General features: G+C 33.2%; 5 protein-coding genes, 4 long non-coding RNA genes and 1 pseudogene across 13 annotated transcripts; 7 read left to right on the top strand and 3 right to left on the bottom strand.

Annotated features, from left to right (window-relative positions):
• Window positions 1-4,141: 4,141 nt before the first annotated feature.
• LOC146907134 (uncharacterized) lies at window positions 4,142-5,000 on the bottom strand. Its single transcript, XR_015019833.1, has 2 exons — window positions 4,568-5,000; window positions 4,142-4,468 (listed from the first exon to the last, which is right to left on the bottom strand). It is a non-coding gene; the product is annotated as an uncharacterized LOC146907134 (long non-coding RNA).
• Window positions 5,001-5,005: 5 nt separating this feature from the next.
• On the bottom strand, window positions 5,006-5,771 carry LOC146907133 (uncharacterized). Its single transcript, XR_015019834.1, has 2 exons — window positions 5,656-5,771; window positions 5,006-5,059 (listed from the first exon to the last, which is right to left on the bottom strand). It is a non-coding gene; the product is annotated as an uncharacterized LOC146907133 (long non-coding RNA).
• Window positions 5,772-10,945: 5,174 nt separating this feature from the next.
• On the top strand, window positions 10,946-88,805 carry LOC146907126 (G-type lectin S-receptor-like serine/threonine-protein kinase At1g11300). The gene is made up of 4 exons (XM_085729034.1): window positions 10,946-12,239; window positions 12,330-12,437; window positions 12,525-12,748; window positions 88,550-88,805. The coding sequence occupies exons 1-4, from the start codon at window positions 10,958-10,960 to the stop codon at window positions 88,709-88,711; spliced, it is 1,776 nt and encodes a 591-aa protein (XP_085585160.1). The 5' UTR covers window positions 10,946-10,957; the 3' UTR covers window positions 88,712-88,805.
• On the top strand, window positions 12,828-14,513 carry LOC146907132 (G-type lectin S-receptor-like serine/threonine-protein kinase At1g11330). Its single transcript, XM_085726338.1, has 4 exons — window positions 12,828-13,055; window positions 13,265-13,502; window positions 13,572-13,722; window positions 13,832-14,513. The coding sequence occupies exons 1-4, from the start codon at window positions 12,920-12,922 to the stop codon at window positions 14,138-14,140; spliced, it is 834 nt and encodes a 277-aa protein (XP_085582464.1). The 5' UTR covers window positions 12,828-12,919; the 3' UTR covers window positions 14,141-14,513.
• LOC146907131 (Sec14p-like phosphatidylinositol transfer family protein) lies at window positions 21,373-33,613 on the bottom strand. 4 transcript variants are annotated; one of them, XR_015018937.1, is made up of 16 exons: window positions 33,309-33,613; window positions 32,339-32,383; window positions 31,892-32,192; window positions 31,303-31,426; window positions 30,799-31,065; window positions 30,636-30,713; window positions 27,388-27,489; window positions 27,258-27,307; window positions 27,070-27,169; window positions 26,867-26,971; window positions 26,662-26,754; window positions 24,862-24,946; window positions 22,654-23,033; window positions 22,357-22,431; window positions 21,776-21,947; window positions 21,373-21,677 (listed from the first exon to the last, which is right to left on the bottom strand). XR_015018937.1 is itself a non-coding variant. In XM_085726335.1 (15 exons), exons 4-15 carry the CDS (start codon window positions 31,357-31,359, stop codon window positions 21,897-21,899), a joined length of 1,443 nt encoding a protein of 480 aa, XP_085582461.1. In that variant the 5' UTR covers window positions 31,360-31,426; window positions 31,892-32,192; window positions 32,339-32,383; window positions 33,309-33,613; the 3' UTR covers window positions 21,373-21,896. The 4 variants fall into 4 exon arrangements, 2 of the variants coding, with proteins under 2 accessions (XP_085582461.1, XP_085582460.1); XR_015018936.1 differs by having other exon boundaries at window positions 31,303-31,402; XM_085726335.1 differs by having other exon boundaries at window positions 21,373-21,947.
• LOC146907130 (F-box/kelch-repeat protein At3g06240-like) lies at window positions 50,226-52,172 on the top strand. The gene is made up of 2 exons (XM_085726337.1): window positions 50,226-51,448; window positions 52,018-52,172. The coding sequence occupies exons 1-2, from the start codon at window positions 50,299-50,301 to the stop codon at window positions 52,041-52,043; spliced, it is 1,176 nt and encodes a 391-aa protein (XP_085582463.1). The 5' UTR covers window positions 50,226-50,298; the 3' UTR covers window positions 52,044-52,172.
• On the top strand, window positions 59,993-62,253 carry LOC146907129 (uncharacterized). The gene is made up of 2 exons (XR_015018534.1): window positions 59,993-60,783; window positions 61,959-62,253. It is a non-coding gene; the product is annotated as an uncharacterized LOC146907129 (long non-coding RNA).
• LOC146907128 (uncharacterized) lies at window positions 69,467-84,805 on the top strand. The gene is made up of 3 exons (XM_085724889.1): window positions 69,467-70,415; window positions 70,505-70,979; window positions 84,500-84,805. Exons 1-3 carry the CDS (start codon window positions 69,481-69,483, stop codon window positions 84,803-84,805), a joined length of 1,716 nt encoding a protein of 571 aa, XP_085581015.1. The 5' UTR covers window positions 69,467-69,480.
• On the top strand, window positions 87,154-88,185 carry LOC146907127 (G-type lectin S-receptor-like serine/threonine-protein kinase At1g11330 pseudogene; annotated as a pseudogene).
• A 2,159-nt stretch (window positions 88,806-90,964) lies between the features above and the next one.
• Window positions 90,965-93,277, top strand: LOC146907125 (uncharacterized). Of its 2 annotated transcripts, XR_015018935.1 has the most exons (5): window positions 90,965-91,334; window positions 92,040-92,162; window positions 92,320-92,478; window positions 92,563-92,748; window positions 92,852-93,277. It is a non-coding gene; the product is annotated as an uncharacterized LOC146907125 (long non-coding RNA). The 2 variants fall into 2 exon arrangements; XR_015018934.1 differs by having other exon boundaries at window positions 90,970-91,334; window positions 92,563-93,277.
• The last annotated feature ends 13,600 nt before the right edge of the window (window positions 93,278-106,877 follow it).

The following is a 106,877-nucleotide window of genomic DNA, read 5'->3' as shown; positions in this document are numbered from 1 at the left end:
AGTGACATTTATGCTCGAAATTTAATTAACTCACTCAAAATATAGTTTAAAATTTGGATGTCAAAAAAATTTACATGGTAATTTAAATTTTTTTGGATAACTTTTATTTTTAAAATATAAAATAATTTTCTATAGTTTTTTTTTTTTGGTACAAAAGAGGGAATAATTTTCTATAGTTATCTAGTCAAAAAAATATATTTCTACATAATTATATTTTAACATAATTTCAAATATATTCCTAATTTTTTTTTTTTAAAGAAAAACAATTTAAGTTATCTTACTTATAGTGAGGAAAACAGTCAAAGGTGACTGCTATTGTTATTTTTTTGACTCACTACAACTCCCAATATTATAAAAATTTACTTAATGTCCAAATAAAAATAATTTTCTAAATATTACATAATAGTTGCCAATTTCATCAACTTTTGAATATGTTATAATTGGTATAAATAAGTACACATCACATTGGTTTAACATGTGATTAAAAAAATAATCTATATAGTGAAGAACAAACAAAATAGTAATGGAAACTTCATTGAATATGGTGTTAAAGTTTGTTGTGTTGTTTTTGGCTGTTATGAGCACTACAGTTGGTGGTGTCCAGACTGAAAGTGCTCAAACAGATCGTGAGGTATGCTTTCCGTGCGGCGTAATACCTGGTCTCATTTGTTGTTCCCCGCCGGTGCCGCCGGCCCAAAAGAAAATACGTATAGAAAAGATTTACCTACGGACTAATCGTTGATCGTAGGTATAAACATCCCAACAAAGCTTTTAACTGTCGTGTTGATTAGAAAATTGTTTTTTACACTTCACACAATGCTAAGAAACATCTGAAATTACAAGTTTAATCCAAACTTTCATCGGTAGTTACCTACTGTCGTGAGTTATATTGGTAATTTCATGGTATTTCATAGCAACCTTTGATGTGGGAATATCAATTTTCTGTTGGTTATAATCAGTTTGGGCTTTAGATAAATCTATTTCGTATGTAATAATTGAATTGAAAAGAATAAATAATACATTATATAATATCTTTTTTTGTCTTATGATTTACATTTTTATTGTTCATTTTTAGGAATATGTGTGCGCCTGCATGTCGAGGTATAAAGACGAGGTTGCAAACACCTACATTAAAGAATAAACATAGATATGGCTTTTCGAAACAATCTGGCTAAACAAAATTGAATGTAGTGCAATATACAAAAAACGAGAGGTTTTACTTGTGTTTCATATATAAAAACTTTTTCACTAATATAGTTTTAAAAATATTTTTGATTGTGCAAAATTTATTATGAAAAACATTTTTCAAAAGAGTTAATCAGATAAAAGCTCCATCATTAAAAGTAAAAAAAAATGTTTTTCGAAGATATAATGAGAATAAAGGAGAGAGATAAACCCAAAAAAATTAATACTATGTCACTACTTAACCTAATATAGCTACGTCTACTCTCTTCAATCTTGGAGAATTTTCAACCATAACCAACATGATTACAAGATTAACAAAGTATATAATTCGACCAAACTAACTACTACCTTCGTCTCTAAATATAAGACCTTTTTGAAGAAAAAAAATATGTCTCTTTTTATAAGACCATTTTGTTATTTCCAAGTACATTAATTAATTCTTTACCATATACCCTTATTTATTTTATATATTTTTCTTCAATCAACATTAAATACTATGTTGAAAACATACACTAACTCTCTCTTTTTAAGGATAAGATTGTAAAAACAATAGTAATTACAAACAAATTTATTCTCACTTTCAATTTACTTAATTCCCGTTATTTTTTGCAAAAGGATCCTATAATAAGGGACGGAGGTAGTATATTTTTTCTTCTTAAAATTAAAATTGGCCGCTTAGTACGATAAAGCCTTTGTGAAATAGCATGAAAGCAAATGACATAAAAAAAACTAAATTTTAAGATAAAAAGGTTAAACAAATGACATCCAAATACAAACAAAATAGTTTATCATGATGTTGAAACTACAAATCGAGCCTAACTAGGTTGGATCATCACATTTGGCTAAGAGCAACCACACAAGTGAGATTGACACCACATATTCACTTAAAATGCTAATAAGCATGTGTGTGTTTAAGAATTTGTAGATTTTGGGTAATTATTTAACCAAAAAGTTAGATTCAAATAAAAACCGCAACATAATTTTTCATTGATACTTGCCACCAAAGACCTAAAGTGAACTAATTTGAAATAATAGAAGTTGAATGAAAAAAAAAATCACATGAAAGAGAATGAAACCCAAAACTGAGTTTGATCATCCCATTATATTAAGAGAAACCACACAAGTGAATTTGACACCACATCTTCACCCAAAACCTTACGACATTAGGTATACGAGTCATATTACTTGTATGTTTCTCAATATCTACTCTTGAATCCAATGTAGAACTTTAAATCACATTTGATGCATTAACATCTCTCCTTTAAGTATGAGACTCTCAACATCCAGGTACTACCACTAGGTACCATGCTTCCACACAAAGTCGATTCGGGCTATGATATCATCGTTGGACCTCATGGGGAAGCCAACATTGGTGTTGATCTTCCCATCGGACAAAGATTAACCACATAAATAAAAATGATACCAAATTTTCGTCCTATATTTAAAGTATGACAAAATTCTAGCTCATGTTTGGCACAGGTATCCATACCAGTTATCTAAATTGGTATCTGAAAATGGAGATTTTCCTATTTAGTCTTTACTATCTTTCTTTAAAAATACTAATATGCGTTCATTTTAATCACATGTCATTATTATCATAAAAGACCACTTTACATATACATATTGACTTTAATTATGTAAGTTTCAGGGCCGACCCTAGAAATAGGCTAGGGTGCGGTGGCCTAGGACCCATGTCCATAGGGGCCCAAGTTTTATTATATTTTTTTTATAAAGGGGGCGTATATAGAAATATTTGGTTTAATGGGAGTATTTATAGCAATAAGCGCAAAGAGGGCCTCAAACATTTACCAGACATCAACCCATCAACCGTTTCACCCTTTTTTTTACAACCCAGCATCATTTCATTTTAACACCCCCAACCCAGCGTTTTTATTTTCACCCCCCAATATTCCATTAGCCAAAATGCAAGAATTAGAAGTAAAACTTAAATCGCAGTAGAAACACGTAAAACGCAAAATATCTACTTCTTCCCATAGACAAATTTTCTTTTTTATTTTGAGGATGATGTTTGATGTTTCAGATTGAAGTTAACTTGGATTTGTATTTAGATTTCGTAATATAATACTACTTTCATCATGAAAGTTTCATGTTTGGGACGTCAAGTTTGGTCTTGTGTGATTTTTTATAAGTAACATATCATATGTTCTATTGACAAATGATAAAAGATTTTCATGTTACTGAGTATGAGGGAATTGTATTTTATAATATTATGATATTATAGTGATGAATGATAATGAAACTCTTTGAGAAATTTTAGAATTAGTGAATCAATTGAATTATCAAAACAAATAATGAAACTTATATAAAGTTCGGTATGTCTATTATCGTATTACTAAGCTTTGTTGGGTTTTGTTCGACCCGCCCAATTAGCATTTGACACACGATGTTTTGGAGTTTCAGCATAGTTGGGATTCTAAAACATCGTTTTATGGTGACCGCCATGATTAATGCATATCTCATTCACCGTTTATAAAAAAAAAAAAATTATCTATTATATAGGGAGGTCCTTTTCTTAAACTTGACCTAAGATCTATAAAATGCTAGGAACGAGCCTGACAAGTTTTACTTTCAAAGAAAAAAATATATATTAATCTCACATTAGTGTATAGCATAAGGAAAACTGACATTGTTTCATAGAATCGCATACAATTATTGCAGTAGATTATTATAATTTTGTAGTGCCTAAGTTTTCCATAATTCTTAAAAGTTAACAAAGCATTGAGGCTAATTACAAAAATTAAATTGTGAAAAAAATTCAAATTGAACAAGCGTAACAATGGCATGACATAAATATACAACAATACGAATAGAAGTAAAATAAAAATTATTTTCGAACTTAACGGTTCAAACTATTCTTATAGACGGTAGAAAACGTGGTAGGAGTGAATTGAAGACCATGGCAACATCTTTAAAATTAAGAATGAAGAAGACAATCTAAGTAATATTATTTGTGCCTTATTTCATTTAATTACCATCATATTAGAGTACAAAGACATAACTACAATATTCTTGAAATTGAAAGAGAAAAAAAAAATTATTGGGTGTCAACACTATAATAAAACAATAACCTAGGAAATATTCCTGCACAAAGTGTGTGTACTCTCTTTGGTCTAACACTAAATGCAGACTCAGGTGGACACAAAATCCACTGGGCTGATTAATTTAACACATCTACATTGGTGCCGTATACATCTATTTATTCGACCGGTTTCGCAATACCAGATATTTTTTGGACAATCAGAGTCTACATTACATCTTTTTCCTGTTGTAATGAAAAAGAAGAAAAGAATGAAACTAAAATGAAATAAAATGTTGTTTAAAAATTAAATAAGGAAATTTGAAAATGATAAAAATGTCTCACCATCAATCTTCATTGAAACAAGTAATAAGTAAAAAATAAATATAATCATAACATAAATAAACTTGACAATTTTAGTCATATTTCTCCACCTTCCTGTGTGTATGTAACAAATAATTTGACTGGTTTCTAATAGTGGTAATCCTTTATATACATCAATCAAATAGGTTTTAGAGCTTTTGAAGTTCTAAATAAACAATTCTAAAACTAGAATCGTCACTAAATATTTTTTGAAGTACATCAATGTGTTGTGTTTATCCCTTTACTCTAGAGGTCATATAAACAATATAACAATTATTAAAATATTCATTATTTTTTTAATAACTTTTCATTATTTTATAACCTTTCATGCAGGAAAGGGAAAATAATAAAAGTTTTTTTAGTTGCAAACATCAGTGTGCTAAGACATTACATTGTAAAAATAACATAACTAAGATAATACCTCAAGACCATTGTTAATACTTGGGGATCTCTTAGACATCCAATGTAGAGTGTCTGCAATAACCAAATCTTTGTTAGATTATCAAGAGTTTTGAAATTTAACTTTTTGTGAAGTTGGTCTATGTATTACTTGTGATGCTTATTGTGTTGAAGTCTTTGGAATCTCTCGAGTTTCTTCAAGTTAAATAAATTCATAAATTCTAATATTCATAATTTTACTACTAGTGTGTTATCTAAATTTTGGTGGTATAAGTAATTTAATTTTTTTTGGAATTCACGACATAATTGGATCAAGATGAAATGATATTTAGTCCAATATACATGAATGTATTTTAAAATTCAATGAACCCTAAAACAAATAACTTACTAAGTGATGCATGATTAAAGAAATAAGGATTTTGAGGTTATGAAACAAATCAAACAAAGTTTAATACACCTAAGAAAATGACTAGTTGGGCATCACAAAAAATTTCGCAAAAATCAAAATCTGCATTACATCTATTACCCGTGTGGTAATAAAAAAAAATGTAAATTGTAATGTAAAGAACATAAATTGAAAAGGATTATAAAGGATTATCGTCAAGGTTTATTGAAACAATAAATAGATAAAGAAAAATAATCATAACATAAACAAACTTTACAATTCCGACCATATTCCTCCGCCTTCTCTTTTCAAATAATAAATATTTATTATTTAAAAATAAGTAATAATTATTTATACCACTTTATAATTATAGTTTGTACAAAAAAAAATTATAGTTTGTCATATCCTCAAATGAATTTTGTCAAAAAAAAAAAAATCCTCACATGAATTAAATAATCTTTAGCCCTTTTGGAATTGTTAAAAACCATTCCTAAACATAGAATCAATAATTAAATATATTTTAAGTACATCAATGTGTTGGGTTGGGTTTATTGCTTTAGCATACTCAATAAAAAGGTCACATAAATAGCTTAGCATTTATATTAATTCATTTTTTTTTAAAATGTCTATTTGTTTATAATATATTAATGATGGAGCATCATATGATTATTTAGACTATATTTTTAGTAATTTAATAATCATTTGAAGACAATTTAGAGGTTATCCAGAGGATTTGTTCATAGTTTGAGGGACATTATGTATTGTTTTTATTCGGGGCATTGTAAGTCATTTTCTAGAAATATTTGGGCCAAACTTCACAAGCTAAGATTTTTGAAAGTTGTGTCTACCTGTTCAATCAACTTTCCGTACATTTCCAGTTGAGCTCCAAGGCAAACATTTTTTTCCGATAAACCAAGAGATAGATTCGGCATCTGGGAGAAACAGAAACATCCCAACTAGGTTGACACCTGAACGAGACTCCCATTCTCTACTGCCTACTTAATATATATTATTTAAAAAAGGAAAAAGAATATATACAAGAGGGGGATTAGGCCAAGACCCTCGAAAAGGAAAGAACCGAAAGAATAAAGCCATCTAAGGGAAACAGTAGTTAGGCAAACCGTTCCTATCCCGAAAAAAATCGTGTAACAACATTTCAGGCATTGAATCAAACCAAACAACCTCATAGATGCTATGACTATGAGTGGCTAGCTTGTCTGCAAAACAATTTCCTTTGCGGTAAATATGGGAACAAATCGAAGTAATACCTAATTGAAGACAATTATGCCAATGATTCTGCATGCAAAACATAATAATGGCGGGATTCCTTAAAACACTCGAGGAATCACTCTCAATCTAAATTCGACTCCAAGACAACTGAGAAGCGAACACCAATGCTAATATGAAACTTGTTGGTGTATGTGAAAACACTGAGTATTTTAAGATGAAAAGACTGAGTGCAAGTATACATTGTTCAAGTTATAGTATAAAAAGATATCGATCTCACAGGGACTGGGGAGCTATAGCTTCGTGTAGCTTTCCGCTAGAAAACTTGTTTGCAAGAAAATAAAATAAATCATTTATTACAACAGTAAATATAAAAGATTAAGTTTGGGAAAACAGTTGAACATATTTATAAATTCTCAAGATGGAAAGTGTGGTTTAAACTAAGTTTAGTTATAACAAAACATTACTGCGATTTATATAGTTTTATCTTTGTATAGGTCTTGTGTCTCACAAAGCTATAGCTTTATATGGCTACTGTGATTCATAGAGCTATATCTCTCTCCGGCTTCTTGAAAACCAATCGGTCTTAGGGTGTGTTACCTCATCCATCATGTTAAGGCCGTAACAACACACCGTTAGGGGTACAGTTACGTAGAACTTAACACACAACAGTTGCTAGATTAGGTGCTCACCTTTTCCATAGAAGTGTACTCCACCTGAGCCCTTTAGCCTATGACAAGAGTCCTACCAAGATCTTAGCACTTAGTTATAGCTTCCTATAGCTCCTAGACTCTTCTGAGTTCAAGTTAACGTTCAAAAAGTCTCTCTTGATCCTTGCACCTCGCGATGTTTAAGTACAAATTCATATCTAACAAACATGTTCCATTCCCATATTGATTAAGGACCAGAGAGCTATATCATCAGAAATAAAATTGATCAAAATTTACTTCTAAAATTTTTGAGTTAAATCAGTTTGATAGAAAGAAGCTCGACGCTACAACTTTATATATCGCAAGTAAATAAATGTCATAACCTCGCCATGTCTAAACCACAAGAAAGGGTTTAACTCATGGTGAGCTGAACCTCAGAGATGGAGATGAAAATAAACATAAATGAAAACATAGTAAACTAAATTGATAGATTAAATAGAGCTAGTACAAGATTACATTCCTTGCAGGAAAACGGTGAGCTGAAGCATCACCAAGTAATCTAACTCTAAACATCTAGAATCTTGCACCTATGCTCATCTATGGAGAAGATGAGATGGAATGAGAACTCTAAAGTTCCTAACCCTAGTCGTAACTTGGTCTCTCCAATCTTCTCACAATTTTTGGACCCTTGAAGCTCTATAGCGATTCATAATTTCTTCTTTTAAAACGAAGTTCAAATCCAGAATCTGATAGAGTTCAGAATCAGGAACAATGTTCAGACTCTAATGCAGCAGATAAAGTAAAGATAGAGAGAGAAGAGAAAGACACAAAACAATTATCCTGGTTCCTTCCACAATCCAGAAGTAGTCTAGTCCCCCTTGCACTTCCAAGGAGATTTCACTAAAAATCAAGTTCTGATTACAAATGCTCAAGCAAACAAGCAAGAGACTTCAAATACTCAAGCACACAAGAAAGAGATTTCTTATGCTCAAACACAAAATCAAGAGACTTCTAAACAAACAAATTACACAGAAATACGTTTGGTTTGAACACTTGATATACAATCAGTGGTGTTCACAATACAAACCAGATACAAACTCTTAAGACTCTAGAATTTCTAAGATATGAAAGTTGTTAAGAAATTATAAGTATTTGTTGCTCAACAATTTTAGCAGAGTTTTGGCACAAGTTAAATGTTATTGAGTCTATAAAAATCTTCAAGTCTTCATTCCTTTATATAGATGTATGAGAGATACGTTGTAGAAGTGGCAGAACATCAAAAGAGTCGTTACTGAAGCTTGATCATCACCAATGATCTGTTGCTTGATTTGGTTAATGACATAGGAAGGAATAATTTGAAATTCATTCCATCTTTGGAGAATTAACCAGTAGAGACACAACTGTAGAAGTACTATGCGCAGACATGAGTGGAATAGTGGAGTAGTGGTTGTACAATTATACTATTTGTCCTTTCTCTGTGCTCCTTTAGCGAATAAGCATCCAAAGCCTTCTAATTCCTCTGAAATAGATGTTGCTTCAGGCTTCTATTCCTTCTGCAAACTTGTGTCTTTAATAAATATAACCAACTCCAGGTCCTTGACTTCAGACTCTGATGAACTTCAAACTCTGGGTGACTTCAAACTCTGGCAGTCAGCTTCTGATGGTCTTCAGACTCTGATTGTCTTTAGACTCAGACTTGCAACATAAGCTTCCTTTGTAAATTCTTTTTTCTCCCATTTGTTCTTCCAGAACCAATACTTTGTTTTAAGACATAAATTTTAGTCAATGGTCTTGCACACTTGAACAAATATTAGCATATCCAATTGAACTTTTAATACCTTGTTATCATCAAAATTTAAGGTGACAATGTTAAATACATTTTGTTCCAACATTTGTTCATGATTCTCACTAACGTCACCCTCTTCAGGTTGAAGGATTAGCTGAATCAAATCTACCGTCAACTCAACCACAGAGACATAAGGGGGTGGATGATGTTGAGTATCGAGGTCCATCGACCGATTCAACTGGAACTGTGTGGTTAAGCCGAATGAAGCTCATGAAAGTCGACGTGAGAACCATGTTCTCGATCTTTGGTTAGTACAATACTAGTGGACCGATCGAGTTGCACGCTTAGTTGGTCAGATCTGTTGAACAAATTCAAAAAAGTTTGATCAGTTCAGAAACTACGAAGAGATCAGGGCACTGTTGGACTCACTAGACGTATACATTAGTTTAGCTGATCCGTGATCTGTTATGTTTTATTTTATTACGTGTTTTATGTTGTTGAATTATGTTGTTTTATTCTGTTTTAAATAATATATAGATATATGCTGAAGATCTTCAGCATGCCGAAGATCTTCATCATGCTGTCAAAAAACTCTCCCATTAACTTTACGCTAAAGATTAGAATTTTAAATAATAGATAGATATATTCTGAAGATCTTCATCATGTTTTCAAATAGCTCTCCGCTGAACTTTTCGATAAAGATGCTCATTTAAACACGTAGATAGAAAGAAAATTTGAAGATCTTAATCATTCTTAAACAAATTCTTGTGTTGTTCGGATTATATAATTCGAAAATATTTAGACAAGTTCGGATTATATAATCTGAAAACTCTCAGTTTATTTTGGATGGTGGCATTTCCCCAAAGGTTTGGATGGTTTGTGGAGTTTTTAATGTATTTTTGGACGGTTAGGCCATGGAAAACGCTTCCTTTGACAATAATTATGATCTAGGACTTGTTTAAGGCTACAAATAGGCTTGCATCTTCAACAATTTTCCTCATTCTTCACTTCACCACTTTTCTTACTTTTTTCTTAAAAAAAATTTAGTTTATTAGGAGTATTTATGTTGTCATGGTCATTGTGCGTTCATAGAATCCCTACAATTGTTTTGCAGCTTATGCAGGGATTCTACGACGGTCAACAGAAATCTTTGACATCAATTACAATATTGAAATAACAGTTCGTGATATTTCGGATTTTATAATCCGGAAAATGCTAACAAGATGGTTCAAATTATATAATCCGAACCAGAGATATTTTTGTCATTTTTGCAGGGCGTGAGGATCGCAAAGGGTGGGAAAAGTAATAATCTTAAAATTTCGGTTGGACCTAACTCAATTTTACAAAACTGGATCTTAGGGTGAAGATTTTCTCTCACTTACAAACTCATGTTCAGTTCATAACCATTTCAATGTGATACACTTGACAAGAACCATGCATGTATTCATTGGAGACCTGTTCATATAAGAGGCAAATAAGGAATTATGGTCCACGATTTCTGTTTTAATATAAAATGATGATTGTTTAAAAATAGCTTTTCCTATTAAAGAAGTGAGTTCTCAAATTATAAAGACTCTTGTATCCTGCTGTGACAAGTCAACTGCTGGTGCACTTGTATAAACAATCTAAAGTGGTTCATGAAAAGCAGGGTACCCTTTTTTTATTGTTTATAAAATCATTGACTTTTTATGATTAAAGTAATTAACTATGTAATATTAGACTAGATGAGGTTGCTTTTGATGTAAACAAGGAATGATTCAATGTTATAGTTTTAAAAAGCATTTAGACAACTAATGTTATTTTATCAATTATGTGAGGCACTTGCCCAAGGTAAATTTGAATACATAGATCTGAGAGAATACAAGCTGATACAATAATGTAGTAAAAATGAGATAACTGTTGATCATATACTACACATCTCCCTTATGGATTTCAGCTACTGTGCAAATCTGTTTTCTGTTTTATTCATTTTGTGTTGCTATTTGCTACATGTTAGTGTTGGTATAGACACCATCACATCATCTCGATTTATCAAGGACCCTGAAACTCTAATCTCCAAAGACGGTAACTTCACCTTTGGATTCTTTAGCCCTAAAAATTCTACAAACCGCTACGTTGGAATTTGGTGGAAGTCTCAATCTACAATCATATGGGTTGCAAACAGAAACCAACCACTGAATGATTCTAATGGGACTGTCACAGTAACTGAAGATGGAAATCTTGTGGTATTAAATGGACAGAAACGAGTCGTTTGGTCATCAAATGTTTCCAACATAGCAACAAATACAAGTTCTCAGTTTTCGGACTTCGGTAACCTTGTCCTTTTGGAGATTACAACTGGAAACATTTTATGGCAAAGTATTCAGCAGCCTACAGATACATTACTGCCTAGCATGAAATTATCAATCAACAAAAGAACAGGTAACAGTGTAAAACTCAAATCATGGAAAAGCCCTTCTGACCCAGCTGTTGGCAACTTCTATAGTAGTATTTTTGAAAGCCCCCCAAATATAATTGAAGTGTTCATTTGGAATGGAAGTCGACCATATTGGCGAAGTGGACCCTGGAACGGCGAGGTCTTCACTGGAATACAGTCAATGATAGATTCATATTTTTTTGGTTTTCGAGGAGGAGATGATGGAGAAGGGAATATTTACATATATTATGCAGTTCAAAATGATGATGAATTTTTTATCTATAACCTAAATTCAAAAGGAGAATTAGAAGAAACGGGGTGGGATGATGAGAAGGAAGAAATGCAAGTTCTATGGACAAGCCGGGAATCAGAGTGTGATGTTTACGATATATGTGGGGCATTTGCAAGTTGTAATTCATTGAGCTCACCAACATGTAGCTGTTTGAGAGGGTTTGAACCGAGAAACATAGAACAATGGAATATACGTAACTGGACCGGTGGGTGTGTTCGAAGGACACCTTTGCAGTGTGAAATGGTCAACAATAAAACCACCAGTAGAAAGGAAGACGGGTTTTTGAAACTACAGATGATTAAAGTTCCAGATTTTGCTGAAGGTTTGACTGTTACATCAGACATATGCAGAAGCCTATGCTTGAAGAATTGCTCTTGCCTTGCATATTCTCATAATGATGGGATTGGCTGTATGTCCTGGACCGGTAATCTACGTGACATACAACAATTCCAAAGAGGAGGACTTGATCTATATGTTCGTGTAGCCTATGGAGAACTTGGTAAGTCATTAACTTGATTCCTAATTCTCATAGGAGTTAGGAATGTATTTAATTTCATATATTTTAAATTTATATTTTTCCTATATACAGATAGAAGGAGAAACAAGACAATCATCATTATAGGTACAATAGTAATTGGAACCCTCGTAATCGTCATTTGTGCACATATCTTCTGGAGAAGGACATCAAACCACCCAGGTATTATACAATCTTCATGTATTCAACTTTAGTCATCATACTTTACATTGATGAGGAACTAAGCTCAAATTATGTTTTCCACTGCAGCTAAATTGTGGCACTTCATTAAATCAGCAAGGAAAAAGAGCAACAAAGCTTCCAATAAAGGTAGATCACCAGAAGATTATGCTAGCGACAACGTAATTGGAGAAATGTCCCAAATCAAACTGCAAGAGCTATTAAAATTTGATTTTGAAAAACTTGCAACTGCCACAAACAACTTTGACCTGTCCAACAAACTTGGACAGGGTGGTTTTGGTCCCGTATACAAGGTACCTTAATTGCGACAAAGTTATACTATTTTAAAACCATCATATATATACTATAGTAGTTGTCACATATGTTTTGTTCTAGGGGAAACTGCAAGATGGAAACTGCAAGATGGTCGGGAAATAGCAGTTAAAAGACTTTCAAGAGCATCTGGTCAAGGGCTGCAGGAATTCATGAATGAAGTAGTGGTTATTTGTAAGCTTCAACACCGCAATCTTGTAAGACTTGTTGGTTGTTGTATTGAAGGTGATGAAAAGATGTTGATGTATGAGTACATGCCAAACAAAAGTTTGGATGCATTCATCTTTGGTTAGTTCTTTGAAGCCCCCTTTAACACTTTCTCTTATACAAATGCATACTTTCATCTTTCGCTTTATTTTAGATTGCGTAGAGTATTTTTAAGAATAAACAATTGTTTCACCGCAAGTGAGTTTTTCTGGAAGGAAATGATTTGGATGACTTCACTTTATATTTTGATATTACGTTCAAAATAATGTACTACTGCCCTTATTTTCTAGATCCAACAAAAAATAAACTCTTAGATTGGAGGACACGGTACAACATAATAGAAGGAATAGCTCGCGGATTGCTATATCTTCACAGAGATTCTAGACTAAGAATTATTCATAGAGATTTGAAGGCAAGTAATGTCTTGTTAGATGAGGAGCTGAATCCAAAAATATCAGACTTTGGTATGGCTAGAATATTTGGAGGGGGAGAAGATGAGGCCAATACTGGCAGGATCGTTGGAACTTAGTAAGTGTGCTTCCTTACCAATATTATAGGAGTAACCATTGGAAAATAAATTTTTATATTTTGATGCAGTGGCTATATGTCTCCTGAATATGCAATGCAAGGACTATTTTCGGAGAAATCAGATGTTTTTAGCTTTGGTGTTTTAATACTAGAGATTGTTACTGGGAGAAGGAACTCAAGTTTTTATGAAAATGAGCATGCTCTGAGCCTTTTAGGATTTGTAAGCCTCGACAAACACATTTTGGCTCGATTATGGCCTTTTTTTATTTTATTGACACAACATTCAAATGTCTGATTATTTCTTTCCTTTTTTCTTTGATCTCATTTAGGTATGGATACAATGGACGGAAGACAATATTTTGTCTCTAATAGATCAAGAAATATATGATCATAGTCATCATAATTATATTTCAAGGTGCATACATATAGGACTATTGTGTGCACAAGAACTTGCCATAGATAGACCCACTATGGCTACAGTAATTTCTATGCTCAACAGTGAAACTTCATTACTTCCTCCTCCTAGTAAACCTGCATTCATCCTGAGGGAGAATATGTTAAATTCAAAGTTGCCTGAAGAATGTCAAAATGGTTGTTCCGTCAATAATGTCAGTATTACAGATGTCTGTGGAAGATAGAACACAATGTTTGAGAGGTCAATGGATATGTGTCAAATGCTATAAATTTTGTTAATTGATGTGGCCTGTAGAAAAAGGTCTAAATTACGGGATTTGTCCGGAAGTATACTCTCGGCCAGCTCGTTTAAAACTCTCTCTATGTGTAATTTCAAACTATATTTCTTGATGAATACTACACTCAATAAGAAAAGAGAGATCCCTCTCTTTGAAATTAAAATGTAACATACTAGGAAAATGCATTGAAATGAAAAGTTGTAATACAACAACAATCATAGCAATTTATCTCCCATACTATGTGAAGCCAAGAAAATAAGTAGCATGATATGATACCGAAATAAAATAAAATAAAAACAAAATTAGCATTGGCTGGTTCCTTACAATGTCATTTAATTAGTAAGCTATCCATTGAATTTTGCTTCATAAACTAACATAGTATACCAGATTTCTGAGAAGTCGTACTTTCACATACACGACCTTGTATCCCTCGCAAGGAGATTAGGAGCTCTAACTGTGTGCTTAAGGTTACTTGTACCCTTGTTCTATTTTCCTTAGACGATTTGTAGCTGGTGGAGCCGTTGCAGAGTCAGCCAACCCAAGGTAGTAAGGTATGTCCTACACAAGATAAGCTAAGGGGTGATCTATATCGGTTTGGAATCATAGATAAAGTGGATCACGAAAGGGAGCGTCTGGTTCCCCTATATTGTTTGAGGCGAAGTCAATTACCGAGCCCTAGTTAATCAATGATTTAAGCTTAAAATGAGATTTGCAATATTAAGGTGCTTCCCTGTCAAAAATCTGTTACATACCACCATATTGAGTCATATGATGAAGAGAACATTTAGTACCTCTGTATGTAAAGTTTTCTTTTTTCTAGTATTAATAATTTAACAAGATTAGAAGCACAGGTTATATATTCACATATAATTTATCATTTTCATACAAAATTAACTATATTTCTTTAAGGTATTCTGTTTCCCTGTGCTAAAATAGTGGAGAGACAATTGATTTATACATGGAGGATTTTTTTTTTTCCTTTCTGATTAAGAGGCGTCGGCGTTGGGTGAAGGTAGCCTGGGAAAGTAGTGATGTATGTTTCTGTCTGATTTAGACTTGGTTATGGTGAAAGGGTATAAGATCTATTTTAATAGATACTACCAAGTTAAACATAAAATTATTGACTTGTAAACTGATTTTTTATATCACATTTAGTATCTGTTTAGTTCTGAGGCGCGTTCATCAAAATCATGGTGTAAAACTACATTGATGCGGAAGCTTAGCTCTGTGACCTTGTCAAAATTGTACAAAATAAGTTTTAAAGAAGTATCTCTCAAAAAATAAAAAGTTTTAAAGAAGTAGTTATGCTAGGGAAGTTATCAAGATCCGGAATCCAAAAGATTAGAAGAAACTTGCAAGAGTAGTTTCCTAAGTTAGTTGGAAGTCACGAGTCATCCAAACATCATAGGAGTTAGTTTCTTTTTAGGGCAGTGTTTAGGGCACAAGTTAAGAGTTTAAAAATAGAATTAAATAATAAATGTTGTCATGAAAAGATAAGATTTTAAATTTTTAGAATATTGAATGCACAATTTCCAACAAAATGTTTCTATCTTTGATTTCTTAACTTGTGCCTTGAGGGCACAAGATAACATTTCCCTTTCTTTTATTATTCTATAAATAAATAGTAGATTCATTCTTCATGCAAAATAGTTCATTTTCTTTCTCTAAAAACTTGCTACTAGATAACACATCCACCATAATAAGCTACACATCTTACTAGTTGTTGATTCGAACGATATATGTAACTCACTTTTATTTATAACTAGACTAATGATCCGTGCATTGTGCGGTTGTAATTTTTATTTTCATTGAAGTAAAAAGCAATATAACAGTCGCCGTGAGCTTAGTTCAGTTGGCAGAGACGTTGCATATTATATGCAGGGGTCGGGGTTCGAACCCCAGACACCCTACTTATTTATCTTTCATCTTTATGAGGTGAATTTTTAGCCACTAGGCTACTAGACAAAAAAAAAAAAAACAATATAACAAAATTTTACATATATTGTTAATTAAGTTCAAGTATAAAAATATTTTCATTGTGCTTGATATATGTATGATAGGTAGGCCCTTGAAAGACAAGCTATAAGTGAAAGAAACATTGAATGTTACTTAACAGATTTCAACATATTTCATAACAAACCCAAGCTGTAAGTGAAAGAAGTGTTAATAAGTGTATGAAATCAACCTTAGGTTTAGAATTTTGCTCTTCACCCTGCACATTTTGCTCGCGCCCTGCAGCCATGCTAAAAATACCCTTGCGCAAGTTAACTAGCGCAAGTGTTAATCACTGCGCCACTTAACTAACGCTGCGTGAGTTAACTAACGCAGTGTTAGTTAACTCACGCTACGAGCTGTCTTAAACATGCAGACCACCTCATTTCCTCATTTCTCATCTAAAATCTCAAAAAATCTCAAAAATCTCTCTCAAATCACCCAAATCCAAAATTCATTCGTTCAAATCAAACAACACTCCAATAACAAGTAAGTTTTTAGGATCAAACACCATTAACCTTTTATGTTTGCATGTTAGATATTTTTTAGATTTAGAGTTTGTTTAAATTTTGGTGTTTTGGCAAGAAATCATACAATGTTTACATGTAAATGACTTGTGTTGCTTAAATGTTTAGATGTTTGCATGTTTATGTTTATGTTGTAGTTTTGAGATTTTTTTAGAGAATTTTTTTAGAATTAGGGTTTGTTTAAATTTTGATTTTTTTTGCAAAATATGATACAATGTTACATGCAAATGAGTAATATTGCTTAATTATTTAGATGTTTGCATGTTTATGTTTAATGTATAATTTTTAGGGTTTATGTATAATTTGCACTCCAAGTGTTTGATGAAATGTTTGAATGAGTTTTTTCATTGATTGTGTTTAATTTTTTATTGTGTAGATTTGAAGCAATGGCCGGGTGGATCGACGTTCATGCACAATTCAACGGCGGAGAACCTCAGAGGTTGAAGGTTCGGTGCCTTGATGTAACGTTAAGAGGTCTCAAGGATCAACTTAATGAATTCAACCAAGCACTCAACCCCTGAGACACAAGGAGGGGGCAAAATGTTCGGTATAAACGTCCAAAGCTCGACGAGGGGAGCGTATCATTCACTTGGGTGGAGTTAAAGAACGACGAAAACGTGACGAGCATGTTTTGGGAGCACACCAAGTTCCAGTGGATTGATATGCGGGTGACGTTGCTGAGATCAACTGAAGATATCATCAACAACTTAATTCCGCCAGAAGATCGTCATTAGTTAGGATAATAAGGTGCATTTCAACTACAACATTTGTCTTACCTCTGAAATGGGGTAATTCAAACTTGCCAAATGGCGAGGACTCAAGCATTTCGCTCGGCATTCATGTTTTTCCTTTGAAAAGAGTAAATTCTTGTTAGGCTGGTTTAGATGAAGGTATTAAGTGTCAAGGAATGAACCTCATTTCGGTGGCACTTGAATACTTTCATCTAAATCAAGCCTAACAAAAATTTATTTTTTTCAAAGGAAAGCATGAATGTCGAGCGAAATGCTTGAGTCCTGTTGTTTGGCTAGTTTGAACTTACCCCATTTCAGAGGTAAAACAATTGTTGTAGTTGGAATGCACATTCCAACTGCAACAATTGTCTTACACTGGATGGGGCAATTCAAACTTGTTAATCGGCATGACTCCAACATTCGATGAGCATCTTGAACGATGGTATTCAAGTGTCAAGGAATGGACCTCATATCGTTGGCACTTGAATACCATCATTCAAGATGTTGATCGTATGCTGGAGTCCTGCTGCTTAGCAAGTTTGAATTTGCCCCATTCAGTGGTAAGATAATTGTTGCAGTTGGAAGGTACATTCCGGAATGTAATGTAATTGTTGACATACATGGCGTTTATGTAATGTAACGAAACCTTAATTCGAATTTTTATTTGAATTCACGCTATCACAATTTTTATTCGAATTCATGTTATCGCAATATTTAATCAAATTCATGGTATCGCAATAATCATGGGGGTATAAAAGGAACCAAATATAAATTTACCTCAAGGGGTCTTGATGTCGTTTTCCCCAACAGGATGGATCACTATTTTCCCCAAGAGCTATTGGCATATACCGAGGAGGGTAAAAATAAATATTAACTAGATTAGTTAATTGGAATAAAAGATATGTATTGCTTATTGTAATCTTTGAATAATATTAATAAAATGAGAGTTCTATGTTCTATTTACTATTTGTATCTATTTTTGCATTTATTTTATAATTTCAAATTTATTTATTTTTGCATTTATTTTATAATTTCGAATAAAAATGAATTAGTATAGAATAAAATTTATTTTATAATTTCGAAGAAAATTGAATTAGTATAAAATCGAATTTATTTTATAATTTCGAATAAAAATGAATTAGTATAGAATAAAATCGGTTTTTACACAAGTTGCGCATGTTAACTTGCGCATAGACCATGGGTGCGTGGCTTAAGTCACGCATAGGTTATAACGTGCGTTAGTTAAGTCACGCTGCGTGACTTAACTAACGCAAGGGCATATTTGGAAGGCTTGCAGTGCGCGAGCAAAATGTGCAGGGTGAAGAGCAAAATTCTTAGGTTTATTTGTGACATATCAGTACATTAGTACAACATTCTAAAAAAAAATAATAGATTTTGGAAAAACTAGCAAGAATAACTTTTCATTTTGAGGTTACAACAACAACAACCAAGTCTTATCCTACTATGTGGGGTCGGCTACATGGATCAAATGACGTCATAGTGTTCTATCAAAAACCATATTTGGATCCAACTCATTGACCTCTAAATCTTTTCTAATGGTTTCTCGAATGGTTTTCTTAGGTCTTCCTCTACCTCTTTTAACCTGACTCTCCTCCATTTGATCTACTCTTCTTACAACGGCATCTATGGGTCTTCTCTCTACATGTCCAAACCATCTAAGCCTATTTTCTACTAACTTTTCTACTATAGGTGCTACCCCCACTCTCTCTAATGGTGCCATTCCTAATCCTATCGTGTCTAGTCTTACCACTCATCCAGCGCAACATCCTCATCTCCGCTACACTTGCTTTACTCTTGTGTTGGCTCTTAACCGCCTAACACTCTGTTCCATACAACATTGCCGGTATGACTGCTGTTTGATAGAACTTTCCTTTCAGCTTAAGTGGTACTTTCTTATCGCACAAAACACCTGAGGCTCTTCTCCATTTCAACCACCCAGCTTGAATACGATTATTTACATCTGCTTCTATTTCTCCGTCATATTGGACTATGGACCTAAGATATTTAAACTGTGTAACTTGGGGTATGATATGATCTCCAACTTTCACCTCCAAGGTAGACCCACTTCTCCTTTTGCTGAAGTTACATTCCATATACTCTGTCTTGCTTCTACTCAGGCGGAAACCATACGCTTCTAAGGCTTGCCTCCAGGTCTCTAGCTTCCCATTTAACTCCTCCCTCGACTCACATTTTGCAAAAAGCATACATCTCGATGCTAACTCTTGGATGTGTTCCGTCAGTACATCCAAAACTAAAGTAAAAAGATAAGGACTTAGGGTTGACCCTTGGTGCAGTCCTATTGTTATGGGAAAATCTACGGTATCCCCATCCTGCATCCTCACACTAGTCGAAGCTCCCTCATATATATCCTGGATAGCTCTAATATAGGCAATCCTCACCCTTTTCTTCTCCAGGGCTTTCCATAAAATCTCTCTAGATACTCTATCATACGCCTTCTCTAAATCAATGAAAACTAAGTGTAAGTCTTCTTTATCCGTCCGATATCGCTCCATCACGCATCAAAGTAAGTAGATCGCTTCCATAGTCGACCTCCCAGGCATAAAACCAAATTGGTTATCCGTAACGTGAGTCTCTTTTCTTAATCTTCGCTCAATTACCCTTTCCCATAACTTCATGGTATGACTCATTAGCTTAATTCCCCTATAATTCGCGCAATAATGTATATCCCCCTTGTTCTTATAGATTGGAATTAAGGTGCTTTTTCTCCACTCGTCTGGCATTTTCTTCGTCCTCATAATCTCGTTGAAAAGTTTTGTGAGCCACACAATTCCTCTATCGCCAAGACTTTTCCACACTTCGATAGGTATGTTGTCCGGCCCAACCGCCTTGCCATTACTCATCCTTTTCAACGCTTCTTTCACCTCGTGCTCCTGAATCTGACGATAATAGTTATAGTTCAAGTCCTCCTCTCTGATATCTAACATGTTAAGAGTCTGGTAAGATCTCATATCCTTCATTAAATAAGTTGTGGAAATACTTCTTCCATCTATCCTTAATATCTCTCTCTTGAATCAAAACTCTACCCTCTTCATCCTTAATACACTTCACTTGATTTTTTTTTTTTTTAAATCTGAAGCAAACATCATTAAAATAACAAAAGTGATTTTTTTTGTTAAACAATTTTTTTTTTCCTTCATAAAAATCCAAAACAAGCGAGCCTATAGCAGTATTTGTGTATTGACTTTGTCTCGGATGAGGGAGACGAGAGTCATGTTTTCTAGTCTGAGATGTGTGCATCACACAAGGTGGACAACCATTGTGTTGTAGTGCTGAAGAACTACAGGCATGGTGGTTATGATTGAGTGGACGCAGTCATAACCCTTACCATTGTTGCAGGCGTTGGATTCTAGAAAGGATCTAGTTCTTTTCTCTTTCCTTTTCTAAACACCCTTTCAATCCACTCTTTTCACACTTATACCCGACCAACCACAGGTTGCGCTGGGTTGAGGTTTCAAACCCAAACATGCCCAAACCGGTCCGTTTGTCTATCCCTAGTATGGTGTATGCTACTGCTTATTGATTCACTTCATCTACACATTTAGTAAATATATGATATGTAGTCGTTTGCAGGCGACAATTCAGAAGATTTGATGTATCCCTACAATGACACTTGTTTACTTTATTTTGATTGTATTTTGTAAGTTCGAAGATATAAAAAAAACGGGGGAATTTTTCAAATAACCAAAAAAAAAACTTACAGAATTGACACTTCAAACATATAAATAAACATGTTTTTATAAGTTTCAGATGTTAACTTCTGCGAGTTATAAACAGTCTCAAAATTAACTCTCAGAAGATAATATATAGATAAGAAATTAAAACATAGCTTCCTCGTGGGGATGTATTAGCAACAACATGGTGCTTATGGAAATCTCTTAGAAGAAAATAAACACTAGAAAACAGAAAGATATATTCATGAAGTCCAAGGTAAAGTACAACACTCACTATGGATTATGTATCACCTGAAAAAGTTTCCCTTTTTTTTGCATATAAATGATACTAGTATTAAAATAAATACATCTGAATTTCAGTAGCATTTTTTGTAGCTATGTACTCTCTGTACAGGAAATGTGGTAAGAAAACAATGTGGTTGACGTGATAATACCTATTGAGATCCAGAGCCCTCATAAAAACTTCTTGCTGCCTTGAATAGATTGGGGCTGTCTAATCCCCATATCTCATTCCTCAAACCTAAAAAGAATGGGTATTACAAGATACTTCCATTTCTTCCAGGGTATGTGTGTTTGTGAGTACAAAATCCTGTGGATATATCACAGAAGTAAAGTTACCTATGAGAGTAAATCCTTTATATAAGTCAAGAGAAGTTTAGGTCCGGTAGTAATTCAGCCGCAGAGTATCAAAAACAATATACAGGCAAGCTTTGCAAACTGATGATGTAAATAGGTATACTCATCTTCCAGGGGCATATTTACTATTTTTAGGCCAACATGATTTTGTCCCCTGTATTTTTAGAAAGTTATCATTATCAGTACACACAAACAAAGAATGAAATTCTGGTAGGAAAAAAGTATTACAAAATTATTTAAGACTGTAACATCTAAAAATATATTAACCAATACCATATGATATGAGATAGGACATTTAAAAAAAATCAAGTAAAACATTGAAATGCAACCAGCTTTGCAGAAAGGTTGACAGTGCAAATATGATGAGTTTTCTTCATTAGCTCATGACAATTTTGATATAAATGTTAAAAAAATAAATCCAAGTGGAGTTCTATGAATTTCTGCATTAAATGAAAATAAAGGTATGCACTATGCACTGCATACATTATAAAACAGTCTATTTTGATTAACGAAGTTTATGCATTAAGTTTTCAAACTGGAGATGAGAGGTAATAGCGACTTACATCAAATTTGTTATCTTTTAAGCTTTCCAGTGACTCAGCAAGCTCAGCTTGCTTTGAAGCAGTTGCAAGCAGTGCCTAAAATGAAGAAGCAAACTCAATCAACACAGTAATGTGAATTCTTTAAACAATACTCCCTCCGGAATGAAATATAAGCAAAAAGGACTTGAAAAGTATGTATGTGGACGAAATTCTTAACCACATACACTGACTTCTCAACCACCACTTTTGCTTATATTTCATTCCGGAGGGACTATGTCCTTCAAAGGGATCAACTTAATCACAGGAGACTGGCACTACCTTCCTTGTCTTTTGCAAGTCAAATTCTATTCCTTTTATACGACTCAACGACTCTTGAAGAATATCCTCTTTCTCACGAGGAATTGTTCTCGGTTTATTAGCCATCTCAGTCACTACTGCCTCCAAATCCCGCAACCTCTGCCAAATTGGCTCCTTTATATCCGGGGTTGTTAATTGATTGAGAGAGCTGGATTCCACTGGCTGGATTTTCTGATGCCTTCTTGGTTGGTTGTTGGCAGAGCGAACCACAAAAAAATTTCCAAGTGCTGCAAATACTGCATATATACAAGCTAACACTCTGACTATGATTTGATCCAATGTACTCCTGACATAGGAAATTAGCTTCTTTGGTTGTCTTGAAATATTGTTGCTTGAACCACCTATCAGATGCACCATTTTTCAAAGTATAATTAGTGCAGGATATGGAATTCTTGTAACTAGAAAAGGAAACAAGTCAATGTGGCTCAAACAGTTAATGAAGTTGTAAGATAAGGTCACTTAAGCAACAAAGAATACTATATTCCAGAGCATAAAAACTGAACTTCCAAAGAAAAGTCTCTGGCACAGAATGAAATATAAAGCCATAATTTCCATTCTGTTCTGAAAATATGGCGGCCTTAGGAACATGTGTCACATGACTTGGTTAAGACTGGACCAAGTGAAATAGTTTTCTAAATAAATTTTAAATTTGAACAACATCAAATTCCTCCTTTCATTTTCTCCATACTCAAGTCATGTAAAAAAAGATAGCTATGAGGTATAGAGCACATAACAAGAGCATCATCTGCTAAATAAGGTAAAAGGGTTAACTAATTACTAGTCTCCCAGAATATGAAGTACAGTCGTAATCTCTGAACTTCAAAAAATATATTTTCTTCCTCCATTTCCTAAAATGCACTATTTATTGTTCTCGTTGTGGAATTCAACTCATTAACAGCTCAGTGTCAAATGGAGTAACACCTCTGACCTGTACACTTGGGAAAATAATATATGTGGACTGGTGATGTGTTTAAAACATCTCCACCGCACCAAGCCACATTCTTTCCCCAATTTACCAAATTGAAAATGAAACTCGTCTTCTTCATAGGTTGTTTCTTCTTCCTCGTCGATTTAACAAACATTGGTCAAAGCTTAGGTGGGAACTGGGAAGTGTATTTCCGCATTGTTTTCAAATGTTGGGAAAGGACACTAATTCTCAAACCTTGTCTCCCCAGAATGAAAGAAACGATGTGATGACGAAATGGCTGGCAGGACCTATATCATGACCGTGACATTTGGTGGAGCAGGTTCTCGAATAAAAGCGATCGGCGTCCTTTTTCCAACCATGGGTTGCCAGACAACACTCAATTTCATCGTGGCATTTGCAGAGAGCGACACATTGTAGAAATACGAAATGGAGCTCATTAGGGAGAAACTCAGAGCCATTAAGAAAGATGAGGACAAAAATTTGTTCAAACAAACCAAGACGAATAATGGGATTAAAACCCCACCTTCTGGTATTAGAACCAACCTCAAAGAGTGCCTCCATGTAAACAACAAAATTGGACAGTTTCTGTTGGTCGGGAGTCCGACCTCCACAAGAAAAGGTTCGGTGGAAATTTTCTAAGCCAGGTTGGGTGTTAACATCACCAATCAAGTTTTGATTGAAATTCTTTGACTAGAAAGATTATGAGCTTAGGGTTAAGAGGGATTTAGTTGATAATGTAGTTATTATTTGTTTAATTGAGAATATTGATCCAATGGGGGTTCAAACTGGTGATTCTATCACTGCTGGGCCTGCGCAAACTCTGACGGGTAAGGAGTGTCGGCATTAGGATTCTGTTGGATCGACGAGGAAGGAAAACAAACGAGGCAGAGTAGGGTTTCATTTTCAATTGGGTATATTGCAGAAATGACTTGGACTGGTGAGGTGGAGGCATTTTTAAACACATCTGCAGCCAATAAGTATTTTTGGCTATGTGAATAAACTAAGGTGGCACTCCATTTGAAACGTCAAAAATTAATAAGGCAAAGTTCAAAAGAAGGAGCAGTGGACCAAGAATAGTACATTTCAAGAAATAAAGGACAAAAAATATATATTTTTTAAAGTTTAGGAACTAAAACCAAACTTTACCATATTTTGGGAACTTAACATAATAAAACACAAACCTTTAGTCAAAAAAAAATAATAATCCATAATTATAATACGAATGATTTTGGATGACGTACTTGGTAAATCAACATCACCAACTTCTTTGGCATTATTGTTTGCCTCAACTAGGTTGCAGATAGGTGCACGGTCTCTCATCCTTTTCTGCAATATAATTCCATATCATACATGAGTTGCAGTTATTCAATATTATAAACAATGTGACAATATAAACTAATATTATGCAAAACTGTAAATATACAAATGACTGAAAATTACACTTTAGGTGCTAGCTCAGTGGTTAGAGCCTAGCCTTGTAATCTCAAGGTGTTGAGTTCGAGTCCCCTTGAGGACAGTCGTAAAAGGCCTATTGTGCCACTTTAATTCATAAAAATTTCCCCGTACACCAGTTTTATTTATTTTTTTTACAGAAAACTGAATTTTAACTATCTATTTAATATTGAAGGTTATATTGACTTTCAGTTTTATTTTCTTCCAAAACTTTTTCGTTGTTTCCATTAAGTTCAAAATTTGGTAACTATGGTATTTGACGATCATATTTCCATCAACCTTTATGGAAGCCGAAGTTGGTGTAGGGCCAAAAAAGGCCTCACATTCCCTGCCAATTTATTAAAATTTAAGAAAAAAATTAAATATTATACAAACTTCCAATTATGTTTGACTTCTTTATCTTGGTGTTAGTATCCTCAAATTTTTAATTTCGCAACAAAAGTATCCCGACCAATATTTTCATGACAAAAATGACAGACTTTAGCTAGTGTGGATGGAACACATGAAGTGTTTCACTAACTATCTACTTTATTTAGAGAAACTCTAGATAAAAATGAAATGTGAAAGCTCAATGTTCCAAGAGAAAAAAAAAAATGTTTTTAATAACACTTTTGATCCTTCTAATTTGTAGCGTGTGTGATTTTGGACCTCAAATATTTTTCGAGTAAACCAAATCCTTTACTTTCAAAATTAAGCAAATATGGACTGATTGTCAAATTTCTTTTACACACACCCTTTACATTATGGTACCTATGTGCTCAAAATATTGTTTTTGATAGAACACTATGAAGTAATTTGATCCATGTAGCTGACCCCACTTAGTGGGATAAGGCTTAGTTGTTGTTGTATGAAGTGGGTATATGTATATGTGAGGAGATAAGCTTCACCATACAACTACAAGTGAACGGTCGAGATTAATTCCGCTCATGATCACTACCATTACGCTTCCTATATTTACATGTATATGCATGTGAGTGTATGTCCTATATTTTAGACATTGCATGTGTCGGTGTTTTATTTGGTGTTCATGTTAGTATCCAGGTTTCATAAATATCATGAGAGATGTATTGTTAGAGGATGTCTAGAAAAACATATCAAATTATTACTTCATCATAAAATATTTAACATTTGCCAGCATACCATTTACATATTTCTTTAACAAGTTACCTCTTACTCTCTTAGGATTGATTTTCATGTCTTTAAATATCATGATTAATTGAAGAGGATTAACAGTAGAATTGGAAAAAATAAAGATTAATACTTTGTCTTCTATAATAAAATGCAGCATACCACTCACATTATATGATATAAATGAAAAATGCTAACAACAACACCATCCAACATATTCTTCATTCTCTGGTGAAATTCATGTGGGTCCCACAAATATGGTAGTTTGTCCCACCAAATATGGAATGGGACCCACATAAACTTCTCCCAACAAGTGAGTATTTGGAAAGAATTTGATTCCAGCATTTCCCCAATTTTATAATTCTTAGTATCCTTTTTCTACTCTCTATACCTGAACCCTATAACTTCTACATGTAAATAAAGATAAAACACTTGAACAAGAAAATAGAAAGACAGCTCACATTCTCGCTAGAAGGAACTGATTGCACAAAGGTTGAAGGAATCAATGTTGCTTCTGATGTTGATCCAGGTTCAGATATTTCAGTGCTTGTAACCTGTGAAGAAATAGTCATGAGTAAAGCTTCACATCATGCAAAAACAGCACGATTGTGACTCGCGAACTGGACAAAAAAAAAAGAAAAAAAGAAGACGGGACTCAAACTTAACCAATTTATGAGTGACCATGCTAGGATATGACTCGGTGTCTAATCTATCAGCAACAGAAGAACTTCCAAATTTCGTTGGCTTTGTTGCTTCTCTAGAGTTTAACAACTGTACATAGCACAAGGGAGTATTAGCTGTAGGTTTGAGCAGTAATTCTTGATAGAATTCAAACAAATGCAGGAGCAAGACTCCTAATGATGTCATACTTTCAAAATGGAAGGGTCATTCCAAGGTCCCTTGTTAGATCCAAGACATCCTCCATCATTTGGGCATGAACAACTTCCACCCAGAAAATCAGGAAGTTGGCTGTTCAAAATGAAATGCTTGTAAAATATTCATTATTGCAGACATAGAAGCAGTTAATTAGCTGAGACAGTGAAAAAACAACACAAACCATGAGTCTATAACCTCTAACAATCTGCTCTGGAACTTGTTGCCCAAAACCTGTAAATCCAGCATGAATCATTTAGACTCTTCTCATTCCTTTCTAAAGTCAAATCAAAGCACAGAAAGAAAGTATATACAATTATTTTGGCTGTGGTCTTCGGATCAAGAAATCCTTTTGCTGTATTCCATACTAGCTTGAACCCACTACCAGCATTGACAATGAACATCTGGTTTAATGTCTGGAAAAAGAAGAGCACATTCAGAAGTGCACAATGTCTGTATACCAAAATTACCAAATGCAACTTTCATTTTGCAGTAAGGGTACAATGCATTGTATGATTTCTATCCCTAATTCAGGTTCCTTTTTGACATTGTATTTGAGTGCACATACATGCATGCACCCATGTCAACATATGCATGACAAATATGAATTGTATAATGACAAAAGAAACACGAACACTGAACTTAGTAGGAACATAGAAACATACAACCCTAATTTGTACAAAATTGCATTTTTTAGCTATCATGAATAGAAACTACTTGCATACTGTTGAAATATATAATATTTCCTTTTATTATTATTCTATTTTAATAGTTGTTTATTTTTCCTTATATCACTCCTTAGATTAAGGAGTTGATTAGTTGTATTCTATCCTATAAAAGGAGCACCGTTTTCATTGAAATAATATAACTCTAAAGTTATAGAGTAATTTCTACATGGCATCAGAGCCCCCGAATTTTTGGGGATTTGCTTCCGCATAAACCCTAGCCGCCATCATTAAATTTTTTTTCTTTTCTGGGTTTTCATATCCAGCAAGTACTGTTCACCGTGACACTGTTCATACCGCGCGTACTGTTCACGCGGCTGCTATTCATCTCAGCAACACTGTTCATACGTGGTTACTGTTCACTCGTCACTATTCATTGAGAGGGAAAAAAAACTCAAAATTGTAGTTTGAAGTGTTTGAGTCGGATCAAACAGTGAAAATTAAGGGGATGAATAAATCAAAGACCCGAAGAGAGAAGGCGCGGCAAAGGGTGATGATGGGTAAGACAATTTTCAACTCGTCAACCGAAGGTCGTGCATTCCAAGCCACTTTTGATCATGGGCAGCAGTCTTCCTCAAACTCACTTCCGTCCACCAATGAACAACTGTACAATCTTCTTGAGTCTCAAACTACTTCCCGTATGTTTTCTTTCGGTTCCATTGCCCAAAAAGGTAATTTTATAGAGTCAGCCCTTCTTAGTGTCAAACCAAGTCGTAGTTGGATTGTTGATTCAGGTGCTACCGATCATATGACAGGAGAGTCCAGTATGTTTTCATCATATAGTCCTTGTGCAGGTAATTTAAAAATTAAGATTGCCGATGGTTCTCTTTCAGCCGTGGCAGGAAAAGGTTCTGTCATTATTTCTCCATTATTAACTCTTCTTAGTGTCAAACTCATTTTTTTGATACTCATTGTTTGTTTCAGGATTCAATCTCGGGGAAGACGATTGGCAGTGCTAAGTAGAATGGAGGACTCTACTACCTTGAAGATGAACTTGAAACTGGACATCAACTTGGACAAATAAGTTCTTTCTCTGAATCCTTTTTTGTTTCAAATAATAAGGATGATGTTATGTTGTGGCATTTAAGATTGGGTCGCCCAAGTTTCAAATATTTAAAAACTGTATTTCCGAACTTGTTTGTTGGTAAGGATTTTTCTTCTTTTCAATGTGAAATTTGTGAAATTGTCAAACATCACAGAAGTTCTTTTCCTGCCCAAACATATAAACCTTCAAAACCTTTTTCTATTATTCATAGTGATGTTTGGGGGCCTAATAAGATTAATTCTTTATCCAACAAAAGATGGTTTATCACCTTTACTGATGATCATACTAGACTTTGTTGGGTATATTTATTAAAAGAAAAATCTGAGGTAGGACAAATTGTCAAGAATTTTATTAAATTAGTGCAGACCCAGTTTAATTCCACTATACAAGTTTTCAGAACTGACAATGGAACTGAATATTTTAACACAGTTTTAGGGAACTTTTTTATGGAAAATGGGATAGTTCATCAAAGTACATGTGTTAACTCACCCCAACAAAATGGAATCGCATAGAGGAAAAATAGGCACCTTCTTGAAGTGGCTAGAGCCTTACTTTTTTCCACTGAAGTTCCAAAATACTTATGGGGTGAGGCTGTTTTAACTGCTGCACATTTAATAAATCGTATGCCATCTCGTGTTTTAAACCTTAAGACTCCTCTCGAAACCTTTTTAAAATTCTTTCCAACCGCCCCTATTTCAGACAATTTGCCTCTAAAAATATTCGGATGCACTGCATTTGTCCATGAACACAAACAAATAGGCAAACTTGAACCTCGTGCTATTAAATGTGCTATTAAACTTGAACCTCGACAAAGGAAGATAGCAAAGGTTAGTTGGGAAATTGATTTACTTGGCACATACAAGACCTGACATTGCTTTCCCCGTTAGTGTTGTCAGTCAATTTATGCATGCCCCTTATGAAGAACACGTTAATGCCGTCTATAGAATTCTGAGATATTTGAAGGCTGCCCCCGGAAAAGGCCTATTCTTTGGCAAAACCAATGATAGAAATGTGGCTATTTTTACTGATGCTGATTGAGAGGATCCATTACAGATAGAAAGTCGACTTCAGGATATTGTACCTACGTGTGGGGAAACTTGGTAACTTGGAGAAGTAAGAAGCAAGGTGTAGTTGCAAGAAGCAGTGCAGAGGCTGAGTTTAGATCAATGGCCAAAGGAATTTGTGAGGGTCTTTGGATTCATCGAGTTCTAAAGGAGCTAAAGATGACAGTAGAACTTCCATTGAAATTATATTGTGACAACAAGGCCGCAATAAGTATAGCTCATAATCCAATTCAACATGATCGAACAAAGCATATTGAAATCGATCATCACTTTATAAAAGAGAAATTGGATTCTGGAATACTCTGTCTACCTTTTGTGCCTTCAAATCAACAAACAACTGATATTTTGACCAAGAGCTTAGCAAGGACAAGTTTTGAGCATCTCATAAGCAAGTTGGGCATGATTGATATCTATGCACCAACTTGAGGGGGGTGTTGAAATATATAATATTTCCTTTTATTATTATTCTATTTTAATAGTTGTTTATTTTTCCTTATATCACACCTTAGATTAAGGAGTTGATTAGTTGTATTCTCTCCTATAAAAGGAGCACCGTTTTCATTGAAATAATATAACTCTAAAGTTATAGAGTAATTTCTACACATACTTTCTTTCTTCTTTATCATTTTAAGAATCTCGGAATTGAATAATTGAGATTGCCAATTTAAAAGATCACTACTATGATGTTCTTAGCAAGTCAAATGAAACATACTACAACATTTAGTTACCTCAGGGTAATTATCGCCATCAATTTTTTGCATGCGCATAACAAGTTCATGTGCAATTTTGCTAAAGCTCAACCAATTCTGAAAAATATAGAAAGTAACAATAAACTTCGATTTCGACTGAGTGTAGGCTATTCTGTAATGTTGTTATAAGCATAGAATTTACCACGCCGTGCACATCAATTATTGTAGTTGTTTTATCTATGTGCCGCTTTGCTGCTATAGAACATGCAGGGAATTTCTCTTGAAACAATTTTTCAAATCCCTGAACATGATATCTTAAAAATCGATCTATTGTGGTGACATTCATCAACTTGATGGGATCAACTTTGCCAAGTCTCTCAATATACACTGGCCGCCCCTCTTTGTCCACACCATGCATACCATGAGGGTAATAACGTTGAACCACTTCAAACTCCTTATATACGAAATCCTACATATTATTTATTGTTTTAGTGTTCCTTCAGATGAAAAGAGTAAAATAATTCCTAATCAAACATATAATATTTGGAAAAATCTCCTGTTAGATTTTCCCTCACTACAACTACTTGCTTTGGGTGGCTGTTTCGAGTTGAAAACTCAAATAAGCTCTTACAATCTCTGTGCACAAATAAGTAAAGACTAGCTTCCCTATTAAGTAAAGGGAAAACCAACTACTACCAAACTTTACCTGTAAAATAGAGTCTGCTCCATACTCCTTTCTCCAATAGAGCATATCTGCCCACATCTGGACCGTTTTATCAATGTCAAACTTTCTGGCCTTCAGAAACCTGCAGCATTAAACCAGCAGCAGCCTGTAATATACTACATGTGTAAAGAATTTCGTTTTGCACAAAACTAGTATAAAATATAATTTTTATCAATTCTACTCGCCTTGTTAAAAAAAATCAATTCTCCTTGACAGAAGTTTCTGGAAAAAGTTTTAAAATATCAAAGAACGGCAATCTCGATAAATAATTCATTAAATTAAATTGTTTTCCAATCCTAGGGTAAAAAAGGAAGGATACTTTCTATCGAAAAAAAATAAAAAATACTCCAATTTGAAAGAAAAATCATATTGAAGAGAGGCAGAAACTACAATGTCTCTCCAGAAATGTGCTTCAGGTTGCACCTTTGTGTGATTAATTCTCCATGATTAACGTAAAATAAAATAATCAATGAGATCCAATAAGCATAACCAATGATATTTCCATTTATTTGAAGTGATAAAATTGAGCTACCAAATGAGAAGTAAATTCAACTTCAGTCAGACGAATTACCTCAGCATTGTGTGATAATTATCATGGGAATCTGGAAGCAGATCTCTTGTAAGTAATGCCAGTCTACACGAATTCACGGCTTCTTCCTCTTTGGCATCCCGAACATCTTCTATAAAAATTGAATCAAATTGATAATCCGCTACTCGCTTATTACGCTTCCTGAGACTATAAGTGAGCCTTGTTGAAGCAGTCATTGCTCTTCTCCTAAGAGATCTAGCTCGAGACTTCCGCCACTCATCCTCAGAGGTTTCAGGCTCCAAACTTCTACTCCTCTCATCTTCTTGAACTATTAATCCCTCTCCTAAAACCAGAATCATCAGTCGCCGTAACAAATATTAGTACAATCAAATCAACATCTCAATATCAAATAAGACTTCATTTTTTTGTCTGTAGATGAAAACAAACACTACTAAAACTCACACACGCAATAAGTCTTAGACTTTGTACCTTGCATTATATTCAAGACGCAAACAATTCGCGCCTCAATTACCTCTGCATCAAAAGAAAGCAAGAACTACATTTAATAACGGAATATATGAATAAAAACGTAACATTTCATTTACACGTAATTCAAGCATAACACAGCAGCATATTCAGCTGGATTAAACTAAATTAAATCCCTTATGGACAAATGCAGACTCTAGAGAAATTATTAACATTCCATAATTAATACTTAAATATCAGAAAGCATATCAGAAAGCACGATTCCGGTAAGCCTCCGCGTTTTTTGGGGGGCGGATTTAGAAATTGTTAACTTAAATTATCAGAAAGCACAATTCCGGTAAACCTCCACGTTTTTTGGGGGCGGATTTAGAAATTGTTTACTGAAATATCAGAAAACACGATTCCTGTAAACCTCCGCGTTTTTTTGGGGGGTGGATTTAGAAATTGTTTACTTAAATTTGAAGAATTCAACACAGTAACAAAATTAAACACCACTATTCAGCTGAATCAAATCCCCAAATTAACAAAATTTAACATATTCAGATCAATCATAAAAATAAAGATGATTCCACGATCAAAGAACAAAAATACAAACCAAATTTCAAAGCTCATTCAAATCTAGAACACCTCGATCAACAAAATCATAATCAAACGAAAAACACAAAAATCCATCCAGATTGAAACGATCCAAGTTCAATAAAAATTGAAATCGTAAAAACCACAATTAAGCTGAATTAAACCAAAAAAAACTTCCAGATAATCAATATATTAACAAAAAACATATGAATCAAGATTAAAACGATCCAAATTCAATGAAGATTGAAATCGAAAAACCACAATTAAGCTTGATCAAAACAAAAAAAAAAAGATGCATTAACCGAAAATCGCAGATCAATCAACTCATGATCGGAAAAAAACAGCATTGCATTCATGAAAACAAATCAAAACAGCGTCGCTTTATACATATATATACCTGAAGAGAGAACAAGAAGAAGAGAGAAGAAGAAAAAAAAGAGTAAAATGTATATATCGCTTTCTGAGATCCAATCCAATAGAATAGAATAGAATAGAAATGGCGCGTTTCAAAGTATCGAATTCGGTACGAAACCGCGAAAGAGAAGGGGGGGTGTCGTTATCAAAAGCGTTAAGAGAAGTGGCGTGGCGTGCAACGGCCGATGAAGGTAACGGCGGGTGTTGGGTTGGTTGGTGGTTTGTTTGCTGGCAGTTCTTGACTGCAGACGTACGTAAGATAGTTTAGTTTGTTAATGGGATTGGGGCGGTGATTGAGTGTGGCGGATTGTATGCTAAAAAGGGTGGGAATAGAAATAGTTTGGTTTTTTTTGTTCTGCAGTCACGCTTCTAAATATCTTTCTTTTGAGTGCTTTTTACTTTTCAAATTGAAAATTCTACCATTTTCATTTTTCTACAAAGAAAGTTCCACGGTGTAAATAATTGAGTATCAGGTAAAATAGTCTAAAATCTAAAGTTCTACTCTACCAAAATTGTTAGGCTGATTGATACATAGGCTTGAAGAGGGCGAGAAATACTTGTATTTTTTTTAAAGAAACGATAAATACTTGTATAGTCACTATCCAAATCAAAATGATTCGGATACACATTAAAAAATTGTCTAAAATTCAATTATTTATATTGATATGTCTAAATTGATTTATTTATACTTATAATCAAGTAAGTGTATTTTCAATGAATAAAGTAAGTGTATCTTCAATGATTATTGCCTATAGGAGAAAAAGATTAGTTAAATTGGTGAAATTAAGTGTATTCTCCACCTTTTTGAATGTGTAAACTTGTCAAGATGAAAAATAATTGATATAATGAAATGTTTGTTTAGATAGACAAAATCTCAATAATTATTTAAGAATTTATACATATAAGTGAAGAAGTTAATGTAGAAGTTAATATTTTAAACTTTGACGTGACGTACAGTTTAATAATATGGTATTTTAGTGGATTAAATTAGGATTTGTTCACTAACCAGATGTGTTTTTTTTAAGGAATAAGATATGTTTTTATGGTTCCTCAAGAAAAGATATGTTTTATGGTGGCTAGTTAAATCAAGTTTTTCATTTTAATAATTGACACGGTAGTCATAGTGTTGATGATTTTGTATTGTAAAGAGTTACTGCAATCAAATGTTGTCCATTCAAATGAGATTTCGGTTGTCAAACTTTCTATAAAATCCAAAATACGCAAATAGCTTGAAAATCATTTTTTTTTAATTTTTTTAAAATAATTTAATGATAGAAATTTATCTTTTTTTAAAGAGAATAAATAAAGTGTTCAAAGTTTAAAACTCCTACCATTATATATATAATAATGTAATGTATTGTCCTTTCACCAATCTTGAGTCTAGAAATACTGGATTTTCTTTTAAAAAAAAAAATTACTGAATTTCAAACGAGGATTGAAGCTGGATTGGACGGTGTAACCAAAAAAAAAAAAAAACTGGATTGGACGGAAATAGAGAACCAAAGATACAATTAAGCTTTATTTATTTTAATTTTTTTTTTTTTTGAAAGATTTATTTTAATTTTTTAAAGAGATTATCTATCTCTTCTTTCTTTTATAATGAAATGATTAAGAAAACAGATTGAACTAAACGGACAAACTTCAGCTAAACGTTGCATCCAATAAGGTACAATTAGTTGTACCCAAAAAAGGTACAATAAGAAGAGCTGTCATGTCCCATAATATGCCGACCAATTTTCACATGGATGCATGAAATCTTAAGAAGAAAAAAAGAAACAGGACAATTCTTTTAAATAAATTATTTCAAAATCTAAACAAATAGATTCTTAGGAGTTTATTTTCATGAATCTAAACAAATAGCAAGTGTGGTTAAAATTGCTATAAATGTAAAAATGGTTATTTTCATGAATTTGATAAAGCAGAGGGAACAGATATTTTTATGGATCTAAACAAAATGTAAAATTCCAATAAATGTAAAAATGGAAGGACTATTTTCATGAATTTGATTAAAGTAGAAGGAATAAAAGTGTAATTGAATATTTTTCTTATTAACTATTAGTATATTTTTATGGTCATCAATGTAAAAGTGAAAATAATAACTTGAGAATGATGCATACAATTTTATTTTTTTTGAACAAGATGATGCATACAATATTAGTAGAAGATAGAGTTCGAAAAAATAGATAAAACAACATTGAAAATTGAAAGTGACATTCTTTTTTTGATTTTTATTTTGTGTGTAAATGTGACAGTTATTATGAAATAGATGTAATAATTTGTTTGTTACAGAGAATCCAAGTTCGATTCCTGAATGAAACACTTATTGATTATGTTATACTTTTCTCACAGACGAACTTCATATTATTAACGTTCATTTTCCATTTGTATCAATCTGTTAACACCAAAACAAAAATGTAATAATCTTTTAACATTTGAACTTATGGGGTTTGATAAGAATAGGAGATGATATTTTATTTTGTTAAGTGTGTGCCAAATACATTATATGATAAGATGAACTTTGATAATGAAAGATAAACATTGATTACGTGTTTGATACGCACATAATAATAAATAAGATGACAATATTTTATTTTAGTGGTGTTGTCTTTGGACATTGGAATGTGTTTTTCTCAAAGTTCTAAGTTCAATTCTTTCTGATACCAATTTCAGTTGGTTGATTTGTCTTCTTCAAAAAAATTGCTTAAACACAATTGATAATGACGTGATATTTATTTCAATAAATTATGGAAACAACGACATCAAAGAGAATGGAAGATATCTTAAGTAGGTTGGCACATAAAAACGTAATAAAATATATATCATATCTAAATAAAAAAAATTACCTGTATAATTGATACGAAAGATTAAGAAATGGATTGATAAGAATGTCAAGAGTTCAATCCTCACTCGTATAAAACTAATAATACTAACATTTATAATTTTAAAAAGAAATGTATACTTTTAAGGTTGATTGCATGGTTGAGATGAGAGTATATATAAAATTGAAATAATGGATTTAATTCTCACCTTCAACAAATAATAACAAATAAAAAGAAAACTATCATCATATACTTAACAAAATTGTGTATATTTTTTTCTTCTTTTTATTTTACCACCTAAAATAAAGGGTTAATTAAGTTTTTAGTCCCTACAAATATTCACAATTTTGTTTTTAGTCCCTACAAAATAAAATCACACTTTTTAGTCCCTGTGACATTTTCCTTAAGCATTTTAGGGACTAAAAATGCTGATGGAAAAATTTTATAGGGACTAAAAATGCTGATGGAAAATTTTATACGGACTAAAAATGTTGATGGAAAATTTTATAGGACTAAAAAGTGTGATTTTATTTTGTAGGGACTAAAAACAAAATTCTGAATATTTATAGGGATCATTTACTTAATTAACCCTAAAATAAAACAAGGAAGAGGGCTATTTGGTGATTCTCCAATGTCACCGACTAGTTGTTGTGGGTTACGTGGATGCACGATGATTTTTTTTTTTGAATGGCAAAATAGTATTATATATATATATATATATATATATATATATATATATATATATATATATAAGGGGGGTCAAGACCCAAAATGTACAACAAAAGAGCAACAAAAGACCCCAAGAGAGGTACACCAAAAAAAGAAATACACACAAAAACCAAGCTACATCCACCAAAATCAAAGAGGCAAGAAACACCCAAAATAAAAAGAAAACACATTCTCGACAAACTGTACAGGAGCGGCTGACACACCACTACACCCCAACTAAGGACCAGATCCCACAAGGTGTAATAATGTGGATGCACGATGGTGTAATGATTTTTAAGGTGGCTCTTATATGTGGGTGACCTCCACGTTAGATTAGCCTTTCGTGGACCCTACTAACCCATACACAAACTCAATTATCTATATCTATATACATACATTTATTAAAATTAATGCCATATGAATTTTCCATTTTGCCCCTAGGAGGGGCAGTTTGGTAATTTAAAAATTAGTTGTTTTGGTTGGTGCCACCACATCATTTTTATGCCATAATTCCCATTTTGCCCATCACCAAATTTTTTAATTTTTTTTAATTATTTTCTAATTTTTATATTTTTAATAAATTTTAACAATTTTCCAATTTTTATGCTTTTAACTATTTTTCAATTTTTTCTCACAAATTCAGTTGTTTCTACATTACTGTTGTGGGAGATTAAGGTATCGTTTGACCCGGCTTTTTTTCCAACTTCTCTACATTTTTAAGGAGAAGTTAGGCTAAACACAAAATCGATTAAGTACTTACTAAAAGAGATACTTTTTTGAATGCATAAAATTGAATGGAATGAGCCTTGGTCAAAAGTTGTTGAACCTCTTTTCAACTCACGCTGGGAACTACTTCACGACAATTTATTTCACAAGCACCTCTTTTCAACTCACGATGGGAACCTTTTCTTTTATTTTTTAATATTATATTTCAATAAGTTTTTTTCCTTCCATTTAACTTTATTTTATTTTATTTTATTGAACCGTTCCATTTAATTTTTTAAGGAGGTTCCATTTAATTATATTATCTTTTTTTCAAAGGAATTTTATTATCTTTTTATCACTTATATATTTAATTTTAATATCGTTTAATCATCACAACCTCACAAATATTTTTATTCACGCTGTCATTTAATGATACCAAATATTTTTATTTTCTTTCTTCAACCTCGCGAATATACACACACACATTAACGTTTAGAGTAATATTTTATGTCCGTCTGTCTGTAATTTTGTTACGGTAATGCTTATAATTTTTTTAGTGTTGCTTGGTTGAGTGCTACCTCACCGATTTTTTTTAACTATTTTTCAATTTTTAAAAACTTTTAACTATTTTATAATCTTTTTATTTTTAACTATTTTCCAATTTTTTCTCCCAAATTCTTTTGCTTCTACACTGCCGTTGTGGGAGATTAAGATACCGTTTGACCTGGGTTTTTTTTCAACTTCTCTACATTTTTAAAGAGAAGTTAGGCCAAATACAATATCAATTAAGTACTTACTAAAAAAGATACTTTTTTTAATGCATAAAATTGAATGGAATAAGCTTTGGCCAAAAGTTGTTGAATGCTACTTCAAAAAACTACTTCTCGACAATTTATTTCACAAGCATCTCTTTTCAATTCACGTCGGGAACCTTTTCTTTTATTTTTTAATATTATATTTCATTATTTTTTTTCATTTAATTTTTTTTGAACCGTTCCATTTAATTTTTTTTAAGGAGGTTCCATTTAATTTTATTACCTTTTTTCAAAGGAATTTTATTATCTTTTTATCACTTATATATTTAATTTCAATATCGTTTAATCATCACAACATCACAAATATTTTTATTCACGCTGTCATTTAATGATACCAAATATTTTTATTTTCTTTCTTTAACCTGGCATATAATTTTTTTTGGCGTTGCATAATGCGTATGATTATTTTTATAAAATTTTGATTTTAATTAAAAGTAAAATTGTAGATGTCATTTCTTCAAAAAAGCTATAGATGCCTAAAAAAAGTATACCTATATATATATATACTTTTTTTTCAGCTTTATATTGTAACAAACTATGCATATCTTTTTCTTATTAAAAAAACTAAACATATTTGTTTCCATTACACCAACAATGTAATATAAATTCTTATATTTTTGAAAAACACCAAAAATATGGTATTCTTATAACGAAATTTGTTATAGAGTATAATTGAAAAACACCAAAAATATGGTATTCTTATATCTTCAGAAAATATTTTAAACATTTTTTATTTATTATGTTAATTCATAATAAATTCAAAGTTTTGTCCTCATGAGTTTATCTTAGTTGATAGGAACAATGCATAAATATATGCCAGGTCCGGGGTTCGAACCCCGGACACTATAAAAAAAAAAAATTAAAGTTTGTACAATATTTTGCCAAAAAACATTTAACTTAAAAATAACTTTAAAACTAAAAAAATAAAGAAACCAAACAACTTTAGCTTCTTTCTTAAAGGCCTTTATTTTTTCACGATTCTTAAGGGTTTTGTTTTTTGTTTTTTTTTCTTTTCAATTGTTAGTGGATTATGTACCATAAATTGTTATGTTGCATGGCTGTAGAAAAATCTTCTTTTGTTATGTGGAGTATAGTAGAGGCCATGATGATTGAATTTTAGCTCATGGTAAGGTTTTCACACAATTGTTATTTTAGCTTTTGGTATTGTAGTTGAAAAAAAAAATAGATGCATGTGAGTTATTTTAGTTTTTGTAAGTAATCCTAAAACTGTAACAGTTTTCATATTTGGTTTATTCTTTCCTATATCATTGAGCCGTACGAAAGTTGATTGGTGTAAATTTGTTTTGGTCATATCATTGAGGTCCAGAAAATTGTGGATTTAAGATCAGGTTGATTTGATGATACAAAAATTGATCACATAGAAATATGTTAGCTTCTTTCAATATCAGAATGAACAAAGAGAATAAAATTAAATGATGTATTATTGTATTTCTATATAGAACTTTCAAAGTCAATGGATTATGACTACATTAAGGATCTCAAAAATGATTTGGACATTTGGAAAATAGGATTTGGAGTGCTGGAATCTTGGATTGTGACTGGTAGTAATGAGAATCAACATATGAAGCTCATTATTTGTGATGCAAAGGTTAGATGAGTTAGTTAAGATTTGTTGTAATTTCCTTTATTATTTATCAATGTTACTTATTAGTGTACATTTTGATTTATCTATATTTTTTGTTTTTTTCGGATTTAGGGTGATCGAGTTCATGTAATAACTCGATATAAAGAATTGGAGCATTGGAAGGCTTTGCTCGAGGAAAACAAGACTTATACTTTGTATAATTGTCATGTGTTTGATAATGACATCGCGTTTAATCCCTTTAAGGTTGTTTTTGGTTATGGTACAAAGGTGCAGAAGTATGACAAGTTAACTAACATTCTTACTCATGAATTTCGCTTTAAGTCATTTAAGGAAATTCAAGATGGAAAATTCAAAACTGACGTTTTATATGGTATAGTTATGTACTTTAATTTATTTCTGTGTTTTCTCCGATTATAATGTTCTTGTAGATGTAATTTTTATTTTTAAGAATTCATCGGCCTTCTTCATGAGATTGTCAAGACAACGCCAATTGGGACTGGAAAGAAACCGTGTACGAACATTGTGTTGAAAGATAAATAGTATATTATTTTCTAATTTGTCAACATCAGATGATAGGATTTTGTATAAGTTTGATAATGACCTGAAAGATGTCTTTCTTTATGCAGTGGGAATATAGTTGATGTAACACTATAACAAAAATACTTTGTAGCTTTATCATTTACCATATATTTACCTTGAGTTCTTTGCTTCCATTTTGTAGTCAATAACAACCCAAATATATGCAACAATTGGTCAGGTTCGAGGCTGCTCATCAACCTACAGCATCCGGTTGTTGAGAAGTTTAGGACTTAGTAAGTTTGCATTATGATTTCACAACACAATGTTAGAGTAACTTATTATTTCACAATATGATTTGATTGTTTTTTTACAATGTTTCTTTAATTGTTGTCGTGACCTTAACACTTCTCAAGCTCAGAGTCAAGGCTTCAGTCAGAACTTAAGTCAGAGTTCGACTTTTTCACAACGTACTTCGCACAACAATTTTTCCAATCTGTCTCAAGTTAGGCCAATTGCTGAATTTATAAGCTTAGTCAAGGTCTGCCTTTTTTATGCATAAACATGCTTTGAGTTTTTTTATGCACACATTAAAAATACATATTTGCATTATTCTTTATTTCATGTGCATAATTTGTGTTAGGATACATACTACATCACTATTTGGAAAACAACTAAATTCAATCCTAACCAGTTTGGATGGTATTATGAGAGTTGCACCAAATGTTCGAAGACATCAATGTCAAATGGTGCTAGCTATAGATGCACATGCAAGAGTGATGCTTAATTTCCATTTGTTTCAACAATGTTAATTGGTCAACGGGGTACATATAATGCACATGCATGCATTTATCTAGAATTTATAGGAAGATAATAAGAAGATAAATTAGAAGTCATGGTACATTTTCTTTAGCTTAAAATCAGTTATGCTACCTTCATTTTATTAATTATATGTAACTATATTCACATACATCTTATCCATGTTAGTACGCATTAGACTAATATTGCAGTTATTTCTCTGTTTAGCATTTCTTAAACGAGGTGTCAAAAACAATTATGAAAGGAAAGCGCAAAACAATCACTCCCATTGATGACCAGACAAAGAGAAAGCATAAGTGTCGCCTCATTATCGCCGAAAGATCAAGCTATGAAAAATACTTGGGTGGGCAATGGTTCAATTTCTGCATAGAACGTGTGATGGAAGAAAGTGGTAAGATCATCGTCACCGAAGAACTTGCACGTTCGAGGTGTTCCAAAGTAGATCTTTGCTGCTGAACTATTTGAACTTCTACTATTTTGGCGTATCGCTTTGGACTATAATCGTAAACTATTTTAACTTTGGGATGTCATTTGTTCTTTTTGTTTTGTCTGATGTAAATATTGACAAAAATCCCTTTTTGGTTAGTCAATGACACTTGCAGTCTCTTTATAATGCTTTGGTAAATGTTTTAGAAATGTACATATAGCTGAAATTTGTGCAATATGCTTGCTTGATTTTCACATTTATGAACGGCAGCAATTTCTAAGAAAGATGCAGCTATTTCTCTTAATTTGCTCGTTTCTCTTTCATAACAAAGTTTTTTAAAAATACAGTATTCAACTCGTGCGAAATAAACAATTTGATGTAGCCTTTTATTATTGTCACCTTAAAATAATTATACTACATTGCAATTTGTTTCTTTCCTAGCACTTCCCCAATGAGATATCAAGGACAATTCTCAAAGGAAAGCGGAAAACGATAACACTAATTGACAGCCAAGCTCAAAAAAAGGTACAAGTGACGCTTGATAACCGCTTAAAGAGCAAGCTACGAAAAGTGTTTAGGAAGCCAATGGTTCAACTTTTGCCAGGAAAGAAAATTAGAGGTAGGCGGTAAATTAATCTTTAATATAGAGAGGCCACCTAAAAATATGCACGTTCAAGTCGTTCACAAATAGATCTTCAAAGTTCATGGTCCACACTTGTGACAAATCGCCTTAGCTCTAATGCTAGACTAGATTATCTTGACGTAGTGATGCTACTTCTTTGCTTGACTTTGTCTTATGTAAATATAGGTAGTAATCCCTTTTGAAAAAATCTATAACAGTGGCACTCCCGCTTATAATTTAGGCTAATATGTAACCGTAATTTACACATTATTGGTTCCTTCGTTGGTTCCAATTATTTTCATCTTCAATATTATGTTCAATTCCTCGCATAACAAACTAAATATGCATTCTTCTAATGATTTGATAAATATTTTACGATGAATGACAATGTTCCGTAATTTCGACATCTATCTTTCCGAACAATTTTTTTATCAAATGTGTTATTGAACCCGTGCGAAGCACGGGTTTGTAACTAGTTAAATTATAAAAACAAAACAAGTTTGAAGACAATTGAGAAAATATAGATTTTTATTTGACTAGTGCTCTTGTTTGTTTTTTTGCACTTCATGTTTGACCATTTTATTGCGTGTTGTCCTTCGGATTTTACGCCCAATCTCAGAATTTACTACAAGTTCGGAAGGATATCCTATGCTTTGGCTTTACAGGGAAAAATTGATGTTTTTTTAATAGAAAAAAATATTACTGTTACAAAGTGAGAGAAAAAAAACTAGTTGAATTGTTCCCTTTGTTTTCTTCCTCATACAACGACGAGAGAGATGTTTTCACCATATTAGATCGGTTTTGAAAGAAGAAAAGTTCAATCTTCCAAAAAATTTAAAGTTTTTATTTGATTGCTAAATTAGTTGAAGGGAAATGTTAACCGGTGGCCCCGGGACACTGGTTAAGGAATCAAATATGGTAGTATTTGCATTGAAAGTAGTGTTGTCATTGCATTAAAAGCTTAAAAAGTGTTATTTTTTGAGTTAAAATTTCCTCTTTTGACTTCCTTAACCAGTGCCCCGGGACACCGGTTAACAAGACCCTTAGTTTAATTTTAAAATCAAATTAAAAGAAAAGGCTAATATGATCTGGCATGTGAATGCTGTGATACAAACACATAATTACAGCATAAATTGGCGCAAGTTATAATCTATACAATATCTATCTATACTATATACTCTCTCCCTCCCTCCCATAATAACAAAATCATTGTCCCGTGAGCATAGCTCAGTTGGCAGGGACATGCATTGTTATATGTAGGGGCCGGGGTTCGAACCTCGGACACCCCACTTATTCACCTTGGAAAAAGTGAATTCTATTCATTAGGCTACCTGACCAAAAAAAAAAAAACTAAATCATTTGAAATAAAATATTGTATCAAAATAATTGACCCATTTTACTTTCCAATGTAATATTAATTTTTTTTCTTCCAATTATACGTTATAATTAATGCTACTTTTATCATTCTCAATCAACTTTCTTCACTTTGCATTTATGATAACGGTGAATACAACAATGCTTGACAAGAACACTCAAAACCATTTTTCTTTCTCTTTCATTTATACATTTTTCTTAATAAGTGTGAAATGAACAAAAAGCTCAGTTATTTTGTGACGGAGGGAGTATAAAGAAAACAATCTCTTTCAGCTCTTTTGGATTGACCTTTTCTTTCCAAAAATGCCTTTAATTTTCAATACAAATAACATATGTAACACATAGATAAAAATAAGTTTAAATATTAAAATAAAAGTGTAACAAACACAAATGTCCAATTTTTTCATTTATAATTTAAAAAGTGAAACAAACTATGAGTATATTTATACTTTTTTTTTAGGAAGAGTATATTTATACTTAGTTTTTCATTATCCTAATTATACATTTAAACAATTTTTTCTATAATAAAAATTGTTGTTGGTGTCATTAAAAAAAATACTTTAGATTTATTTTTGTTATATTGTTGGTGTCATTCAAATAGATAATAATATATAATCATGGTTAGTTTGATTTGTTATAATTTGAAAGCAAAAAACATTTATATTTTTACTTTTAATCAAAATCAAAATTTCATAAAAAAACAACATTCATAATTTTTAAACGTTAGCGCAATAAAAAGAGTGAACATTGAGAGACATGTTCTTGATTACTTTGAGATGCTTTTCTGTAAGGAATATATGGTCAAAACAGTTAAAAAAATATTTCCACTCACCAAAGAGATTAGTAGGATGAGTAGAGTATTATGCCGTTCTTTTTAAAATATTTTATGACACTGTCTACAATTGTGCAAGCAAGACTACAAAACAAAAATGTCTACTAGATAAAACAACCCAACTACAACTATATCGGAGTCTTACTGCACAGTAAGATCCGTTCTAGAAATACAAATTAAGATATGATGTTAAGACCACTCTAGTATGGTACTAAGATCATTCTAATATGGTACCGAGATCACTCTAATATGGTTTAAGACCACTCCTAAACATTAAGGACAATGATGCCATGAACACTCTAAATTGGTAAAATGACCACTCAAATATGGTACTAGAACCACTCATAAATGGAATGTACAAAAAATTTCAAAGAGACAAAATTTTCCTCAAGGGACAAAACTTCTTTGTAAAGGCAAAATATCCTAGAAGGAATAACTTATGTGTTTTTCCTATGGTTCTTGACTAATAGTACATTTTTCTATAACAAACTTTGAGAAAATTGTGAAATTGGAAGAAATCATGGATAATCTAGTTAAGAATCATACGAAAAACACTTAAAAAATGCACTTAAGTTTTGTCCTTTTCAAAATTACACTCACTAGCATACTCTATTATCTGATGTGAGACTTTAGAGTTTTTATTTTTCAATTCACGCACTACATGTTTCAACAATCTCCAACTTGAATTTAAAAGAAAACAAAAATCAAAATAGCACAAGATGCTTCTATAAGAATTGTGCAAAAATAAAGGTGTCCTCTGACTTGAATTTTTGCAAAATGAGTAAGATTCATATTTGAATAGAGTAGCTCTTAGTTTGGAGCTCTGTCTATGACATCAAATCACACACATCATTTTCTTAGGTGTATTCTCAAAAAAGTTATTGTATTAAAGGTCTTGCACGTTAATCCCGGTTTAGTGAACGCTCTAAGAATTTTTCTTAGAATTCCACAAGAAGCGGCTCTCACTTCCACATTCACAAAGATTAATAAGTACTCATATAGCTAGGTACTCCACTACATATTGAATATAAATTTCATTAAGAGTTTCCATTATCTCATCCTCTTATCGCTCCATGAATCATGATGTTTTTTTTTATCTACTATAGCAAGTTCACCTCATATCAATTCACAACTTGTTATTATCCATTGAACTTATTTCTTAGAATCTCGAAGAATTAAGGTCTGGTTACCATCACAAGTTATTTAATTAGCCAAGACAACAGTCCCATCTTAATTGATGTGTTATGGACTTTCTCTTTGACTAGTCCTTTTGTTAAAGGATAAGCCAATTTTTCATCATTACGTACATGTTCCACTCTTAAAACTTCAACAGAGTGTTGTGCTTGCGACATATTTTCCATCTCTCCCCGTTGTAGTAACAACTCTTAACTGTTGTAATAGTTGCATTACTATTACAATGAATCAATACAAAGATGTTGCTAGTCCTTTTGGAGTTATTTTTTTTTTCAATCCTTTTTTTTTTCATTTCATTTTTTTTATGATACAAAAATGATCTTTTTAGTTCTTGTTCTCTAGTACCCCCTACCCCAAACTTAAAGTGTTGCTAGTTCCAAGAGTAACCACAAACTTGAACTTTTAACAAGATTAAACACACATCCACAATGCCTAACTGCAAAATAAATTGGGTACCCTAAGGTCTCTAGGCTTGTAACATGGTTTGTCACCGAAACAAGGGGTCTAACCTATAGGCTCAACTTAGATTGAAAGTGGATAATTCAATATAATAACAGGTTGTTTTCAAATGCTCAAGGTACAAGCACTTTGCCTTAGTGTGTATAAGATATAACCAATTGACACAAAAAAATCGCAAGTCCTAGAAATAACATCTGCACGGAACACTCATTTGTAAAAATTGAAAAACAAAATTTAGTCTTAACCTTACAGGTTGAGGTTTCTGGAAGTTCTGGCTACGTAAGCATTCGTTCTTGCCATACACTTCCCTTTGAATATCCATGCAAACAACCATCTCCATTGAACTTTTGACAAACCATTGGTGAGATTTTTGTTACTAAACTGGTAAAATTCAAGAAAAAGCAAGTTCATTAATAATAGACAAAATCATATGCAATACAAAAGACAGTGGACATACAACTGAAATTCAAAACAGAGAAACTACCAGAGACAACTTATTGAAAAAGATAATTGTGGACATCATTTTTTTTTCAATTTTTTTCTTCGTCCATCTTTTCATTCTTTTTTTTTTAGTGAAAATAAACTCCTGCAAAATAACAAATATTAAAAAAAATGATGGGTTGCCTCCCATCAAGCGATTTCTTTTACGTCATTAAGCTTGACGCTGTTAGGGTGGCAAATATGAAAGAAAGAATATATCATCTTTCTTCTTCCTCTTGTTTGGTAGGAATTCCATGAACTTCATACAATGCAGCATATGCTCCTACGATCCAACTGCTAGACTTTTGGCATTTGAGCTCTCCCACCATAAAGAAGAATAAATATGCCTTTGCAAAGGAATGGTTTCTTTCAACCCCATTGGTTGAGACTTCAGGTAGAGACCAACACTCATCACTTGTGGATTTTCTTCCACCATAACAATATGACACCCAGTCTCTATCTTAACCAGCTGCTTCTCACATTCATTCGCTTTCCCAACAAGATCACCACACTGAACCTCAAATTTATCAAATGAAACTCGATTTGATCTTAAGAATTCATCTAAAATATTTTGAAGTTCAGTGTTGTAATCAATGTTGGTTATGTCTTTCTGACCTTCCCAATTTCTTCTCTGATGATTCGCCCCATAAGTTTTTTCTAATATATAGACAAAAATCCTAAACAATAACGAAATTTCCAAGCTGAAATGATTCAATAGTCCCTGACAACGGTGCCAAAAACTTGATACAATTTTAGCAAGTGTACTAAACTATATCGAAGTAATAAAATTTATAAGATTCGCATCCACATGGACTGTTTCAACTTCTGCTCGGTAATGTCATTATTATTAAGGATGTTTCTAAAATGTTGGGGGGGGGGGGTACTGAGGCAATTGGTTTGGTTTGCAAGTTTAAATAAATAACAGATTAATTAAAAAATTGGTAATGAATTTATAGGAAATATGATCAGGTCTTTCAAATCATTTGTTCATCACTAATTGGTAATCTGAACCTAAACCGTTTAATTGCTCCTTTAGTTTATGATAATTAACAAAATAGCTCAGGTCAATCCCTTGACTCAGAAGTCAATGTTCCTGAACCTTTTACTTCCCTCGCAAGCAGCGCTGAGAGGAAAAGTAAACTTGTATCCTAAGCCAAAGGGCGTGGACCTTAACGCAAGATGTTCTCGAGCAAAATGGAGGTCGTCTACACGCGTACTCCTTCAATGGCTAACACTTCCAACATGATTTCAAGAACCTTGGCCCATTCGGATTCATGGTTCACCACCTTCGCCAAAATATCCCTGATAGATTCCAGGTCAGGTTGAGGTTGGAGAAGTAAATAAGCCGACAATACCATGCAAACCGATGCATGTCCACTATAGGCAAATCTTTGCATGAACCTGACCTGGGCAACAACAGGTGAACCATCAACAAAAAACCTCAGATAACTTGTTGGGAGTAATCTGAATGTGGCTTTCTTGTCGACAAGATAGCGGTGTCGACGAGATGTTTCTTTGAAGCTGAAGAGGTCTTTGATCCCCAAAACAGCTAACTTCTTGATAATAACTAAGAGGAGCTCGTTCAGAAGCCTATCCATTTTTGTTGCAAAAATTGTTTTTTCGTTATGAGGGAAAAAGGAAAATAAAGATGCAGATACTGAAGTTTGAAAAGCTGATGCTTTACAACAAAAGAGTGGTTTTTGTAGATAAGAGAAGTAAATGAAACAGCTAAACTCCTCATATCCTTGTTCAGAAACTGTCGCGTGTCTTGAATGGGAAGGTAGTTTCTTTGACTTAGTGGAGAATCAAGGAGTTTCAAGAAAACCAATCAATAAGAAGGAAGTGTTACAATGATGAAGAAAGTTGGAAAATGTGCAGCAATAAAGATGAAAGGATAATAAAAGACACGTGGTGTCTCGGGGTAAATCGAAAGGTTCCATTAACTTTTCAAGTTCAAAAGTGGTGGCCCACAAAATCTCGAAATCGTAGGGAGAAAGAAAACCTGAAATGACTACTCTCGAAAGTCATGATTAGCGTGACAACATGCTGAGGAATAACTTAAAGTTTTCTCAAAAATGCATTCTCTCCTTTGAATATATTCAGTCGAAAATGACATTTTTGTGGTGTAATTTATTAACTGGTATTTTCACCAGCCTTATGTAATATCGTCAACATTAGTTGACTTTTACTCGTGCAGGAATCGAAGCTTTTCCTTTAGTTAAAGGAGTTTCGACGAGATGTTGGACTTAGCATAAAAAGTCTCGAAGCCTTGAAGTTCGACAAGATACGAGTCAAGAAGCAAAACTGTCGAAGTCAAGCCATTGCCTTTGAAGCGGGAAGATTCGAATTTCGAAAGAGAAGCGGTTTCCTCAAAGGAGAACGTGCGAAACAAGCGGTTGTCGACATGGAAGGAGTGCTGGTCGTGGGATTAGTTTCTTTCCAAGTTATTTCCTATGTATAAATAGTAGTTTTCCAAAGGGAAAACAGTTCGTAAATCACCTATACATAATTCTAAAACACTCGAAGTACCGGCGCGAGAGATAAGAGTCAGAAAGAATGTATGTAAATGATTTGTCGAACCACCTTTATTTTTAATGCATTGTATTCTACCTTTCCTTTTAAGTTTCTGCAATTTAAACTTAATGCATTTACTTAGTCTTTTTGTTGGCTTGTTGTCTTTTTATTTGTTTATATATATGTACTGTAACTTTGTTGAGTCTATTTTTTGCACACCTTTAGCTTGTATGGTTCTCACCATTTTTTTATGATATTCTTTTGGGTCATTCAACAAAAAAAAACTTCCTATTAAAGTTAGTCAAAAATAAATTCCTATTAGGATGTTTAATAATTTTGTGCCTGTTTTAAAACTTTTTTACAATATTGATTTGAGAAATTTCTTTACAAAATATTACTTTTAGAATAAATTAGAAATCAAGAAAAAGTTGAAGGAGAAAAGAACAAAATATTTTCCAAAAAGAAAAGAGAATTAAATATATGTTATATCAATTATTTTGATACTCTGTCAACGTGAGCTTTGCTCAACTGGTAAGGACAATGCATAATATATGCAAGGTCTGAGGTTCGACACCACAAAAAAAAAAAAATTTGATACTCTATTTTATTTTGGGTGTAAACTAGGTATCTCCGTGCGTGCAATTGCAGAAACTAATTTCTCAAGTCTCGTGAGACTAAATGGGTGGTAAACTCTCCCCAGGAGTTTTAGCGTTGCTTCATATCCAATGCTAGATTCAAACCTATAAAATTGGTTAAGTTAGAACAGACCCGTACCATCTTATATAAGCGCTCATGCGTTTTAAATACTCTATTTAGGCACATAAAGACATTTGAGAAAAGTTGAAAGAAAAAATATATCATATTTTTAGGAGAAAATAATATTCGTTTTTTTTTTTAGGGAAAATAATATTACTTTTTAAAATAGTCAATTGATATGACTTTTCCGTGGTCAAATAATATTAGTTTGACTGAAATAAATGCTAAGAAGTGTCCCTTAGTTTTTATGTGTATTATCAGCGTTCAACATTTCTACTCTCCAATTCTCCAAAGGCACAACACCACATTTGTAACAAAAATCCCATCATGAATCACCTATCACCATCACGGCGTCCTACCATCATGCCACCAAAATTCATACCTAACGAGCAAATCCCCGATGTGCTTTCCTTGCTTCCTGTCAAATCTCTCCTTCGATTTAGGTGCTTGAGTAAGTCACTTGGCTCTCTCATCTCTGATCCCACCTTCATCAAATTGCACCTTACTCGATCTTCAAGAAATGCAGACTTCACACTTGTATCCACCTCTGATCGCAATGTTGCATTCTTCACTGTTTTTCGTTTGCTCCATAACCCTCCAATCATTATCAATCTACCAGAAGATCCTAACCATCAACTTACGGACAAGGGATGTCTCTTTGTTGTTGGCTCCTGCAATGGATTACTTTGTTTGTTCAGTCAGTTTTTCACCTCTGATTTTTATAGTGTGACGTTGCTTCGTTTTTGGAACCCAGCCACGAGGAAAATGTCTCCAAAATTAGGGTATTGTATTCATAAAGACCTATGGTTCCATCCTAACTTGACATTTGCTTATGTCAATTCAACCGACACTTACAAGGTGGTGTATTTAGTTCCAGGTAAAACAAATGTATATGTCTTCAGTTTGGGCGATAATATTTGGAGAACAATTCAAGATTCTCCTGTGGATCATGATTACTGGATCAATGTTGTGAATATGCATGACTGTATTAGTTGGTTAGCAATTCGCAATTATTCTGCTCGTTATGATTTCAAGAATATTACTCATGACCAATTTGTGATTGTTTCTCTTTATTTGGGCACCGAGACACATTCTCAACCTTCGCCTCCTATAGGATTTAGAGAAGTGCCGATTTTTGTACCATATATAAGTTTGTTAAAGGACAGTCTTTGTTTTTCACATGATTACAAACAAACTCATTTGGTAGTATGGCAAATGAAGGAATTTGGAGTTGAAAATTCTTGGATTCAGCTTTTCAACATTAGCTATCACAATCTTCAAATATATGATCACTTTAATGATTTGGACTTTCGTTTGTTACCGTTATGCCTTTCGGAGAAGAGTGATACGCTTTTGTTGATAAGTACTCTTGAAAGTGAGGCAATTCTTTATAATTGGAGATATAATAGAGTAGAGAGAATTCACAAACCTTGGTTCAATGGCATGGATTATGTTGAAAGTTTGGTTTCTCTTGAAAGTAAGTTTCTCTACAACAATTTATTTATTTAAATTTGATTTAATTGTTTTATAATTAACTCGTGATGAATTTTTGCTCAAAAAAAAAAAAAACTCATGATGAATTTGATTTGATTTTATTGTTGAATGATTATAAATTGGCTGTTGTAAGCAGGTTGACAATCCAGAGTCTATTGAATCTGTTTTGCAGAATATTATTTATAAGTAATTAAAAGCTGATTTTTTTTTTCCGGTTATGCTTCCAAAAAGAAATTCATTATATCTAGAATACTCTTTATTATGTTGGTCTTTCACAACATTTTAATGAACAAGTGATACATGTCAATATATGAGAAATTCAAACTTGTATTACTTTCCTTTTCATCTAGATTTTGTTGTAGATAGTATGCACAAGTGATCCTATCAATAATTGAAGTATAATGATATTTCTGCAAATTAATATATATTGGATATTATTGTTTTGATTGTGTTTAGACCTAGTACATCCACGTTGATTAGGGAAACAAGATAATGATATTGCTATAGATTCCAATCTTTAATAACATAGCCCTTATGTTACTTGTTGTGTAGGGTTGTATTCATGGGAGCACAATTGAAGCTTGCAGCAATTCAATGTTGATCAGTCCATCAGCTAGAATAGATTCATGAATAGTTTTTAACTTTGGTGTGAGCTTCTAGTGGCTGCAGTTTGCTTTTGGTTCAAGCTGGTGGTGGAGTTTGTGTTGAGTCTTTCTATCTTTCAGTTTTTCCCTGTTGATGATTTTCTGTTGGGCTTTTCTGTTGGTTTTCTGCTGGGATTTGTTTCTTTGTAGTTTGCTTTTGGTTTCTGTTTTTGACAGTTTTGCTGTTTTATATAGTTGTTGTATCTTTCAGCACTTTCTCGGGTATGCTTGGTACTTCGAGTAAACCGTTCTAATAATACATTTTCCCTTTCATAAAAAACAAATGTGTCGTTCTAAATCTAATAAGTTTCGGTGTTGTTAATTGCCTTGATTGCACGTTGCAAAACCACCATGTAAAATGTCTATTTTATTGGAAAACCGTTTCCAAACCTGAATAAGTGTTTTTTATATTGCAACAAACTAAATATCATAATCATATCTAGTGAACAAGCCAAAAAAAGGGTAAATAAAGGAAATTAAGAAAAACAAACAGTACACCAAATAATTTCAACTATAGCAAACCATTATCATACTATAATTTTGTTTTGAAATCCAGGGAGGAAAGCAAGCCTTTATGCATAAACGAAAATAAAGCCTCAGGAAAGTTTTGCATGGCAGGAAATATTTAATCAAAAGTTCACTTAATTGTTTGAATCATAACAAATACAAGCTTTAATGCTTTCAACTTCAAAAATACTATATTTTGAAGACTAACATTTCCTATATAGCCTCGTTAAGCCAGCCAAAGTGTGGTTTAGCCACATTTGCTTTCACTTGTGATATATTTTTGATATATCATGTAAAAATGATAGTTATTAAAATAGGGGTGTATAAAACCGAACCAACCCAATAGAAAAACTGCAAATCGAACTAAACCAAACCGAAATTGCAAAAAATCGCATTTGGTTCGGATGTAATCGGATCATTATCTTACTAAACTGCTTGGTTTGGTTTGGTTTGGTTTGCGGTTTTCATTTTACCAATCAAACCAAACCAAACCAGACCGCAACATAAGAAAAATGTTAATTAAACATATGTCACCTAGACCAATAATCGTATAAACTCAATGAAATTTTTTATAAAATGACATATTTTTTCTTTTGCTAAGTTCTTTCTTTGCTTTTTATTTCAAAAACGTATTTATGTGCTACTTGAACTATTAGATAATGATAAAATCTTAGTCTTTTACATTTCTTACAAAATATGATTACTTTTTGTCGACGTTTTTAACTTGGTCTTGTTCCATAACCAAAAACAACACCAAAACCATAATCATATCCACATTCTAGAGCAAGGATTACCTGTTCATATGCCTTTTCTCCGTGATGTCGAGCTGGTGGTAATGACCGAGACAACATGAACGACAATGAGTTTGTTCAAAAAAAACATGAACGACAATGATTGGACGCTAGGCCAATCATTCACACAAACAATTTCCCAGACACATGGTGGGCACACTGCTATTGTCAAAATGGCGTCCACTGCTCTCGGATTTTTGTTGGATGGCTTTAGATGTGGCAGACATTGAGCAATCCGGCGTCACTTAGATATTTGCTGTCCTTTGTTGAAAACTATTATCCCATGGTTTCGGTGGTAGTGGTGACATGCGAGCATCTGAACGACACCACATCCTCACACAATCTTCCCACGACGAAACCCTTGTACATAGCATTGAAAACAAATCTCCAGCTAGTGGCTTTGTCCGTGACATCGCAAAGATCGTCCGAAAAGATAACAGTGGGGTTGTGGTTGAGAATCCATTCCTCAACGTGAAAACACATGGATATGGAGGTTTCAGAACTCAATTTCTCTTTGCGAGAACATTTGGTGATGGTGGTAGAGCCATCGATTCATAAATAAGATCTATAGGTTGCTGCACAATTTGAACTATTTGCTGAATCTCTCTACCAATCGACAGAAAAAGGTGAGTTTGTGTTGTCACCACAGAGGTATGCACCACTGATGCTTGGTTTTGCTCCACGAACAATTTAAAGTCATCTACTACTGAGTTATTCTCAACGATGAACACTAAATCGGGACCTGAAACAATAGAATTGATCAGTGATGAATATGAAAGAGGAAGGTCAGCTGATTCTGATTCCAATTCAGCAATCATTTCTGCAAGCAGCTGAGATACGATGGCCAATTGATCTTGTACTACGCGAGCTAATTCCATGAACCGCTGGCGTGATGCTTGGCATAAGACTAAGTATAAGACTTAAGTTGTTACTCTACCAGAGAGTACAAAAGGGATCTTGTACTACGCGAGCTAATTCCATGAACCGCTGGCGTGATGCTTGGCATAAGACTAAGTATAAGACTTAAGTTGTTACTCTACCAGAGAGTACAAAAGGGAGAGAGGAGAGACGTCATCAAGACCAAAAACGATATGGGTAAAATGTATATAATTAAAGAACATGTGACTATGGTTTATTATCTAATTTATCTTTTCCATGGTGTTTATAAAGTTCCAAGAATCCTCTCAAAAAATAAAAAATAAAAAATAAAGTTCCAAGAATTAGTGTTTAGGGTGCATTTGTTTGAAGTTGTTTTTTTTAGATTCGAATAAAATGATTGAAATATGTATGTATTCACATGTTTGTTATATAAATTAATAAATTGTATTATTTTATTTGTAGGAATAAATCAAGTAAACTTAAAATAAACACCCTCTTAAGATCAATAAGTATTAAACATTTTAGTTATATTTATTGCAAGGTTTGTTAATTCGTCATATCTAGATTAATCTATTCGACTGTGTGGATCCTCTGGAATATGCCAGAAATGATTTTATTTTTGTAGTTAAGTTAATTGGGGTTGAACTTCTAGTGTATGGGATTCAATTCCTCTCGTGCAAGTGGTTCTTCGACAAACACCTGATGGGTCATCTGTTTGTCATTCAAAAACAATATGATTGACTGATTAATTTGTTGAAAATAAGAAAATGGTAATTATAGATAAAACCACGGGTAATTGGTACCATTGTAGCTGAAAATATAGTCAATATACAAAGACATAAGAGGGGCGAATTCTACTTCACTTCTTAAAAGAGAATTTTAAACCTAAATGCAAAAAAAAAAAAAAAAAAAAAAAAAGAAAACTTCATTTGACAAACAAGTGAACAACTGTTATTATAATTATAATTATTAGAGATATATGTTAGTCATATAGTTACTAGTTAGTCAGTGCCTATAAATAGGCTTAAGGTGTCACATTGTAACCAACTTTCACTCAATGTAATATTCATTTTCCATCAATACAAAGAACTTTGATCTATTTCTCTCATTCCTTCCATGGATGTCATGTTTCCTAACATGGTATCAGAGCAAACTTGGTATCCACCTTGAAGGATATTTTCCGCTGCATTTTCTAGAGAAAATATAATTTTCTCTATTTTCTTTTTCTCTCTCTCTCTCTAGATTTTTCTCTCTCATCATTTTCTCGAGAAAATTATTTTCTCATTTCTGTTCCATTTTCCTTTTCGTCTTTCCCTTTTTTTTTAATCCACTTTTCTGAATCAATGCGTTTGGTCATTCTTCTTTCCATTTTCGGTTTCGATTTCTCCATTGCAATCCAATTCCTAATCATCTTTTTCCAATTTGCGATTCGTCGTGAGTTTGTTTCGTTCTTCTCCTTTATGTTGAATCGATCCTTTCTTCTTCTATTTCCTGATTCAATTTCCATATTTTTCTCATTCAATTGCGTGTTTTGTGTATCTTCTCCTTCGTGATTCTGTTCGTAATTCGGTTCGATTTCGTTCTCATATTTTTCCCCAATTCTTAGGGTTTGTGATTCGGTTTTGATCACGTTTATTGAATTAACATCATTCGCAGTTCTATTTCACAAATTCCGCTTCGATTTCACAATTGACGGTTTCATGTACTTTCTTCGATCTCTGTTTTCGATCTGTTTCATCGTAACTCATTTTTGTCATTTTCGTTTGCGTTTGCGAGAATGAGTATCAAATATGATGTTCTTGATCGATTTCTTGGCTATGACTGAAACCGTAATTGTGTATATCATCTGAAAGAGATTCAATGCATCTGTTCATTTCATCTGTTCATTACATCTATCGTTATATCACTTCCTGGTTGGGATACTCGGTATGATTGAGTTTGGTCTTTGGATATTGACCTTGAGATGGTTCTGAATGTGCATTGGTTGTGAATTTGGCTGCACGTTTGAGTGTCTTTTCTGCAGTTATGCTGCTGTTGGTTGTTGTTGCTAAGACTTGCTGCCTCCAATTTTCTTTGGGTTGTCTCTGGCAGAGATATAGATTAGTGCTTCTTTCACAATTGGTAATGGCCTTATGTTTCCTTTTGGCTAGTTGAAAATGCTTGAAGTGATTTTCCGGTATGTTATTGTGAAGACAGGGCTATTTGCGACTTATTGAGGTTATGTATCTGCTGCAACTTTGTTTTTTGTTCATAGTTGGTGTGCACAGTTCTGAGGTTTCTGCCATGCACTCCTCATCATTATTTTTTGGGTTGTGACTCAAAGGCAAAGATGCACTAACTTCGATAATTTTGGTTTGTCAATATACTACATTGTTGTGTTGCTCCTAGTCTTCATTATTTCTGCCAATAAGCTGCTTGTAATATATCCTAGCTGAAGACAAACTCACTCATGTGTTTTGATAAAGTCTTGGGATATTGTATGTGGTTCTCTATTCTCTTACTTCTTGAACAAGGCTACACATAGTTTCTTTTCTTGGTGGTCTACAATTGTGGATATTGTGCAGCCGAGTTGGGTTCTTAGTTGGAAGCTTTTGATGTATTGCCTCATTTTTTGATCCTGGATCGTTGATGAACTTTGCTTCTGGTTTCTATATCATGTGAAGATATAGTGTGACAAGTTTTCTGCAATTTTTCTTATGGCTGGTATTTGATGAAGTTTATGGTACAAACCATTTTGGTGTTGTCTCTTTGTTGTCTCTTGATTGTGGCATATGATGAGCTATGAGAATGTTGTTTGTTGCTGCAATTCTAAAAGGTTCTAGACAGCTGCAAGATCCTCATTTGCTACTACATAGTATTGGAAGTTCAACTTGGAATTATCCTTTTAATTTGTTTTACTTCTGCCACCATTATATGGATTGTTATACTTCTAGCAGGGTTGTACAATTTGTGCTTCTCTCATTGGTTTTGGCCTATGGTTTGAATGCATCAACATGGATTTGTTTTCTATGGTTTGAAGACACATCACATGGCTATGCATCTCTATTGGCTTGCTTTTGGTTTTTCTTGTCTCGGCTCGGCATTGGAGGGCATCACTTTTTATCTTTGGAACCTTGGTCTTGTTGCTTCATGGTACCTTTGGTGTGAAGTTTGTTCAACATATGACCTCCTTCCATTGTAGACTTTGGCCCTTCCTTGCACTTCTTTTTTGGATATCATCATTGATTTTGGATATCCTTGTATTTCTTGTCTTGTGCTTCTGTTCATGATGGTTAAGACATGTTGATATGCTTCCGTCATGATTGGTTAAGCGTCGTTTTCTTCTTCTTCTTGTGCTTCTATCTTGAGTGATTGAACACTCTTGATGGTTAAGCGTTGTGCCTTTTAAGGCTTTGTGGTTGATTGGCTTCTACCGGATGGTGGTTAAGCGTTGTTGCTATTCTCTTGGCCGATGTATTCCCGGCATCTTTCTTTGTACTTTCATTTGCTTGATGTCTTTCCTTGTATTTTCTCATTTCAAGTTGGAAGTGTTTTGAAAACCATCCAACTTGAGGGGGACTATTAGAGATATATGTTAGTCATATAGTTACTAGTTAGTTAAAGCCTATAAATAGGCTTAAGGTGTCACATTGTAACCAACTTTCACTCATTGTAATATTCATTTTCCATCAATACAAAGAACTTTGATCTATTTCTCTCATTCCTTCCATGGATGCCATGTTTCCTAACAATAATTATAATTTTAGTAGACACAACTTTACCACATTGCTAATGAAATTACTAAAATGTCTCCAACACCACATGAAGGTGCATATTGGGGATTTAAAAAAAAAGTTGTATAACAATAATTATTCTTTTCGGAAGGTAGACCGAGCCAAGCAGATGTCGTTTCGTATACAGATGATCTCTCATTCGTTGTGTGGTAAATATAGATTTAGATTTAGATTTTCTCATTTGAAATTTTTCTCAAGTTTTCTCAAATAAAATCTCAACCATTTAAAATGAGAGAGAAAGTGAAAATTAAATTATAAAAAACGGTTGTTTTATTTTAATGACAGAGATTGACAATGGAAAAAACTTTAAAGAAATTTCAATGGAGAAAATACAAAGCGGCGGACGTCCAAAACGTCTACGCTTTCCCCCCATTATAATGGCACGTGGCTGCTCAAACCAATCGTCTTCTAGATCTGTTGTGCTATAATCTGGATATCCAAGCATATCAGACCTTGTAGCACCCACGACAGTGGTAAATATCATCATTCCAAGTAGAAGTAATACTATTGAGTATGTAGAGGTCATGTTTTTATCGAATTTTGATTCACACAAACGGAATAAGCAAGACAGCTATTTATAGGAAATCACATGATAATATTGTGCTGAATCAAGTGGCTATAAGGTTATAGTCTTATAGAAGCATGATGTGATACACTTTGTTATTAAGCAAATGTTTTGATTGGAGCGTTAAAATTAAGAAGGCCATTTGCCTCTTTGTTTAAAAGATTAGATTAGATTTTCTTACTTATCAAATTACTTGGCTAGTACGAATAATATAAGTGCAGCAACGTTTTCTCTATTCCATCGGTTTGAATGATTTTTTTATTATACTTTATTTTAATCCATTAATAAATTGAGTAAATTACACTCCCCTTATCTAAGAGAAGCTTGAATTACATTCATCTTTTCTCTTATGTTAAAATAAACACTCATCTCCTTTTAAAAGTAAAATTTATACTTTTTAACGCTTGAGGTGCTATGAGGTGCTTGAATTAGAACATCCTCCTTTAATAATTAAATAGGCACTACATTTTAATTTATTTTAACATTAATAAATATTGTTATGATATATACTAATTTTTTTTTTAAGGAATGATATATACTAATTTTAAATCACCATTTAAGAAAAATAAATTCATTTCCTTATAATTTAAATGTCAATGGTAATTAAATTTAAACATTTTGTTACTAATTTTATAATTTAGAGTATAAAATTAACTTTTAAATAACCATATTTTATCGATTTTAGTAATTTTTCACATATTTTAATTTTATTTTGGGTTTTTTCTTATTTTTTAACAGGGTTGAAAATTATATGTTAATGAAATTATGAATAAAAAATAGCGAAAAATATGTATTGAAATTTTGATCATATTAAAATGGACCTGCAATACTATTTTTTTTAAGTGTGTTAGATTATGATATTTTTTTCTAGATTATTAAAATAAATTGAAAATTATTAAGGGAGTAAAGTGTAGATTTTAACATACTCCCTCTGTTATGAATTATAAGCAAATTTAACTTTTTAGGTTCATTCATTTAATGATGTATGTGATCTATATTATGGACCACATATATCATTAAATGAATGAACCTAAAAAGTTAAATTTGTTTATAATTCATAACGGAGGGAGTAAGAAGGAAGAAAAAATGTAATTCAAGCTTCTCTCAGGGGAGGAGATGAATTAATTTTTAATATGTTTTGAATAAGAGGAAAAGAAAATATATATATTTTAACATAAGATAGGATGGGAGTGTAATTCAACCTTCTTTGAGGAGAGGGAATTGTAATTTACTCTAATAAATTTTTATATTTTTTAAATGTACACTCTCTCATTATGATAAATTTGATTCCCTCATTTTATAGGTTATATAAGAGGACTTTTCTAGTCCTCCAAGGTACGATATATTCTATCTTTAACCCACATTAATTCTCGCTCAAGTATTGATTTGAAAGTCATAGTGTTTGATACATCCTCTTGACACCTTTTTTTTTTGTTGACAATTGACGCCGTTCTTTTTGTTAGGTCATATTAACGGCATCTCATGAGGCAAACTAGTCATCCCCATCTTTTCTTTCTTCTAATTAAGTCATAAATGAAATGAAACAAGATAAGTTTTAATGTGATTTGATACTGCATTTTTATAATTAATGTGAAATTTAGATAATTTTGTTTAGTAGGCTATTATGTGTGTATAATTGAGTATATTAGATTAATGAAATTAACGAATTCCGGTTTTAGTGCTTGTATAAAAAAAACTTTAGATTTTATCTCTATCATTTCAGATTCTTCTACTTTGTGTCTCTTACCTAAATTTGTCAGCAGAATTTGCTGACGTGTCAAACTAAATGTGTAATTATTTTATGTTTTTATTTTTTCATGTAATCAGATGCCACTTAAAATAAGTTGAATTTTAAGTTAAAAATTCAATCTGAAATAACACAAAAATAAAATATAATTAGTACAACAACCCTAGATTCACATTTGGTCCCTTCAAATTCCATTTTCTTCCCTTCCAAACTGTTCGAACTCAGGGAACTCTAAACCCAGAAACGGGAATCAGAGAACTCTCACTAAGCAACTGTTCAAACTCGATTGAAGAAGGAAATCCAAGATCCAGGTCCCGATTGTGGCTTGAGAATCAAAGGTCATGATTCGTTCGAAGGAAAAAACAGACGGTCACAAATCATTTCAAGGAAAAACGAACAGTCACAATTGAATGTACGTTTCTTCCCACCTAGGGTCTTTTGTTATTCTTGTTCCTCTAGGAGATTTTTTGTTTGTTGGGCTTTACTTAGGGGGATGTATTGGATTAGGATTATGAGGGATTTTAAAAGACTTTTTAATTATGTAAAAGTCTTGTGGTATTCAATCAAGACTCTTTGCAATTTAAAAAAAAAAATCTTGTGGTATTCAATAAAATAGATTTTGATGGATTTTGTGGGATTTTCTAGTGAAATTTTAACAAGAAAAAGTCTTTCATGAAGACATAAGATTTCTTGGGATTGTTTTTCTTTAAAAGTTTACTTTCTCTTTCTTATCCCTTCTTCCTTCTCTCTTCTCCCTTCTCTCTCTCCTCTCTTTTCTCCCTCCTCTCTCTCCCTTCTCTCTTCTTCTCTCTCTCTCTATCTCTCTCTCTTTCTCCTCTCCTCTCCTCTCTTTCTCTCCCCTTCTCTCTCTTCGTCTCTCTCTCTCTCTCTCTCTCTCTCTCTCTCTCTCTCTTCTCCCTCTCTCACTCCTCTCTTTTCTCCCTCCTCTCCCTCCTCTCTTTCCCCCTCTCTCTATCTCTCATAAAAATAAAATAAAAAATAAGAGTATGTATTGAAAATATTATGATAGAGTGTGGTGTAATCATTTCTTTTCAATGAGTCCTTAAAATTCATAAAATCTTTTGAAATCTTATAAATCCATAAAACTCTTTAAAATCCTTTAAAATCTTATGATGTAAATCCTTTGAAATCCAAATTGAAAATAGTCTTTTAAAATCGTGAAAGTCATTAAAATCCTACAAAATCTTTTAAAATCTGAGACATTTTTAAACAAAAATTATCCTTTAAAATCCTAATCCAATACACCCCCCTTACTTCTCTTGACCGGAGTGCATGCGTTTCCTGGCTTGTTCTTATAGCCTTCTAGGCACTCCTTGTGCTCTAGTTCAACCTCTTTTTTTTAATAAAATTATCCTTTTCAGAAAAGAAATCGTAAATTGTCGATAACACTACAAACATCTTGCTGAGAATGATATTTTAATTTATGGTTCACCTCTTCAAGAAAAAACAAATTTATGCTTCATTTGTTCATACAGAGCATATCAACTTTCTTTATTTGCAAATGCATGCATTTGCTCTCTCGAATTCTTGAAAGATTATGTTATCTAACTTATGTAATTTTACTAGATATCTTGCTTGTTATGCTTGCGGTTAGCTTTCACAACCTTGAGGTGATGTGAATTCGGTTGTTGGAATCAGTTTTGTTCCATGAAAAGAATTAAGCATTGCCATAATGTTAGAGAAAAGATGCTGGCTGGGAGGGTGGACATTTACCGCTGTTCAAAGTTTTTACAGGTTTCTTTACAAAGACTTTACTTCCTCGACCATTCAATATTCTTTTATCCAAGTTGGGGATGGTGGACATTTACCAACCTCCAACTTCCTACGTATTAATAGTTATAACTATTGTAAGGTTTCCCAATTTATCATGTCATGATTAATTAATTTATAGAAAATAAGAAAGTTGTAAATTTCCTTCAAAAAAAAAAAAAAAAAGGAAAGTTGTAAATTGTAATGCTAGATAAAGCCACTGGTAACTGACACTACCATTATAAAAAAAATAGATTACAAAGACATAAGGGGAAAATTCTACTTTGCTTCTTGTAAACAGATGATGTCTCATTAGTTCTCTGGAAAATCTTTTTCTGGTGAATATCCCAAATCATTACGTTATTATAGATTATAAAATAGAACAAACAATTTTATTAAGATTTTTGGAATCAACTTAGAAAATCTTGTGTCAGCGTAATCGTCATTTAAAACCTTGATAAACCTTAAAATATGTATTCACAAGTTTGTTATATAAATTAATAAATTGTATTCCTTTATTTGTAGGAATAAATCAAGTAAACATAAAATAAATATTAGAGCAAAACACTGAAGAGATAAAGTTACAGGCACGTGATAAGGATAACATGGAAGTGACTTGATACGCAAGTTAGGTTTTGACATATTATAATTTCACTTTCATTTACTTTTCATTTTCATTTCATGTAGTTTGTTAGAAGTAGATTGTGATGTGGTGTCACTCTAAGCTTCTATATAAGCTACTTTGTTTCTTCATTTCTATAGCTTCAAGCTTTATCCATGGCGTTTTCTTTCTTAGATGGTATCAAAGCAAGTTCATCTTGCTCTGCTTCCGCACAATGAAGATTGAACGTTTGTTCGGTTCATCTTCTTCGTTTGTTCTTCTCTTTCCATTTCATCAATTTGCTTCAATTTGCATTTTGATTTCTCTGTTCTTACTTGAGCAGATTTTCTCTTGTTTTTCTGTGTTCTTGAATTTTTCTTTCGTTTTCTGATCAAATTCTTGATACACTATGGTGCGAAACAACAATCAGAATCAAGATCAAAGTCTTGATCAAAGTCTTGATCCATACTATGTTCATTCTTCGGATAATTCTTCAACAGTTATGGTTACGCCGCAGTTAACTGGTGAAAATTATCATTCGTTGGCCATGAAGATGTGAAGAGCTCTTGCTAAGAAGAAGATGATCTGAATTATGCAGCTTGGGAAAGGTGCAATAATCTTGTTCATACTTGGATAATCAATTATATTCCACCTTTAATTGCGCAAAGTGTAGTTTTTATAGAAAATGTTGTTGATATGTGAAATGACCTAAAAGATAGATTCATGAGAGGAGATAAAATCATAGTAGCTCAATTGCAGGAAGAAATTGCAAATTTGAAGCAAGGAAGCAAGGAAATCACTGAAATTTTCATTGAGTTGAGAGGTTTATGGGAGGAATTGGATCAATATAGGCTCATGCCTCAATGTACATGTCCAATTTCCTATTCTTGTTTTGCTATGAGGAATAACAAAGCTTTTAGAGTAGAAGATAGAATCATCAAGTTTCTGATGGGACTGAATGAAGATTATCAAGGGGTGACATCACAAGTTTTGTTGATGGATCCTTTAACTCAGATAAATAGAGTTTTCTCTATGGTTATGCAGCAAGAAAGGAAGATGCAGTATAATGTGGTATCATCACCAACTATCTCTGTGGATGATACCGCTTCTGGCTTAGTTAATGCCATGGATGGTCAGAGGAAATTTGAAAGAGGTAGAGGAAATTCATTTCAAGGAAGAGCAAGAGGAAGGGTAATAGAAGAAATTCACAAGTTTCTTCTATTAAAGTGTGTAGTTTCTGTAATAGAAGAAATCACACAGTTGAAACATGCTATAAGAAACATCGTTACCCTTCTAATTGGGGAAGAGGCGGAGGAAATTCTTTTGCTAATGCTAATTTTGTGGATTGTGAAGATGCTGAGTCTAAGGGAAGCACTTCTATTGGGAAAAATGATGAAAATGGAATGATGCTAACTAAGGATCAGTATCAGAATTTGATTGCACTATTGGAAAGGAGTAATGTTGAAGCTAAAGGTTCAACAAAAATGATGAAGACCAATAGCTCACGTGTTAACATTGGAGGTAAACTCTTTATCAATAATGCTATTTGCAAAATTGATGATCGTAGCTGGATAGTTGATACTGGTGCAACACATCATACTTGTCATGATTTGAGCTGGTTCACTAGTTATAGTGAAATTAAACCCATTAGTGTTACTTTACCTAACAAGAATATTGTGGAATCTTGTCACAAAGGAAATGTGAAGCTGTCTGATTCTTTACACATTGATAATGTGCTATATTTGCCAGAATTTGCTGTCAATCTCATATCTGTCTCAAAATTGTGCAAAGAACAAGATTGCATTATGAATTTTGAGGCTAATCAGTGTATTATACAGGAAAAGAAGGATATGAGGAAGATTGGTTTGGCTGAAGAGATAGATGGAATCTATTACTTGAAGGCTGAGAAGAAAACAAAGAAACAAGCCAAAATTTCAAGTATTTCTGTTTCTAATAATAAGTCTACTAGTGTAGTGCCTCCTGGAGTTTTATGGCATCTTAGACTTGGGCATCTATCTCATGATAGAATGCAATGCATGAATAAGTTGTATAGTTACATTTCAGTAAGTGGTCATGTTGCTTGTGACATATGTCAAATGTCCAGACAAAGAAAATTACCCTTTTGTGTTAGTAAGAATAATGCACATGCTATGTTTGATCTTGTGCATGTTGACATTTGGGGCCCCTTTTCTACTGATTCTATTCATGGTTTTAGATATTTTTTTTAACTATTTTGGATGATTATAGTAGATATGTTTGGGTTGTTATGATGAAAACCAAATCAGAAGCTTCAGAAAAGATTAATAGTTTTGTCTATATGGTGGAAAACCAGTTTGAGAAGAAGGTAAAATCCATTAGGAGTGATAATGGATTTGAATTTCTTATGCAAGAATTCTATGCTGAAAAAGGTATCTTACATCAAAGAAGTTGTGTGTATACACCACAATAAAATGGAATGATAGAAAGAAGACATCAACACATACTGGACATTAGTAGAGCCTTAATGTTTCAGTCAAAGTTACCTAAGAAGTTTTGGTCTTATGCTGTGTTACATGCAGTTTTTCTTTTGAATAGAATACCAACTAATGGATTTTATGAAGTTTTTCTCTTAAAAAAAGTTTTGATCTCATGAAGTTTTATATGGTCAAATACCTGATTTGTGTCAGCTTAAGGTGTTTGGCTGCTTGAGTTATGCTTCTACCACTACAAGAAACATTACCCTTTGCTAGGGATTTTGTCAGGGGTTTGTAACCCCTGGGAAATTTCCCAGGGAAAATGGCAAGGAAAACCCGTGGCATATAACACAAGGGTAGGCCCTCACTTATTCCCTCGCATATTGCATGGCGCCAACTAGAAAATTCAAACGTTGCTTGCTGCAGGCTTGGCAGGTCAAAAGTTGTTGCATGTCAGCTCAAAACCGAGGGATATAGCGAGGGAGAGACCGTCAGATGTGTAAAAAGAGGAGAATCTCTGTTGTGTTGACTGTTGATGAGACAATGGCCTGCCAAAGTTAATCACGTGCCAGCATGCGAGGGGCAAAACCCGTCGCTTATTGCAGGAAGCCCTGGCTTATTTTGGAACGTTCTGAGGCTATTCTGCACCTAGCTAAGATAGGATTTGACTAAATCTGTGAGGGGCATGGCCGTGGGAAAAGCCCTGGCTTATTTTCTTTCCTATATAAGAATGTGTGCACCGGTTTGGATAGTTTGCCAACACTTAGAAAATTTCTTCACATAAAACACAACACTTTCACACAACAAATTCATCAAACTTCTTTTATTTGGTAAAAAATACTTCACTTGTTATATTTTTTTATGATGATATTAATTTTTACTAATTATTAATGTTATTTATTTTGTATGTTTTTGCAGTTGTGTTACATATCTGCCTCCTCCTGTGGTTAGCTAGTGCTCAACTCTTGCTGTTTGGATTGCATTGCAGATCTGCTATTGTCAAGCTTCAACAAGTTAGTGATTTTTTTCCTCGTAACTCTATAAATGATATGCATGTTGATGATATGTTCTAAAATATGCTAGCTGTCCAATAAAATGATGTTTTTTTTATTTTGAAATTCTGAAGAAAAATAATTTAATTATGATTTTTTTTCGTTTTTTCATATTATGCCTGAATTTTGGTTGGTTTATTTTATTCGAATATTTCAATGTTAATTGTCCAGAAATTGACGCTGAATATATGCATGTTTGTTCTGTGATATATGCATGTTTTTTTTGTGATAAAATGAAATATATGCATGTTGTTTTTTTTGTGATAAAATGAAATATGCATGTTGTTTTTTGATAAAATGAAATATATGCATGTTGTTGAATATATAGTTACTAGGTTGATTTTTATATATTATAGAATATGGTTTATTTAGTAAAATAGGTTTATTTAGTAAAATAAGAGCATAATCTGTTTTTTCTAATTTAGGGCAACTCTTTTTCTGGTATTTTTAAAAAAAAAAAAAAAACTGTTTGACGTTAAACATAATCTGTTTTTAAAAATTTATTATTTATTCAATTTTAAAAACTGGTTTATAAATAAAAATATATATAAAAAAAGAATGTAATAAAAAGGTTTATTGTTGTAAAACTAATTTATAATAAAAAATAAAACAATGTAACAATGAAATATATTTATACAATAAAGAAAGCAGTTTTTTCAATGTAACAATGTAATAATAAAGCTGTTTTTTCAAAAAATAAAGAAAGCAGTTTTTTTAACAAGTTAAAATCTGTGTATATGTTTATACAATATTTTAAAAAAAATAATGTAATATATATAGTAGTGCCTATTGTTTAAAAATAGTAGAAAACAATGTAATATAGAGTTGTTTTTTTAACAAATTAAAATCGGTTTATATAAAAAAAATACAACGTTTAAATTTTAAATCTTTTTATATAATAAAAATTTAAATCTGTTTTAAAAATATTATAAAATTAAAGCGGTTTTTTCAAAAAATAAAGAAAGCAGTTTTTTTAACAAGTTAAAATCTGTTTATATATTTATACAATATTTTAAAAAAAATAATGTAATATATATAGTAATTTAATGCCTATTGTTTAAAAATAGTAGAAAACAATGTAATATAAAGCTGTTTTTTTAACAAATTAAAATTAAATCGGTATATATAAAAATAAATAAATACAAAGTTTAAATTTTAAATCTTTTTATATAATAAAAATTAAAATCTGTTTTAAGAATATTATAAAAATAATGCTATTTTTGCAATACATAAATAAAGCTGATTGGAAATAATAAGCCCTTGTATTGGAAATAATTATTATATGTTTGCACGTATAATTAATAGTTATTACTAATAAGCCCTTTTATTGGAAATAATTATTATATGTTTGCATGTATAATTAATAGTTATTTGATGTTTGTGCGTAATATTAAATGTTTGCGCGTAAAATTGTTTGTTATAAATTGGGCGTAAATTATTTTTTTGCGCATAAAGCTAGTTTCTCGATTGAGTAATCATTTTTTGACGTGGAATATGATATGTCAATGAAGTTGGTGAACGTGTAGAAGATGGAGTATTATCAATATTATCGTAGTTGGATGTACGATAGGACGTTTCCGGGAAGAACAGGACTAAAACCGCAATTTGTGGAAGGAGTTGACGGATTTATTTCATGGGCATGGGTGCAAGAAATTTGTAGATATGAGGGAGGAGTTAGATGTCCGTGTCTAAAATGTAGGTGCAGACATATAATTACCGATCCTGGAGATGTGAAGAAACACTTAAAAAGAGTTGGTTTTATGCCTAATTATTGGGTTTGGGCATATAATGGTGAAATTTTTCAGAATTTTGGGGTAGGGGACAATGCACAAGCTTCTACTAGCCATGGTGGAACAAATGTGGAAACAAATGTGGAGTACAACGAAGATCTCAACACAGAACAATTCAACATGATGGATGATATGGTTGCGGACGCTTTAGGGGTGGAATTGTCTTACAGTGATGATGCCGAAGATGATGAAGAGGAACAACCCCCGAATGAGAAGGCGCAGAGATTTTACCGATTGTTGAGTGAAAGTAATACACCTTTGTATGAAGGGTCTTCGTACACTAAGCTATCTATGTGTGTGTGGATTTTAGCTCATAAGTCGAATTATCTTAATCCTGATGATGGTATGGATGATATTACAGAGATGTTGAAGGTCGTGACTCCGTTTAAAGATAATCTGCCAAATGATTATTATGCTGCGAAGAGGTTGGTGATGAAGTTGGGATTATCAGTTAAAAAGATTGATTGTTGTAGAAATGGATGCATGCTGTTTTATGACAATGAGTTTGGGATAAATGATGGAGCATTGGAAGAATGTAAATTTTGTCATAGTCCGAGGTACGGTATCAGCAAGCAAAAACAAGTGGCGGTTAAGTCAATGTTTTATTTGCCAATAATACCAAGATTACAAAGACTGTTTGCATCGATGAAAACTGCTAGTAAAATGATGTGGCATCATTCAAATGGAATTCCTGGAGTGATGCGACATCCTTCTGACGGTGAAGCGTGGAAACACTTTGATCGAGTACATCCTGATTTCGCAGCAGATCCACGAAATGTGAGACTTGGATTATGCTCTGACGGTTTCCAGCCATATGTCCAATCCTCGGCAAAACCATATTCTTGTTGGCCAATCATTGTAACCCCGTATAATCTCCCTCCCGAGATGTGCATGACAAAACCATATTTGTTTTTGAGTTGTATTGTACCAGGACCAGATAACCCTAAAGCAGGCATAGACATGTTTCTACAGCCGTTAATTGATGATCTGAAGAGGTTGTGGGTTGGAGAATTGACATATGATATTTCTGGAAAACAAAATTTCAAGTTGAGAGCAGCTTTGATGTGGGCCATTAATGATTTTCCTGCTTATGGCATGTTGTCTGGTTGGTGTACTCATGGTAGATTTGCATGTCCACATTGTACGGAAAAAACCAAGGCATTTACTCTGGATAATGGTGGGAAGAGTTCGTGGTTTGACTGTCATCGTCCATTCTTGCCTCATAATCACCCGTTCAAAAGACTTAAGAATGGCTTCAGGAAGGATGAGAGAGTATTTGATGGCCCGCCACCTAAGATTTCATCAGAAGAAGTGTCGACAAGAGTTTGTGATTATCCAAAAGTCACTTATTATGGCTGAACTGTCCCGATACTAGGATACGGAGCTGACCACCACTGGACTAAAAGGAGTATATTTTGGGACCTCCCATATTAGAAAGATAACATGCTCAGACACAATCTTCATGTAATGCACATTGAGAAGAATGTTTTTGACAACATATTTAACACAGTGATGGAAGTCAAAGGCAAAACAAAAGAAAATGAGAAGGCAAGAAAAGACTTAGAAGAATATTGCAAAAGAAAGGATTTGGAGTTGAAACCTCAACCAAATGGGAAGTTGTTGAAACCGAAAGCCAACTACAACCTATCTGCCCAAAAAGTGAATTTAGTGTGTCAATGGTTGAAGGATTTGAGAATGGCCGACGGATATTCTTCTAACATAAGGAGGTGTGCCGATGTCAACATGGGAAGGTTGCATGGGTTGAAAAGTCATGACAATCACATTTTCATGGAGAACTTTATCCCAATTGCATTTAGTTCATTGCCCAAACATGTACTAAATCCACTTATTGAGATTAGTCAATTTTTTAAAAATTTGTGCGCTTCAAACTTGAGAGTTGATGAACTTGAGAAAATGGAGAAGAATATTCCAATCATTATCTGTCAGTTGGAGCAAATTTTTCCACCAGGTTTCTTTGACTCTATGGAACATCTTCCTGTGCATCTACCATATGAAGCTATACTTGGCGGACCTGTTCAATATAGGTGGATGTACCCTTTTGAAAGATTCATGGGTGACTCAAAACGAGCTGTTAAAAATCTGGCCAAAGTGGAAGGATCAATTGTTGCTATTTACACTGCCAAGGAAACCATGTACTTTATCAGTCATTATTTCGTTGATCGTCTACTTATTCCATCAAATACAAGAAATAAAGTTGAGGTTAATGGTGAAAGGGATCCGTCAACCTTATCGGTATTCAATCTTCCTGGTCGACACGCGGGCAAGGTGCTTCAATATTGGATGGTAGATCCGAGAGAGTTACGGTCTGCTCATGTTCATGTTTTGATTAATTGTGCGAAAGTTAAACCATACCTTGAGTAAGTTAATCAAACCTAACCTTTTCTACTAGCCCCTTTTACAATAAGTTTTAACTCATTTAACAACTTTGTATTGAATTTTGTAATAGGGAATTTAATGCTTATTACGAGGAGTTTGGTGATGGTTCAGCAGTTGGTTCGGTACATGAATATTTTCCATCTTGGTTTAAACAAAGAGTGTACAATGCCGAACCAACTGAAGAAGTCATTCGTTTACGGTATTTATCTCAAGGTCCTTTACAAGGTGCCAGTGAATTTCACACCTACTTCGTGAATGGATATAAATTTCATACCCACTCTTGGTCTGAAGGCAAAAAGACATATAATAGTGGTGTTTATGTAAAAGGAGTTACAGAAGGAGGTGAAGATGATTTCTATGGCGTGATCAAACACATTTATGAGCTTTCATATAATGAAAATAAAGTGGTGTTGTTTTATTGTGACTGGTTTGATCCCTCTCCTAGATGGACAAAAATTAATAAATTATGCAACACTGTTGACATTCGAGTCGACAAAAAATATAAAGAGTATGATCCGTTTATCATGGCACAAAATGTTAGGCAGGTATACTGTAACACCCCGTTTTCCCGACATAAAAATTTCATAATAAATCAGAGTATTTTCAATCATAAACGGAATGCTACACTTCTTAAAAATCATAAAATAGAATGGATAAAAATTTATCCTTCAAAATTATTCAACTTAATCTTTAAAACTATGCAGCGGAATTAGTTTAACATCATAAAAGTCTTTGGCACGCAGGCCTCATAATAAAAATCTCATAAAGTCTTTGTTCATCATTTATTTCATAAAAATTCAAAGCAATACGTAAGGAACAGAAAACTGTAGCATAATTCCCATTCCGTTACGTATCAGAGCACCTAAAGACAGATAGTGAGGAGTCCACTCACAACCATGCCTATTCTTGATTACCTGCAAGTTTCCCATACGAAGGGCAACATTTTCATGTAGAAGGGGTGAGATTTCATAAACAATAATATTAAGCATATAATTCATCAATTACATTTAACAACTTAAACTTTATCAATATATCATAATAACAATTATGTAAAATCATTGCATCATAATCATTCATCAACACAAGCATATAGCATCATATCATCACCATAGACAACTTCTTAATCGACATCAACATCAACTTTATAAGACAACTTAACTCTTGACTCGTCAAATGTAACTCGACTCGACTATGAAACTCTTATTATCTTAGATCATTTTGAATATGCAAATGCACGTGGTACCAATCCAGGGCATCAAGCCCTCAACATATTTGAGCGTAAAAAGGCTCCAGGGCATCAAGCCCCCAACTTAATTGAGAAAAAGCTCCAGGGCATCAAGCCCTCAACATATTTAAGCGTAAAAAGCCTCCAGGGCATCAAGCCCCCAACTTAATTGAGCAAAAGCTCCAGAGCATCAAGCCCTCAACGTGTTTGAGCAAAGGTTCCAGGGCATCAAGCCCCCAACATAATTGAGCAATAGCTCCAGGGCATCAAGCCGTCAACTTTGAATGAGTATGCATGGACTCAACAACTTACGACTTGAACAACATCGACATCTTATATGACTCCTATACTTTGGACGACATCTTACTACTTTACAACTTAGACCGACATATACGACTTTATGACATTAATGGTCAACAATAGCAAAAACAGCAACATCTTCGCATGACATTATCATAACTCATCAATCATAAACAACATCTTATATCATCATATTTAACAACATATGCTTTAACACAACTTGGGCATAACAACATGAATGGCATAAGCAACATGACATTATACAACTTACAATAATCACATAATATATTCCAACCTATTAACAACAATAGCAACACATACATCAATCAATTACTTACATATCAAACCAAGTTAGATTCATCACAACATAAATTAAATACTTATAAACACCTTAATTAAACTCATAGTACTTTAGCTTTGAAGTTTGGAGACAATCTATAAGTTTTGGGTTAGTTTTCATAAAATTTCACTAAGACCTCCTTAGAGTATTTTCATCGTATCTTAAGATCTAAAAATCATTTTCAAGCCAAAACAAAGCCACTAGAAAGCTAACTCAATTATCTACAACTTTCATGTTTATACCGAAAGCTAATTCAACACGGAAACGGGTGAAAAAGACACAAGAACACAACAATCGAAGTTCTGACAGCACGCAACGAAAGCACAACAAGCAGTCACCCATGAGGGGCTGCCTTGCTGCGCCCAGGCGTTGGCCAGCTGTAACACCCATACTAGACGTATCTAGAAAGTCTAGCATGTGCGTTAGTTTAGTACTGGATACATTAAAAACTTACAACATAAAAACTTCGAACAAATATATTAAACAATAAACGCGTTCGTACAATATTATTACAACATGTCTCGTCTTAATTAAGATAAATACATCCTTGAAATCCATAAACTCCACGTTGCGGGTACGAACGAGCTCTTGCAGAATAATCCATCCGGCCACTAGCTTGCCATCAAACCTGATATCTGAAACAAATAAGGATTGGGATGAGACATATTGTTTCAGTGAGTTCCCATAATTCCTAGGCTATAGGTAACCTCAGGGGAAACCTATGGTCACCACGTGTCTACAACCAGCCGGTTGATTATACGTGTGTGGTCATGTTTTCCTAGACGGTAGTGCATGCTAAAACCGTCATAGGTTCGTCTTACTTGTTATAGGCTTCTCTTCTTATACGTGTCATGGCGGCCGAGGGGGAATCTAGGACCACATTGCCAAGAATACACTCTACGTATCGAGGCCTAGACATAACATAATCATGACACAAACCTAAACCGGACGATTAGGGGAAACCTAAGATCGTCATCGGTTCCATAATCTTTACTTGTCCTATACATGACTTGTATTTGTCTTGTAGCATCTCATGCTCTTGTTCATAAACATAATCTTACATGATAACAATCTTGAATAATCACAGTCATATTCATAACATGCATGGTCGTACGTAAGTTCATTCATTAGGTTAGCGTTGAACAAACAATCATTATCTTGATTCATTTTACGGAGAGCCCCGGGTGGAGTAACCCCGAGAACAATCCCATACATGACCGATGTACGTACATCAGACTCCCTCGGTGTCGTGCAGGTCCCTTACGGCTTGAACCGTTCCCCTTGAGTCGAGAACCTCCCGTATCCCCCTGATGTGGATAACAAGAGACACAAACACCTACATCTTGTTTACTCGGTGACATGCGGGTCCCTTACGGCTTGAATCGTTCTCATTACGAGAACCCCTTGTATCCCCCTGGCGTGGATAACAAGTGACATGCCACCTACATTACATTAATCATGGTCTTGTCGTTTGATGAGTCATAGATAGTCTAATTTAATGCTTTATTTAGTTTAGTTTTATTTAGATTTGATTTTATTTTATTGCATATTTATTTCCTTTTTGAATATTTTACTTTAAATTGCTTTTTATTTTATTTTAGGAACGAATATATGGTGGAAGGTGTCTTGGAACAAAAGAAAGAGGACTGGAGCAAATACAGTACAAGAATACGAAGATACGAGACAAAAATATGTCTCTACCAAGTCAGAAGCTTGGCACGGCCCGTGCCAACATGTGGCACGGCCGTGCCACCCTCCAGGATACTCTTTTGCTGCTTTTCTTCAAGCCCAAGTTACTATGTTGTAGTTTTACTGCTTTGCCCTTATAGTTGCTTAGATTTTAAGTCAATTGTAAAGCTATAAATAGAGTAGCACTCCATCATAAACATTCATCTTTTGTTCTTGGAATAAAAGTTCACTTTTATATTATTGTTCTTTTACTTTATTGCTTTCTCTCTTCTTCCCCCATGTCTACAATGAACGTTAGTGAGTAGACTCTTCTTTGTCTTGGGATTGTTGGATAAGTCTAATGACGTAATCCTAAACAAACCAAGCTTAAACCCTAATTTTATGTAACCCTAATTTCTAATCTAGATTCACCGTATTAACGTGGATTAACAATTATCAAACTGTGGAAGCGAAAGCGGAGGGTTTGATAATTGTTAATCCATCATCCCAAACATCAATTCATAAAGCGAGAGCGGAGTTTTGATGTTGGAACAAGTGAATCTAGACAATAATTGCAAAACAGTGAAATAGTCTTTGCAATTATTGAGACAAGAGTAGTTTCAATCCTCTATGCATCCTCTAGTAATCAAGTCAGCGAAATAGGCTTGGTTGCTAGAAGTAAACTCTCACCGGACTTTCATCGGAAAGGTGAGGGGCTAAGGGAAACCGGTCTTTAGAAATTAAGGTGTAAACCATGAAATTAGATGTTTAAGTCTTGTCTAGTGAAGGGTTTGTTGTTATGATGGACCAATGATCCCAAGGCTCTTTTATATTATTGTTATTTACTTTCAGCAATTAAACCCCCTTTTTATCAACTTTTCTCTCTTCTAATCATTCTCTAAAAGTTAATTGAATTCACAACTCCCTAGCGGAACGATACTCTTCTTACTACTATTACTTCGATAGGCCGTGCACTTACGGTTTGGCTCTATCATCGTTCATGTAGGTTAAATCTATTCATGCTTACATATTTACCTCGGAACCTTGATCGATCTGATTAGCGGTAAATTCATACTTGTTCATGTTTGTACATTCTTAATCATGTACGAAGATAACATAATTCGCTTCTTAACATTCTAGGGATTCTTGGTAACATGCTAGTTCTCGACTACTATGTCAAGGCTCTAGTTTTTCCCTTGCTTAATGAATAACTTGCTACCCCATTCATAACATGACTCTCTCGTTTGCCATGCTTTACTAGCTATGGTGAATACTTGTTTCATTCACATGAAAGCCTTGCAAAAGATTATCATTTAGGACCTTGGTTTGAGGGGTATATTTTATAAAAAGACTGCTTGAAGAAAACATGAGCCGAAACGTGCCAACAATACGCGAAACGAGCAAACAGTGCACTGTGCACTGTCCACTCGCCTCGCAAGCAAGCTTGCTCGCCATGGCGAGTAGCTGGTCGCAGTTGCGAGTTAGGGGCGTGCAGTACCCCCTGTTCTGACTTCAAGCTCGCCTCACGAGCCACCAGCTCGTTGTGGCGAGTAATGACAGTCCATCACTTGTAAAAATGGTGTTTTTGACCCAAAAACCTCGAAACCAAGTGTCTCTATGCATGTTATGACTCTAGAGGTCATAGGAAACTTGTAAAACATTTATATGGCAAGTATTGACAAGCATAGCAAGCATAGCTCAAAAGGGACAACTAATCATAATACTTGAACCCTAGAATTATCATAGTTTTCATATATTCTATACAAGGTATAAACATAATCCCAAGGGTAAGGAATTCTATCTATGGAACTCACCTAACAATAATCTTGTGACAGCTCCAAGCTCAAGCTCAATCAAGCCAAAACCCTAGCTCTTGATCTACATGCTTCCTTTGATCATACCATATCAATCTTGTTGTTTTCTTGCAATCTAAGGCTCCATAGTCCTTGCTTCCTCATCCATCTTTAAGTACCTATTCCAACTCAAAGCTTCCACCACCCAAACCCTAGCTTCAAGATTCATTCCTTGTGATGATGGAGTTGGAAAACAAACTCAACCCAATTCCAATATTGCTTCTTTGATCTTGAAGGAACTTTATCATGTACAAGTTCATGCTCTAACTTGCTCTAAACCAAACCTTAACTCCATGAACTTCTCTTGATGAGGAGGAGTAAAGAATCAAACCAAAACTAGGAGAGAAGAGAAGAGAAGACAAAGAGAAGAGAGAAGAGGCTGCATCGATTGATAAGGTAAGGGTGAGACTAACATTTAGTATTATTAAGTCTGTAATTCTGATAATTAGATTTAACATGTTGTAGGTTGAGTTTGTGAGAATTTGAGAATTAGGGTTTAAGAATTGTAATAGGTTGTTAATAGACTTGAAAACCCTTTGAATTTGCATACAGTAGGTTGATGAATAATTAGTGTTCTAATGATAGGGTAATCATAGGGTAATGATTAGGGTCAAGTTTGGAGAGTATTGGATCGAAAACGGAGTCGAAAAGATTTCCCCAAGGCGAAATGGCAGCTGAACTCCGATTTTGCTGTCAGTGTGCAAAACATGTTTTTATTGTCTCAGTTTGACAAGTTTAAGTTCCGAGCTGGGTTTAGGTGTAAACACGAAAGTTATAGGTATGGATATTAGTTTTCTAATTCCGTTGGTCTGGTGTCAAAATGATTTATAGAACTTGAGTTATGGTCAAATTACTGCATGTAGGTCACAGTGAATTTTTATGGACTTTCTGCACAACTTTCCCTAATTTAAAACGAAAACTGGTATTGATCGGTACAGAATTGGCCTTTGGTGTAAACATGAAAGTTTTAGATAATTTTGTTAGCTTTCCAGTGGCTTTGGTTTGACGTGAAAATGACATTTAATTTCTGAGTTATGATGAAAATACTCCAAGGAGGTCTTAGCAAAATTGTACGGCGACAACATTCTCTGTTTCATGTTTTTGCGTCTGTTTCACATGTTTCTGTTCTGAATGAGTCTTTGGTATAAACATGAAAGTTGTTGATAAGTGTGATATCTTTCCAGTAGCTTTGGTTTGACATGAAAATATGTTGTGGATAATTTATTATGTTTTTACAAAGATGCATGATGAATTATTGATGTTTAAATACGATGTTATATGATGAATTGTTGATGTTTAAATACGATGTTATATGATGAATTGTTGATGTTTGAATACGATGTTATATGATGAATTGTTGATGTTTAAGCACGATGTTATATGACATTGTTTATGATTGATGAATATGAAATTATGATGTGAAGTCGTTGTCGTTGTCGTTACCATAATTGTCGTCAATGTCTTCAAAGTTGTAAGTTGTTTGTCGATGTCGTTGAAGTTGTTAAGTCGTCAAGTCGTTATGAAGTCGCCAAGTTGTTAAGACGTTATGTTGTCAAGATGTTAAGATGTTAAGAAGTTATAAGATGTTCATGAAGTTTCTAAGACGTAAGATGTTGAGTCCATGCATACTCATTTAAAGATGAGGGCTCATGCCCTGGAGCTTTTGCTCAACGACGACGAGGGTTCATGCCCTAGGAGCTTTTGCTCAACGACGATGAGGGCTTATGCCATAGGAGTATATTTATGCTCAAAGACGACGATGGTTTATGCCCTAGAATGGTACCACATGCATTTGCATTTCATGATGATTCGAGATGGTTTAAGACGTAAAGAGTTGCATAGTCGAGTCTAGATATATTGTCAAGTCAAGTCGTTAAGTTGTGATGTTTGATGAAGTATCTAATGATGAATTATGATTAAGATGATATATGATGTTATGATTAAGATGATATATGATGTTTATGTTTATGATTAAGATGATATGTGATGTTTATGATTATTATGATGATGATATATGATGATGCTTATGACTAATGTTTGATGATATATGAAGATGTTCATGATTATTATGTCGATGATATGTGATGATGTTTGTGATATTATTGATGACATGTGATGATGTTTATGACTAATGTAGGGAGAGTAATGATACTAGTTAATGAAGTTTAAGATGTTAGATATAATTGTTGAATTATATGCTTAATATTATTGTTTTGTGAATCTCACCCCTTCTGCTTGAAAATGTTGCACTTCGTATGGGTAACTTGCAGGTAATCAAGATTAGACGTGGTCGTGAGTGGACTCCTCACAAGTGTGTCTTTAGGTTCTCTGATACGTAACGGGATGAGAGTTTTGACATTGTTTTCTATTCCTTACGTATTGTTTTATGAGATTTTTAATGAAGTTGTTGGATTGAACTGATTACAATGTTTTAGACTATTTATGAGACTTTTATGATGAGGCCTTATGTGCCAAAGACTATTTTTGGATGATGAATAATTCCGCTGCAAAGTATTAATTAATTGTTGATTGAATTTTGAAGGATAAATATTAATTTATTCCATTTATGATTTTTAAGAAATGTGACATTCCGTTTTGTGATGAAAAACTCTGATAATTGTTATGAAATTTTTACATTGGGAAAACGGGGTGTTACAAGGATGTTGAGCATATACCTCTTAGAAAATCATAATGAATTAGCAAAACCCCATCACACTTGCAAGACTATGTTTGTCACTCTCCTACTTATCATTTTCATTTACTTTTCATTTTCATTTCATGTAGTTTGTTAGAAGTAGATTGTGATGAGGTGTAACCGTTTTCTGTTAATCAATCAATACACTCTATTTCTTCATTTCTATAGCTTCCAGCTTTATCCATGGCGTTTTTGTTCTTAGAATAAACACCTCTTAAGAACAATAAGCATTAAACTTTTTAGTTATAATTATTGCAAGGTTTGTTAATTGCCATATCATGATAAATTTATTGGACTATGTGGATCCTCTGGAATATGCATGAAATGATTTTATTTTTGCAGTTAAGTTAATTGAGGTTGAACTTCTAGTGTATAGGATTCAATTCCTCTCGTGCAAGTCGTTCTTCGACAAACACCTGGTTCATCTAATTGTCATTCAAAAACAATATGTTTGCTTAATTTGTAAAAAATAAGAAAGTTGTAATGCTAGATAAAACCACGGATAATTAGTTGTAGCTGAAAATAGAGTCAATATACAAAGACATAAGGTGCGAATTCTACTTCACTTCTTAAAAGATAATTTTAAACGTAAATGAAAAAAAAAAAAATAAAGAAAAGAAAACTTCTAACAACTGCTATTATAATTATAATTTGGGTTTGTTTAACATGTGCAATATTGCATATGTTAAAGTAACTAAAATTAGTAACTTTTCATTAAAAACCAACAATTATTTATTAAAAGCTACATAATTAATATAAAAAGTTACTACTTTAAACTTCTTAATATGTGTAAATTTGCACATGATAGAAAAACCCTTATAATTTTAGGAGACACAACTTTACCACATTGTTCACTTCTAATGCTAATGAAATTACTAAAATGTCTCTAACACCACATGAAGGTGTATATTGTGGATTTAATAAAAAAAAAAGTTGTATAATAATAATTATTCTTTTCGGAAGGTAGATTGGGTCAAGCAGATGTTGTCCCGAAAACAAACTATCTCTCATTAGTTGTGTGGTAAATATGAATTTAGATTCTTTCAAGTAAAAATTTCTCATGTTTTCTTAAATGGAATCTCAATCATTAAATACGAAAGAGAAAGGGATAATTAAATTATAAAAAAGTAGTTGATGTATTTTAATGATGGTGATTAACAATGAAAAAAACTTGAAACAAATTTCAATGGAAATAATCACTCCCATAAATTTTCCCACACATCTTCTTCTGGAACAAATGTAGGTGGCGGACGTGCAAATCTTACACGCTTTCCACCCATTATAATGGCACGTGGGTCAGAAAATAAAGTGATACCATTCTTCTTCTATTTCTTCTAGGCTATAATCTGGATGTCCAATCATATTATACCTTTCAGCACCCACGATAGTGGAAACCATCATCATTCCAAGTAGAAGTAATAATACTAGTGAGTATGTAGAGGCCATGCTATTATCGAAATTTGATTCACACAAATGGAATAAGCAAGACAACTATTTATAGGAAGCCACATGAGAATATTGTGTTGAATCAACTGGCTATAAGGTTATAGCCTTAGAGAAGCACGATGTGGTACATTTTTTGTTTTTTTAAATACACTTTGTTATTAAGCAAATGTTTTGATTGGAGCGTTAAAATTAAGAAAGCCGTTTGCCTCTTTGTTAAAGGATTAGATTAGATTTTCTTACTTGGCTAGTATGAATAATATAAGTGCAGCAACCAGTAGCGGAGCTGGAAATAATTTTGAGGGTAGGCCAATTTTTTTAACAGGTGTAAATTTATATTTTCTTTTTAAGGAAGGCGTAAATTTATATTATTTTATTAATTAATTCAAGTGATTATTAATTTTTTTTTCTATAAAACATAATTTAAACCATGTTTTAAGAATATTTTAACATAAATATCATATAATTTTTACTTTATTATACATATACTTTTCATTGAAAATATTAAAAACTAATTGTGCTTTATTTATTGGTGAGCGCTATAGTATTATATATATACTAATCAAAATCAAATTAAATAACATAGGAAGTTGTTGCCCCGAATGGTTAACTTGTTGATGTTTCAAGTGAGCGTCCACCAGTTCGAACCCCAGCGATATATCTTTTTTAGGTAAATCTTTAAAAAAAAAAAATTAGGGTAGGAGTGAGTCATGGTCCACCCTGGCCCATAGGTAGGTCCGCCTCTGGTAGCAACGTTTTCTCTATTCCATCAGTTTGAATGATTTTTTTATTATACATTTATTTTAATTTATTAATAAATTGAGTAAATTACACTCCCTTTTTCTAAGAGAAGTTTTAATTACACTCATCTTTTTTTTTTTTTATGTTAAAATATACACTTCTCTCTTTTAAAAAGTAAAATTTATACTACCCTCTCCTATAAGGTTCTTGAATTACAACATCATCATTTAATAATTATATATGCACTACACTTTAATTTATTTTAAAATAAATAAATATTTTTATGATATATACTAATTTTAAACAAGCATTTAAGAAAAATAAATTCATTTCTTTATAATTTAAATGTCAATGATAATTAAATTTAAATGTTTTGTTATTAAATTTATAATTTAGAGTATAAAATTCACATCTAAATAACCATACTTTATCGACTTTAGTAATTTTTCACATATTTTAATTTTATTTTGGGTTTTTTTTTCATATTTTATAATAGAGTTGAAAATTATATGTTAATGAAATTGTGAATAAAAAATAGTGAAAAATATGTATTGAAATTTTGATCATGTTAAAATGGACCTGCAATATATATATATATTTTAAGTGTGTTAGATTATTATATTTTTTTTCTAGATTATTAAAAATAAAATAAAAATTATTAAGGGAGTAAAGTGTAGATTTTAACATAAGAGGGGAGGGAAATATAATTCAAGTTTCTCTTAGAGGAGGGGAGTTAATTTTTTTAATATGTTTTGAATAAGAGGGGAGGGAAGAATAATTTTTAGCACAAGAGGAGAGGGAAGTATAATTCAAGCTTCTTTGAAGGAAGGAGGGTGTAATTTACTCTAATTAATTCCTATATTTTTTAAACATACACTCTCTCATTCTGATAAATTTGATTCCCTCATTTTATAAGGTTATATAAAAGGACTTTTATAGTCCTCCAAGGTACGATATATTCTATCTATAACCCACATTCTCGCTCAAATATTAATTTGAGCGTGAAAGTGTTTGACACATCCTCTTGAAGCCGTTCTTTTATTTTTGTTTTGACTATTGACGTCGTTCTTCTTGTTAGGTCATATTAACGTCCTCATATGAGGCAAACTAGTCATCCTCATCTTTTCTGTCTTCTGATTAAGTCATAAATGAAATGAAACAAGATAAGCTTTAATGCGATTAATAGATGAGATTAATGTAATCCTTTTATTTTCTTCAAAGCCTTAGATTTCTATTATCGGAAACTCGATTTCTTGTTTTTTATTTTTATTTTATCATCCTATATCTAACAAAAACCTATTCGCATTTAGTTTATGAGATATCCCACGTCTGTAAGTGAAAGACATCGAAGCTGTATGAAGAAGTCGTCGTATTGATTGGATCAATAGTGGTGACGATGCCAAAAGGTCAACACTTTTGTCATACTTTGGTAACCTATGGAAAAGAAGGACTTGGTCCAATCTCAGGTTCAGTGTCTTCTATCTTCCAGACCAGTTTTTCAATGACCCCTGTCATGATGCATTTGAGCTCATACTTGCTATATGTCCTTGCAACGGTGGCTTGGTCTTGAAATGTCGACCACAAGATAGGGTATGATGTTCCCTTTAGGGTATGATAATTAATGCCTTAAAATGGTAATTGAATATGATAATATATGTTCGAGTGTGCAGGACCATAGACTAAAATTCACAGTACAAAATCAAGTTTTGGTTCTAGAAGAACGAATACAAGAGCAATTGGAATTTATAGAGAAGCTGAAGTTCTGAACGAGAATCTGAAGAACGCCATACTCTAGAGTGTAGGTTCTGAAGGATCGGACACTGAAGTCTTGAACTATGAGGAAGACGCTTATGAAAGTCACCGATTTCTGAAGAATGAAGATTCTAAAGGACACATCCGACTTGTCATCTTCTGAAGATGTCACAGACTCAGATAGTACACTTTGTCTTCTTCTGACCACGTGCAGAAACAAACAAAAACTTCAAAGACAAATGAAATGAATAGATAATTCCTTTTGAAGCAAATGAATTTCAAATGTATGTTCAATGACATTAATTAAAAACAAGGAACATTCCAAGATCAAGCTTCTCAAAGAATTTAATTTATGAGCTGACACCAATCCAACGTCTCTCATATCCTTCCCTATATAAGGAGCTAAAGACTTGAAGAATTTAACAAGACTCTACACATTTTGAAAGTGCCATTACTCTGTCAAAATCAAAGAGAATTTGAACTTAGAATTTATTACAAATTTATTATCTTTGAAATTTTTAAGTCTTAAGGTGTACTCTGCTTTGTAATTGTTTATACCTTTGATTGTATATCAAGTGTAAAATCAAAAAATCATTTATTTCATTGAGTTAGATTGTGGGAAGTCTCTTTCAGTTGTGATTGAGTATTAAAAGTCTATTGCTTGTGAGCTTGAGAAGACTCTTGCTTATGTGCTTGAGCATTTGTAACCTTTAGTGATTATACTGAAAATCTCTTGGAAGTGTTAGGGGACCGGATTCCTCTCGGTTTATGATAGGAACCAATATAATCTCTCTCTCTCTCTCTCTCTCTCTCTCTCTCTCTCTCTCTCTCTCACTGTGTGTGTGTGTGTGTGTTTGTGTGTGTGTGGTGTTTATCTGCTGCAACAGACTCTAAAACCATTCAGACTCTGACCAGTAAAACACTTAGAAATTTTTTTGAAAAAATCTAACACAATTCAACCCCCTTCCCTTCTTGAGTTTTTCGCACTTTATGTTGGTATCAGAGAATGGTTTGTGCTCCGCCACTTAACCATGTCACAGAAAAGATCCTTAGATAAAAGCATGTCTTATGATGACTCTGGTGTTGGTACTAAAAGATGTGCTCAATTACATTTTGATTACAACAATAACCCTTCTAAATTTGAGAAAACAACTACTCTGTCCCACCTTCATCATTCAATGGAGATACTACTCAGTTCTCATGGTGGAAGACCAAGATGTACAATCACATCATAAGAGTTGATGATGAGTTATGGGACATCATTGAAGATGGTGTTGGATTTAATATTGACTTGGAAGGAATGGTAGTGGATAGAAAGTGTCTGATTGTGGCTCAGAGAAATATCTATAAGAAGCATCACATAATACGTGGTATTCTGGTAGAATATTTGTCTCATTCAAAATACATTAAGATTATTGAAAAGTTCACTACTAAAGCCATATTTGAATCAATGTGTTGTACATATGAAGGAAACCAATAAGTGAAGGAAGTTAAGGCTAACCAATTGGTTGATCAGTATGAGCTTTTTAGAATGAAGGAGGATAAAGAAATTAAAACCATGAATTCAAGGTTTCAAACTCTTGTATATGGCCTTCAGTTTTCGAATAAAAGTTATTTTGTTCCTGACCATGTCAAGAAGATTCTTAAAAGTCTTCATGTTAGGTTCAGACTAAAAGTTACAACCATTCAGGAAGCAAAGGATTTGAACAAGCAAAGTCTATAGAATCTGATAAGTTCTCTCAAAAGTAATGAGATTGAGCTTGTTGTAGATGAACAAGCTATGAATTCCAAATCCATTGCTCTGAAATATAGGGAAAAATTTGTTAAAGCTCTTTAAGCTATTGACTCCAAAGAAGACACTCATGATGGAGAATCTGATGATGGTTCAGATGTTTGAGATATAGAATTTTTGACCAAAAGATTTCAATACCTGACTAGGAAGAAAAGTTTTTCAAGTAGAAGCATTGGATCCAAAGGATCGGGTTACAGAGATAAGAAACATGATCAAAATGGTTGTTTCAACTGCAATAAACTTGGTCATTTAATAGGCGACTATCCAGAGTTGCAGAAGGACAAGTCAAAGAAAGGAAGCTCTAAGAAAGAAAGTTTCAATAACAAATTCAAGAAAAGTTGTGGCAACATTGGATGAATGTGACAAGGAGTCAGAATCTGAAAAGGATGATGAAAAAGCTAATCTGGCCCTGATGGCTACAACAACTTCTGATGTGGAATCTGAAGCACATTCTGATGATGAGGTATTTTCTGAACTGGCACGTGAAGAGCTGGTCAATGTTATTAGAGAGCCTATAGGCCATTGTATTGGAAAATCAAAAAGCCTAAAAGTTTTACATTGATAATATGATTTGGTGACAGAGGAATCTAAGAAACCGAGTATACAGAATGAAAATCTCTTAATGAGAAATAATTTTTTAGAGAAAGGTTAAATATCATATACTCAGAATAAATATGATAAACGTCTAAACAAGTATGAAAATGCGCTTAAAGAGTGTTTATCATAGATGGAATTGACAGAAGCAAATTAGCTTAAATGATTTATGGTGTTAGCATAAACAAAGGAGAAGGAATTAGTTTCTCAGAATAAAAACATCTTAAATGGATGCAGGTTCTAGAGAAAAGAAAGAAACCTCCTTGTTCTGAGTGTATATAGAAGGGTATGTATTGCTAATTTGTTCCAGAAGCTGGAAAAACTAAGGTTCTGAACAAGTGAGAGTCTAGGACCTCAAAATCTAAGGTTCTAATCAAATCAAAACCAAATATTCAAGTGTCGAAGGTTCTGAATAGTTTAAAACCTAAAGTTAAGAAAAGTTCAAGACCAAATACCTTTAAACCAAAAGTCTTGAATAATTTCAGGCAACACAACTTGAATCCTAAGGTTCTGAAGTAGGAAAAGTTCTTCAGAACTAACCTTAAAGGACCCATAAAAATATGGGTACCTAAGTCTGAAATTTCTATACTATAGATAAGTTTTATGGGATAACCAAAGCTTCAATCATGGTACATGGATAGTTTCTTACAACACATAACATGAGAAAAAAAATATGTTCCAAACCCTAACACTGAAAGAGGGAGGAACTGTGGGATCGATTTGGAGGAAAACATAAAGGCAAAATTATTGGTACGAGGACTATTGATAATTCTTCCATCTCAATCAATAATGTTTGGTTAATTGTTGGACTTAAGCATAATCTAGTTAGAATTAGTCAATTTTGTGATAGTGGTTTTGAAGTGGTATTTGGTAAAAGCCATTACACATTAATCAAAGACTATGACAAATCTATAGCGTTCAAAGGTAAGAGAAAAGACAATGTTTACAAAATAAACTTCTCTGACTTGGTTGATCAGAAGGTAGTTTGCCTTCAATCAGTGAGTGATGAAAAATGACTATGGCATAAACGTTTAGGACATGCTAACTAGAGGTTAATCTCCAAGTTTAGCTAGTTAAAACTTTTGAAGGGACTACCAGAGTTAAATTATCACTCAAATGCTCTCTGTGGAGCATGCTAAAAAGGGAAAGTTGTTAAAATTTCTTTTAAAACAAAGAACATTGTCTCTACCTCTAGACCATTAGAACTACTACACATTGATTTATTTGGTCAGGTGAGTACTGCATCAATCAATGGAAAGAAATATGGACTAGTCATAGTTGATGACTATAGAAGATGGACTTAGGTCAAGTTCCTTAGAACTAAAGATGAATCAAATGATGTGTTTAGCATTTTCTGCACTCAAGTACAAAACAAAAAAGAATTGAAAAATCTGAAAATTAGAAGTGATCGTGGAGGAGAACTTGAAAATAAGTCACCTGAGAACTTTTGTGAAAAAATATGAAATTGTCCATGAATTCTCTTCCCCTAAAACACCACAACAAAATGAGGTTTTAAAGAGAAAGAATAGATCTTACTTAATAAGAATAACTTTCATTTCGAAGAATAGGAACGTGGTTTTGATTTTGTGTTTCAAGTTTGTATCCCAGTAAATAAGAATAACTTATTTAATCCGTATACTACAGTAAAATGAAAATTATTAAATTTGTGGCGGACATGACTATATTGAAACCAGTTCGGATTTTTTGTCCACCAATTTCAGTTAGTTAGAAAATGATATTTTTTTTGTCAAGTAGTCTAGTGATTAAAATTAGCCCTTTTCAAGGTGAATAAGTGAGGTGTCTGGGGTTCGAACCCCGACCCTTGCATATAACAATGCATGTCCCTTCCAACTGAGTTAAGCTCGCGGGGACGGAAAATGATCATTTTAGTATTTTGTTTATATATTTTCATATAAAGAAGTGAGCCTGCAAATAATAAAATACTCTTATAACCTCGTAGAACAAGTCAAACTGGTGATATACCGGGTACCTAAAGTGATGCACCTTAGTCTCCACTAATTGGGTGACCTGGTTTCATGAAAATGATATGATCATTTTGATACTTTATGAAATCATTGACTTCTTATGAATAAATTGATAAACTATTGTATATTATACTATAGGAGATTGTCGTTGATGTCATGAATGAATGATTCAAAGTTATAGTTTTATAAAGAATTTGATAACTGGGTGGAAATAAATTGGAAATTATGGCTAGCTATTTAAGTTCTGTTATAAAAGAAAGTCTTGCAAATCATAAAATCTTGTAGCAAGTCAAACTGGTCGTGCACTTGTACACGCATCTAAAGTGGAAACAACATATGGCAGAGTATTCAGCAGCCTTCAGATACATTCCTTCCAGGCATGAAACTTTAAATCAACAAAAGAACCGGCAAAAGTATAAAACTCACATCATGGAAAAGCTCTTCTGACCCCTCCATTGGCAAGTTCTCTTCTAGTACTGTTGAACGCCTAAATATACTTGAACTGTTCATTTGGAACGAAACTCGGCCATGTTGGCGCAGTGGTCCTTGGAACGGTGGGGTCTTTACAGGGATACAAACAATGAAAGTTGCATATCTTAATAGTTTTCAAGGCGGAGATGACGGAGAAGGAAATATTGTTATATTTTATACGTTATCAAATGACAAGGAATTAATGATCTATCACCTGAATTCACAAGGAAGATTAGAAGAAACATGGTGGGATGATGAGAAGAAACAAGTGCTAGTTACATGGACTAGCCAAAAGTCAGAGTGCGATCGTTATGGTATTTGTGGGGCATTTGCAAGGTGTAATTCATCGAACTCACCGATATGCATTTATTTGAGAGGATTTGAACCTACGAGCATACATGAGTGGAGTAGAAATAACTGGACTGGTGGATGTTCTAGGAGGACACCTTTAATGTGTCAAAAGGTTAACAACAAAACCACAAGTACAAATGAAGATGGGTTTTTGAAATTGAAGATGGTTAAAGTACCTGATTTTGCAGAAGGAATGGCTGTGACACCTGATATATGCAGAAGATTATGCTTAGAGAATCGCTCTTGCGTTGCGTATTCTCACGACACTGGGATTGGCTGTATGTATTGGACTGGAAATTTATTTGACATAGAACAACTCGAAAGTGGAGGACTTGATCTATATTTTCGCGTAGCCCACACAGAGCTTGGTATGCTATATGCGTTGTTTCATAAAATATTTTATACCTTATTTATTTACTTGATTTTATCTCTTTGATTATGATTGAGTTTGTTATATTTTCAATTTAAAATTTTCCTCTATACAGAGAGAGAGAGAGGAAGAAACAAAACAGTCATCATTACAATTATAGGGATAATAGGAACTCTCAATATTGTAATAGGAACTCTCAATTATATCATGTGGAGAAAGACTTCAAACAAATCAACCAAATCAGCAAAGAAAATGAAGAACAAAGCTTTCAGACTGTTTAATAAAGATGGAACGTCAGAAGTTCATACAAGTGACGACATAATTGGAAAACTGTCGCAAGCTAAATTGCAGGAGTTATTAACTTATTACTATTTGATTTTGGAAAGCTTAAAATTGCCACAAACAACTTCTGCTTGTCCAACAAACTTGGAGAGGGCGGTTTTGGTCCAGTATACAAGGTATCATAAATACAACAAAGTTTTCATGTTGAACCTGAAACCATTTTCTATTGTTGTCCCTTATAATTTTCTTCCAGGGGAAACTGCAAGATGGTCAGGAAATAGCTGTTAGAAGACTTTCTAGAGCATCTGGACAAGGGCTAGAAGAATTCATGAATGAAGTGGATATATGTCTCCTGAATATGCATTGCAAGGACTTTTTTCAGAGAAATCAGATGTTTTTAGCTTTGGTGTTTTAATATTCGAGATCATTATAGTGGGAGAAAAAACTCAAGCTTTTATGACAACGAGCATGCTCTAAGTCTTTTGGGATTTGTAAGATATAACAGATCATTTCTGACTTAATAACAAACTCCGTTCCTTTTCTTGGTACAACTTCTAAATATTTGAATATTTTTTTTGTTGCTTTTCATTTAGGTGTGGAACCAATGGAGGGAAGGAAATATTTTATCTTTAATAGAGCCAGAAATATATGGTCCTAGTCATCATAATTATATTTCAAGGTGCATACATATAGGACTTTTGTGTGTACAAGAACTGGCTGTAGATAGGCCCACTATGGCTGTAGTGATTTCTATGCTTATCAGTGTGGCTGCATTTCTTCCTCATCCCAATCAACATGCTTTCATCCTGAGACAAAATATGTTGAACTCAAACTCGCCAAATGTTTTATCCATCAATATGGTCAGTATTACAGACATATGTGGCAGATAGAATCTGAGAAAGGATTTTGAAGTAATTATTGGATTTGTTGTTATTACTAGAATCTTTGTTAATTGTTAGAACTCTATTGAGTGTGATGTGTAAATTGAAAAATTCTTATATCTTACGTATGGTATGGTAGATTACACAAAATATTAGTGTTTATATAAATAGATTACTCTATAGATTACACAAAATCCACTCTAATATTTTGTGTAAATAGATTACACAAATTTGGTAGACCACTCTAATATCATACTTATATCTAATCCTACTTAACATTGCTAATGACTTTGCAAACCCGAAACCTAGATTATTTAGACGCCAATCAAGCATGTCCGTTGGATCAAATCATCCTTTGATCTAATCCTTTGATCTCATCCCATCCTTTGATCTAATCTGACTGCAGACTTTCATTTTCCCATGCCTGATACGTTAAATTCCATTGGTTATGGCTTCCCCCTTTCATGATTGCATTAAATGTTGTTATTGTTTCCCAAGCTTTTGTGTTATACCAATACATAATTCAAATTCAACGTGTATCAATTTCCAAAGTATTCATCTTCAATTCATTCTCTTATTCCAATCGACGCATGCCACTTTGTTTGTTCCCTTTTCATCTCCTAGATTCATGTTCAACCTTTTGCTATTCTCTCTCTCATCCGCTCTCTCTGCCAATGAACCATAACCAAACATGAAGAAAATTTCGATTTCTCCCATGTCTTTTCCACTTTCACCGTTGTCTTTTCTCCTCCCACTCCCCTTCACCAATGCTCTCGATTCCAACATCACCGTCGCCGTTGTCGACTTCCCTGCCACCGTCTGCGGCATCGTATCAGCCAGAAAAACAAAAAGAACCGCACAATTTTTTCACCAGAAAACTGCCACTCCAGATAAAGAGAAAGAAGCCATCGAAATTTGCAATTTCAACCGGAAGCTCCCGTCGTTGCTCTCTCCCTTCATCAACAAAGCTTCTCCCATTGCTGAATCTCAAACATCCATTATGATCAATGCTCTATTCCGTCGTTGTTCAGATTTGCTAAATTTTTAAAGTTTCTCTCAAGGTAATAGCTTTTCCCTTTCTATGAATTGAATTGTGTTTTGGGTCTATGCACTCTCCATCTCTAAGATGATTTTGAGATTGATGGTGCTTGGCGCTGATTTGCTTTTGTAACCATATTGTCAACAGTAACGATTTGAACGAAAGTATCAAACCAATGATTTGGAACTCTCCTTTTATATGATTTATTTTAAGCCACTTTTAGAACCTATATTTGTTTTATTACGTGCTCTGAATAATGCTTTCATGTGGTTATTGATTAATGTCTTATGCCTCCACATGGGCGAATCTGGACATAAAAACTCAGTGAGGCTAATTTTTTTTTCACCCAATTACTAAGAGAGATCATAAACCATTCAATTTCAGTTTCAATCTAAATGTTTCAGAGCAAAATGGTGGTGAAATTATCTTTTGACTGCGTCGGTGTCCAAATGATAAAAAAAAAAAGAGTGAGGCCATGTTGGAAGGGGAAAACGATAAAACTTGGCTGAGAGGAGAGGTGAGGGTTAGAGAAATCTAATGGAAAATTGAGAAGATAGAAAGAAATGTGTTTGGTGTGTGTTTTGGAATTTGTAAGGAAAATGTAGGGTGTTGGTAGTATTGGGCTGTTTGAGTGTGTTTTTGATTAAAAATAGATAATTTTTTAAAAAAATTGGGCTGGGCTGGGCTAGGCTAGGCTGGTGTGTCTATTGCCACACCCTGCCTTAAGCAGATCCGCCCATGTGCCTCCATACATCTTTCTAACCAAGAGAATGTTTCAAATATGAAGTTTGAAATGTAAATAATTGTTTGAGAAACTACTATTATATAAATTGAATTTACTGTCCAATTTCTATCAGTTTATTTTTTCTCTCACTAAATTTGCAAAGATGTCTGGAGTTTATTTGGTAATTAGGCAAGCTTGATGGAGCATTATCCATGAATTCTTTAGAAAAGAAGACCGCGTTTGTCATCGTATTGCCTAGAGCTTCCTTCCCAACCTTTTAATGTCTAATTTTGCCACTTATCGAAAGCTACTGCAAGAACTGTGAGATTGAGAGTGATAGTGACGAATCCAAACAAGAGGAAGTTGAAGATATGCACAATCATAACTTTCTGGCGTATGTCCTCTATCTCCTTCACGCTGTTTATATTTCTCAGCCCCTTTATGCATATATTTATCATTTTCTTTTAGTTTGGGATTTTGAAATATATTTTTGGTTAGTAATACTTTTGTTTGAGGTCCATGCTCATTTAAAATAACTCTTCACAATGTTAATAAAAAAAATGTTCAGGTGTAATATTTTTCCTTATTCTAATAGAAATATTTGAATGATATGTAGATGCATTTGTTGTTGTAGATTTTCTTTTGTTTTAACACACTATAAATCATGGTGTATGTGAGTAGCGCTTTCAATTAACGATTTATAATGAAAATTAGCATGCATTGATCTTCATAGACTATAGTTATCTATCTTTCGTCTGACATGTTTGTTTAAGCCATCGACAAAAAATATAAAAAAATGGAAGTAACCAATAACCATTTTGCATTCAGCCAATGTGTATCAATTTGAATATCAGGTTTGTGATGAATATAGTCTATGAAGATCAATGCATGCTAAGCCATGTAAATTGTGATTGGCATACTCAGGCTTATAGTGTTGAATATCCAATACATGTAATTATCATACTCATCCATTAATGGTAGTAAGCGCATAATTCCAATAACCCACATAACAAGCATAATTAATTATTCGATTCATATCATTATATGAGAACCTCCTATAAATATCCTTCTTACTAACATCGAAATTCATTTGTATCAGATTATATTCATACCATCGTATATATCGGTTGAGTTTGTGAATTCCTGTCACAACCAGCAATTACGTTTCAGCAAATGTATAATTTTGGTGTCAACATGGCTCTGTCGATTAGCGGTTTAAGAGGTTTGTACGGTTTAAACATTATGGTTTCATATATATTATGTATTTGATGAGATCAATCTAACTCAAAATGTCTCTCTTTGTTTTGCATGCTATGAAAGAATGGGAGTAACCAATAACCATTTTGCATTCACCCGTGTAAATTATGATTGAATATCAGGTCTCTGATGAATATAGTCTATGAAGTTCAATGCATGCTAAGCCATGTAAATTGTGATTAGCACCCATTCAAGCCACTGCCACTTTCGATAGAGACATCTTTATGAACTCACTCACACTTAGATTCAGAACATATCCGGTTGAATTTGATCCTACCAACGTAAGTGCTTTTTTAAACTCATTCTTTTCATTACTGTGTCTTGATCTAAATATTATGGTTTAAAAATGTGCAATTTTGTTGTAGGGAAATTCCTGCCTTCCTGGTCTATTAATTGAGGATTTTGGTTCTAAACTCCAACCTTATATCCCGTTGATTGATACAAAATTTCATAAATTTGAAGCAATTATTGTCAAATAGACTTGCAATGAAGAAGATGATGGTGAGTCCAACAATGAAGAAACAACTTTGCTAAATAAGATTCCTCTATTGGTAAGTTTGACAAATAAATTGTATAATGTTCTGTAAACATTTCATATGCATTTTCATACTGTTTGTTTTTAAAACCTTAATACACCATACTATGTTGAGGAAGGCATAAAATGTAGTGATTCCAATGACAAGGCTAGCATCGCTTTAACCGGTATTGAAGACACTCCAAGTTACAAATCTGAAACAAAATGATCAGTTGAGAATGTGCAATCTGTCAGCATGCTCAACATTGAAAATGGGGAAGCTTTTATACCAAACATGCGAAGATAGCGTGTGTTAAAAAGAATTCAACTGAATAAGGCACCTAATTGGTTAGTGTATTGCATTATGTGTTGAATTATCTTTTTTTAAAATTTTGTCAACTGTCATGTGATGTAAATTGTAATGGTGTATTTTTTAGGACTTCCAACTTTTGTGATGTTTGGTTGTAATAATCGGTCTATCCAAATTATTGAGAGTCAAGCATATTATGTTTTTTTGAAGCTATGCAATTGGATAAATATTTTGTGAGATGTTGCTCAGATATGAATATGCTCATAGTCATTGTTATCAAAAACGCGACTTAAGTCCCAAAATCTTGGTTTTTGCGACTTTGTGTAGCTTCAACGACTCAGATCCATAGCAAAGTCCCAAAAATAGGTAAAATCCTATCAAAATCGCATAAAATCACACAAAATCGTGAAATCCATTCAAAATCGCAGGATTTTGATGGATTTTGAAGGATTTTGTTCAGTTTTTGATAAGGATCAATTTTTTACCCGGTTAGTAAATTGATCCGATTTGAATTCATGACCCGTTCTATAAATACCCAAAAGGCCAAAAAATGTCATTTTTTTCACTTCCCCCACATTTATGTATATGTATTTTGTGGACTTTGACCTTTACTCATTTATGACTATATCCAATTTATAACATATATTTAACATTATTTTTGTTTTGGTAGAATCATCGACTTTGATTGCGATTTTACAAGTCCCGACTTTGCTATCCCATATCGATTCTACAAAAGTCCTTGAGTAAAATCCTTCGATTTTGATTGCGATTTTACGAGTCTCGATTTTGCTAATCCCTTTTGACTTGAAGTAAAGTCCCGATTTTGATAACCTTGCTCATAGTTCCTAACTAAATATTTTTCATTTTGAGACAAATAATAACTGTTTGATAGTCAATTCTTTTCACCAATTTTCTTTTCTTTATCAGCAACATTATCTTCACCTTTCATTCATGATATATATAAACTTGGCAACTACCTAAATATTTCCCCTTTTTACTCATGCTACTGCTACATGGAATAAACAAATCTATACCGCAAGATAACACAAACAATAATATAATCATTGAAAGTGTTACTCATGTGTTTCTATGCCTTTTTGCTTGATAAAAATAGTTAGACGCCATTTAATGAACACGGAACAAAATCAAGTATTTTTTTAAGGAAAAAATCAAGTAAATTTTAAAAACATAATAAATAATATCAATCCAATGTTCCAGAACTGGAAAAAAACAATATCAAGACTAAGATGGAATATTTGCCAACTCAAATAGTCAGAAGATTTTTTTTCCTGATAGTTCTTAAATTTAATTATTATATGTTACTTCCTTTGAAATAATTTATATGTTGCTTATCATTTTCAAAAATCACTTATTCAATATTGGTTGATTTGAATCTACTAATTTACAGCAGTATAATTAGCACACTAGACCCGTGCGTCAAAAGTCAGAATTTGTTAAGGTGCAAACTTAGGTAATTTTCGTAATCATTTCCTTTAATATGATATCATGCCGGTTTCCGTCCAGCCTTTTTTTTGGTGGTCAGAATTTGTTTCATGCTACTACTGCATCAATCAGACCTTCAATGGTCATGGTCTTTTATATTGTTTCCATAACACATACGTATTTTTATTGGCTGAAAATGTAAGCGTAAAGGCTTTGAGAAAAAGTGTCAATTCTGATGCCGCAACCGCACCTGCTGAAGTTACTAACGATATGTTTTGTGGTCCTAACTTAATTTAAATTTCAAGCAGAACTAATGGGGATTGTATCCTCACCACTTGAGATATAGTTTAAAAAGAGATATTCCAAAATGTTTGAACAACTGTTGTATGTCCTAAAATATAGTTTTTGTCTAATTGTTTCTCCATTGTTTATGACCCGGGCGGTAGCACGGGTAAAAGTTCTAGTTAGTCTTTATCTCCTCACTTATAAATAGAGCTTCACACCCTAACTTCAACTCACACCAAAAGTTCTCGAGTTGTCAAATAAAGAACTTTTTTCTCTTCACCCTTTTCATCTTGTGTTGACAAGCTATTCTTTTCTTCTCTCTTTTCTTGTCTTGTCGGATTTAAAAAGTGCTGTTAATTTAGACCATACTCCCTTTGAGTTATAATGTCTCTTCGGAATTATTAATGATCTTAAGAGCATAGTCCCTTAGATAATTTATGTCCCTTCAAAATTAAGAGTATTCTTTATATCTCAGTCTCTTTCATGATAAATTGTATCTTCTGGAATAAGAATGATGTTAAGAATGCAGACCTTTTCAATGTTTTATGCCCTTGGAGAAGTTGGAGGTTAGAATGGTAGAAACGACATATTAGTGTGGTCAGAGTACCATATTAGAATGGTCCTAGTACCATATTAGAGTGGTTTCAATATCATAATGGAGTGGTATATATACTATATTAGAGTGGTCTTAGCATCATATTAGAAGATGAATATCTAGAACGGATCCTACAGTGTCGTAGGACTCTGATACAGTTGTAGTTCGATTGTTTTATGTTAGGGACGTCGTGATCGATATTCTGATTGCACAATTTTATACAGTGCCACAAAACGTTTTAAAATGATCGATCTAGGTGGATCCACAACTCAACCTAGTAATCTATTATGTGGTTGAAAATATTTTTAACTAATATTTTGACTAGTTTCAACATTAATTGATACGGTCTGTGAGAAAAGGAAACTCTCGTGTAATGAAAGATGCAAAATGTGCAATCCTTTTTCTTTTATTAGTATATATAATATATATTTTTAGCAAAGGCTGAATTAATTCATTTCATTTAAAATTAAGGGGTACAAAGTAGGAAATGCATGATGAAAAATGTGGGTGAAGATCCTCTCCATTTTAAGTTCTCTCCATTTGTTCCATTACCAAAGTTTTGGTGTATAAATGTGCAATTAATGTCTTTAATTCTTGAAATGTGTGCATTTATATCATATAGAGAAATGATATTTGTACAACCATTTTTGTACAACTTTTGTACAACTTTCTCTCTCATACTCACATTATCTTCTTATTCTCTCTCTTCCTTTCTCTCTCTCTCTCTCTATTGTTTTTGACCAATGAAAAGAGAGAACAATAAGGTTGTCCCAAAAGTTGTATCAAAAGAGTTGTTCAAATATCACTACTCTATCATATATTTACTTCAAAACTATAGTAATTGACATTTCCATTTTATTTAGGAAATGGAGAGGATCTTCACCCGAAAAATGTAGGGGTTAGGGTGAGATAGCTATGCTTGAGCAATACTATGAGCAAAACTATTTATTTACCTCCTAACAACGACACTGCAAAGTCGGGTCTATTGAATAAGAGACTTCTACATTGGGTTAAAAGATCACCAAACCCATTGGTGGGAGAAGAGATGGTGGTGAGGGCATTAGAAGAAAAAAAATTGAATCAGTTTCAAATAGTACAACATGCATCCCATTTGAAATAGTCATTTTAATAGCGTCAAGCAAGCCTATAAATTCGGCCTCTAAAATTGTGGCCGATGAATGATAAAAGTCTGAGTTTCCAAAAAAGTTAGTACTCGTAAAGTCACGAAAACATGTACCATACCCCATGATAGAATTATTATCAAATTCAAATGCATCTACGTTGCATTTAATCGTGATAGAATAACACATTCCTTTCATTTAATGAAAACTTATAATTGTAGAGTACATGTTTCATTTGATGAAAACTTATAAATGTTTTAGTATGTAATTAAAATTGTGTTGTATATAGTTACTTTCCATTATGAGATCCAATATCAAATGTTTGTATGAAAACATATTTTGAGTTTTGAATCTAAACAAAGTTTGTTCTTCAATTTGTGGCAAGGTCAAATAAGAGTTTTTCTCCAAATTCGAAAAGTCAAGCAAAAATTATAAATACGTGACATGTAGCAAAAATCATAAGTAGGCGACATTTATTATTGTAACTAAATCTAATGATGATACAAAAATAATGTAAACAAATAACATTTTTTAAAGGTTACTAATAATACTAAAAAAATGTTACTGAAAGTCTTAAGTAACATAGGCCTTACCAAACAATTGTCCAAATGTTACTAGATATAATTAGTAACAATGTTCATTATTTAGATACAATTTTCAAATGTTACTAGATCTCAATTATGTTGTAGTGCATGAAGCATCAGAGTGTGAATCAAATAATGATAGAAACTTGTTAGAGTGCCATAAGTTTTTTTCCAATTTATGCAGCAAAAACTATATGGGTAATGTTTATATATGTCTAATCTCCAGGTTTGAAAATGATCTCTTACGTTTTTGATACACATATCTCATCCGAGTCTTATTATGCATATAATTGTAGAACATGTGACTATGGTGTCTTGTCTATTTTATCTTTTCCATGGTGCTTAATTTATTTGTCATTCAAAAACAATATGATTAATTAATTTGTAGAATATAAGAAATTTCTAATAATAGATAAAAGCACGGGTAATTGGCACCATTGTAGCTGAAAATAGAGTCAACATACAAAGACATAAGGGGCAAATTCTACTTCACTTCTTAAAAGACAATTTCAAACGTAAATGGGGAAAAATAAATAAAGATAAGAAAACTACATATGATAAACAATAGTTCTTAGACACGTTTTTGCCCCATGTAATGCTCATGAAATTACTATCATTAGTTGTTTAGCAAATCTTCTTCTGGATCAAATAAAGGAGGATTTCTAATACTTCTAAGCTTGCCACCCACTATTGGCTCTTTGGCTCAAGTTAGTTTTTGGGCTTTTGTTTTGTGCTCTTTCGGTGGATCGGAGGTCGAGAGATTGTGGAAGCTGCATGTTCATTCGGTTATGAGCTTTTCGAATGTGGCTCAGTTTGGGTGTTGAAGTGAGTAGTGACGATGGGTGGTTGTGGATATTGTGTTTACAGTGTTTGTTTCTGTTAAGGTGTCCATCTTAGGTGGTGATGTGTTTTGGTGGGTTTATCTTCATGGGCTTTGTTTAGGGGTTATGGTGTACCGTTTATATGCGGCACCATTTGTATCTTGTTTCGTCCATACCTTGCGTCTTGCAAGGATGGCGTTTAATAATATTTGCTGATTCAAAAAAAAAATACTAGTGGGTATGTAGAGGCCATGTTTTTATCTAATTTTTTTATTCACACAAATGGAATAAGCAAGACAACTATTTATAAGAAAATACATGAGACTATTGTGTAGGAAATTAAATCAAGTGGATTATCCACTGTGGATAAGAGGTTATAGTCTTATAGAAGCATGATGTGGTACATTTTGTGATTAAGCAAATGTGTTGATTGGACCGCTAAAATTGAGAGGCATCGTTTGCCTCTTTGCTTAAAAAAATTAAATTAGATTTTCTTACTTATTAAATAAATTACTTCGCTAGTATGAATAATATAATTACAGCACCGTTTTTTCTAGACTCTTTCTAGTTTCACCCCATATAATTCTAGTTACACCTAAATTTATTTAAAATTTTACAATAATACCAAAATTGCCCTCTTCATGTAAATTTCTAAAAACCCTTCTTTCATTATCATTCTGAACCCTCACCCCCTTTCATCCACAAATCACCATAGTTGTGCTATCAAGATTAAAGATTGAATCAACATCTTTTTCATTGATCTGTACTCTATTCATATAAGTTAGTGAATTTCATTAATTTTATTTTCTAAGAGTTTCTATTTGTTTATTGTTTGTTTTGGTATGAGATATGCCTCTGTTAACGGTAATTTGATTTTACGTAGTGAGAGGTTAGTGTAAACTCATTTTACGTATGTATATAAGAAGTTTACGTAAAATGAGTTTATCTATGTATATAAGAGGTTAATGTAAACTTAGTTTACGTAGTTAATGTAAATTCCGTTTACATATGTATATAAGATGTTAGCGTAAACTTAGTTTACGTATGTATATAAGAGGTTAGTGTAAACTGAGTTTACGTAGTTAATGTAAACTTAGTTTACGTAGTTAATGTAAATTCAATTTACGTATGTATATAAGAGGTTAGTGTAAACTCAGTTTACGTAGTTAATGTAAACTCAGTTTACGTAGTTAATGTAAATTCAATTTACGTATGTATATAATGTGTATAAGAGGTTAGTGTAAACTCAGTTTACGTAGTTGATGTAAACTCAATTTATGTATGTATATAAGAGGTTAGTGTAAACTCAGTTTACGTAAATACAATTAATGTAAATTCAGTTTACGTATGTAAATAAGAGGTTAGTGTAAACTCAGTTTACGTAGTTGATGTAAACTCAGTTTACGTAGTTAATGTAAACTCAATTTACGTATGTATAAAAGAGGGTAGTGTAAACTCAGTTTACGTAAATACAATTAGGTTATTGTAAATTTAGTTTACATATATAAGAGTTTAATGTAAATTTAGTTAAAGGGTATATTAGTCATCCTGGGTTGTAACTTGGGTTTTTTAGCGTGTAAGTAGTATTTGTCATCAATTAATTATGTTGATCTCAATGGCAAAATCAATATCATTTACTAATATATCATTATTAATTGTAGTTAGTGGAGTAGTTAAGTTTGATGAAATTCAATAAATAAGAGTATGATAGTGGGAAAAAAAAGTAATAAACAAACCAAATTTTGATACACAGTAACAAACAAACCAAAACCAAATTTGAATATTAAATCAACTTCATTCAAAGACAAACAAACCAAAAGATGACTAACCTCAGATATACTAATTTCCAAAGACACAAGTACAGGTCAAGCAGAATGAATCTCTGTCTCACCACCATGAATTTTGACCTTTTGATGCACCGTAACAAACAAACCAAAGCCAAATTTGAATATTAAATCAACTTCATTCAAAGACAAACAAAGGATTAGATGACTAACCTTAGATTTATGTTGATTCTCAATATCAACCTCCTACACATACACAAACAAACCAAAGCAAAGTTTCAGCAGTTTGAAATACAATTCCAGTAGAAATTAACAATTAAATAAATTTGATTCAAGTTAATAAAACAAACCTGAGTTCTATCAAAACACCAATAAAAATACCAAGCAAGCAGAACAATGACCAAAGTTCCAAGAGAAAGATAACGTGTCAACAAGGTTAGTTTATGGGTTTCATGAGAATGAGGGACTTCAGTAGCTGCGGGGGTAGGAATGTCTTTGTCTGAGATGTCTAATCTAAGACAAAGAAGATGCATCACATAGTTAATGTTAAACCCATGACCAACTGCAATCCCCACACTTTCGTAGAATCCGCTGTTTTTCAGAAACATCCCTTTAGCCGGCGCATCCTTCGAAAGCAAGTAGGCAATGGATACGTTCATAGTCACTCTAAATGTGATTATGAAATTAATGGAACCAACTTTCACTTCATCATATTTGAAGTAATTGTCTGATTGAGACTGATTTCTACACGTAATGAGTCCTCCAATGACAACAAAGTCAAAAACAACCAATGCAAGCACTTGAATGAGTCTTGAATGAAGAATTGGATCCAATTTGAGGTTGGGTTCAGTTGATTTGACGAGAATATGAAGTTCCGAGTTTCTTTGGAGTGATAGTGTTGATGATGAAATAGTGTTCTAGAACATTCTTCATTTATTTATTTCTTATCTTATCTTATTTATTCTTTTTTCCTTTTTTTATTTTATCAATTGACTAGAACAAAATCTTATTTACTTTTTGATACTTAAGCATGCGTATATATTTATTAGCTTATTTATTTGGTTAATTCTAAGGCCTCAAATCTTTTTGGTTCTAAGTTTAAGAAATTGTTTGGATTCAACAAAATTTGATTTATTATGATTTTAATAAGCATTGTCTTATTTTTTAAATTTCAAAATACCTCCTCCATCTCACAATAATACTCGTTTAAAGTTTGTGCACGGTAATCAGTGAATCAATTAAGACTCTTTCTAGTTTTACCCCATATAATTCTAGTTACACCCAAATTTATTTAAAATTTTACAATAATACCAAAATTGCCCTCTTCATGTAAATTTCTAAAAACCCTTCTTTCATTATCATTCTGAACCCTCACCCGCTTTCATCCACAAATCACCATAGTTGTGCTATCAAGATCAAAGATTGAATCAACATCTTTTTCATTGATCTGTACTCTATTCATATAGGGTAGTGAATTTCATTAATTTCATTTTCTAAGAGTTTCTATTTGTTTATTGTTTGTTTTGGTATGAGATATGTCTATGTTAACTGTAATTTGATTTTACGTAGTGAGAGGTTAGTGTAAACTCATTTTACGTATGTATATAAAAAGTTTACGTAAAATGAGTTAACCTATGTATATAAGAGGTTAGTGTAAACTCAGTTTACGTAGTTAATGTAAATTCAGTTTACGTATGTATATAAGAGGTTAGCATAAGCTTAGTTTACGTATGTATATAAGAGGTTAGTGTAAACTCAGTTTACGTAGTTAATGTAAACTCAGTTTACGTAGTTAATGTAAATTCAATTTACGTATGTATATAATATATATAAGAGGTTACTGTAAACTCAGTTTACGTAGTCGATGTAAACTCAGTTTACGTAGTTAATGTAAACTCAATTTACGTATGTATATAAGAGGTTAGTGTAAACTCAGTTTACATAAATACAATTAATGTAAATTCAGTTTACGTATGTATATAAGAGGTTAGTGTAAACTCAGTTTACGTAGTTGATGTAAACTCAGTTTACGTATAGTTAATGTAAATTCAATTTACGTATGTATATAAGAGGTTAGTGTAAACTCAGTTTACGTAAATACAATTAGGTTATTGTAAATTTAGTTTACATACATAAGAGGTTAATGTAAATTTAGTTAAAGGGTATATTAGTCATTCTGGGGTGTAACTTGGGTTTTTTAGGGTGTAAGTAGTATCTGTCTTTTTTCTATTCAATCCGTTTCTCTTTTACTGTGGTTTAAGAAGAGTTAACTCAAATTAAGAAATGAATTTTTTGAATGATTTGTTTCTTTTTTTTTTGTCACGTTGAATGATTTGTTTCTATTATAAACTTATTTTAATCCATCAATAAATACATGTATTTTTTAAACATACAATCCCTCATTCTAATAAATTTCATTCCCTCAAATTCCTTGTACAGTACTACAATCCCAATATCCTTTTTCTAAGTGAGACGTTGATCCACACTAATAAAATCGAGGAATTCCGTTATTTATTGGGTTTTGATTATTGTTTTGCTCCAGATACGATAGGAAGAGGTGGAGGCATCGCTTTGTTTTGGCGAAAAACGATTAGTTGCAATATTGTCAACTATTCGTCTAATCATATTAGTGCAAGAATTGAAGAGGGTAACCATGGCCCTTGGATACTCACAGGGTTTTATGGATATCCGGAAAGTGGGATAAAAAGGGAATCATGGAATTTTATTCGAAGTCCTTCCAGGAATATCAATCTCCCATGGTGTATTTTCGGTGATTTCAACGATATCTTGCATGCCCAAGAGAAAAAAGGGCGTGCAATTAGGCCAAATTGGCTTATTCGTGGTTTTAGACAAGCTATTCAGGAAGCTGGCCTCATTGATATTCATATGGAGGGTTACCCGTACACTTGGTTCAAAAGTTTAGGTACCCCTCGAGTTGTGGAGGAAAATTTAGATCGAGCGTTAGCTAATGAAGCTTGGATGCAATTGTTTCCACATGTCAGATTGGAGAATCTTGTTGCCCCTTCTTATGATCATTTTCCAATTTTGCTTGAAAGAACACCAGTGGTGCACCCTACTCGAATTAAAAGAACTTTCAAGTTTGAGAATGCTTGGAGAATAGAAGGAGTGAATGAGGTTGTTAAAGATAGCTGGCAGAGTAATAGTGGCTCAGATGTCATTCATAAGTTGTCAGCCTGTGCGGAAGATCTTTCACAATGGAGTAAATCTCATTGCAACAAACTTCGTATAGACAATGAAGTGTGTCGAAAGGAGTTGAACCAGAGTTGAGGTGTTGGAGGAATTCAAGATGAACTTCATTTTGAGACCTTGAGGACGAAACTTGATCATTTACTCATCCAAGATGATATGTATTGGAGGCAAAGGGCCAAAACGCATTGGTATGATGATAAGTATTTGAATACAAAGTTTTTTCACGCTGCAGCAACATCTAGGAAAAAAGTTAACAGGATTTTAGCTTTGGAAAATGATGATGGTGTGCGTATTTCCGATGAGGTGGGAATGCTCTCAATTGCAAAAAATTACTTTGAGGAATTATTTCAGGAAAAGGAGAGCTCTCGTAATCCGGTTGTCAATTTGTTAAGTCAGGTCATCAGTATAGAGGATAACGAGCAACTAACAGCTCCTTTTTGTATTAAAGAATTCAAAGAAGCGATGTTTTCTATGCTCCCTGACAAATGTCCAGGACCAGACGGTTTTAATCCAGGATTTTATCAGCATTTTTGGAACACGTGTAGTGATGATATCTTCCATGAATGTTGTCAGTGGCTTAATGAAGGTCAATTTCCGCCGTCTCTGAATTCCACAAACATAGTCTTGATACCAAAAGGTTCAGAACAGAGATCTATGAAAGATTGGAGGCCCATAGCACTTTGTAATGTGTTGTATAAGTTGTTGTCTAAAGTCTTAGCCAATCATCTAAAATTGATTATGCATAAGTGTATTGTAGATACACAGTCTGTTTTGGTACCGGGTAGATCTATTTTGGAGAATGCACTAGTGGCAATAGAAGTGGTGCATTACATGAAGACTAAACCACGAGGAAAGGACAAAAGTGTGGCACTAAAGCTGGACATAAGTAAAGCTTATGATAGGATAGATTGGTTCTACCTTAAAGATGTGATGCATAAGATGGGTTTCTCTAACAAGTGGATTAGCTAGATTATAATGTGTGTTGAGACATTTGATTATTCAGTTATTGTGAACAAGGACATGGTAGGTCCTATCATCCCAGGGAGAGGATTACGACAGGGTGATCCTTTGTCGCCATATTTGTTTATTCTTTGTGCTGAAGGTTTTTCAGCTCTAATCAGAAATGCTTTGCCGATGACTGATTTTTGTTCTTCAAAGCAGACGAGAACAAGGCAAATGTGATGAAGCAAATCTTATTGAAGTACGAGGAAGCTTCAGAGCAAGCGATTAGTCTCCCTAAATTAGAAATATTTTATAGCAAGAATGTTGAGCAGCCACTCCAACAGGTTATCACAGATATTCTACGGGTGCGTGCGGTTTTAGGCACCGTAAAGTATCTTGGACTGCCATCTATGGTGGGGAGTAACAAAAAAGCAACATTTAGTTTTATTAAGGATAGAGTGTGGGAAAGGATAAGCAGCTGGAGCAGCAAGTGTTTATCCAAAGCAGGGAGGGAAGTCATGATCAAGTCTGTCCTTCAAGCTATTCCTTCATATGTTATGAGTATCTTCAGACTGCCAAATACATTATTGGACGAAATTGAAAAGATGATGAATGCATTTTGGTGGGGACATGGAGGTGCAAGCAACAAATGTCTGCATTGGTTATCCTGGGAAAAGTTATCAGTGCACAAAATCCATGGAGGTATGGGCTTCAAAGTTTTGTGTTGAAAGCAGGGTTGAAAGCAGGGCTTTAATGCTGCAATGCTTGGAAAACAGGGTTGAAAGCTACAAACTAATTCAGATAGTTTAGTTTCACGACTCTTCAAATCCAAGTATTACCCGAACAATAGTTACTTGAATTCGAAATTGGGCCATAACCCAAGTTTTGTGTGGCGCAGTATCCATAGCGCGAAGGTGGTTGTCAGGCAAGGTGCTCGTTGGAAAATTGGTTTTGGATTTAATATTCCTATTATTGGTGTGCCTTGGATAGAGACATGATTGAGTATCCCTCTTGTTGGCCCTGGTGTCATGGACCTTCAAAACTACTCTGTGGGGCATTTGATTGATCAAAGTAATAAAGTCTGGAATGAACAACTAATAAGGCAATTATTTTTAGCAGAAACAGCTCAAAGTATTTTGAATACTCCTTTATATCCACAAGTGCATACCGATGGTTTGCTTTGGAAGACCAAGAAAAATGGTTGTTACTCGGTTAAAAGTGCCTACCGTATATGTATTGAAGACATTGCAAACAATGCTCATCTGCGGAAACCAGGATATTGGAGTGGTATATGGAGATTGAAAGTACCCCAAGAGTGAAGAATTTGGTGTGGAGAGTGTGTAGAGAATGCTTCCCTACAAGGGTAAGGTTGATAAGTAGAGGAATTAATTGTCCATCAGCTTGTGTTAAGTGTCATGATCCGCATGAGGATAGCTATCACATATTTTTTCATTGCATGACTGCCATAGATGCTTGGAACGCTGCAAATGTCTGGCATTCGATTGCACCATTCGTGAATCATTTGATAATGCACTAGACATTATATTCAATCTATTGCAAAAATTGTCAGCAAGTCAAATGGAGAGTATTGTTACAATAATGTGGAGTATCTAGAAGTCCCGCAATTTAAAGCTGTGGCAACAGGTGTCAGAGTTGACAGTTACAATTCTGGAAAGAGCTAAGAATCTCCTAGAAGGATGGAGGAAAGCGAATCGAAAGCAGGGTCTCTTAGGTCAGGTTCACTCACCTGCAAGCACAGGTCCTCAATCTCAGGATGGTCAGAATACGGACAACAGGCAAGGTAGTACCCGATGGAGGAAACCAAGGAGTGGTAGACTCAAATGCAATGTCGATGCCTCTTTTTCTACATCCGGTAATAAAGTAGGCATAGGCATGTGTATTCGCAATTCAGAAGGAAACCACGTTCACTCCAAGACCATGTGGTTTTCACCACTATGTCCAGTTGACATTGGATAAAAGCTTTGGGACTTTATCCAGTTTTGTAATACCTTTTTAACAAACTCTCATGTCGAGTTTATTAGGAGGCAAGCAAATGAGATTGCTCATGAGTTAGCTAAGGCAGCCACATTATTACCTAGCTTCCACATCTTTGATGAAATTCCAACATGTATTACTGATTTAATTTTTAATGAAATGATATAAGTTATTTTCCCTAAAAAAAAATTCCCTCATTTCATATGATTACATAAGAGAACTTTATTAGTCATCTATGGTAAAATTTGTTCTATGTTTAACCCACATTCTAGTTCAAATGATGACTTGAGCATTGAAATGCTTGCAAATACAACCTTCGAAGGCCGTTCTTCTGATTAGGTCATATCAACGATGTCGAATGTGGGAAACTAGTTATCCCCATCTTTTCTATATTCTGATCAAGTCATACTGAAATGAAGATAAGTTTTATTGCGATTGATGCAACATTTTTATAATTAATATGAAATTTGGACAATTTTGTTTAGTTGGCTATTACGTGTGTATAAGGGAGTAGATGAGATTAATGTAATCCTCTTTTTTTCTTTAAAGCCTTTCATTTCTATTATCGGAAACTCTAATCTTGTGTTTTTTTTATTTAATCATCCTATAGCTAACAAAAACCTATTCATATTTAGTTCATATCAGGTCTGTAAGTGAAACACATCAAAGCTGCATGAAGATGTCATCATTTTGATTGGATTTTGATGAATGGTTATCAATTCTTACTTTACTAATCTCTGGAGGGCATTTTACATTTTTTAGGATCTCAATTTCAAGCGGTCCAAGAAATTATAATGTTAATGACAATAACAATAAACATGATCTGCACATTCGTGGCAACTTTTGTATTCGTTCTAAAGTTTGCAATCGGTAGAGTTCATAATGGCTAAAGAATTTAGTTTTTTTTTTTTTTACAAAAAAAAAATGATATTCATTCATTCAAATCGATAGAGTACATCATTCAATATTGCTAAAAACGTAAAAGATGAATTTGCGAATAAACTAACAACATCAAAGTAAATAGCATATAAATACTAATGCCTACAAAAATATATGATAAAATTAAAGTGACTGGA

The sequence above is a fragment of the Medicago sativa genome, chromosome 7 (assembly GCF_051527215.1).
Source record: "Medicago sativa cultivar Bolivia chromosome 7, Bolivia_mono, whole genome shotgun sequence".
NCBI classification, from domain to species: domain Eukaryota; kingdom Viridiplantae; phylum Streptophyta; class Magnoliopsida; order Fabales; family Fabaceae; genus Medicago; species Medicago sativa.
The sequence above is the reverse complement of the archived record's forward strand: the minus strand, read 5'-3'. Positions and strand labels throughout refer to the sequence as shown.

Excerpts from the sequence above, each read along its gene's own strand:
- LOC146907126 (XM_085729034.1), top strand. The coding sequence starts at position 10,958 with ATGGATTTCAGCTACTGTGCAAATCTGTTTTCTGTTTTATTCATTTTG. Across the intron at positions 12,438-12,524 it reads AAGGACATCAAACCACCCAG|CTAAATTGTGGCACTTCATT; the intron begins GTATTATACAAT and ends TTTCCACTGCAG. Across the intron at positions 12,749-88,549 it reads GTTTTGGTCCCGTATACAAG|GGGAAACTGCAAGATGGTCA; the intron begins GTACCTTAATTG and ends ATTTTCTTCCAG.
- LOC146907132 (XM_085726338.1), top strand. The coding sequence starts at position 12,920 with ATGAATGAAGTAGTGGTTATTTGTAAGCTTCAACACCGCAATCTTGTA. Across the intron at positions 13,056-13,264 it reads TTTGGATGCATTCATCTTTG|ATCCAACAAAAAATAAACTC; the intron begins GTTAGTTCTTTG and ends CTTATTTTCTAG. Across the intron at positions 13,503-13,571 it reads GGCAGGATCGTTGGAACTTA|TGGCTATATGTCTCCTGAAT; the intron begins GTAAGTGTGCTT and ends ATTTTGATGCAG.
- LOC146907131 (XM_085726334.1), bottom strand. Across the intron at positions 30,714-30,798 it reads TAATTGATGTGCACGGCGTG|AATTGGTTGAGCTTTAGCAA; the intron begins GTAAATTCTATG and ends TATATTTTTCAG. Across the intron at positions 22,432-22,653 it reads ACTTGCAAAAGACAAGGAAG|GCACTGCTTGCAACTGCTTC; the intron begins GTAGTGCCAGTC and ends TCTTCATTTTAG.
- LOC146907130 (XM_085726337.1), top strand. The coding sequence starts at position 50,299 with ATGAATCACCTATCACCATCACGGCGTCCTACCATCATGCCACCAAAA. Across the intron at positions 51,449-52,017 it reads AAGTTTGGTTTCTCTTGAAA|GGTTGTATTCATGGGAGCAC; the intron begins GTAAGTTTCTCT and ends CTTGTTGTGTAG.
- LOC146907128 (XM_085724889.1), top strand. The coding sequence starts at position 69,481 with ATGCTCAGACACAATCTTCATGTAATGCACATTGAGAAGAATGTTTTT. Across the intron at positions 70,416-70,504 it reads AAAGTTAAACCATACCTTGA|GGAATTTAATGCTTATTACG; the intron begins GTAAGTTAATCA and ends ATTTTGTAATAG. Across the intron at positions 70,980-84,499 it reads TGGCACAAAATGTTAGGCAG|GCGACTATCCAGAGTTGCAG; the intron begins GTATACTGTAAC and ends GTCATTTAATAG.